General features: G+C 42.3%; 1 protein-coding gene across 5 annotated transcripts; it reads left to right on the top strand.

The window, feature by feature from the left end:
- The first annotated feature begins 43,423 nt into the window (after window positions 1–43,423).
- On the top strand, window positions 43,424–102,522 carry ZFYVE28 (zinc finger FYVE-type containing 28). 5 transcript variants are annotated; one of them, XM_026034147.1, is made up of 13 exons: window positions 43,424–43,558; window positions 56,301–56,438; window positions 57,545–57,747; window positions 58,706–58,795; window positions 60,548–60,637; window positions 63,531–63,632; window positions 67,022–68,389; window positions 78,438–78,542; window positions 90,369–90,520; window positions 91,014–91,130; window positions 91,511–91,615; window positions 100,706–100,809; window positions 101,562–102,522. In XM_026034147.1, the coding sequence occupies exons 2-13, from the start codon at window positions 56,331–56,333 to the stop codon at window positions 101,691–101,693; spliced, it is 2,676 nt and encodes an 891-aa protein (XP_025889932.1). In that variant the 5' UTR covers window positions 43,424–43,558; window positions 56,301–56,330; the 3' UTR covers window positions 101,694–102,522. The 5 variants fall into 5 exon arrangements, with proteins under 5 accessions (XP_025889932.1, XP_025889931.1, XP_025889930.1 ...); XM_026034146.1 differs by having other exon boundaries at window positions 90,366–90,520; XM_026034145.1 differs by lacking the exon at window positions 78,438–78,542 and having other exon boundaries at window positions 43,506–43,558; window positions 60,548–60,622; window positions 90,366–90,520.
- The last annotated feature ends 41,657 nt before the right edge of the window (window positions 102,523–144,179 follow it).

Raw genomic sequence — 144,179 nt, 5'->3', positions numbered from 1 at the left:
GTTACAGTACAATTATGTTTTTACATTCTGGTCCTCTGTTTCAGATGTATGTGCTTTGCTTTTCAGAGACTGGAGTGCAGCTTACTGTTGCCATATGTTGAGGTGCACTGTCCAGTGCTCGTTTCCTAATGAGAACATACGGGAGCTGCTTAGTGGTGACTTGCAACCATCAGTTAGTCGTGTTTCAACCAAAGCCCCACTTCCCCAGCCCTCAGCAAGCCCTGGGCGCTGCCTTTCCTGTGTCCCCCTTGTGTGACATTGCTGGGGGATGTTGGCAAACGAGTCTGCTGGGGAAAAATGTTCTCTTGAAACACATTTTGTGATTTGTGTGCATGGATCTTCCAATGCAATGGATGTCAGTGATCCTTCAATCATTGCGAAGCAGGTCATTTTATACAAAACAAAATTAATGTCCTTAAACAAAGCATCCTGTTCTGATAAAGTGAATTTTAAGTTGATGTGGTAAATGCCAAACAATAAAATAGGAATTTTGCATATAAGTATCTGTAGTGTATATAGGCTTTGCTGGGTAGTACTGGAAATATGAGGAATAACTAAACTTTTGAACTTGCTTACTACAAATCCTTCTGCTGGAATTTGTTGGTAGTGACTGCATATCAGAAGTCTGATTACCTAACTCTGCTCTTGTGTGCTGTTTATGACTCTCCTCTTGTCCTGATTATTAAGCAACTTGTCTGTTATAAGGAGTTAAATGTTTTTGTAAAACCAAAACTGTAAGATACGGTTAAACCTATTTGTGCAGTAACGATCCTTTTTGAGCAAAAGGAGTTCTCAGTTTTGGTGTTGGTAGTAGGTGAAGTGCTGAGAGTCGTTGTCCATTTCTCATGAATTTGAAATCAACCTCGGGCAATCCTGGATGTGCTGCAGGGGCGGGAATTCCGCTCGCCTCCTGGTCCTTCAGCCCTAGCCATGTGCTCCCACCTTCATACTGTTGATATCGCAAGTTGTGTGACTGAATTGCTTTAGGCCAGCCCGCTGGCACAGTTGGAAACTAACCTTGTTTTTACATTACTTAGCAGAGTTAGTTCTCAGCTTAATCAGGGAGAGGGACAGGATGATCTCTGTTGATGGCAATGTGGTCTCATTTGGCTATTTTATACCAGTTGTGGAATTGCATTTTCATTGTCTTTGGTGCTCATGTCTGATTTATTCGTAATGGAAACAAAGTCATAATCCCAGGATGTAAACAGGTAGCTGTAAGGTTAACATGCCTTTATTCTATTGCTCTTCGCTGATGCAGGGAGCTGTCTGAAAGCCAGGTGAAGTATAAGTGAGACTCGTGTCAGTGATGGAATTATTTACTGTGAAACACATGCCCAGGCACTATTACCGTTTTGGGTGACACTGAAGTACAGAGCATGTAGAAAATATTCGTGTAACTTATTTGTAAGCACAAATACCATTTGCTAGAAGCAAGGCTCAGTTAAGTTGTGAGGACAAGTGAGCTATGAGAGAGCAGGATTTTCACGCTGTTAAACTATTTAACTCTTGGGGCTGGTTGCTCTTTACAACAAGAGTTGTGCAAGTGCTGCAGCGCTCAGTCAAGGCTCTGTTGTCGGCTTGGTGTGTCTTTATTTTCTTTCAAGTTCATTTCAAGAATTGTCAAACCTAGAATTTGCTAATTTGAGTCCTGGAGCCAGTAAAGTGAAGGATCAGCTAATTATGCTAATTCAACATTTCACAATTAATTTCAATGACTTTAAAAGCCTTTCCTTTATTTAATTTTCATCAGCTGGCTGAGAATTGATATATTTAAATGGCATTATCATCAGACCAAGTTAGATTTTTCATTGTGTGCTTATGGGAATAAGATTTAAGAGGACTGCAGGAAGTGAGAGAAGAGCAAATTCTTGCCAATTTAATTTTCTTTGAAAGTGTAGTAGTCTTTTTATCTGTATTTTGCTCGCAAGCTAGCAAATAAACCTCTGCTATGTGTAAGGGAATGCAGTGCTAAAAATAAAGGCTGGGAATGCAGCAGAAGAGGTAATCTGGTTGTGGATTGCTTGTTTCCGAGAGGACAGCACTGTCTGTATAGGCCACTGAATTTGGGGTGAGCTTTTTAGCTTTTTTCAGCCACTCAAAATCACTAAGTTCTGCTGTTCTTGAGGAATCTGAGTGGCAGAAATTTCTTCTTCGCTTAAGCAGCAGTGGATGATCCTGTAGTTTGTGTTTGCAGATCATTTTGCCTGCTTTCCATGAATAGTTTGCCAGTGTGTTAGACCTATGAGGAGCACTAAGGTCTCCATAAGTTAAATGCAAGAAAAAGGCAGGATTAGGGAGAATCCTCATCTCCCTAAATGTTATTTCCATGCAGAATCCCTTCTGTTGGAAACAAGAGATTCTGGTTCATTTTCTTCACAGATAAAGGTAATAAATGTGTTGAGGAAAGTCCAATCTTAACCTGCCTTTAAAATAAATTTTATTTCCAGATTGTATATACCTCTGATCTATGCCATTCCACAGATTCACAGAGTATTTAAGGTTGGAAGGGACCTGTACAGATCATTTAGTCCAACCTTCCTGCTCAAGCAGGCACACCTAGAGCATGTGGCACAGGGTGGCATCCAGGCATGTTTGGAAGACCTCCAGAGTAGGAGACTCCACAACCTCCCTGGGCAGCCTGTTCCACTGCTCTGTCACCCTAACAGTAAAGAAGTTGCTCCTCACCTGGAGATGGAACTTCTTGTGCTCCAGCTTGTGGCCATTACCCCTCGTCCTATCGCTGGCCACCAGTGAGAACAGCTTGTCCCCTTCCTCCCTGCATTCTCCCTTCCTGAACTTATTAATCATATCCCCTCTGAGCCGTCTCTTCTCCAGAGAAAACAGGCCCAGCTCACTCAGCCTCTCTTCATACGAGAGATGTTCCATTCCCTTAATCATCCGGGTTGCCCTTCTCTGGACCCTCTCCAGAAGCTCCACGTCCCTCCTATACTGGGGTGCCCAGAACTGCACACAGTACTCCAGGTGCGGCCTCACCAGAGCTGAGTAGAGGGGCAGAATCACCTCCCTTGACCTGCTGGCAACACTCCTCCTGATGCAGAGAGATGCATACCTATGGAATAGGTATGAAACAGTCTCTAAGGCGCATTGGAGCATCCTCTGCAGCCCCATTTAAATGAGTTTTGCCCATTGCTGGTGATAACAGTAGAAATATCCAAAAAGGAAAATCCAGGTACCTCCTACTGTTCTACAGATCCATCAAAACACAATGGCCAGTCCTTAGGGAAAACTATTTATTTTTTATTTTAGACCTATTTTGTCTTTTCTACTGTATCTCTCTTGAAAAGAAAGCTCTCACCATTTTTATTTATTCTAAGCATGCTGAAGTTCAGGATTAAAAGTAAAGAATATCAGGTCCAGTGGAAATTCCACAAGGGTAGTTCTGTATCATGGACATAATGCTATTTAAAAAAGTGGGTAAAGAAGCTTAACAAGAACTCCCCTTTTGAAGTGTTGGTTTTCTCCCTTATGATCCTAAGATCTGGTAACCTGCTGCTGTGCTTCAGAGCTGCATGCTCAGCGATAGGGGAGTCGCTGGCATCGTGCTGGGACATTGCAAGTTAAATTGGAAATGTATGGTCAGGGATATTGCCAGTGCTGTGGACTTTTTTGTTTGCTTTGGGCTTGATGTTGTTGTAAGTTATATGTAGAATATTTAAATGCAGTGCAGATGGTGCTTTATTTTTGTCTGATAACCGGTGTATCCGAAATCCGTGGTAGGTGGTTGGTAAGCTGGAAACCAGAATGTTCCATCCTTGCAGCTGCCAAGGGCCTGCGACGCTGTTTTCCCGGGAATCACACAGGGTGACACCCCAACAGACAACTGCTGCGTGTGAGCCAGGCACTCCAGGACATGCGTTAGACAAATGTCTAATTGTTGCCCTTTATGTTTCAGTCTATCCTAAGTTAAAGCTTAACTGTGAAATCTTAAGGTCATCGCATCTGTAACTCTTAAGTCTGGTGGTTGTTGTTGTTCTAATTGTGAACTTGGAACCCCTGGAGGCTTTTGCTTTTTTCCTGTACAGGTGCAGCTTCCTGCTTTCCAGCTTTCACTAGAGGACATTTCTTCTGGTGTCTCCAATATTTACCTTCAAGTCAGGCCAAGTCTTTTGTTGAGGCACATTCTGTTGTACTGCTACAAACTTTGGTGTGTGGGGAGGCTGGGGGCTGCCCCTTCTAGTTTCTAGAAGGTAGCCTTCTAGTTTCAAGGGAGGCCCTGCCGTTGATTTGCAGAATGCCTGGGCTTACGCTGCCTTCCACTGCAGTGCACAGCAGTGCAGTGTCCTCACCAAGTCTGGAGACAGCTTTAAGGAAATGGTGGATCTCTGTCTGAAAATAGTGAAAAGAACAAGGCCATGACATATGTTGCTAAGATTGTTTTAAACTATTGTATCACATCCTAAGTTACCTTGAATTGTCTTGAAGTTGTCTTAATTCACTGTACGTGAATGTACGTATGTACACAATCTAAAATAATTAACTCAAGTGTAGATGTTCATAAAAGGTACATGAGTGAAAACAAGGAAGAGGAGTCATGTATTTAGACTACAAGATGTTAAACTCCATGGGACAGACCTTACAGTTTTATCTGCCTCATATATTCAGAGAGAAATTTCTATAGACTTTACAGGCTGTCTATGTCAGGAGGACCGTCAAGCTGGTGTATGTAGTTCTTTTTCTTGGAGCTGCTACACAGCTTTATTTGGTTTCGGTTTCTTTGAGTGAAAATATTTCTTATCGAGGAAGTTGTATCCATGAAATGAAGTGGCTTACTTTGATACAAATGTTGTTGAACTTTTCTCCTGCTGCCTGAATGTTCCTTGTGTGTTTGTGTGAGGTGTCTCTAAGTGAAGCTAAATCCCTTTTTATCAAATTCTTTTTTTTTTGAGAGCGACTTAGTTGTGGGGAGCTGTGCTTTAGCACAAGTTACCTTTTCCATTACTGCATCCCATTCTCAGTTTGTTGTACAGAGCTGCTGAATCATAGACTCGGCAAGCCTCTCGCCAGGTGGATTTGTAGCTGCACAGAAGTTACAGAACAGGTGAGGTGAGAGCGGCCCTGGGGACGTGAGACAGTCCAGTATTCCTGCTCAAAGCAGGGTGGCCTCATGCAGACTGCCCAGGATCCTGTTCAACTGGATTTTGGGTATTTCTAAGGATGGAGATTCCTTAGGCTCTCTGGGCAACCAGTTTGGTCACTCCCAAAAGAGTATTTTCTTATGTATAAAGGGAATTACCAGTCTCTCAAACCGTACCCAGTGCCTTGTGTACTTTCACTGGATCCCCACAGCAAGGTGGCTCCGTCTGGTGCCTCTGGCTCTGTTGTCCTGGCACTCCCCTCCCATCAGATATTTATGCACATTCCTTGCCAGTTCAGCACAGATGGACTCTGGCTTTCTTAATGCCATCCCTGCACACTTGGATAGTGTCCCTGTACTCCTCATGGGTCACCTGTCCCTGCTTCCACCTCTTGTGCCCTTCCTGCTCATCTGAGTTGTGTTGGGAGCTGCTTGTTCAGCCTTGCAGGTCTTCTGCTACCTGTGTTTGACCTGCTACTGCTCAGGATGGACCTTTCTGAGCTCTGTCCAGCCCTCCTAGACCCTTGTTGTCTCCGGGGCTGTATCCCACAGGATTCTTCGGGTCCCTGAACAGAAGATGAAGTCTGTTTTGACTCAAGCCTGGAGATGGAATTTTGCTTCTCCCTTCTGGAAGAGCTCGTAAGTTCATCAATAGATAAAATATTAATGTCATAAAAATCTGGCTCTGGGAGAGAAGGCTGGAACTAGCTCTGAGGCAGAACATATACTGCACGTGCCTAGTCCATTCCTGGCTTGTTTGCCTAACTAGTTCTTCAGGTCTTGCAATAAAAATAGCTTGCACCATCCTTTGGGTGATCCAGCGTTCCTCTACCTTGCAACTGCTTCCTGCAGAACAGTCAACCTCAGTCAGTTACCCTGCAAAATCATCTAGTTGCTTACTTTAATCCCTAAGAGTTGGGGGGAGGAGGGAAGATCTTTTATAGTTTCATTTGCGCTTAGGACAGTGCTACTTTTTTTTTCTATTTTTTTTTTAAATTTTTCTACTTTCACTAAGCAAGCATCTGTCTCCTTCCTCCCAACCCTTTTCCCGAAACAACTTCATAGGCAATGGTTTGGAAACCTCTTATTTCTGGTGTTCTTTTCTGCTCCATCTCTAGTTTGAGATGTAGATCTTGTAGAAAGGTTGGTCATCAGGGATTCCACTAAGGTATCAAAAGTGCTGTACACACAGAATGCATATTCTACAGTGACTTATATGATATTTTATGGTGTTAAGACATTGGCTTATACTGCATATGATGCTTTAAAATTAATTGAGCCTTTTTTCCTTCCTCACTGAGCCAGTCCGACCACTCGCAGAGGTCACTGCAGCCCGTGGCGCCGCTTGGGAGCCCTGCCGAGCCAGCTCAGCCAGCCCTGCAGGGAAACACGGAGGGGTTAGGAAGAACTAACCTCATCTTTCCACTCCCTTTGCTCTCCATGGGAAGCGTTATCCTTGCCAGGTTAGCTGACTGAATCAATTCAGCGATGAGCAGCCTGAGGAGCTGAACTCGGTGCAGGAAGGTTGCGGTGCCCAACTAGGGAGACGGCAGGAGTGCGGGAGGAGCAGTCAGGAATGGCCCTCACCTTTGGCATCAGCAGGTTGTAAAGGGCACCACTAGGATTAAGTCAATTTATTCTGACACAAATTCTATTCTAAAGTGTTTTTCATGCCCTGTTGACTGTATATAATCCCCATGGAATTACACTGTACACTTTTTGTTGTTGAATACAATCAAGCCTGTGACACCGTTGGAAACATACTGGGTTTTAACAGCAGGTAATATATAGTATAAGTTACACAATTAATTTCCACATAGCACCAAATTAGCACTAAAATGTGTATCTGTTCCTGGCCTTCTTGAGATTCTCATTTAGAAGCAACTTGTTGGTTCTCTTCTTGCTGTAATATAAAAGAAATGAAAATTTCATGCCCTTTGGGTTTATGAACTTACGAAGCACAATTAAAACCTGCACGTTCTTTCATACTGAATGAGATTGCCTCAGGCCAAAAGCAGAAGGGAAATAAAGATATGAAAGATGCCCTCAATACACATGGAGTAACCAAAGCCATTGAATGAGGCTGTAAATTAATATATTTTCTTTTTCCATGCAAAAATGTCAGAAAATAAAAGGCCAATATTTTTTTAGTTCAAATTATTTATTTATTATTCAGATCAATTTTTTTCAGATTCAATTTTTTTTTTCAGATTTTTTAATGAGAAAGGACATTTCTTAACAGCTGATTTTCATATATGTTCACTGAATGGAATTTGATGATGTGACCATATAACTTTCAAACTGTCGATTTTGTTGCAGAATTGATCAATTCTAACGGGTGTTTTTTGAGAAAAGGAGAGAGGGGAAAGTCTGAGGCATCAGCAGTGAAAGCGAGAGAGAGAGGAAGAGAGGAGGTAACTGGGAAGATTCTTCTGGGGAGAAGTACTGACTCTGTGATGCAGAATTTGGAGCTTTAGATAGATGGAATAAAACTGCATTTGTCAGATTAACTTTTGGATTTTTTTTGACTTCTCAAATGGATATTTTTGGTGTCCTGAAAGGTTCCCTTTTCATGAAAAGCTGGATAAGCTTTGGGGCTATTTTAAGTGAAATGTGAATGCTCTGTGAAGATAGTGTTATGACTTTTCCTTTTTTTAAATGAAAGTATCTGAAGGCCAGAGCATAGCTACCTATTCTTACATATTACTGCAGAATTGGCTAGGACATTTCCAGCAGGTATTCATAGAATTGCTTACGGAGGAATGCAGGACTTTGGTCTTTCCCTGGGTAGTTCTGGGAGGGATGTTTACATCTGTGGAGAGCTGGGGCAGGGCTGCTGCTTCCACCAGTCCTACCTTGAAAGTCTGCCTGCTGCTGCTTGGGAGCACACCTCAAACAGCATTATTTTCTGCAAGCTTTAGCAGCAAAATTATAGTGACTCCTTGCTTTTTTCCCTTTGCAAACAGAATATTTACAGTAACATAGAGCGTGGAGGATTGAAGAGAGGTGGAAATAGTGACCCCTTTTTCTAGGGAAGGGGAGAGTTCTGGGGAAGGCTTCAAAGGTAACCTGTGGTCTGGGGAAGCAGCTCTCCTTCCCAAACCAACTGCTTGAAAGAGTTTTCTGCTGAAGCCTGTTCAGAGCATCTGTAACTGAGTTTTTGGGCTGACTTGCTGCCTTGAAGAGCTTTTCTTTCTCATGTCCTCCAGTGACTGCTAAGCTGGGGAGTTATATTCCTGCGGATCTAGTCTCTGTGAGTCCCCCTTTAGAGTCCCTGAAGGGAATCTGAAGAAATTGTGAGGTATTGTCATTTTCTCCACAAGAGGCACTTTGAGTTCTTGCACCTGAAATAATTATTTACAACTTTAGAGGTTGGGGGGAATGGGAATGAATCATGGCAATCAGTTTGTGCTCTAAATGCTCTATTGGGTTCCTTCAGATTTTGACCTTCACTAATGTCGTCTTCTGCCAGAAAAATCCAAATGAGCTTTGAGAGACTTTTAGGTTGTTTGTCTCTTCTCACCAGGTCATGTTATCTCTTAAGAACAGCGTGAGTTATCCCGAACCTGTTTTAAAAACTACATGTTTTCAAAGAATAAAAAGGTGTGCTACAAAATCTTTTAAAACAGGATTTGCCCCAATTGATTTGTGTGCTTGTTATCATACAGCTTTTGTAAACGTGATTTTTGTTGGTTTTTGGAATGCTGCTAGTGGTAGCAATTGCCTGAAGATGAATCCAATTATTTCATCTTAGCAAAGATAAAATTGTTTTTATCAATTTTATGTAGCGAAGATAAATGTGATTAAAAATTGTGCTTGTTATAGAACTTTTGTTACCGAGTCCTGGGAAATATTTCATTCCTTTTAAATTAACCTAATAGTTTAGTTGGAGGACTAGAGAAAAATAAGTTGCCAGGAGTGGAAGATCAGAGTTTAAATACTGGTTGCAATGATAATGCCCTGCTACTTTTGTTGCTGCACAGATACCTTAGAACAATTAAAAGGTGTTTAGACCATTCTTAGTTCCTCACAGATATTTTTCTTTTAGCATTTTTCTCATTTGCAACGTACATATTGTACAGCCTGAATCATTTATCTACATATATAGCTGTGGTTCTTTGGTACTTTTGTATTCTAATTCCTCTATTCTAGTTTTAGTGACTGTCTTGGATGGAAGAATTAAAATAAGCCCGCAGAGGGTGACAAAATAGGCTCACTGTAATCTCCAGGCAACAAACTAGAGGTGAGGCTGTGCAAATACTTTGGCACCTAAAAAGTGTTGAGCTTTCCTCTTTCACTTTCTTTCTGACTTGCCTTTTGATTAGTAATCTAGGGAAGCACAAATCTATAGGAGAGAAAAATCAAAGAATCACAGAATGTAAAAGTAGCTATTTGAACTTGCATTTCTTTCTTTATACACCATATCTCCTTCAAAAGTGTCATTTTCTATATTTCTGAGGAGTCTGTGTCTTTTAAGAGTTCATGAGGGCATCTGATTCAAATTCCAACTTATTTTAAAATAAAATCAGAAATTTCGTATCTCAAGTGGAGTTTGCTCAAGGATTGAGAACTTCCCTCAAATCAGTAGTCTGATGGGCTCTCATACAACAGAGGAATAATCTTGCTCTGTGAGTTCCTGCTGTGTCCAGCAGATTCTAGAGTGGTGTTTCATGCTCATGAAAGGGGAGCAAAAGGAGAAAGTGGCCCTTGGGTTTCTTATGAATCAGGCTGGGAATTGAGTGCCTAGAACTTTGTTCTTCCAGCTTTGAGAACACCCTTTCTCTTTGTGCTTTTGGTTTATTTTTTTCAATATACAAAATGGTACAGGTATTAATTTGCAGGTTAGTAGAACTAGAACATGAATTAGAAGTTACTGGGGCCAGGAGAAGAGGATCTTTTTGTGGTTTTAAAAAACAAAAAGCAGCTTGTCCACCTGAAGCTACAGCGTTCAGTGGTGTTTTAGCCTCTTGTTTGAACTTGGGACTTCTATAACTTTAAAGCAAGGCCTACACCTAAAATGAAGCAATGTTTTGTTTGTTTATTTTTTCTTATTCTTCTTATTTTTCCTCACAGAGATGATGTGAGGAAAACTACATTTATCATCTGAGACACAGCCAGTATCCGCTAGCAGGCGCAGAGCTCAGATTTTGGAGCCAGTGGTGTAAGGTGGGCAGAGGTCAGAAAAGGCTCTTGGTGCTGTGCTGAGCTGTTAATGCAGGGTTTATTTGGTGTGATAGCCTGGTCCTACCAAAGCTGAAGGAGAATTTGTCACTTAAATCATGGGAGATAAGACTTCACACCCAGCCCTTGGAAGGCCTGACCTGGGCTAAGACTTTGTGACTTAAACCTTTTCTAACAAAACCCTCTGCAATATGACAAGGGAGAAAGCAATAAGAGACTGTAGACTGTGCAAACATAGTCATGAGGGTTATTTCCTGCATTTGGGTATAGAAATGCTGACTTCTTTTCCTTTTATAAGATGCTTATCACAGGTCACAGGAGACTTTCAGCAGCTGAGTACTCCATGACTGAGCAATTTCCAAGCATCAACTGGAGTCACTGTGTGTGCAGAAAGCGATTTTTCGGGACTGTGGCAGTGCAAATGAAAAGCTTCAGTCATTCTCTCCCCAAGGTGTGCTGCAGTAATTGGCTATGTAAATCTCCCCTGGTAATTAGCCTCCAATGTAGTAATTACTTTATAAAATCACTTAGCACACAAGCTGAATGCAGATCTTATTAAGTGGAGGTGACAGTGTGTGTGTGTGTGCGCTAGGACACAAAATACTTCTAAAATAGTTTGGCAAGTAGCTGTTTTTCTAATTAGTCCCTCACTAGTTGTGGTATATAGTCTATAGGTGAAAAACTGTTGCACATCAGCTGTCTAAGGACAATTTAATTTGCACGTTCTGTTTCTTAACGCATAAATTGCAGAAAGTCTTTCCGTTTGGAACAACTCAATTTTAATGTGGTTTTTTCACCGATTTTTTCACCTATAGTTAACGAAGGATGCACCCTGCATCCCAAACTAGGCAGTGTTTTGTTAAAGGGAACCAGGTAGCTTGTGGGAACATACACGTAAGTGTTGTCCTAAACTAATTTTTGCAATTTTATGATTTAGCTTTTAAAGATAGAATTTAATAGACTTAAGGAATGTGTTTTAATGAAAATATATTACAACCAGTTTGAAGTGGAATGTAGAATTCATATTTTAGCAACAGAAGTCTGTTATTGGAGACTCTAACTCATCATAGAGATTTAGAACTAATCTCGCTGAAAAATCATTAAAATGTTTGTGGGGGAGGTTTTTGTTTATTCTTGGTTTTACTTGAAGTGTTTCTAGTAGCTCCATATGTGGGTCTCTGTGTGAAACTGCTTTTGTGTGGAATTCATACAGGTGGCTCGCAGGAAGGCAGGTATCGGTATCTCATGTTGCCTTTGAGGCTTTACCAGCTTTGGCACATCGCTGGATATTGGTTTCAATAGTATTGATCCCTAGGTGTGCTGACGGCTGTAGGGAATAGCTGAATAAGCAGCATAGTCTGGTAAGTGATAGCCAGCATATTGCATTGCATAAACAGTTCATATTAGGTAAATTAAGATTCATAAATGTCCAAATTTAATGATGAAAATGATTTCTGCTAATCTGTCTTGGAACACTTCCTTCTCTCTGAAATGTGTTCATGAGCAGCAGATGGAGACAGAGAGTCCTCCCAAAGACAGATTGTGCCTTTTTCTCTTTTTCCCCCTTTCTTTTCATAAGAGCAATGTGTATCTTTATGTCTGGTTGGGAACAAAGAGCTGATATTGAATCAAGTGCAGCGTTAAAGACCAGTTGTTGACAAGGTCAGTCCATGTAGAATATGTTTTTGTGTGTTACTTTCTCATCCCACTTGAAATCCTTTTCCCTCCCTGCCTCCAGGCAAGCCCAAAGAAACAAAAATATCCATCTCCCAAATAGATCAGTTAATCTTTTTTTCTTCCCCTCAACTTTTCCCTTGGGGAAATGAGTTTGCAGTTTAATAGCTCTTAATTCTTAGCCTTGTTGCTTGGTGCTATTGAAGAGGTTGATGGAGTATGAAGTCTTCCACCACTGTGTTCAGACTAAACCTGGGTACATCTGGGGAGTGTACTTCGTAAAACTAGTACTTTGACTAATGTAGCTGTAGCTGGTCCCACTTTTTGGAATCTGGCCTGGAGTTGGGGACATTTTTGAGAACATGACTTCAGATTAATCATTTAATATATTTTTCTAGTAAGATAAGACTTATTTAGGTTTTAGAAGTAGCAGAGTATTTTAGCCTATTAACTATAAGAGCCAAGTTTATTGACTTAAAAAGTGTAAAGTTTCTTTCGGTTTGTTGCATAATGCTAAAGAGAATATGACAACAGGTGTCTATTTAAAAATAAGCCGAAAATTCCCCACCTTCATCCCCCTCCAAACTTCTGGCGTTGCAGATAGGCATGTGTGATCCTGCATATCTAAAATTGCAGCTTATTTTGTTATGTTTGAGAGCTATCGTGTGCCTGGCATTTTCAGGCGTGCAGCGGCTGCGTAACCTGCAGCACGAAGGGTGGTGGAGGCAGCCGCCCATCTGCACCACCCGGGCTCCTGTTGTAGTGGGATTGGGCTGTTCCTCCTCTGCTTTTGCCCAGTGAACACCAAAAAGTTCTTTATTGGATAGGAAAAAAAATGTTTTAGTAGGTTGGTGTCTAGTGTTGAAATGGGCAACATTTGTGGTAAATGGGTTTTTGTTTTTGTTTAAATCTAGAGATGGGCAAGCAGTTTGGAAATACTTTTTGAAAATATTTTGATTTGCCATGAGAGGAACTGGCAAATCAAAACATTTTTTTGGAAGTTAGTGATATAATTCTTCAGCATTGCCACAATTTGAAGTAAAGATTTTAGAAATTCAAAGCCCTTGTAGGTTCTGTCTGGCACGCACTCTTCAACACGAGTCATTTTTCTGCTACTTCATGTTCTTTTGCTTTCACTGCTTAACACTCTTGTTCTCCAGGAGCAATCTTGAAAGCAGGAGAACAGAAATCAAACTATTAAATGTGTGTTGGAAGGCAACGATTGACAGAATTTTGCAAGGCAGTGTAACAAGTGATTTCTGTATCGTGGAGGCGAGGAAAACTGAGATTGTCTTTACTTTGCAAATAGATTAGGTAACTGTTAACCTCTTTTACTATTTGATTTCTCTTCTTAGACTTCCTCAATGAATTGAAGTTGGCAAACACTTTTAGGGAAAGCAAGGAAAGAGGCAGATGGGAGACTAACTTTGGTGGGAGAGACCATGACCAACTTGAAACAGCTTAGTTAAGCAAGTATACAGACATTAATTCGAGTTGCAGATGATTCTTGAGGTTGAAGAATTACTTTTTAATTTTAATGTATACAGAATTTCATTTACTAAAGTAATATTGATTTGTTTTCAGTGGTTATTTTTGTTATAGTTTACTATAATTTCAGAAAAATTAATTTAGGCTGAGCATGCTAAAATTAGTGCTGATGCTACACTACTGTCTCTAGAAAGGAACCTGTCCAGAAGCTGATTTGTATGAGTTGAATCCATTCTTCTTCTGTTACATGGGAATAAAGTAGATCAACAGTGCAGTGTAGATCTGGAATAGTTTTCTGAGGTTGTTCTATTTACTTGTTTAAATTCTTCTAATGGCAAAATCTTTAATTTGAACCTTTCGATTCATGCTATACTCACTGTAGACCATTTAATTTGAAGTATTGCTTACTCAGAACTTGATACCTCAGATGGAAACCAACTGCTGAGGGATTGTGCAGTGAGGTCTGCAGCTTTTAGAGGTATTGGAGCACTGTGTCCTGTCTTTCTATAACTGGAATTAATGCAAATGAATGCAAATTCAATTTGCAGCCTCTCAGACTTCTTCTGGAGAAGCCTTGGCATCCATATGTCGATGAACTGGAGTTAAGTGCTTCGTTTAACACTGGTCATACTAGATGATGCATGACAGCAATTTTGCCAGGTTGCTGTATTGAAATAAATGCCCATTTCTCTCGGTGTGTTTTGGAGCTACATCCTCTCATCCCAGGCACTTCTCCGTTGGTTCAGCACTGTCCTACCGGGAGGAGGCTGAACACTTCTCTCTGCACGTGCAGGATCTTGCATGGGCTGAATTCCTTGTGGCTATTCAGGAAGGGGCTTGGGGTTGCACTTTCTGCTGCGTGGAAAAAGTGTCGGAGATGGACAGTTACTCTTGACCTGTGTTCTTCAAATATTATTGTGTTTTCAGACACATCCAGAGTTGTTCTTCCTAAGGTAACTACTGGGATTTCATCTTAATAAAGAGATTTAACCTTGTATTTTTTTTCTTATCCCATACCTCTTGTATCTCTAGTGAAGTTGTACTGGAGCTGAGCTGCAGTTAAAGTTGCAGAGGCAAAAAAGGGAACTGGGGAAGGAATAAAAAATTGTGAGGAAAAAGCAAGCCAGAAAATAGTGGGTGTTGCTTAACCTGTTACTTGGTTCAATTTATATATTTTCATACATCCTCTTTCTTGTGGGGCTGCTTCTGTGCAGGGATGGTGCCGGCTTTATTTACAGCATGCTAATGCCGTGGTCAGAGCCCTGTTCTGGCATAGGGCTGGGTCTGTGTTGTTGTTTTGACTTGATTTCAGTAAAGGCTTGGATATGAAAAATGATAATCTTTGGGGGAAAAATATTCCTCAACTTTATATCCTTCTTGTGACAAAAAAAAAGGCGTAAGTTATAAATATTTTACAACGCATGAATATTTACTTAAGTCTTTTTTCAGAGCAGTTTCACATGGCTTTTCTAGATGGGTTTACCAGTAAAACATGTGAACAAAGCTAGGAAATGTAATTGCTAAAGCTTCAAAATAGAGTAAATAGACTAGAATTATTACAATAGCATACAGCACAGCCTGTATTTATCAGAGGCAGTCTAATATATCTAGATAACACTTTTATACTTTCTCTTCAATGGAAGAAGAGATGATTTTTACCGATTGTGGCACTGGAACTCTAAAGAGAAATAGTGACCTCGCTCCAGTTGGAAGTGATCCTCTTGTAGAAGAGAAGGAAATGTCTTAGAAGTTCTTTTTGATTGAATATTTGTAATGTGCCTCTGTACCTTTTCTTCTAAAATGATCTCTGAAATAAATGTGGATACTTTTAAACCATCGTGAGCAGTTAGCTCTCATCTTACATGTGCTCTTCATGCACATCTGTGCTTCTCACGGTGAAAACTAGCAGTAGTAGAGTTGGCAAGGAAAGGAAATCCCCTTGTCTTCTCTTCACAAGAAGACTTGGTCCCTGCACCACGGCTCGCCTGTTCTGCACTGGCTCGCTCGGCTCTGCTGGTCTGGTTTGATCCTTCGCTCCTGCCTGCTCTGCAGTTTGCAGAACTGCTCCACTTCTTTCACAGAATCATGGAACAGTTGAGGTTGGAAGGGACCTCTAGAGATCATCTAGTCCAACTCCCCTGCTCCAGCAGGGACACCCAGAGCACGGGGCACAATGTTTCACTTTCTCGCTGTTTGGAAGTTTAAGCCAAAGTGCTGCCTTTGCCTTTCTCTTGAGCGTTTATACAAAAAGACATACACATACTAATCAATAATAAAATGAAGAAGTGATGCACACTTGAGGTGCACTTTCTAGTCAGCAACTTCTTGTTTTGAACCGTACTCGCTGCTAACCGATAAGCTCTATAATACATAGATACACAGGTATGGATTTGTCACGCTTCTGGATCTCTGCTGTGCTGGAGCAGCTGCAGCACCGTGCTGTGCTGTTGCACTCTTCACAGTATATCCTTTCAGAACTGTATTTGGGGGAAACAAAAGCAAATCAATTACTCAGAAGCTTTAAGCAGCTTTGGTGTGTTAACTGCTCGGCAGTCATCTCTATAAGATTGGCAGCATGGTTTCTAGGGAATATTTTTAAAGGAAGGAGCCCTGACCGCTATTAACAGCTTGGAGCACAGTGTGGATCCATGTGAGCAGCTCCCGAGCTTTGCTCGTCGTGTCCCGTGCTTGCCGCCCAGCCCGGCAGCCCTCGGCACCCGCGTGTGCGCAAAGCTCCTGCACGTGGGCTGCGTACGTGCCGCAAGCCCAGCAAAGCAGCAGCCCTCACCCATCAGGTTGGCAGCAGCTGGCGAGAGGGAACGTGCCCCGAGCAGGAGGAACTCTTGCTTGAAAGAGGGATAAAACAAGTTGGAAAGAGTTTCTCCTCTCCAGATTTTTCAGGGCCAAGTAATGCCAACAAGTTATTGCACATCATCAGATGTCTGGTAACTCTTAGCCTATGGCAACAGTGAAAATCTTTTGTTTAGCTTAGTCCTCTTTTATTGAGTAAAAATCTACCCCTAATTGCCTGGCACTTGCCGCTGGCAGAGCAGTTACCGTAGGCTGGGTGACAGGCAGCAGCTTGTTTGGGTGTTCGCATTTTGGGTGCTCTGATATTCTCATTTATTTATTCTTTTTCTTTTCTGTCATAGATCATGGAAAGGATTCAACAAAGTTACCGTGAAAATCTTGACAGGGAATTTAACAGTGAAGTATTAGCCTTTTCAGTAACCAGCCATTATTTCACTTCTAACTTGTTATTTTTCTAGGCTGTTTTTTGTGCCTCTTGATTTAAAGGAGTTCTATATGTTGTTTAGAAATTCTAATTTCTGCTCATAGAGCTTATTTTCCTCACACTCAAGCTGTAATTTGCTGTCGGGAGCTGAGGATGCTTCGTTAAAAGCAAGGCTCTAGAAATGGCTTGAAGGTTTGTTCATTGCTGAAAGGCTGCGGGGCGTGCGGTGTGTTCAGTGCTTTGAAGTGGTGACTCATGTTCTGCATCATCAGAATCAGGAACGAGGGCTTTATATAACGTTGATCTTACATCTCCGTTACAAATTTCAGACAAGGAGACTACTTTTAGAAACATGGTATGTGAAATTTGAGGAAATGCTAACTTGGAAGACTAAATGATGCACGTTACAAGTAGCTTTAATAAGCAGCTTTTCTGCAAGAACGATAGAGATTTCATATACTTAGTTCTGCCCATTATAAGCAATTTGTAGTTTCATGAATATAATTTTGGAGTGATTTAAGTACAAAATGATAGTCTGTGAGATTATCCATTATTGCAGATTCTGTACTTAAAAGGTATAGTGTTGGTGTTGGAATTGATCGTGACTATCACAGTGACCACTTTTGGCTTAGCTTTCTGTTTAGCAAAAACTGCATAAAGCTTCATCAGCTGGAGGCGTTTTGGAAAAATGTGCTCCGTAAGATTGAAATATAGACGACAAAATTGTTTTAATTCTGAAGCTGCCTCCACTGTCGCTCTGACATAGTGCCTAATACACTGCACATTGAAACCATCAGGAACAGAGATAGCTGAAGGCAGGGTTTGTGTCTTATCTATTGCATCATTAGAGATTTTTTTTCTATTCCTATATTTAGCTCTTCATGAACTTTGTGAGGTTTTTTTGGTCTATTTGTTTTAAGCAACAATAGATCTGGGATAAAAGAAAAACCCTGGAAAAAAATACAAAGCTAGTTGGTACTTTAATTCTGCAAAATACATATGAAACCATAATGAAAATCATGAGTTTTGGAATTCTTGCATTGTTGGATGTGGTCAGGAAGTCAGTCTTGTCTCGTCCTAAACAGGAATAAGGGCAGTGCAGGAGTCTTATGACATGGAAAGGAATCCACCCTCTGAAAACACTTTATAATCTGTACTTTTCTAGGCTTTGTTTCATTAGCGTGCAGTTAATGTAACTGCTAAGAATAGCTCCTTTTTTTTCCTTGTTGCAGTGGTTATACTGTGTGTGTGTGTGTGTGTGTGTGTGTGTGTACACATATATAGATCGGTCAAGTTAGATTCAAGGTGCTTTTTGGAGTTGCTGGCATTGCCATACCCTTACCAGAATTATGGTTTCATTACAGATATCTAATAAAACAGTTGTAGAATCCTTTTAAGTCAGTGTTCTCAGTGGCTCAGGTGACTGTTTTCTGGCTTGTCCTGGGCTTTCCAAAGACTGGCAGTTCTCATGTCTTTTATCAGGACATGAAAAGATTTCTGAATATGTGTTTTTGCCTAGAAATGATGGTGAGAGGGGGTGGGAGGGAAATGTTCCGTCCAGTGAACAAACGAGCGGGATTTACAAGTCTTGTAATACTAACAGACCTGAATTTTCCTTTTGGACTTTCTCTCAAAAAGATCCTATTCTCAAGGTACAAGTTTTCAGATAAGTTTGAAATAAGCCCCCCTTACAGATTTTAAAAGCTGCCATCCAAAAATAGTGTCCCCAGGTCACCTTTTCAGAAACTTTTTGAATATGTCGAGACCTCCACATTTCTTTGTTCCTTTGTCAATTAAAGATAGTTCTCTAAAGTACCAATGGGTTGATCTCATTTTGATATAAGCTGGAAATTTTCTCTTTTCTTGTACCAAAGTAATTTGTGCCCATTATTGTTAGAGACTTTGGATTTGCTTTAAAAACTGCTTAGGAAACTGGAAACTTTTAACATACCTTAAGCTGTGCATTTGACAGTTCACTTTTTTTTGGTCAAGTCCAGATACCGGGTAGGTATCCCCTTGCAGAGGCAAGGAATATAAATGTGGCAAAATACTGTAAATATTATTGTGAAGTTCAGCTTCATAGTTGTTTGTTCTCCATGCAGTTTAAAAGAATAAAGTTGAAGAAATGGATGTAAAATCAGAGATGTCTGTGGAGCGATTCACTTGTCTGCCTATTTCCCAGAATGGGGTATTCCAGACTTCCTCTCTTGTTCTTCAAGGCTATTAATGCTAAAACTGTTTGTCATTTTTGTACATGTCAAGAATTGTTTTTCTAGGACAAGGAGAGATTGTTCTATATTACTTGTTTCGAACAGAGAATTTTTGTTTATACCTTTTTTTGGGATGGGTACTGGGGGAAATGACTTGGAGATGCTGTCTGAAAAACACTGATTTGGAAGGCTGCTCTGGAGGGTTACGATAAACTGAGAATGTTAGTGTTACAACAGTTTTATAGCTCCTAACATTCCCTTAGTGTTAGCAGATAGTGTGGTAGGTGCCCTTTAGCATAAGGTAGCGTTAGTCCTTTGGAACAGCCCAATTTCTCTACCAATATCAAATAACTTTATCATTTCTGATTTTTCATTTGTGGATCCCGATACCATACAGCTGCTTCTATGAACTTTTAAAGGAACTAGTGGCATTCCCATTTGCAAAGCTTTGTTTTCTCAGTCTCTTTCTACTTAACCTCTCCATTATCTTGGCTTTCATCCTTTTCACCACCATGCTAATTCTTTCAGCTATGTCATTTTGCATCTAAGTTCTCGTTTTATCTGTATGTGGTTTTTGCAAATGCTATCAGGGTAATAAAGTCTCCTTATCTATCCATGTGTTTGTAAAGTGCTTTGTACAGCCTGTTGTCCTAGGTTCTCTGCCAAATAAGACTTTTTCCCCCCTCATTTAATGTGTTTAATTTCTTCTCTGAATTAGTCAAATTCTCTGCTATCCTGTATGGTCCTAGTAATGCAGGTGTTAAGACATTACTGTGAAGATAATTCCTAGAAATGACCCATATCGTCCACATCGTTTTCTTTAATACCATTTAAAAAGAAAATCTGTTTTGCAGTGTTTCCAGCATATTTTAATCTTTACCAAATTTTGGAGGCTAGGGAATGATCAAGATGCATGAAATGGATTATCAACAAGTACGACAGGAATTTAGAGCTTTTTAATGGACAAATACACTGATCAGAAATTCCTGTCAGCATTTAGCTCATCATGTCCAAACATGCAGAAAGATGGGAAAGACCAAATCTTAGGCCTTTATGTACCTTATAGAGTTTATTTTTATTTCTAATTTTTAAAGCATCTTCATGCCTAGTTTTTCTGTATAGTACATATTTTTGGTTTTCTGCTTGGGAAATTGATCTCCCAGGATGTTTCTGGGTGGGTAGGAATCCTCTTGTTTCCTCAGGTACTTGCGCTATCAGTCCCTGCAACCTCTTGTAGCATATCTAAAAGCAGCAGGACAGCAGCCTGTGGGAGCAAGTCCATGTTTTGGTTCCTTGAAACTTTGGCTGAATTAATGTTTGTTATAATTACTGTTCTTGTTGTGTTTTGTGTGTGTTTCAGTTGCTTCATGTTGCTGTGACTTGGTAAATTAGCTTTCATTCCCTAAAGCACCTACAATGCGTTTCATGTAATTTTAGCTACTAGATATTATAAAAACAAGCAAACAAATCGTCTAACTGCTAGGGAAACGTCCTTTTTAACCATGGTTTTACCAAAGCTCATGGCATGAGTTCTGGTTTCTCGTCATGGGGCCTTCAGGATGTTAGTGGCTGCTGATCCTCTCTGAGAAGGACTGGACCCTGCCTGCTATGACCCCGGTTAAATTTCTCAGTGTCACCATAGGCCTGGTCCTTATGCTGATAGAACAGGCTCGGTGCAAGCCTGTGAAGATCAATGGGAAAAATTAGCTTGTTAGCTTCTGCTGTATTATGGAGCAATGCATAAATGTTGCTTTTATTGCGAGTATGGCACTTTAAGCTGCGCTGTTTCCCATGACACCCAAGCTGAATTCATTTGCCTCGAAGCAGGATGACTTTCAAAAGAGCAGTGTTCAGTGGCTCATTGCATGGCAGCCACCAATTAAATTAGATGGTCCCTATTTTCAATGCCAAAGCACCATTTTGCTTCCCCCTGTGTCACCCACGAGTGTGTCTGCGATCAGCAAGGAGTTTCTCGCTCCTTCTAGCTATCAATCAGCTCGAATAAGCTTTTGCTTTTATATTTTAAATGAAAACTAGTTGCAGTTTATAACATCCATTTATTCATTATTTATGAAGAGGAGAGTATGAAGTTTGCAGCAAAATTTTTCACGGCCAAAATAAAAACAAGGGAGGATGTGCAGAATAACAGCATAGCAGCCTCCAAGATACCTCCTATATTAAAGAGAAGAAAACCACGATGAAAAAAGAACCACCAAGAGCTTGGTGGGTTTGCTCAGTTTACAGAAGATGACGCTTGACTTGCTTTAGACTGACAGGGCAAGTGAATTACTGAGCGCAGGTTCCTGCTGCGAGCGCCGCCTGTCACGAGGCGTTTGGCTTGGGGAGCTCGCAGGTTGAGCACCTCACTTGACCCCTTCACGCGGCGCCGGGCGGGAGGGGATGGAGATCCCAGAAGCTGCGTATTTCATGTGCTCTGCTAATGAACGTGCTCGACCCCTTCACAGGCGCTTGTCAGCGAGTGAACCTTGCTCGCTCGCTTGCTCGCGGGTGCCGTCTTTCCGCGACATCACTGGCTCTTCCCAGCTCTCGGAGCACTCGGGCCTATTTCAGTGTCAATATTTTACATTAGGCCAACTTCCCGCCCCGTGGCTATGGGGCTCGTGCCAAGGCGGACTCTGTGGGCTCCAGTTTGCCATTGCTGAGCTGGCTCTTCCTCTCCCAGACCCAGGGCTCGCAGGGTGCAGTGCAGACAAGAGCCTGGTGCAATTTGTATTTCTTTCATGTTAAAAGCAATTCTTCCTTTGCCGTTTACAGCTGCTCCAGATTTTGCCTGCTCTTGCTAGTCAGGAACCTAGAGTGTTTGGCTTGCTGCCTGCCTTTCAGCAGCTTGTCATGGACAGATGTGCTGTCTCCTTCTGAGTATTTTAAAGCTGCTCAAGTGAATTTTTCAGACAGCACTTATAAATCCACATGCAGGGTTTTGAAGGCTAATAATTTAAACTGTAAGGATAGAAATTTAAAATCTCAAATGGCATATTTGACACATCATTCGGGGAACATGCACAAAAATGATCAGTGTCAGCCTTTGCTTGTCTAAGAATATGCTTGGAAAAAAATAAATGCCCATTCTGATAGATTCCTGCAATTACGTAAGAGATTATAAAACTACTCCCCGAGATCAGCCTGCTGCTTTACTTTGCAGTGTGTGTGTGAGATGAACTTTGAATAGGCACAATTTGACTGGCAATGCTGGAGGCTAACTAGGCCATAGTGGCTAACATTTGACATAATTTTAGATCTATATATATCATTTATAAGCAAAATGATTTGTGTGGCCATGACTCTTAGGAGAGAACACTAAATACAAATCAAATCTGACTGCGTCAATCAGAAAAGCTGCAAGGGCTTGAGGTAATTATGACTTTGGGAATGCAAACAGAAGGCACAGTTGTTCCAAAATCCTGGATTCTACTGTTTTGTGGCATACTGGCATAAGGCCATTCTCAAAAGAAAGTAGTAGAAACCCCAGTTATTACTGGATTAATTCTAAATAGGACAAGATGCATTTTTTTTCTGTGTTAGAAACAAGACTTTTCCTCAAGAAGCTAAACAGAGGTTTTTGGTCTTAGGTTTTAAAAATCCCATATTTGGTTAACACAGAAAGCAATGCTTGCGAGAAGGATAAGATTGCATGAGGAGGGTTTCAGAACAGTCTGCCTTCTAAAGCCTGGAAAATGTTTATCACTTGGTGCTAAATCATTTAGAAATATTTTTCACTCTCACAAACCATTTGCTTTAATGGCATTTATGTTCTTCATATCTGTTTATTGTATTTAAGTGCGGGAGTCTCCATTAGAACAGAAAATACTTTTTAATGAGATTGTACCACATTCTTGTGTGGGTTTTCTTGTTTTGCTTTCCTCACTATGATATTTGACTGCATTATTTACTGTGTTTGTCTCTGTCTTGTGGTGTTCCCATTTCTGGATGTGTAGGTTTTTTTGTTGTGGTGTTATTTACTCTTTAGTGTCCCGCTGATGACCATGAGAGACATGATCCCAATTTGTGTAGGTTGTCACATACACATCCATGAAATATGATCTTAGTTGGAGGTAAACTTAAAAATATAGATTTGTATTGTGTTCGATCCACTGGCAGGATTTAAACATTTTTAAAGCTTTTATTCTCCTAGCAGAGAACCACAGAATAATTACTCTTTCTCCATACGATCAGGGTTATTTCACTTGTGTTGATTTCATTATATCTCAAACTTATGTCAGAAATCCCAAATATTATTTAGCCACTTGAAGTGCTTTCAGCCTGAATATGTATTATATTACAAAATCAATATAGCAAATATTTCCAAATGGTAATATGTGCGTTGGTTCAAGCAGTGCCTTTTAACAGGAGCATCCTTTGGAAAGGAAGGAAAACTGCGTCAGCAATTCTCTGCAGGCCTCAATTAAATATTGCAGGTCTGGTTTGCTCTTGCTAACCGTCCTCTCTTCCTATGTTCTGAAATCCTGGAGAGCTCCCGATTTTCTCGCCTACTCCAAGCTCATCCTAATGCAAGATATTTGTTGAATTCTAGACCTTGCATTTTGTTTAGTTTATACAAACGGGGCAAGTGCAGGGAGGCACCAGGCCTTGCAGCAGCTGCTGCTGCTTTGAGTCAGCCCCTCCAGATCCTGGCTCGATACACTCACTGTGGAGCCTGACAATTAAGCTGCTTTCCTCTACATTATTTATGCCACACTGTAGAGGTGACATAAATAATGTAATTACATAAATAATGTAAATATTTTTTATGATTTTTTGGAAGTACTAGTTTTAATGCGTAGCGTGGATACTTGGTACTTTAGAATGAGGTGCAGATACTTCAGGGTAAGTTAATGGTATCATAGAAAGAATAAACTTAGTAAATTAGCATGTTCCCTTGCAGATGTGGCAGTGGATGCATACGTGAAGGTGGGCAGGGGGTTGTATGTTGTTTAAATCCCCTTTTGCTGTCTTAAAAACATACGTGATGTGCTGCTGGGTCAGGCGAAGCAGAGGGGGAGTCTGGCCCCAGAGCTGAGCAGGATGGAGGAATTCTGCCTCCCAGTGGCACTGACATGAGGAATTGCTCAATAAATCCTCCTCCTTGTTCCCTTGCTTCCTGGCTTGCTTGCTTCTCTATGGAATGTGTTATGGAATATACAGAGCTTTTTTCCCTTTCTTTCTGTGTTACACAGATGCTCAGGTCTGGAGCTGCACTTAGTTGGATGAAGATTTATCTTTGGTACCTAACCTATAAGCTTCGTAGTATGATTGGAGTTTGCAAATAGGGTTTGGGCCTATTAATGATTCAAAAGTGTACCTCCATTGCTTCTAAACATATAAATTAAATATAGATTAAATATAAATTGCCTCTTTTATATAAAACATAAAAATGTTACAGATGTGAGTATACCCACTTGAGTTATCCCCTACTCCTTTTCTCTGATAGCCCAAGAAATTGCATTTTCTTTATGTACTTTTTTTCTGATTTTTACAATAACAAATGATGTTGACAAACAACAGGATGTTTTAGTACAACGGTACATTTTCCTTTCCAAATGTAATCAGTGTAAAATAATGAAAAGCACAGGCTGATCTCATTTGTGATATATGTGGTGTTAGGGAGATATCATTTCTTCTGCTGTCCTGGATAAAAATTAGCCTGTCAGAGAGACTAGCTATCCATGTGTTAGCAGATGGGTTTGCTTGACTCTAAATGTCACCAAATTTTATTATGGTAAAGGCTCAGAGAAGAGATTGTTGAGAATAGGCTCGAATTAGCTAAGTGGAACTTAAGAATGAAGAAGCAGCCTGACAGGGTTTGCTTAAAGGTCCCCATCGTTTGTCATTTTTAGAATTTCACAACTCTGTGGAAGGAAGGGAAAGGTGAGAAGATGCATTTTAAAATGAATCCCTTTAACTGTACCCCATCTTTAAAATACAGTATATTAAAAGGAAAATTTTAATATACTGGATTAAGTTGATCAGTTGCTGTGCAGAGCATATACTTAGGTCTGGCAGTTTTGGTCACAAAAGTCTTTTCTGAATCATCTGTAGCTGAAATTCTTGGGACTAACTATATCCCAACTGACTGCAGAGTAGCTGTTATGTTGTTGTCACAGTTTAAGTATTTGGCTATAAACTATGTGATTGATTTAAATTTAAAGTCAAATTTATCCCAGACTTTCATTAAAACATTAATTAATTCTCGTTTTAGATGGTGCATAAAGTCTTCCAGGAGATGCCTTTAAAACTGTTTATTAGCTTATGCACATGTGCACGATAAGGTCCATGAGCAGAACTCTGAATGTTGGGGGTGGGTGAGTGAGTGTCTCTGAATTCCTCCTGTAACAAAGAAGGGATGTAATCCTCAGCTTTAATAATTGAATACAAGCAAGTCTTGAAAAGCCTTTGCTGAAGAAGTCCTTCAATGAGCCAGTAACGACATGCAGAGGTAATTGAGTCTGAATAACAAGATGCTTTATGAGCAACCTGTGCTAAACAAGCAAGACCTGAATGCTAGAACGGGTTCAGTTAAAGGGTTTTCTGAAGGTAGTTGCGTGTCGTTACCTATTGATGCCCTTTTAAGCAGAGTCTGGTTTTGTTCAACATTAGGATGTAATTGTGGAGCACACATACGCCCTCCTCCCTGAGCTTACATCTAGAGTATTGGAAAGGCACTTGGCTGTGTTGGTACTATACTGGAAGGTACTTTATTTTTCTGTGCTATTGTATATACTTGACCTCTCGAGGGCAGCATCAGGACTTGGTCCTTAATGGTAGAAGAAATATAGTGCAGTCATTACAGTATTAGTTGTGGGCTTGAAAGGTATCAATTTTATTCCTTTCTTCGCCTGCTTTTCTCATGTGTTTTTAACTCTTCTGTGCTTCAGCTCTCCTTTCATAAAGTGAGCTCAAGAGTATTTCTCCTTGTGCACATGGAGATGTTTGTTTTTTTAAAAAAACCTCAAAGGCAGCTACCTCATTTTCCTACTGAGGAGAAGAACCAAAGAAAAACTAGAGATAAGCACTTTTGCCAGGAAAAATTGTTGGTACTTGACATTTATTATGAAGCCTCCCCCAAAAGTGCAAAATGTTTTACAAATAAAAAAAGTTAGTTTGATTTCTCCCTGCTTCAGGACCAACAGTCCCCCTGTCAATGTCCATTTGGGTGGCAGTGCAGCCCTTGGGTCTATCGAGCGCGGCTCACGGTGCTACAACCCACTTCCCATGCTGTGAAGCATGATATTCCCTTCGTAATCCATGCTGAATGCTTCTGATGGCTGCCTTGGCCTTTGTCTTTTTGGGAATGTATTTCAAGGAGGATCTGTCCTATCATCTTCCTAGGAATCAAAGTGTAGATGGTCTGTAATTCCTGAGATGCTTCTCCTTGAAGGTGGGAGTGACACTGTGTTTTTTGCAGTGCTCAGGACCCTTCCTCAGGCACCATTGACCTTTGAAAGATATCCAGGAGTGGCCTCTTTCCCCTTGTACCCTTCCTGTTTATTTCTCACTTGAGTGGGATGCTGCTCATCCATCCATCCATGTAAGTCTCCTGTCACCTTTGCTCGACTTCCTGCCTGTCAGGATGGGCCATTCCTGAGCATGGAGGAGATGACCCTTGAATATTAACTAGCCCTCCCGGACCCAGCTTCTCTCCAGGCCTGGGATTCCTCCAAGCAAGTCCTTGAGCAGAGGCCGAAGTCTCCCCTCCAGACATTCAGAGCTGCAGTCCTGCTTCTTGCCGCCTTTCCCAACGCTCAGGATCCCAAACTCCATCTCCTGCAGGCCACACAGGCCTTCCTTGTCATGGCTGTCGCATCCGTCTGCGCGTCGCCCTTCGCCAGCGCCTGTCGCTGTGTGGGAGCGTCTGGCCGGTGCTGGGGAGCAGTCACACCGAGCAGCTTCACGGGACTTTCACCGGCTTAGCTAATTAAGCTGTGTCCAATCCATTTTCAGAAAATGCCCCTATAAAGATGGAGAGACTATTGAAAGGTCATCCTTGATGATGCCGTCCTCGATGATGAAAGTCATTTTGCAGGCAAGGTTCTGGGACCAAAGAAAGAAATCTTACAGTCTTACTCCAGTGTATGTGACCTCGCAGCCATTTTGTAATAAGTTTTTTCACAGAGCTGTTGATGGTGAATAAAATTTTTGGGAGGGGAGGAAAAAAAGGAGGGGATGGAAAAAATATAGCAGACCTATTTTACAGAGCATTAGGACCTAATTGGCTGCTCAGAGTGCCGAGTCCTTGCCAAGGTAAAGTGTGCTCCATGTGTGGGCCTAAGTGGTTAGGATGCTGTGGGTGATGCCTTCCTTGCTGTGCAACCGGAGCGCCGGGCGGGCTGGCGGAGCTGGAGGCTGAAGAGGAGCTTCCCAGCCGAGCTGAGGACCATCCTGGAAAACCAAGACGTAATGGGTTTTAGAGCACTATTAAAAGCTGTGTTTGCTCTTTCCTCCTAGAATAAATTTGGGTAATGAGCTAATGGCAGCCTAGCTATGGAACTGTTCATGTGCTTGGCTGAATGGAGAAACTCTCAGAGATAATGTTCAAGAATATGGAAATTTGGTCTTTGCTGCCTTGGAACACTGTGACTGTGTAAACGGTGTTAGTCACAGAGTGAAAGAATTGTGTATTAATTTGGCAGTAGAGGATATTTTTAATTACTGAGTATTTCTGATAAGCAAATTAATATAATCGGGTGAGGAGCTGGTTTTGTGCCTGGATAAGCAAATGCATTAAACTATAAAATGAGATACATTAGGGCTTCTGTTTTAACTTTTAATTTTTCCTGTGTTGGAGTTGATGAACAAGTTCAACATTAAATAAAATTACCAGACTCTCAAATAAATTTTTAATGTGTAATGCAGATCATATTCATCATTCAGCTCCTGAGACCCAGCGAGATAAGTCAGATACCTGATACATTTTAGTGCTCTGTTCAAACTCCCTTTAAAATGAGTGTAATCTGGCTGCATCAGTTCTTACTTGAGAGAGTTATGGTGCCATATTGCTACATATCAGCAGAGTTAGAGATGTACTCAGCAAATATGAAATTTCATATTTACCTGCAGTTCTACTGTCATGAAACCCAAGAGCTGAAGAGCTGAGCTACTCTGGTAGGAGCAGAGTTAATAGAATTATTGAGAACCCCAAAAGGAAGCATGCAATAAGTTTCCTTTGCTTTAGCTTTATATCATTTGTTACTGATTAGCAAAAAAAGCCTGTGATTAGCAGTAGCCTTGGGGAGATCTGAGAATAGCAAGAAAAAATCTTGTCGCTAAATGAGTCCATAATAGCTGAAAAGGACTACAAACAGTTTTCTTGAATTTCTGCTCTTTACTGTGAATGTCTCTTCCACATTGATGACAAAAATCACTTTCCATTCGATAATCTCTCAGGCTAATTAATGCTATGATTTTTAAAAATTTAGTAATGAGAGCATCTTCTGAGCTTGGTAGAATGCTAATAGCAAGCACTGATGAAATATGTCCTGCAAAGCAAGGGTTCACAACAGTGGTGGTGATTTTTATGAACGTGAATGATGAACTAGAACTCATGAAGCCAAGGAAAAATGCTTATTAAACACAGCAATCACATGCTTCACAGTATACTCTCAAATTGAGAGCATCTCAAATCTCAAACGGGTCTCTTATTTAGACTTCAATTGTTTTGCCTGTCTTTATAGCATGTAAAATTTAATTGCATATTGTTAGCATAAGTAAACTTTAAGTGTTGGCATATATGGTTAGGATGCTGTCAATAGAAACCAGCTAATGTGACTAGCCTAAATTATGAAGATTGAATTGTTTTTGCTCCATTTAAACAAGAAATCAGCCTTAGAGTTACAACTGTCCAAGTTGCTCTTAGTTCAGTTTCAAAATGCCATTTATGCCTCTGTTCAGTATAGCCTTTCTGGAAAGGTTTCATTTGAGACCCATCTGAGAAACTGTTTAGTCTAGAAGGAAAGAAGGATGAGGGCAAGTCTCAGGTGGTGTTTCCTTTGCCATTATTAGCGACCAGGAGCTGCTTTCTGGGAAGGCTGCAGTGCATGAGTTTGGACTTAGTTCCCTTTAAGTTACGTGTCCTGGACCATGGAGCAAGGTGGTGCTTGCAGACATGAGAAGGCCTGTGGCAGAGAGAAGGTCCAACGTGTCAGCTGGAGTTTGGGAATAGGCATCTCTTCATTCAGAATCTCTTCTAGGTATTCTGTAATAGTCCTGCAGAGTTTGAGGGGGTTTATGACTTTTTTTTTCACTCTGTATATTTTCTTTTTAATAGTGTTTTGCCCAACTTATTCTGTTGGGTGGGAATTGCTTTATTTGCTTAGTGTTTCTTTTATGAGTCTTCAGAAAAAAACCTAAAAACTGCAGAATTGCAGCACAGTATTGTGAACTCCAGATACTTAAGTGTAGTATTCTGTATCCCAGAGACTCTGATATTTGTAGGTAAAATACTAAATGTCGTAGCCTGTCTGTGTGTCTTCTCCCTTTTTTTCTTCCCAAAAAGTTCCCATTTGGGTGCAGAAACAATCTTCTGATTGGAAGCTCAGTGATTAGTATTGTGTGTGTGCTTAAAAAGCAAAACCCAAATAGTTAGTCTTTAAGATGTGTTACAATTAGATTTGCTTTAGCAAATTCAGTGGTTTTCTGAAAAGTAAGAGACACAATATGATAATATTTTAGAACATCTCTGCCCCTTGAAGGGATAACATTTAGTAATGCAAGATCCAAATAGATGCCTTGCGGAGAAGTTAATAGTATAGCCAAGGAGAGGCAGGATGTGGTTATGTAATTAGATCACTGGTAGTTCTGTTTGTACCTGAGGGAACAGTATTATAAAATTAAGCTCCCCCCTCCAAATCTCCTTATTCTACTGTATTTAAACAGCTGCCTTCTCAAGCAGAGATTTTGAGGGGATAGCTGAGTAAGCTGGGACTGTATAATTTAGTGAGATGCAGTGAAATTGCTGCCTAAATGATGCAAAATAAGTAACGAAACAAAGAGGCCTTTAAATTTTTTATTGTGCCAAAGGATCTGAATCCTCCCGTGAGTGGAGACGGTAACGCCTGGAGCCCTGCGCAGCTTTCCCGGCTCCGCTCCTCCAACGGAGACCGGAGCTGCTGTCCGTGTGCCCTGTGTCGCCTGTGCGTCTGCAGAGCAGCGGCCTGGTTGTATGTACAGCTGCAATTGTGCAAATGGGCACTCAAATTTAACTTAAAAGTGTTTTTTTCTCTTTCTCAAAATTAAGCTGAACTTTGAGGTTATTGCTTATGAAAAATAATGCATCTCAAACATTGCAGATAATCTCTATTTTTGTTCCTTGCACTGCTAAAACCCTCTCTTTCTGTTATGCAGCCACTGATAGCAAAAAGCCTTGGAAAAGCATGAGCAGCCTAGCTGAGATCAGCACAGCAAGTAATACTTAAAGCAGAGGAATGTCGACTTGTTTGAGCTTTTACCTATTTTAAAGGCACTGCATTTTTGCTACTAGCATTTTTTATTTAGATAACAAAAGGAGGAAGATGTTATTTGTCAGATAATCTGCCTTTTTTAACCTTTTTTTCTGTCTCTTTTTGGCATTTTTCAAGTTTCTAATTTTAAAATTTTAAAGTTTTGAGCTTTCTTTAGGTCAGGACAATAAAGGCAGGCCTCTCTTGGTTTGGTTCACCAGAAAAGCAGGGAGGCTCAGTCTGCAGCCCAGGATTGTTCCACAGGTCTCAGATGTACAGTAGAAGGAGATGTGAAGTAGAAGTTAAAGGATCCAAATTCTTCTGTTTCCTTAGGGCCTCCTTGTTTCTCTTTCTTTTTTTCCCCCGTCTTATTTAATCTGTATAGTTTTCAGCCTGGTGCTTCTTTGTACCATGATTCTTTAATAAAATGTCACGAGCAATTGCACTAGCAAGGCTTCAGGTTACAATCTATATCACATCAGTTGCATAAAAATAAAACTGGCATTACTTGCTTTTGCCATCACCCTAATTTAACAAATTTTATATAAAGAAACTGAGGACTTGATACAGATCCCCTTTTTTTAATTGGACAAACTTTGGGGAAAAATACTTTCTTGGAGATTGAGTTTTCAGCAAAGGGGAGGTCATCTACAGTAAAGCTGAAAACGGATACGGAAAATGATTACGAAGTGATTTTAAATTGTATAAAGAAAAGAACCCTTCTCATAGAATATTCTTGATTCAAAGGTTGTGATTTTCCTGAGATACATTTTCTTATACAGGTGGAGAAAGACAGCAAAGATCGGAAGTGTTCTTGTTTGGAAACCATATCCATTCTGCAGCTGTTTGTTTCTCCAGCTTTTCTGCATCAACAGTTGTCTATCTGTGAAGCTCAATAAAGGTGATACTGGAAGAGGAAGAGAACCTCTTTGGGTAACATGTTCCAGCGGTCTGTAACCCTCCTCAAAGATGATTTTTCTTGAATTTAGGTAAAACTTCCTGGGTTTCAATTTATGGCTGCTGCCTCTTGCCTTATTGCTGACCATCCTTGGAAACAGTCTGGCTCCCTCCTCTTGATGACCTCTCAAGATATTTGTACTCACTGATAAAATGCCCTCTTGGTCTTATCTCCAGGCTAAACTGGTCCACACAGGACCAGTTGTCCCCACAGGAGAGAGATTCCAGCCCCCTGATCACTTTTGTACCTCTATGCTGGACTCCCTCCAGTAGTTCCCTGTCCATCTTGTCCTGGGAGCCCAGGACCAGACACAGTATTCCAAATGTGGCCTCTACGGGGCTGAATAGAGAGCCCACCTTCCTTGACCTGCAGGCAATAATCTTCCCAATGCACTCAGGAGACCCTTGGCTGCCTTGGTCATAAAGGCACATTGCTAGCACTCTGTCTATAGTCCACCAGGATGCCCAGGTTCTCCACAGAGCTGCTCTCCAGCAGGTCACCCCCTCAGCCTGTACCTATGCATGGGATGATTCCTCCCCAGCTGTAGGACCCTGTGCCCCCCTCTGGTGAACTTCACGAGGGGAGCCCCTCAGCCCTTCCCTGCAGGCTGCCGAGGTGTCCCTGCCTGTGCCTCCCAGCTCTGTGCAGGAGCAACCTCAGCGACCTTGCTGAAGGTGCCCTCTGGCTGGCCATGGTGGGCTTGTTCCTCGGTGTGATTCAGGACCATGGCATGACCAGATCGTGGTGTAGGCTCCTTAGCTTCCTCTACAGGTTTATTAAATATAGGAAATGACACTGCAGTTTTCCAAACACTTGGATTATTTCTAAACTAGAATAGCAAATACCCTGAAGTCAGGGGATAGGGAATATGAGGGGTAGCGATACCCTTGAATACTCATTTTTGGCTATTAAGAGTTGACTGTCATGTCTGATTTTAATAAATACAGGTTGAGGTTTTTTGTTTGTTTTGTAGTTGCCAGTGACTTTTTGTTACTTTCTCCAAATGCTGTAAAAAAAAGTGAATGTTGCAAAGCAGTTGTTTTGTGTGCGTGGGATTGATGGGATAAGTAAAGAGTTATGAAAAAGTTATCTCAACTTCATAGCAGGCTGCATTCTATTTTATCCATTCAGCAGCAGCAGCCAGTTCAGTCTGTCAGTTTGGTGCTTTATTTGAGCTTTTCCAATGACAAGCTGCAAAGATATTTTTTTTCCCCTCCCCATGTCTATAAATCTCAAAGTCTGTCCAAGTCTGCCTTCAGTCTGGCTGCTCATCCGTATACTGTAGGATGCTGTAAAAACAGGAACAAGAGAGTTTCTTATAGACAGAAGTCTTTTACTGTGTTCTGGGTAAGGAAGTAGATTGGCATTTTTCCTGAAACGTTTTTACATTTGTTATGGCTCTCTGCAAAGTTTACCTGGGTACATGCAAGCAGGTTCATATTTATTTTAGGAGGGCAATATGACATCTTAGGTACCTGAAAGTATAAAAATGGATGCTGTTCACTTCTTAGCATCTTACAAAATAGCATCTTAACTGGTTTAACCTTTCCTGGGTGAAGCAAACAGGTCCTGGGGAGCCCTTGGTGTAATTCTGCATTTTCACACACTGCAATATAATACTTGCAGATAAACCAACTTTAAAAAAATCTTTTCAATGTGCTGCAGGGGGGTCTGCATTTTATTTTAAGCCGATTCAAAATATCCATAACAAACAGCTGTATGTGGATATGAAAATTGCATGCTAACATTTCTTAAAATGTACAGATACCCTAGGGCTGGTATTCGAACTTCTGCTGCCTAAGACGTGAACAGTGTTAGAATTGGTGGGTCATAGAATTCTCTAAAATGGTTTTGCCATTAGCACAGTGGAAACTTTTATGAAACTTTTTATTTTTCTGCTTTTTATCGCCATGAGCGTTCTGATGAGAATGCAGTAAGATCCCTGGGTTAAGGAGAAAGCAGCCCTCCTTCCTTTCAGCATTCCTCGTTCTGAATAGTGCGTAGTGCCAAAGAGGCATAGTGCCTCTCGCCAGCTTTTCCAGGGTCTTGGTGTTTCCAGGGCATTAGGAAAGGCAGAAAGATGGGAGTTGCTTCAGGAACGCGTGCGGTCGAGCGGAGTGTGTGCGCTGCAGTCAGCAGTAGGTCACTGCTGCAGTTACTTGCCATTAGTGCTGGCAACTTAACTGCACTGCAGGAGTATGGCCCTGCGCTTTTCCCTCCTGGATGCGGAGCGGAGCAAAGTTTGCATTTGTTGCTGCTTGGGCTTGGAACTAGGAGGTTTCTCTGTAGAGCACCCAAGCTGTGTCTTTCCCGGCTTAGGGCAGAGCTGTATTCCCTGTTCTTTAACACACGTTAACGTGCCCCACACGGTGCTGTGCCTGCTGCCCGTGGGATGTGTCTCTCCCAACCACCCCCTTGTTTCCCAGGGCCTGCACAAGCCACATCCACCGCCCTTCTGGGTGTGTGACTTTCTGGGCTATCCTGCTGTATTTTATGGGATTGTGTGGACAGCTGGCTCCGCTTAGCATAGCCGTTCCTAGGGAATCCATACAGACCCTTTCTTTGGCTGGCTGGCTTGTTTTAAGCCTTTCTAGTGATTTGGAGATAACTGGGGAAAAAATAACACAAAGCTTGATAAAAATGTATTTGGGACAAGTGTAGGAAGATGAAGAGAGAACAATACTTTATAACGGTATTTATTTTCACAGCAGATTACAGTCTTTATTTCACCCAGCTAAAATGCTGCCTTAGACAACCTCTTGTAGCTGGGACCTAATCCCGATGCCGGGTTTCACATGTGCTTTTTGAATAGGGCTTATTCTTTATTGAGCAGGATCCTGGTGCGCTGAGAGATTGAGCACGAAGGTACGTTTGCTCTGGGATTTCCAGCTCTGAGCTGACAAGGAGGGGGATGTTCATCGCCACTGCTCGGCCTGACTTCTTATGATAACTTTTTTCTGGCTTTCACATTTTTCTCGGATGCCAATACGATTGAGTTGGTGCAACGGGGCTATCATCAGGAGAGTCCTGTGCCTTTCTGCCACACTTGCTTGTGAAGTTAGTGCCCCACGGTGCCCTGCTGGCAGCTTTCCCATGGGTGCAGAGCCATGGGGAGCAGCGCTGAGGCAAAACTGGCCGGGGCAGCGTGGAGAAAAATGGAACAAATGGCTTTTCTGTTTAAATTCTGATTTGGGGCTTGCATGGGGGTTGCACTAAGTGCCATCAGATTGCCGTGTGCTAACATGTCCAGAGAGAATCTGGTGCTGGCAGAAGAGGTTCCTTCTGGGAAGCAGGAGAGACCCTGGCAGTGGTCGGGCTGGGGGTGCCCCGTCCCTGCACCCGCTGCTTAAATCAGAGGGGTTAAGTCGGGCTCTTTTCTTTACGTAGACCTTTCCCCCTCACAAGGGTGCCAGCACCTTCACACTGAGAAACCTGTATGGTCCCAAGGAGCCCTTGCAGCCTCCTGCGGTTGCCGCTATTGTTTTTAAAAAAGAAATTGTTTCTTGGGAAATTAAATTGCTTCTGATGACTCTGCTGGTAATTTGGCAACTTTCAGTTTATAGATACTATAGTTTGTCATTTTATAGAATGAAGTAATTTGAATAATTTTTCTGAAATTGCTTTTCACAAAAATTTGGTTTATTTTTAATGATATAATTAGTGGCAATGAACAGCAAATTGAGGCAGGAGCAGTTTCATGCTTTGCAGCAGGAAGTTTTTATTTATGCACACATGCACACATGTGTGCATTTCTAGTGTACCCATTGATATGTGTATATATCAATATATAAGTTGTTGATGCAGTGTTTATAACTTGGTATCTCATAATGTGATATAATGCTAATGAAGTACTCTAGGATTCATCTTGTTAGAAGGCTGCATTCATCATGGCTTTAGAAGTTAGCTTTGATATTTGATTGCTCTGTAATGAATTGGATTTGGTCCTCAGAAGTTCCTAATGAGCAGGAGGGCTGGTTTGCTGTGAAATTCAAATGTGGTTTTCAGAGAGGAGGTGAAGTTTGCACAGGACTTACAAATCCGTCTTTTAAATTAGATTAATTAGATTTTTTTCCCCCTATTTTCCTATTTTTGCCTGATCTCATCATTGTTAATGGTGTGAGCAGTGTCAGTTGGGGTGGTTTTGCTTGTGCTTTTTGGAGCTTACACGTGGGCACTCGTCCTGCCGTTTCCCTCTCAGTGCCCAAGAACCTCAAGCCGGTCTGTCAGAAACAGAAACATCTGCATCATCATGTACCTCCCGGAGATGAATTTTGCTGTAACACTTGCAGATAGGTTCAATTATTACCATCTATTTTCAGAGTAACCTTGCAATCACTGGGGTTAATTAAGGATTTTGTTTCAGAAATGGCAAAAAATGACACTTTCACTGATTTTATGCTTTTTTTATTCAGAGAAAAACACTCTTAATTGAAAAGTAGTAAGTAACTGATCCTGGATGACCTACATGGTGAGTGTCACATGCTGTATTTGTAATAAAAACAATTGAACGTGTGTTGAAGCCCTGTGGAGCTGCAGAGGTGCAGAAGGAAGTTGGGCTTTGGTGGGTGATGAACGTTGCACCCATCTGCTGGTCAAGACCTGCAGTTGGCATCTATATAGAAATGAATTGCATGTGAAGAAATATTTTTGTCTGAACTAAACAGGCTTCACTGCTCCAAACTCTTGAGTTTGCTTCTTTTCTGGTGTCCTCCATGTAGCTTTTTGCTACATTGAATGGCTTTTTGCTTTCATCAAATACAGCAGAGGAAAACTAGTCCAAATCCTATTCTTGCCAAAATATTTTAAATACTACAATAAGCCCTATTAGCGATGCACTCCATTTTAACTGGGAATTAATCGCCTGCTTCTGCAGGTTAGGCTTTTGGTATTTCACATATTAAAGGAAATGTCAGACAGAATTTTGCCATATATAGTTGAGAAACAGCCTCTGTGCATATGATTATGATGTGACCTCTCTATTCAGCACTGATTTGCAAACGATGTTGCTGGTCAATAGAGAATCAAAGGCAATAGGCTACATGCATTACAGCAGTGATGAAAGCTCTTCTCCAATAAAAAAGAAACATCTTTTGGGTAAATAGGTAGTGCTGTACTTGTGTTTGATTTTTAGATTTAACTAAACAGGCAACACACAGGTCTCAGAACCTGTTGGAACAGAAAATATATGATTTTGAAATCCTTGGGGTTTTTATTGCATATATTTTTCACTCTCGATAAAAAGAACATAAAACTGTCCAGCTCAGGAAAATATATGCCTGAAAAGCATCCATTTTTGTGCCTAATTTTTGCTTAGTTTTTATACCTTGTGCATCTTGACTTCTAAAGGGACCTGTTTAAAGAGGGGAAAAAAATCCATAGCTGCAGACTGATAGAGCTTATCTACCGTGCCTGCTGACGAGGAGAAATGGTCGCACTCCAACTGTATGCTGAGCTGGCACAGAAATCAGGAGTAGCTGCACAAACCCATGTGTTTCCCCAGGGAGATTTCCTGCATGACCCGGAGCCCAAGGACAGACCGTGTGGATGGTCTGAAAGCCCCAGGAATACATAAGTGAGCAAAGGGATGCGGAGCCGCCGGGGCTGTAGGCAGGGCCAGGTGAGCACTGCCGTGCACAGCCCTCTGCTTGATGCTCTTGCAGCAAATCCAGGCTTTCTGTGTGTGCCTATAGTGTTTTTTTTAGAGATGAGATGTTTTTAATTCTTAATTTTGTTAGTAGGGGTTGCAAAGCCCTGTGCAACCACACTTAGGCTTGTCTGCCATCTTCCCATTTCCAAAGCTGCTGTTCGTGTTTCGGCAAGCTGGACAGAAGGCTCCTCAGTTCAGAGTAAGTCCTCAGAAGCAAGAGCATTCCCCAAGGTGACACAGAGGTAGGACCCAGTGTCTGCCCAGTGCAGGAGAGACACGGCGTTAGTGTTCTCGGCCTGGAAGCTGCTGTGTAGGGAGCGTGCTCCCGGAGGAGCAGCCACAAGGAGCAGGAAGCCGCTGGACTGACACTTGGGAAGGCCTCATTGCTGGGCTTGAGCCCAGCTTTGATGAGTTGTGTTCTGCTGAAATGATCGATAGTGCTCGGCAATACATTGCCGAGGCGGCTCTTGTTTTGAGCAGCTTTGCACAGATGATTGTGTTTTTATTAAATGTCATAAACATTTAATAAAATTCATCCTCAACAAGTTTGCTGACAAAAATAAGTGGTTTCAGTACAGGGAAAGCAAAGCAATGTGCTGTGGCTGTTAACACCTGACTGGCACTGTGGAATGACTCATGTCTAATCAGAAGGCTTCAACTCATTGCTGGACCGATTTATTTATGTATTTCCCCTCCTCCTTTTTCTTTTCTTGTTGGACAATATATGACATTTCTTTCTTTATCAAGAAGTGAAGTATTGTGCCCACAGATCACCTAAAATCGGTTGGCACTGAACAACAAGTCAGGATGGGCATTCGACCACAGCTGCTGAACGTGACCAAAATACTGAAACTACAGAGTTACTAGAGCAAGACAGAGCTTTCCAAAAAGGCTGCAAAACAAACCTTAAACTAGACTGAATGTGTTTTTAGAACAGAAGTTTGATTCTAAGAGGAAAAAAAAATATATAGCAAATTGCTTGTTAGAAAACTGTAATCATTGAGGACGTGTCCCAGAAGAGGTCATTATTTGTCTCAAATATCAGTGTTTGGGGTTTTTAATGAATCTTCATAAACATTCATAAACATTTTATAACATTATTGCAGTGTTTAAAATGTCTAGTAATACAGAAAGTTAGGAAAATGTGTGACTTGGCAAGACTAAGGATTTTGCATTTCCAAGTAGTTGGATGCTGCTTGGATGCAATAGGGACCCACTAGTTAACCAGAGACCTGTAGACCTGACATTGAACTCACTCCACCCACCAACCCAGGGGACTAAATAATCTGGTTTCCTCTTGGTGGGTAACACATCACTAAAACATCTCTGCATCTGCCTTGTTTGCAAAAGGTGCTCATTGTAGAGTTAAGCTTTAAATACAAAAATGTAGAGGAAAAAAATGCATACAAGCACTTAAGGAATGATTTGTCTGTTTTGGTATATATCCCAACAAGCTGTGTGTGATGTTTCTAAATAAATATTTGTCCCCTAGGTTTGATGTTTTTGCAGCAAATGAGAATGAAGCATTATTCAAAGCTCAAGGCAGGGAAACCAGCTGCAGAACTAGCCTTTTAGTAAGTGTGTTGCAGCCTCACATGTCTCCAGATGTAAGAATTAAGATTCATTATGGCTGCAGGTGGGTTCAGCAGGAGGCAGTCAAGGTGTCTGGCTGGCCAGAAGACCTCAACAGGTCTGTGGCAGCCTGGGAAGCAGGGACGTTGCAGGTCATCCGTCCTCACGTGGAGAAAGGGCCAGCACCATCCTCCCTACACATGGTACGTGCCTGGCGTGTTCATGGGCCTGCCCCAGAGCTGGGTCCTGCTCTTGAAGCCCCTCTCGTTTGTCCTAGAGCCCAGAGTTCAGCGGCAGCCCCCTCCTTCCCAGCAGCCTCAGGCTTCAGTGATATGTGAAGCATGTACTTGTGCTCTTCCCTCAGAAACTGTGGATTGCAGTACAGGCCTTTCTGGCTTGGTGTTGTGAGCATTCAGAAATAGAAACTCCAGAATGACTTAATTTACCGTGAGTGAAAAATTGACTGTGTTGACATATTCCCAAACATTTGCTTTTCCAGTTAAGTGTGACTAGTGTCAAGGTTTCCTTTTTTGCTTTGTTTTGTTGTTTTTTATTACTCTTACAGCATGCTTTAGGGTAAACAAAATATGCAAGTGTGCTTAAGTAGTGCTCATACTAGAAGGATTCATGCACTTGGTTTCTCCAATCTGCTAATGAATCATTCTCTCTCTTTTTTTTTTTTTTTTTTTTTTTTTTTTTTTTTTTTTTTTTTTTTTTTTTTTTTTTTTTTTTTTTTTTTTTTTCTTAAGCTGCTGCTGACATATTTTCCTTTGAGGTAACCTGCTCACCTGCCTTTCTAGCTTGTGTAATGACACCCTACTGATAAACACTGAGCAGTTGGTAGAGCTTTAACCAGCCTGTAGCTTTTCCACAGTGTTTATATTATTTACAAATATTCCTGTCCTGTTACCAGCACTCCTGCTCATTTTGGAGGCCTTTCTTATTTTCGACAGAAGCATCACCGGGAAAAGAACAGCAAAATTAATTCAAGACAGCATTTTCAGTATTTTTGAAAGCTTCATTGCATTCTGCAAAGTGGAAGTTGAAATTATGGAACAGCTTGGGGTTCATCTCTTAGCATCCTGAGTGTAGCATCAGTTTTCTTTCTAGCTGTTTGCTATTGTACATCTGAGCTGGAATTCCTTCCCTTTAAGTGCATCTCTTTACACTTCCAGCTACAGCTTCAGTTATTGATGAAAACCAATTTGCTTACAAGGTGTGAGGATGGTGGCTTTTCATCTAGTAACATATAAGTAGGTTTGTTGCTGGTCTAAGAAATTTTAACAATCTAACATAAAAATTAGTGAATCTGTAGTGAAACTCTCAAGTTGTCTTCAAGTCTCTCTTCCGTATAATACTGATTAAAAGTCAAGTCAGAATTTACTATGCAACATGGAACTCATCTAATCCTAGCGAGCAGTCACTGGTAGGACTTCACAAGCAATAGCTGAGTGCTCGATAGCTCTATAGTACTTTCTCTTGCCGACTGGGGATGCTAAGCTTCATATATGTCAATGGTATACAAAGCTTTAATCTCTGACCTAGTGAGAGCATAAAATGAAGAGTGATACTTAATAAAAAGTAATAAATAAATAATCCAAGGGGTGATTTGTCATAAAAACGGGTGCAGTATTGCCCAATGATGTAATCCTGGCCAGATGGTGCCATGTAATTGGCTTGCTATATGAAATTAAATAAACATGATGTGGCAAAATGTTAAAAAAAAAAAAAATGTTACTCCCATCTTTGTACTGGTTGGAGTCATAGTCAGTGTGTATCATACAGATCAGTCTAATAAATAATGACCAACCTGCAAGAGGTCATTTAAAATCTGTGGTGGATGTGGCCCGCGCGCAGCAACGGTGACGTGGGGTGGAAAGAGAAACGGGAGAAGAGAGAGAGCAGAGAAACGGGCTGGTTTCATGGGACCGGAATTCAAAGGGATGGGAGTTTGATGGGGAATGTGGTTGTTTCCTGAAAAAAAACATATTACCAGGTTAAGTGGTAGGCCGTCTGTCAGGGACTTTCAAATGAGGCCTTCTGTGTTATTAATTTAAGCAGAGGAACGTTAGAATAACCAATTTATGCAGTACCAAGAAGAATAATAAGTAATTCACAAGGAATCATTTGAACTTTATTTTACCTCATCTGCAAGTGAAAGTTAGCATGGATAATGGTGCCAGCTTATGGTTTTTGATACTAATCAGAACAAATTGAATTTACAAAGTTGTGGGTATTTATTTAAATGGTGCTGTGCTACGGGACTTGCACCCAGCTTCATTTTGCCACAGACCCCCTGGGACTGACACGAAGTTGGTGTTGCCAATCCGTGTGAATGTAACATGGGGGAGAGAACTAAGCTAAGCTTTGGACCTCCCCACTGAAAGATCAGACATCTGAATGCTGCAAATCTCATCCTTATGGTTTTGGTCTCAGCCGGTCTTAATTAAGATGCCCTATTTCACTTCTGCACTGCAGTTTAGCTACTTATAAATAAAAGTTGTGTTGTCAAAATTTAGCACTTGAGTTCCTGCATCTTTGATTAATGACTTTGGTCTAGGAAGTTTTAATAGGTGTAGATAAATGTAAAAGCAATATCTTATAAAAAAAAAAAAAAAAAAAAATCCCATAAACTAAAAACCAGAAATAATCATTTAGGTGGAGGAAATGCTGATAAAAAAGCTGTATTAATGAGTGTTATCAGATGGGCTCCCTCTAATTATCATTCTTTCTGAATTTAGTGTCATTGGTTTTGTTGCCTATATTGCCTTAGCTTCATGTTAAAGGGTAACATTAAAGGGAGTAAAAAGAAGACTCCTAAGTTTGGAAAGCTGTATTTTGTTGTGTGCAACTTCCCTTTGGAGGGGAGGAAAAAACACCACTTTAATTACTGTATGCTTCAGGTCCTTAAAAGATGTTTCATTGATGACTTACCTCAGAAATCTAATCATTTGACCTAGAAATGCATGAAGCTTTGCAACAGTATTAGAGCTACATAATAAAATTGAAGATAGCCTTAAACTCCTTAGGTTTGCGCACAAACAAGGCAGGTAGGAGCAGGAGTTGCTGTGTCTGCTCTCAGGGAAGCTCTTTTCTGGGTTCATTAAATTGCTGACCGAGGAGCAATGCAGTGAATAGCAGAGAGGCAGTATTTAGCAGGAACTCCAGGACTGAATCTTTTTCTCTGCTGTCCTAGTCCAGTAAAACATTAGCTGTAGTTGGGTTTTTGCCCCTGCCCTGAGCAGGGAGCGAGCACTGGTTTCTGTGACAGGTACCGGTACAATGTTGTGCTGTGCGTGTTGCCATGCTGCAGTACTGCATCGAAATCCTAAGTGGCTTCAAAAGTGTCCTGCACAAACAATATCTGCTTTGCAGGGAGAAAATGCTACTTTTGGCAAACGTATTTCATTATTGTACCTGTAGAATTTTTGTCATTTTCTCCAATTTCGTCTTTCAAAGTCATGCTTATTTCTTCCTCCCCCCCTCTTTTTTTTCCCCTCTTCTTCCCTATTCATTATTTTCTTTATTATTTCACACTTGTGCTTTGCATGTTTTGCTCTGGTAGATGTATCTGGTAGCTATTTCTCCGTTTTTAAAAGTGCTTCTTTTACCCAATGACTTTTTTTTTTTCTTTCCTCTTATCTTGTCTCCAGTGTTTGTCTTTAAATTGCTTCCGTAACTACTTGGGCTTTACTGATCCTGGTAAAGGAATTTCTTGCTATTTGATTTCTCCAAGTTTTAAGAATCTTTTTCATTTTCAGCTACTTTTTTGCTTCGCTTGGTATTTGTCTCATTTGGCAACGACCAGTTCTGTGCAATTTCCAGTCTGCAGTTACAATAGTTCTAATATTTCATACACTGTGGCCAATTTGCTGAAATTCTATTAAAAGGGAAAAATATATATTTTATACATACTTTCTGAAGATCCTACATATGTTTTATTATCCTCTTGTACAGAAAAAAGGGTTGTGTTTATCTAAAACCTGTGAATCTTCTACTAGGTTCATGGCACCTGCAAAATGATCCTTATGCCTTTCTTCCGTCTTTCTCTCCAAACTCAAAATTTTTCAAATTCACAATTTTATCTTTCTTTTCCCAACCACTGATTTCGATTATTTTTTCTCAGTATTTCATGGAAGCTTCTGTAGACATCGACGTCTCCAGGCCCTAATAAATGTTTAAATTATCCCTCTTAGGGCATGGGCTTTTGTTACCATTGTCAGTATGTTTTGGTAACGCATTCCCTTGCTCTTCCCTTCTATCTGTTAGAAATGTAGTTAGGCTTTAATGTGAGTGAAAATCCACCATGATAATTCTGCTTTTTGCCCCTCAGGAGATCTATGGCATAGAAATATCACAGTCCAACTACTTGTTTGTCAAGTCTTTACATCCATTCAGGCCTGGTAGCGTATTTGGTAGATTCAGAACGTTTACTGTCGTTTACTCTCTGTGACTTGTCTTGAGATCATCAAAATGAGGATTTCTGTAGCAAATCTGAGCAGCTCATGCACCAGCTTCTGCTCAAGACCCATCACAGTGCTTGACAGATCATGTTTTTTTTGGATTTTAGCTTGGAAAGCAACTTTGGCTTATTTTGCCTGGAGCCGAAATGCATTATTTTGTTTTCAATAAACAGAAATTGTGATTCAGCTGTTTGTTCCACTGTATAATTATGCCAGAATTAGTGGGAAAGCCAGCATGGCTTTGGAGATAGTGATGGTTTAATAATGCTCCAGGTTTGTTGTATGAGAGAGTTTTCTTCAAAGCAGAAGAGTTATAAGTATGTATAAATGTCTTAAAATTATTTGTTTCCTTGCTGACAGCCTGCTGATCTGCCCTACATGTAAGAAAACAAATATATATAATTAACTAAAGTGCTACTTTCTATGTTTCCATTTCAGAGAACAGACCCACAGCTCCTTGCTCAGTTCTACTACGCTGATGAGGAACTCAATCAAGTAGCAGCTGAACTGGACAGTTTGGATGGAAGAAAAGACCCGCAGAGATGTACACTTCTGGTCAACCAGTTTCGCTCCTGTCAGGTAATCAGAATGGCATCTTGCTGGTTATAGTGTGGTGGGGTTATTTATTATTATTATTATTATTATTACTATTACTATTATTATTATTATTTTATATATTTAGATGTATTGCTTTATTGTATTGTGTATTATATAAAATGGCTCTTTTGTAAGTGTATGCCTTTTATTGGGCTAAATAAAGGGTATATTTCCTAAAAATACTATTCATATAACTACTCATCTCATTTAAAAGTGCTTTCCCTCAAATGAGATTGCACATGAGAGGCTGCTTCACTTGTATGAAGTGTGTGTGCTCAGCTTACTAGATCCTGAGCAATGTTCTGAAATTTCAGGCAATACGTTAAGGCAGCTGGTAGCTTTGCAGTGAGTTTTTTGAAGTGCTATCATCTGCTTTGTGCAAAACCCATTCAAGGTAGAGAATTAGTGAAAAACCGTGCAAGAGAGGTGTTTATCAGTAGATTATTTCAGAAGTCTGAATCTTTTTGCCTAATACTGGTTCACCTAAAAACAGTTTCTTCATATTTGCTGAACTGGTCTGAAGGGAAGAGAATGGAAGACTGCAAAGACTAGACCAGTTAAATCTGGCTTTCTAATTTGGATTAGTTTGTGATTCCATATATTAATTGAAAAGTAATTAAGCAGTCAATAAAGATGGACAATCAATATCCAGGTGCAAATTAGGTCTCCTTGGGTGTTGTCTTATCCCTAGAGATGACAGTCAGAGGACCGGCTGTTCTTTTGCAGGTGTATGTGGTTTTCTAAGAGCTTCTGGAAATAGCAACAAAACGTAGGATCTCTTCATGGGCAAAAAACAGCTTTTCTGAATGTTTTATTAGCAAGAATGCAAGAAATGCAGACTGGGGCAGTTTCTTGGTTAGTTCAGTTGGCTTGTACCTAGCTCGCCACCTTATGACTCTTAATACCTCTGAGGCTGCTAATTCCTTTTTTCCTAACAGCTTACTGTTACTAAAGCAATCTTAGGGCTGAAAGAACAGATTGAGATAGTTGCATTTTTCATAATTAGGATTTTTAAATTACTTTGTAGTATTTTGTGTAAAAATGAAGGTTTTGTTTTTGTGATGCTTGAGGAAGATGTCAACTTGGGAGTCTAAGCTGTCCTAAGGGAAGGACAAGGGAAAGAGAGCAGGGAAGTTCTCACCTGCGTGTTACCAGCAGTAACCACCCCACACTGTTAAGAACTACCCCCTACACACCTGGCTTTAAGCAAAGCGACGTTGGAAAAGCAACTTGTGACCCCAGGATAGAGTCCAGCCCACTCCCAATCCTCGCTCCCATCTTCTTTTTTTCCTCTCCCATAAATGATTAGGGTTTCCAAGTTATGCTGTTTATTTCCTTAAAAGTGTATCGAGCCATAGTCTGTCCATCAGACTTTGGTGTTTTCTAGGAACAGGGTTTTTTAAAATCCCTGTGATCGTCTGTCTTTTCATCTGGACTCAAAATTAATTTACGAGGTCGATCTCCTGTTTGTTCCCAGCTTGCTGATTTTCAGATGAATTTCTGGTGGTGTCTGATTAATCACCAAGTGATATTTTGATTTTTTTTCCATGACTCATTATCTAGGGGACAAAAGCACCTTTTTAAATCAGTACAGTTTTCTGAAGGACCAACAAGCCTTAGAAATTGTGATTACTTCTAAGTAAAGTCCATGTTCTCTTGGTTCTTTATCATCTTAGAAAAGCTGTGGTTTCTATCTTGGTGTGCGCTTCAAATTTGGGGAATTCAATGGAGTTCCAAGTTTCTGACAGTGTGTAATTCAGACAAAACAAAATATTCTGCCTAAAGAACGTGATGTTTTATAGTGAACGTTCTTAATTTTTGCTTTCTTAACAAAAAGGACATTTCAAGGATTAGCATCGGCCAAGTCAAGTGGAAGGCACAGTGCTTTGAGAAGTCTCATAGTGGTACTTGCCTATGGATATGCAAAAAAACTTAAGTTTTCAAATCTGTTGACGCTACCCTATTAAAGGATTGCAACGCTCAATGTTGTCCTATATTGTTTGGGCCTACTACTGTTTGAGTGATGGTAAAATTACAGTATTTACACTATTATTTTTTTAAAAATGTCCAAAGGTGTTGCAACTTGGATTTGAGATACTGTGAGTTGACTGTAGAGCATGATGATGATTATCACAGTGATGAGTAAGAATTAAGATCACTTTTCCTTTACACATTAATGCCTCAAAGCAGCTTGTTTCAGTTGTGGTGCCTTACTGTAAAAATGACATTCTGTGTTTTGCTTAGTGTAAAAATGACGTTATGCATTTACTTGTCAATAGCAGAATATTCTGAGGACATAGCACATGTACTAATATAGTATCCTGTGTTTATAGTATTTATAATACTTATTTATCAAAATAAAAGGCATCTGGTTATTGTAGAAAGCAAGTATATTTTGTTAATGAAAAAAACTCACTATCTGGGATGTCGTACTTCAATTTATTGAACTTGATTGATGGTAAGAGAGAGAACACAACTTATTCTGTAGGGAAATAAAAGTATTTGCAACTGTGGATTTTGAGGAATATGTAATGTGAGTTCATTTGCAACACAGATGATTCCTTGAACTATTTCTGTATGAGCACTAAGATAAGGTATTCTTTCTTACATTACCCCTACCCCTCAATTTCAGAAAATTCCTGACAGCACAGGCTTATTTTGGAGCTGAATCTCATAAGTAATGGTACTTAGTGTACATTTTAAATTAATCAATCAGACATTTTTCATAATTCCTTGATCATTTCTGTCTTCATAGTGATTGCTCTCTTGTTAGTTGAGAGTTAGTAAGTTGAGTTGATAAGCCGATTTAAAACAATTTCTCAGACGTTTAAATTGAATTAGGATTAATTTTACATATTACAGACCTTAATGAATTAAGCTTGATGACAGTAAAGAGTAAAAGCACCTTTGTTTCTACCCCAGATACTTTATTAGAGCTTGATAGATGGACACTGACCCTTTCTAAGTGCTTTACTTGATAGTGTTTCCAGGCTGGTAGGACTTGCTGTTTCAATATGCAGAAAATTGTTTGTCTGGATCTCAGAATAGCACATGAGTCAGTTCCCAGCATGGTTGTATCACAATTATTCCTTGAACTGCAGCGAGTGTCTTGCCAATGTGCAGTCTGATACTGGGGAGGAATTTGTCCCTGACAGGGCACTGGCCTGGAGCGAACCACGTCCTGGCTGGGACGTGTCACCCTCGCGCCCAGCCCCGTGTGCTGAGGTGGGAACTGGGGAGGAGCTGGGAACCCCTGTGTCTCCTGGCTTGCTTGTAGGGCCGGTGCCGGGGCGGCTGCCAATGTGCCACACAGGCCCTTGTGTTGCTGCTGCTGCTTGGGAGCCTCTCGAGTTCCTGCAGGAGATGAGACGTCGTTTGCGAGTCACCTGGCACAGGGTCCACGTTAGCACAGAGCCTGTAGCACTCACAGATTCACAGAATATTTAAGGTTGGAAGGGACCTCTAGAGATCATCTAGTCCAACCTTCCTGCTCAAGCAGGCACACCTACAGCATGTGGCACAGGGTGGCATCCAGGCAGGTTTTGAAGACCTCCAGAGTAGGAGACTCCACAATCTCCCTGGGCAGCCTGTTCCACTGCTCTGTCACCACTCAGTCCATCACGCATGAAACGGCAGGGAGGAGGACAAGCTTCAGCTCTCTCTGTGTAGCTTTTTATACCATCTCTCTCAAGCATTTCTGTAGCACTCTGAAGAACAAGGCAAGGATGCATCAGAAGTGCTTCCTTCCAACCAGGGCTACCTGTCTTCACATACCCTCCCGCTCACTTTACGAGCTGGGAAGGTGATCAAGATGAGCAGGGATTCAAGTGTCTGTCAGTGACAGCCAAGCTTTGCTCCTGTTGTAAAGGAGGAGCCCGTGTGTGGGAGGAGGGGCTCTGCTTGCAGCCTGGCAGAGGCTGAAGGGCTGTTGGAGGCACCGAGCACTAAGGCACAGACCAAGTCCTGCCGCGAGCCTGTGGTCTCCATGGTCATCACAAAGGAACTCACAGGGAAAAGGTACCTGCCCTCGGAGCGGGAGGTAGATACCTGCTTGAAACAGGAGGAGGTAGCATGAGAATAATGTTAAGACTTGATATGTACTACAATAAAAAGTCAGATAAAAGTAGTTTGTGTGATCAAGGTATCTTAAGTTTTGCTCAAATTCAGAGCACAACATTTTCTTCTTGCAGAAGAGAACCTGGCATTAACAGATCAAGCCAAAAATGTAGAGAATATTCTGAGTTTTTGAGGCACTTTACATTTTATTTAAAAAAGATAAGATCACGTTTCATTTCCCAGTGTATGATTATCCACCTTAGAGATCCTACCTTTTTATATTATGAAAAATGAACAAGTTGGTATCTTCACTGAGCGTTGGCATGATACACCTGAGATATACACGGGCAATTACCAGGGTATTTAAAGGCTAAATCAGGACAGTGGAGCAAGATCATTTTAGAACTGACTTTTCTCAGCATTTATGAAGCACCGTATTATAGCAGATCCACTTCTCTAGGAATTAATGTAATGTGACATGTCTTACTGTCAGGGGCTTTATAGCTCTTCTCCATTCCTTGATGTCATCAGAGAATCGCTGTCAGCTCTGATGTATTATTTTATATTCATTTTAGTCTTGCAAAGGAGGGAAAATTGTGATATCAGCCTCTGAATTGTTTATAACATCTTGTGACTTGTGTGTTGCACCTTGCCTTCGTTTCTGCATACATATATGTAAATACCATACTAACAAGATTAACAATATATGCTAAGTATTTGGTACACCCTTGGTATTTCCTTTCTTGGACATTAAACTGCTTTTCTTAGCTTTTCCACTTAATTAAAAACAATGTTAGTTGTTTTATTGTTTAATTGTATTTTTTTTATTGTTTAATTGTATTATTATAACAATGTTAATTTTTTTCTTCATAGTGGGGAGGTAAGTGAAGGAAGACAAGAGGGCAAATGAATTCTTTAAAGACCGTCTTGGCAGTGGAATTTGTTTTTCATTATGATCTTAACATATTTAAAAGTTAAAGGCTGGATTTTTTTTAATATGAAAGAATTTAGGAAACATTAAGTCCTTTATTTTCACCCATACTGTAACACTGTAATAGTATTTCAAATAGCATGAATAATATTTTTGGGAAGATTATTTTCTCTTGTGTGCTGGCTTGTAGTGAGTATGTTTGGTTAACCAAAAGGAAGTCTTTTGTGGAGATATATTAATACTTTGTGCTCAACAAGGACTTCTGCATATGAGGAGGAATACCGAGGGCTTGGGGAGTTTGCAGCCAGGAGGGGTCAGTTATGGGCTGCTGCTATCAGTGCCGTGGTCAAAGTAGCGTGATACCATTTATAAACTACTAGTTTAACCACTTGAAATCAAAATTAAGGGGAAAGCCAAGAGCAAATGAAATTAAGAAGCTGTTGCACACTAGCTCCCTGATCCATCATGGTGACTTTATTATTAGATTCAGAGGGAAAGAACATTGGATAGTTGAGTAATACCTCTAAATTACTTTTACTATAAATAAACGCAGCCAGTGTGTTTTCTACCTCAAAGTTACTCTTTGGAAGGATTCATATTAGCTCATTCCGCACTATATCCTGAAAAGATTGACAGAAGAATCTGGAATATAGGGTAGTCACTTGTATTTTTAGCCTTTGAAGGAGGGGCATTTGTTAGTGCTAGGGTCGCTCCGGGAGCTGAGGGCAGCCGGTGGTGCCTGAGGGCCGCAGGCCCAGGGCGGGAGCAGGAGGAGGCCCTGAGAGGGCCCAGTCCGCCTGGCCTTGCAGCCCCTGCTGCCGTGTGGCCCGTGTGGCTGCAGCCCCTTGCTCCATTGCCTTCCAGGTGACCGGGGAGCTGACTCCATTGGCTGTAGGTGCCACCAAAAGCCCCACAGGAGGTGGGCAGCAGTGGTGGCTTCGCACCATCTGTTGGGAAAACGCCTTAGACAGTTTAATGCCTTAATAGAAAGCGACTTTTTGTCTCAGGTGTGAAAGAAACTTATCTGAAAGCATCTTCTATGATTAGCTATGTGAGCAATGTGAGAATAAGGAATCTTTAGGAAAAAGAATATACCCTTTTACTCTCTGCTTCATCTACACTGTATCAGCGGTGAACAGAAAGCAATATTGAAAAAAGTTGGCATTAATGAGCAGCATCCCTTGTTGAAGGAGATGCATGTGAAGAGCTGTGGAATAACTCATAGCACAATGATGTTGTCGCTGAGGATTGGCAGTGGGTTATTTAGGAAGTGCTAATTGCATTCATTAAGGTTTGACAAGGGCCAGCTGGGAGCAGGCACCATCATCTCAGGGAGCAGTTCAGAGGTGCAGTGCTTTTGGGCTGGGGTGCATCTGTCCAGCCAAGAACGTTTTCAGGTAGAATTAAACTGAAATGGATCTCGTTAAAGACGACGGGTTAGACTAACGCTGTGTGAAATTCCCAACTGGCTTCTGGAAGCTAATTGGTTAAAAGTTGGCAAGAATGTGTTCCTTATTATTTTGTAAAATGTTGCAGAAGTTAAACAGTGTGGAGCCTGAGCCAGGAGTATTTTTTGAACCTAAGTAATGGTCAAGTCTTTCTAGTCCGCTTAATTTGCGATCCTTGAGGTATTGTAACAGGTATGTTAGGGAGGTCAGTGATGGAGGCAAGAGGGTGGTAATTATTGAGAAATGAAGGAAAAATGGACTTGAAGAAAGCAAAATTCTTTGCCGTAGTTTTCCCAGAGGTTAGCAGACAAAGGCTTTTGCTAGGAGAGGGGAGAAATAAGAATCAAAAGCAGAATCCTTCCAGGCCATTGAGTACTATTGGAGAGCTTAGACATGATTTATGGATCTGTGATCACAAGGCAATCATTCTGGTATACTAAATAGCATGTATTTGTGAGGCTTAAAAATGCAGAACTGATATTTCTTTCTTTTTCCCCTTGTAATTGATTACAATATTTATCATTTCATCATTCTAGTAATAATTGCTAATGAGTTGCAATGGATCCACAGATGTCTTAACCAAGCCTTGTGACATCCATGGAGAGCTGCTGTGAAGGCAGATACTTGCTGTATAGATGCAGGACTGAGCAAAAGCATGTAGCATTCACAAATTTAGGAATTAAGACTAAGAATTTTTAAACTTAACCATTTTTTCCCTTTTCTTCCCCCTACTTCATCCCCAAAATTAAGTCATCCATGGAATGAAATGGGTAGGAATGGAATAGGTAGGATGTTTATTTTCATTAGTAAAGAAAACGTGTCCCATTTTGATCTTGTCTCCTTTTTTGCTTTGCTGTGAATGTTTCTTTTTGGATTTTTGCTGTGAAACCTTTTTTTTTTTTTTTTTTTATTTGCAGTATTTTTCACTGCCAAGTGATTGGCATGAAGGTTATATCAGAACTCTTGGCTATAAGTAGAGCCATCGGTAGAACTCAATGAACCAAGAATGGTCTTTCCTTGCTTCCCTTGTTTGATCTTAAATAGGGAATAATTAATATTTTTAAGATTTTTTTTCTTTGAAAAAAGAACCATAGTAGGTTCTATTGAAGTTTTCAAAATTAAAGTTTTCCATGTTAACAAGGTTTATCATTTATGCCCACTTGCTCATTTGGATAAAATAGATCATTCAGCTTGATATCTAAGTCTGTGGGCAGGGTGGATTGAAAATGCTGTGCACTGCAGGTCAGGGAATTAATTTGTAGCAGAGAATAACTCTGCTGTGTAGAGTAGGAGGAGAATAGGGAGGAAATCTGGTTGAATTCCAGCTCAGTGCTGAATATGTTGAGGGTGCAGGATGCTTTCACCCCATGCATTAGGAGAAGGGGAAGTAAAGGTGGTTGTAAAACACGATGACGTTGCCTCTGCTCTGAGGGAGGCCTCAGCAGCACGGGAGAACAGTAGCAGTGTGGAGATTCATACTGGAATATCTAGCCTGGGATTTTGTTCTTGAAAAGTCTTCCAGTGTGTTTCAGGACAGTTTAAGATCATTTTATTGTAGTAGGATGGTGACTGTCCGATGCTGGGAGAAGACAAAACCCATTTGATGTTTGTTGTAGGAGATATCCATGTTCAAAATGACTGTCTGCTGGTCATCTATTGTGAGCATCTCCACGAAACTATATAGAAAGTGGCATTAAGGTACCAGATTGCTTCTAGAAATGTTTTTAGATGTCTTTTCGTACTTTTAAGAGTATTTATAGAAAAGGTTAAAGTTGGCATAAACTGCTGTAAGAACGTATCTGTATCCAGTAATAACAAAATTATTGTGGACTGAGTTTTTAAATTATCTGTCAGCGATAAAAAAAAAAAAGACACAACCAAAAAGCTCTGTACTGTGAACCCAGTGTTTCAGTGAAGTCCTAACATATCTCATTTCAATAAATTCAGCCCTGTCTAATAATAGCTGATGCCTTTTTTGATTAGTAAGACAGAATTTCATCTTACGAAGAGCATCAGGAACACCAGGGGGTTGAAATCCAGAAATGCTCTTTACTGCAGAGAGAGACTGCTCCCCTGCAGCACGACAGTACTTAATGCAGTCTCTCAAGTTGGTGTTATAAACAGCCCTTCTGCAAATGGTGTTTCCTTTTTTAATTCACTGAGAGCTATATTTGGGTCAATAGTAAGGAAAGAGCAAAATGAACTCCTTGATTAGGTCGTCATGCTCAAAAAGAGTCTTTGATGGTGCAGTTCAACATGAACTGCAGCTCTCAGTGTTCCTGGGGTCCTGAGCTGCCTTTCATTCCTGAGAAATGTTAGCTGCACTTTCCAGTGAGCTGGGCTAACCTGTGAGCTGCTGCCCAAAAGCTGTCAGACTGCATGAAAATCTGAGTTACTGACTCAGAAAGCAGAACATCTAGAAGGCAGCAGTGAGAAACGGGCAAGAAGCTGGTCAGGCAAGAGGAGGAGCCAAGAGTACGGCCCTTGAGGAGCACTGCTGCTGTGACCAGAATGGGAGCTTTGCCACATGGTCCCTGGTCAGTTTGTGTTCAGGGAGCTGCTGACGGGCATTTGCACCTTAGCATCAAGCCAGGCAGAGAAACAGAGGCACAAATCTGAGAGATGCTTCAGCAAAAAGACTAAAATACCTTCTGTGAATCCATGGTAATAGAGACTAGATTGCTTAGATGTTACTTAGATGTTACTTATAATTCAGAATAATTTATATTCCCTGCTTAACAGAAGAAATAATCTTGCAAAGGATTTAATACACCTCTATAAGGTTATTAAAGAAGGGCATTTAAAGGTAACATGGGCAGAGATTCTGCGAAGTATATATGTGGAAAGGCAACTAAGCCTCCCTTTTGTTGATGTTGATTTGAGTATAAATAGGAGGGAGTTATTGACTTTTACTTTTGTAACTATTTAAAAGGCAAATGTAGCAGTTGCTGTTAGCTTTATGCTTCGGTTATTGAGTACATGGCCAAATCCACTTCGTCAACTCTACTGCGGTTCATGCTGTTCACTGTCTCGTTATCACTCATTTTATCTTCTGCCAAAATATAACGAAAACGAATGTTCTCCACTATGCAAAACCCTGAGTTCTGTTTTCCTGGAAATGAGCAACTTGGAGCGTATCCCAAACCAGAACCTGTGCAACGAGAAAGCTCCTGGTTCCGCTGAAACAGAACTGGTCTTTTCCTGGGACAGGAACGAAGCGAAAGATAACAGATAAAACCACCAAAGGATGCACTAAGATCTGGAGGCTTTTATGTGGGAAAATGGATCAAGTGAAAGAATTACTACTACACTTCCAACTAATTGATTTCTGTTGCTTAAATTAGAGGAAAATCTCAATGCTACCATGTATCTGAACCCATTCATTCTTAGCTTACAAAGCAGAATGCAGTAATTAACCAAATTGAACATTGCTTGAAATTTCTTGAAAGAAAAGACTAATTTGCTTACAGTGCATTGGATAGACTGTCTCAACTGGTTGGCTCTCTTCCAGTTTCAGAGTAGCTGAGATTTGAAATCACGGGAGCAAGGATTCTGAATTTCCTATTTAGGTTCTTCAGCTTTGAATGACAAAAGAACTTGGAAGAAGGTAGGAATATGATGGAGAACTTTTTTTAACCTACTAAAGGTTTAAAATATACCATGTACAGAATCAGATTTTGTAATCCCAAATTACAAAACTTAAAATAGCAAAAATGATCCCCCGCATAAAATTCTTTCCGCTTGTGGGATAGATGGAGATGTGTCTGTACATCTTTGTTTTTTCAGAGCAGAAACATATGGAGGTTTTTGGAATACTCAGAGAAAATGGGAGAAAAATTGAATACCATCTATATAATGAATAATGTACTTTAAAATATACACTATTTGACAGATTTGAAAATTGGACCAGAAAACATATTTTATGAAGTTATAATATTTTGTTTGAGATATATTCATTAAGGTACAAAATTTTCCTTGGCTTAATTAGCTCCTGAAATTATTTAGATAGAGTATGAGCTGTTTTTGTTATGGGTATAATGATAAAAACAGAGCCTAAGTACAGAGCGACTGCTTAGGTCCTATTGCTTCACTCTAAGTCTGCATGAAACTTGCACGGACATAGCACAGATTTTGAGAAAGTGGATGATTATAAATTACATTTAAGACACCATTTATCTTTAAAAAAAAAAAAAGGAAAAAAGATATTGCATTTTCCTATACTCTGTTTTGCAAGCGAGTAACTACGCAAGTAGTTGCTACAAACTTGACTTCCAGTTCCAACCAGAAAGGAAGGGGATTATTTAAACTCTGATATAATCAAAGTCAAATTGCTGTAATTCTTTTCCAAGTTCCTTACTTTTATACCTTGCTGCATTGCCTGCAGGTTTTGTAAAAATTGACTGGTAGAATTACTTTTACCACTGCATCTTTCCAGCGATAAACTCTTTGCAAGCTCATATTCATTCCTTAATACCAAGAATCTGGCCCCTTCAGCGTAATGTGCCAATCCATATTGCTCTGGTGATATGTGGGAGCTCCAGGCAAAGCATCTGCTCTCAAAATAAATCAGTAGCGAGCACATTTTAAATCTATCTTGCTTGATTTATGGCTTAATACAATCCAAATGATACAGCCCTCAGTTTCAATCTTTGCTCTGTAACTTTGGATGAGGTCTAAGTGGCTAAGGTCTTGATTTCCTTATGGGACCTCCTTTCAAGCTATTTTGGTTCTCCAGCTAGACCTAGATGAAATAGTGATTGAGAAGCATACTGAAGACTAGCAATTAGAAACTAGGAGTTTTTTGTTATTTTATAAATATTCTGTGCCATATAAAACTGGACACAAGGAAAAGAGAGGAGGAAGCAGAATAAGATTACGTGTTTTCTGTCTCCGTAAAGCGGTGTATGATTTTGCACCAAATCCACTGCTTAATGTTGGCAGAGGTAAGTGCTGTCAGTCTTGCTGTTCTTCAGGCAGTAGTTCAAGATGAACCTGCTAAAGAGGGTTGGGTGTCTCTTCGAGTTGTTAAAAATGAAGGAAAAAAAGAAAGCTAAGTTTCTGTAAAAATGTTTTAATAATTATAACAATAGAGGAAATTCCTTATACCAATGTGTAATAGATACTGCCAGTCCTTCCTGTGGAGAGAGGGAGCATCAGGGGCTGGAGAGGGAGACCACTGTGGCTGCTGGATTCATGTTAAGGTTGTTTTGTGGCAATTACAATTACAAATGTCAAAAAAACATGAAGCTGGTTTTTCAACCTAGACTATATTTTGTCTTTCCCAGTGGAGGATAGGCAAAAGAGACATAAATTTCCTTTCTTTGTTAATTTTTAAGTACAAATAAAAATACAATAGGAAATTGTGGATTTCAAGCCATTCTGTTTTCGAAACAATTACATAAGTGACAGATTTGTTTCTGTTTGAAAAATATTCTAAATGAAACCTGAGCTCTGTAAATAGGGTAAAAAGAATGAGATGGGAACAAAACATCTTTAGTGGAAGCACCCAGCCTTTTTCATGCTCCGAACCTACCTTTATTATGTTAATCAAATGCCATGCAATTACCCAGCAGGGGTGCTTGAAAATTATCTTTTCAAATAAACGAATGGAGATTATTACTGCACTCTGAGAAGCTGACTGCAGGTCTTTCATCTTTGACCTAGTCCAAGCCTAGATTAGAGCAGTCATTAAGAGCCCTCTAATTTGCCCCTTACCCTCTCGGCCGGCCACGGCCAGCACGTGTGCCAGCTCAGGAGTCAACCCCTTGGCTTTGGCTTTCCAGAATCAATTGCAGTCTATTCAGCCCTGGCAGTCCCCATGTAACTTAATTTCTGATGCTTGCAGAGCTCTCTGTAGGGCATCCTTTTTAGGAAGAATGAATTTCATTGTGGCTGGTGAGAAGGAATAGAAATCTAATTTACTTGTAGTTCTAGATTTCTTTAATGGTATCTTATGGATAGATAATGGGCACAATAACCTCTTTAAACTACGTGTCCTCATCTATCAATGGCCTTACTTAAGTCTTCAAAGTTAGGTGGAGTGAATCTGAAAAGGGAATCTGAGTTCAGGAAAATGAGAAAAACTGAAGTTTGTTACCCTTTCCTCCACCTAATAGTCTTTTCACCACTGTGTTTTGTATCTATATAATGATCTTAAAGAGATAAATACTGTGTTTTCTAAGTAATTTCTACTTAATTGTTGAAATTGTTGAAAAGAAGTTTTGATTTGGGAACAGTCGCCTTGGTCTGTAGCATATTTATACGTATGATGTCCTCCTTTTTGCTTCAGGATAATGTTTTGAACATCATAAATCAAATCATGGATGAATGCATTCCACACGAGCGGGCCAACCGGGACTTCTGCGTGAAGTTTCCGGAGGAAATTCGGCACGACAACCTGGCGGGGCAGCTGTGGTTCGGAGCGGAGGTGAGGCCCGAAGGCTCCTTCCTGGGCCCTTGGCTTGTGGCGGAAGGGTAACTGTTGGAGCAAGAGCAGATCATAAGCTTTTTCTGGAAAGAATGCGTATAATAATGGAAATGGAAACACAGCTTTGAGAATTAACTTGCTGTTGATGTGCAGTAAAAATTTATTGCTTCACTTGCTTCATGTATATCCTGAAAATAAAATAGATTCTGGGCAAAACGCTGAAATCCACTTGCTTTCCACCTCTTACTAACTCCTCTCAGTTAGTCTTCCACAGCAGCTTGCGGAAGCAGGGAATTTGATAGTGAGGTTTAATTATTTTAACAAAAGAAGACTAACCAGAAACGGGTGTGACAGATAAGGTACATGTCCATTAGCGTTGATGCCTATAACTTAAAAAACATAATAATAATTGTGTCATCCTTAGTTATTCCAATGTTATTCAGATCTGTTGGCCTGAAGATGCCTTTCAGCACTGCACACTTCTCCCATGCAACAGCACTTTGTGCTGTTTGGTTTCTGCTTTACATCGTTTGTGTTTTTATGTTTGAAGCAGTCCCTCAGCTCTGGTTATCCCGCAGTCTTCTCGGCACCCATTTCCACTCCCTTTTTAAAGCACATCCTGTCAGTCATGCCTGTCTTGTGCATGTTCTGTTATGTATGTTCTGTTTTGGAAGATTTCTCTAGGATTTGTTAACTGTAAGCTCCCGAGATTCAGGGAAGTCTTGAGTACAATTTACAAAATGAATTTGATATTATCAATCCTCTCTTCAGCAGAAACAGCACATTTTCTCTCATTACCACCTGACCTATAGCTGCCTTCATCCGGGTGATACCATTGCTCTGTATGAAAAGGTAGAGGGGAGAGTCTGATGCGTTGACTTCATAGACTGTGCTTGGTCTGACAGGATGGGACTGTTGTTTTGGCAACCACTTGTAATGACTCCATGTGAGTGCAGTTATTCTTTCCTGCTTGAAGGAACTTACAAACCAGGACTGCAGTGCCAAAAAAAGACAGAGAAAGAGAAATTGCTGCTTGTTATATGAATTAATGCTCTCAATCTTGAAAAAATAAAAACTAAATTTTTCTCTTTATTTTTCTTTCGTAGTGTTTGGCTGCAGGTTCAATTATTATGAATCGTGAAATTGAGAGCATGGCTATGAGACCATTGGCCAAGGATCTGACCCGGAGTCTAGAGGAAGTCAGAAACATCATTCGTGACCAAGCCTTAAGGGATTTGAACCTTTATACTGAAAAAATGAAAGAATCACTTAAACATTTTGATGTCCTTTTTGCTGAGTTTGAATTAAGGTAACAGATTCTAAAAATCTGAGTATAGACATGGCTAATACAGCTGTTGCTGGGCTTTTTTTTTTTTTTTGGAGGTTGGGTGTTTTGTACTTTTTTGGTGTTTTTAGGAAGAGTATGTAATTTTTTTATCATGCTGTTTTAATTCTTCAGTATTTTGTTTTATTGCTACATTTTTTTTCCTTCCGGTGTAGCAATAACGAAAAGAAAATGAAATAGCTTTTTGGCAATCAGCATTTGCTCTCTTCAAGTAAACTGTGATCTTCTGTTTGCATACTGGCACCTGGCAATAGAGGCAGCTTTTCCTAGATACATCAGGATGCCATAAACCTCTTCCCCTAACTTTTACCTCTTACTCCTCTCACCCTCCTGAGGAAAGGCAACAAATAAGAGATGTAAAAAGAACAAAACATGCATGATGATTCTGCTCTCCAGTAGAAGAGTTCTTCTGAGAGCAGTGTTTCAATTTTTTTCTTGGAAATAAACCTTAGATCATCTGGTCTCCAATTAGTGTTTTTCTTTCTACCAATAATTCTTTCCTTGTGCATTAGTACTTTTGCATTTAATTATGCATAGAAATGAGACCAACTTCTAAGTCTTTTCGGCTTGTCAGTAGAGACAGAATTTAACTTTGCTAATACACTTTGTGTGTATATTTTAGATGATCTTCCTGTCCAGGATATGCAGACCTTTCATTATATATCAGAACCTACCAGCATGTGCCGTAAATGTGATAGCTAAACATGTGTAATCCTATTCATAAAATCACTACCAAGTTCCATTGTGCCAATCTGCAGTTCTTACAGATTTTTTTACACTGTTCAATTCTCCTAATCAGTGCTGTCAAAACCAGTTTAAAATGGTTCAGGAGATGTTAGGTTAGTATAATTTGACCTTGCTTTGCTGTTTGGCAGATTGTCAAAGGAGGTAAAAGATGTTAATTACTTTGTAATCTTTGTAGTTATGTGTCGGCCATGGTACCAGTGAAGTCTCCAAAAGAGTATTATGTGCAGCAAGAGGTAATCGTGCTATTTTGTGAAACTGTGGAGAGGTAAGCATTTTAGCAAAGTAATAAATAAATCTCGTTTCTGTTTTTATTTTCAGTACCCTATTGTAGAAATACCTTATCTTTAGTCTTTAAAAAGCGTCATAAAAGATAGGTGTTTTGCTTTTCTAGTAAGCAGCCAAGTACAAAGTTAAAAAACATTAAGTGATATTGCCAGGCTTAAGCCTTTCTTAAAAAAAAAAAAAAAAGTACTAATTCTGTAATATTATTGAAATGTGTAATTATAGCTGTGTATTTAAATGAACTAAATCAGTTTAAGTCAGCAGGACTTAAAGATATTTCATTCAAGAATACCTGTGGAGATGGTTTAAGTAATTTATGAACCTCTAGAGATTATCATAAAGAACTTCGAGGCTTGTTAAAATCTTAGAGGATTAAAGCCCAACCTTTATGCATATGAAGAGATAATATTTTTTGAAATATAACAATTTAGAAGCACTTTAAAGAGTGCAGTTGATGAGAAAAAATGTGAATTTGCTTGGAAATAGCTTCTTGAGCCACTCTTATTCTCTGCTCTAATAGAGTAACTAACCCAGCAGATGGGCAGGAGAGAGGAAGAGCTTGTGAAATTCATCACAGCTTCAGTGGGCTTGGAGCAGTGCAACCATATTCCCAAGATGGAACTAGTGAAGTGTAGTCTGGATGAAATTATTAGAGACCAATTGACTGTAAAACACACTTGAAATAAGTGTTGTTTTTTCTGTCACGTTAGGAAAACTTGTTAAATGGGACCGTGATGTTGCTGAGACTCTTGTTAAAGAAGGAAGCAGTGCAGAACATTTACACAATTTGTAGATGACACCAAGATCAGGAGTGTTTCAGGCATTTTAAAAGACAGCATTAAAATTCAAAATGATCCCAACAGGTAGGAGGAATTGCCTTCAATCAATAAGATAGCTAATAAAAATACATGCCACATACTCGGCCATTGAGGTGAAAATCATGATTTTGCATTTGAACCTTTGCATAACCTGATAGGCAGCAAACTATAGAAAATCTTGTGGGGCTTGTAGTGGGCCACATATTGACTGAATCAATTTACTGCTAGCATGAAGGAAGTAGCAATTGTTTTGCTCTCTGTTGGCAGCAATATTGACAAGAAAAGCAGTGACAAGAAACCGAAATTACTTGGGCTGCAGTGGAATGGACTTCAAATATTTCTGTATTCATATAGATTTTCTAGGACTTTGATAAAATCATTCTCTATTACCATTTGTAGTTTATTTTATTTACTTTGGGTTCTTTGACCAAGAAGACCTAAGCAAGTTCAGATTAAAAATGAAACTAAATACATTCCCCGCTCTTGTCAAAAAGATTTCTTTGGCTTTTAGCTGCAAACCTTTTAGCATCGGTGATTTTCAGTAACAAGCTGAAATTTCTCATGAAATAGTCAATGAGGTGAGAAAGTGGCATGAGAATCATTTTGATTTTGGATGGCTATAAAAATTTTGAAGTGTTTAAAGATTTTTCTTTCTTTGCTGAAGATTAATGTGGAGACTACAACAGCCTATGTGTTTGTATATGTGTGTATATATATAGATACATATATATACTTTCTTGAGTGTGTGTGTATACACACACACATATATGAAAAAAGTATTTTGGACTATACAGAAAGATTTCATGAATGAAATACTATCAATTTGGTTTCCTTCTATCACAAACCCTTTTTCATATTTTCCTGTTGAATTATATTATTGGAGCCAGATTATTTCCAAGTCATTTTATTCTTCCTAGAGCTTTAAGGCTTGGATACCTCACTCAAGACATGATTGATGACTATGAACCAGCTTTAATGTTCACCATTCCAAGGTTAGCCATTGTGTGGTAAGTGTTTTTTTTTCCCCTAACTAATCTCCACTCCCTATGCACTCAGAATTTTATTGAAGATTTAGAAAACTTTGTTCAGAATTTTTGCATATTTTCTTTCATTTGAGATTGTTACTGTCTTAGAAAAATTAATCCTTTTTTTAAAAAAACATCAGAGACATCAAGAGCAAAAAAGAAAGGAAGAGAAAGTAGAATTCTAAATATACAAGAGAGAAAACTGGAGTTATCCTTAAGAAATAAATTTTAAAATGAATTTATAACATCAGTATATAGAATGTCATGTAATAAAAAAAACAAATTGAATACAGGTATCTTATCTCTCTCAAAAATAATATATCCTAAGGATGCAAGTCCTGAAAAACATTTTTTTCAATAATAATTGTTCAATTTTCTTAATGTCTGTAGGTCAAAAAGAGTTGTCATAATAAACTACACTGACCAGTGAGTTAGGTTTAAAACTTCTTTTGAGGCAAGTATTAATGCATTCAAGCTATGCACAGGTTTGTGTCACTGTTTTGCCCAGTACCAACCACTCAGAGAACTAAGTGTCAAGCTGGCTTTTTTTGCTTCATGCAGTTTGATGCAGTATTCCATATTGAACAGATGAGGAACGTCTTTTTCTAATGAGTCATGATTTCAGAAGGCAAGAGTATCTCTGGAGTAAAGCCAGCATACTCCAATATTTTATCATGGGCAATGTTTTTAGGGTTGGCAAATATAACTATAATTGAGGGAAGCAAGAAACCTCAAATCCTGAGTGTTACATGCTTCTCCTCAAGAAATCCCTCTAGCCCCTTGTGCCTGTAGAGTAGTATAGTGTGTGCAGCTGTCATGGGACACATAATAATCTGGTTATTAAACGACAACGGGAATGTAAGAACTAAATTTGAAGCTTCTGGTAGACATAATCAAGGAAAATATGTCATGATTAACTAGAAAGACAAAGGCTCTCTGAGAAACATTCTGTGTCAATTCAAAAATACAAAGGAGAAAAGAGAAATCAGTTTAGCTGCCTCCAAGTGATTTGAAAATAAAACACTGTAAATTTTCACGGAAAAAGAGCATCCTCCCTATGTGGTGTTTTCTTGAAGAAATGCAAGCCTTTTATTTGGACTGCAAGAAGAGATGCCTTTACATGCAAGGCAGATGCAACTAGAAGTTGTCATGTTGTTGCTGTGCTGTGTTTTACCTGCAACAAGCACAAATGCTGGTTGTCCCTCAGCCCTTTCGTCACAAAAGCTTTAGTTTAAGTCACTTTGCTGACCTCATTTTACTCCCATTTACGGTCAGTTTTGCATAATATAGTGACAGATGTTAGTGTCTTTTTAAGCCAGTAAGAAATATCAGGTCATATCTTTTTGCAGTTTTCGAGTCCCTCCAAGTTGCAACTCTATTAATGCTCTGATTCAGGACAAGATCATACACAGAGATCATTTCCAAGTCAGTTTTTTTTTGTAGTGCTTTTGTAGCCCTCTTCTGTTGTTGGATTTCTGCAGAGAGCTAAGCTTTAGAGAAAGCAAACTCTGCTTGAAAATTGCCAAAAGAATATTGGGTTTTGCACCAATTAAAATTTCGGTGAAAGTAGCTTCTAACTTCCACCAAGTGAAGAAATAACATTTGTTTAGGCTGGACATTAATACATGAGTCAGCAGTAGCTACTTTGCTTCATGGCAACCTGCTTGTTGAAGCTCATAAAATTCAATATATATTGTGTGTGTGTGTGTGTGTGTCAGTGTGTGTGTGTCTGTGTGTGTGTGTATCTTTAGTAACAGGATAATTTGTCTTAATCTACAGAAGAACAAAAGTGACTTGCAAAAGAAGCAACTTCTCTCTTCCTGTTTCTCCGCCTTCCCATGTGCTCATCCCCAAATCCCAATCCCAAAGCCAATGCTGATCACATTTAGTAGTCAAATTTTTAGGCCCTCTCTTTTCTTGCCAATTGAGCTTTTTGATGGGCATCTTCCAGCCTCATGGGGGACTGCAGGACTATCCTGGTCCCAGGGCATGAGCCAGACAAAAGGAAAAGAGCAGTATTGCCCAGATGGTAAACACGGTGTAAGTGGTTATTGTTATAATACTTCAGTGGGTTTCATATTATTTGTGAGCAGCAGCAGCATTGCTGTGTGCCCGAGAGCTTCAGGTGATTATGCAGGGTGCTTCCTAGCCAACAAAACTATTTGCAGGATATACATCAACGCAGTATTTACATTAACACTCTTGTTAGTGAGCTGAGTGTGCTCCTTATTCTGGCTGATTCAAATACAAACCACCTAGCAAGCTTTCTGAGGCAAAATGTGATTGAGTGCAGTAAAAGTAACCTGCATCGGAAATACAGTCAGCAATCAGTGACCCAAAGTAAAGGCAGGAAGGGGAAAATGCCCAAGGTAAAACCACGTGTGCATAAGTTGGGGTGTGAAAACACACAGGATCCCTGTGCCCTTTGCGAAATTTAGATTGTTTTTGCAATAGGCAGAGATCTAAGTAGTTTTAAGCTAAAACTGATTTTGACTGGAAAGAATAAGCCCTTTGCAATCTCTGTCAAGTCAGTGAGCCTTCCCCAAATGCCCTCACTTACTGGACAATCAGTTTCTTGTTTTATTTTTTTCTCCTGCAACAGTGAAATAAATGCACGTCCTTCCTTTGATGCTTCCATTGCTCCTTCTCTCATGCTTTGGGAAGGAAGAGGGATGAAAAAGGGACCTTTTCCTTTTTGATTTAAATAACATTATGTTCAAGCAGGTAGATAAAATAAGACAGCAATACAAAAATGATGTAAACTGCAAGTTGAGTGCAGTATTAATGTTTATATACAGCCACCTTTCTCACTGCTCGTTCAGTAGTTGCTCTGTCTAATGAAATTCTGATTCTTATGCATGTTTCTGAACTCCAGTGGCCTGGTCGTCTACTCTGAGGGACCATTAAACTTGGACCACAAGCCAGAAGATATGTCTGAGCTCTTCAGGCCTTTCCACACCCTGTTAAGAAAAATAAGGCAAGTAACAAAAGATGGTTGTAATTGCATTTTTTCTATAGCAAAAATTAGAGACCTAAATAAGATACACAAACATCTAAGAAGTAATTTTTAGGTTACTATGTGAACCAGGAGTTAGGTATTTCCTTTCATGTACCTGATGCATCTAGTTGTTTTTCCTTTCACTGGAGTTTACTGAACATCTTGTCTCCTTATGATGTTTCCCTGTCTCTGAATATCATTTTATTACATATCAGTTTTATGGGTGAATGATGCCTGAAATATTAAGTTGCAGTTTATTTTTGGGAGACTCTGTTTCTAATTAGCATGAATGTTTTGGTTTAACTCGGCTTATTATGTTTTCCCAGTATGTCATGATGCAATATTCATATAATTCTTAATCTAATAGAAATTACTGTAAGTTTTTCATATTAGGGTTCTATTTTTGAAGACTGAATCGTTGTATGCATACCTGCTTTTGTTGTCTAAATAAACATTAAAGATAAGATTTTTGGCTTAAATCAAGAACAGTAAGATAAGTCTTTTTTGGTTGAGATCTTTAAAACATCAATTTATTTTTTTAGAGAAATCAAACTATATCTTTAAAGCATCTTTATATTCAGTGCACTTGTATTTTGTTCTGAGTGTTTAAATTCATTGTCTCTAACATTTTATTAGAATTTAAACTTCTTATACAACATGTAAATCTCCAGTGATAATTTGGCAAAGGGTGTTTTTCTTTTGACTTATTTCCAATTTTCACCTGGTTATTTCAGTTCCTGTCTGCCATTATGATGGTTTGATGTTAGAATTTTTACATAGATCAGCTTTGTTTGGAAGACAGTATTCGGTGGAGTAATCTGGATTACTCCATAAATTACTCCCCCTTAACCAGATTATTGAGGTGAAGCATTTCCTGTGGCAGAAACCAGGCTGCAGCAGAGAGTGGTTAAGAGAGGAGCCATCTCTAAAGTTAAGTTTAAGATAGTTAATCCTGAAAAAAAAAAACACTTGCAAGGAAAAGAATTGAAGCTTAAAAAGTCTTTGTATGGAGTTTACATTACAAATATCTATTTCATTTCCGATATGTGGCCATTGCAGAAATTGTCGCCATTGTATTCTACTGGATTAATAAAGCCAAAAAGATATTTAAAACCTAATATAGTTCTCATAATCTTTACTTTCTGCTTACTCCTTGCATTTTATAATATGGAAAATCAATGAAGTCAGTTTACTGCTTAGTCCATTTAATTTTCAGCTCCTCAGAATTTAATGGTTGAATTGAAAACACGTTAGTAAAATGTTTGTTCAATAACAACATCTTCCAGTACAGCCTGTAAAATGAAAAGAATCTTTTAGACTCATTTTCAAAAAATAGCAGTTCTCATTTTCTCTAAGATTTATCTCATATTTATTCTTTTCTAAGAAGCATTAAGAAATGTGATTTTAAAAAAAACTGCAGTAATAATCTTGAACAAAAAGAAGATGAAATGAGAATACAAAAGAATGAAATACAAAATGAAACCGGAGAAAATGTCTGCAGCACAATATTATGCACAACAGATCCTAAGTGTACAATATAATGTATCTTTGTAACACAATGGAAATTAATTTTTAAAATACCTAAGCTATCTAGGTTTTCTTTCTTTTTTCTTTTTTTTTCTTTTTTTTTTTAAGTAGCAGCTGCTTGGTTTGATTGCTTTAACTGGTCAGATTGCAATTCTTGCTCAGAGTGAATGTTTACAGACACCTATGAGGGAAGATGGAGTTCGATATTTGCACTCCTCTCTAGCAAAAAGGGAGCATTTTTTTTCCAGAAATATTTTTCTAGTCTCCATCACCAGTAGCTAGAGCATGAAAACAGACTCAAGGAGTCATCTGTTACAATATTTATGTACTGTATTTTAGTCGTGCGCCTGTTGTAAGGAAAAATAACAGCATCACATCCTGGGAAGTTTTTCCGCAGAGTTTAGCGCATTGCAACTTTTTAGCCAACAAAATATTTTCACTCATGGAATAACCCCAAATATGCAGCGCTCCGGCTGTGGCTTGCTGGGGAAAGGCAGCTTCCCATGAGGAAGGCAGCTCCGGTACCGTCGTTGTTCTTGTAAGTGCACAGTCCTTCCGCTGCAGAATAGGAGATACCTGCACTCCTCAACTGGGGCATTAGTTCACTTACAAGCATGAGTTAAATGCTGCCTTTTGAGCAGTCAGTAAAAGAGGAGATTTTCACCAATCGATGTTTGCAGCAACAGAAATCCTAGTCGTGGTGATGGGGAAAAAATGACTGCAATATTAACTAGTCCTTGAGACAAGCCACAGACCTTCTTCAGAAGGCACACTAGGTTGATTTTGCTGCAATTCACTCTGCGCTTTCATAAGTTTTGTTTTGTTTACACAAGTAATGTCATTTGAATGGATGCTGAAGCAACTCTGATGTTAATATTAATTTTGCAGTTGCTCTTTTTAAAAACAGATTAGTACCGTATCCAAGATTAGTTAGTATTATTTGCAGCAGAATAAGGTGTGCTTCCTGTATTTTTTTTCCAAACCAAACAGAAAAAAAAGGAATGAAGTACCTTCAAGGTATTAAATATACTATTTAATGTTTTAGCTGCTATATTTATTTGTGGATATCATTTTTAAAGGACCAAAGTACAGAGAGTTACTGAGAGGAAAAATGCAAAACTGTCCACTTATTTTTCCTTTATTTGCTTTTCATCCCTTCAATACCTAAGTAAAAATACCAAAATGTAGAAGAAATACAGTTTAAATTATGGTAATGATCAAGATCTACAGTAGTTTGTACAAAGACACTCAACAGATTAGGATGTCTCCAAAATGTTAAAATTTCTAATCTATTGCAGTCAGAGACTTTTAAGACATCAGCACTGCAAAAGTGATATTGATTGTTTTTAATAAATGCATTTTATCTCATAATGTAATGCTGGGAAATTTCTACTGCAGTCCTTTGTGCAATAATTTTCAGGGTCCAGTGCCAAAGATGGTAAATTTGTATGCAAATCAAAGTTAAATTTGTGGAATAAAAAATTACCCCCAAAAATTATTTAATAGCAATAGTAGTGCCTCACTGTCTAAGAAAAAGGAGTGGGGGGAATCTATTTTATTTTTGGAATGTATTTTGAGTTATTGTTTGGCTTGATTGCAAGGATATAGAAAATGTGATAGCCTGCATTTTTTGAAAGTAATTTGTGATTGAGACATGAGCAATCACACGTGTTGTGAATTTGAATGCAAAATACACCTTGAGTTATGCAGCTGCAAGTGCTCTGCTCCCAAGTTCAATTTCTGGATTGCTTTGCGAACTGTAAAGGCTTCTGGAAAGCTGGTAGCATCTGCATCTTCTGTGGCTGTAAATGGAACTTCACGTGTGTATGTCTGTCTTTTAGGGATCTGCTTCAGACGTTAACTGAGGATGAACTGCACACACTGGAACGTAATCTTTGTATCTCTCAAGATGTGGATTTTCCGGTCAGAGCAGATCCTGAGGTGCCCTCTGTCATTGCACCCGGCATAGCTGCAACGTTGCCTGCAAAGGAGCTCTCAGCAAAAGCTGAGAACACAGAGGCTGAGCTCGCTTGTTCCATGCAGTACGATGAACAGGAGCTGGAACAGCTCAATCGGATGGTGCACCGGGTAGGGGATGAAATGTCTTCTCTGCTTTCCCCTCCAAGCATCTGTCAGTCTCCAGCTCACAGGCCTGGTCTAAGGAACAGTTCTAGCACAGAGGCCTCACCAACAAGACACCATCTTGACAATTTAACTGATGAAGAGGACAGAGTGTTTTTTATGGATGACCTCGATGGAGCAGGGGAAGCTCTTGCTGGGTTGGATTCAGTAAGTGACACTTTTGCTTGGGTGAATAACCCTTGCCACAGTTCAAACCAGAACCTGCAATATAGAGACGCTCTACTGTACGAGAACGGCCATCAGGCAGAGGAAACTTTGCTTCTGAAAGATGTGGGAAGTGACTTAAGCAATAATAACAATATCGAAGACAGCAAACAGAGGTCTGGCACCTCGGTTCAGAATTCGTGCAGCTGTTTAGAAGGTCCTGACTCACAGTTATACCTCAATGGCTGGGATGCTTACGCTGACGATGCAGAAATGGCAGAAGTGATAGCTCACAGGACAGGAGGAATGAAAATATCTGCTACTGTAATATTTAATCCCAAATCTCCCTCTAGCTCAGAATCCCCAGTAACAACTCCAGAAGCAGCTATCGGTTGTGTTGCTGCATCTGCTAATCCACTAGCAATCGAGGAGGAGAATGAATCCCATAAGCTCAGTATAGCTGCCACAAACTGTCTAATTAATTCCTGTGTATGTTGTGGCAGCTGTGAAGACAGCAGGGAGGAGAGTGTTAGAGGTTTGAAGTCTAAGCATTCTGCAGGAAACGTTGTAAATGCTTCGTATACCTTAGTAAAGTCTAAAGAAACGGACCACGTAGATAACTTGGACAATTCAGTCCCTGCACAGGAAACTTTAAAACCTGAAACTTCTTCTGCTTTGCTAGCAGAGAGAGACTTGGGCAGGGAAGAGCAGAAACTGCCCCTCTCCTCTAAGTGCCTGGCACATTCCTCAGGTTCACAGGTAGGAGCAGAAAACGAATCGCAAGGAGAAGCAGAAATCATCTCAAATCAGCAAAAGAAGTGGGAAAAGAGGAAGCAACCATGTGAGAAAAAAGCAGAGAACAACGAAGACAGTAGTAGTGAAAGGACAGCAAAGGATGACATCAAGTCAAGATCTAGTTCAAGGTAAGAGCGACTTGAGGTTTTAGAGTAAGATTGACATAGCAAACAAATTTCTATATCCTTGTGCTTTAATCATCACTGTATATTAATTTTAAATAAATAAACCCAATTTTAAAGGGTATGGTATATTTCAGACATAAGGAATTTTTGAATATACAGATAGTAAAAGTGTTGGACTGTGTGTGTTTTCTTGGAAACATTTGGAGAACATTTGAATTTTGGACGTGTTATGTCTCCATATCATTGAAATAAAGCACACTAGTCTTAGGAGTGTAATGTCACAAGGGGCATGTTGCAGCTACGCATTACCTGAATGATGACATGGTGATTCTGCAGAAAAAAAATGGAGAAAAAGAAAAAAAAGGCAAGTACAGAGGTACTAAAAGTTGGCTTCTCTTTAAAGAGTGATATTGTGATTTAATCAGTGCCCACCGTTGTGGTTTCCTTAGCTCAGTTGAGGCTCAGTTACCTGGTGGTGTTTTCTGTGAGTATATGTGCGTGTGCCTGCCTGCCTGCACACACGTCCACCAGAGGAGGAGCATAAAGAGGGCAGAGCAGCTTTTAAATCCTTTTGGCAAATTCAGCTGCATTTGACAGAAGAGCTGAGGTCATGGGTTAAGATTTTCTGTGTTCTGTGGAAATAAGCAACCAGATAGCAGAGAGAGACCATAATAATATCTGTATTAAAGCAAATGCTTCACTTCAGCTTCAATTAGACATCAGGAACACCTTATGACACGGTGATTCAAGATACGTTTTGTAAAGGCAAATCTCTAAGAATTGTGTAACACACCTTACTGTTTGTAAAATTATTTTTGAGAAGGTAACTATTCATCTTAATGCTCCCAGTAATTGTGATTTTTATGCTTGCAAGTGTGATCATATTCAGGGATTTACAGCAGAAATGTCAAAATAACTTCATTTTAAGAAGTAATTCACAAATCTCTTTCATATTTCATGCATTAAGCGGGATTTTGTTTAAAAATTACTGAACAATTAATTATAATGTCTTGATAAATTCTAAATGTATTACAAAACCTCGGACAGAACTTTTGTCTCCTTTTTGTACTTGAGCAAGATATTAAGTAATATTTAGAAGAGCAATTCTACAAAACATATTAAAGTTATTTGTAAGCTTATTTTATAGGTTTGTGTGTATAGTAACCTCTTGTTCAAGAGCTTGTCCAGCCTCCCGCTTACATTGTGTAAAACATGAAAAAACGCCTTTTTCCAAGGCATTCTGTAGATCCATGTTTGTTTTTGTCATACGTGTACAAAGCTCTGGTCCTTTTGTTTGGAGCTGGCTCGTAACAGCTTCATATAAGGGCTCCTAGTTCCTGTTTGGAAGAGATGTCAGTTCCTGTCTCATCTGTCCATGTCATTTGTGGTCTGTAGAACCAGTCCCACCTTTCCTACATGGTCTAGATTAGAAAAGTCCGTATCCTACTTAATCCTTCCTTGTGTAGTTGTCCCATGACTTGAATCATTTCTGTTGTCTTCCTCCAAACTGCTTTTCATCTCTACTGTTTCTTTTTAGAGATAGGGAAAGGCAAGCTGTGGATATATCCAGTGGGATAATTATTTTCTTTTATTTTTCTAATGATTCCTAATATTTGACTTTTGTGGGTCTTTTTGTGGTGTCAGTGTTGTTGTTTTCACTGTTACTAAGCAGGGAACTGGTGTCTGTGTGTGTGTGTATCCGTATGTGTTTGGTGTATTTGCTTGCTCCTTTTTTTTTTTTTTTTTTTTTTTTTTTTTTTTTTTTTTTGACCCCTAGCTGCCTAGCGAAGTCAGTCGTGTCCTAGGCAGTTTTTCATATGTAAAGATAAAACTATTTCTCCCTAAGTTTATCGCATGGGCTTTCTGTAATTATACTGACTCTTTTAGATTGTGGACTCTTCTTCAGTCTGCCCTTTTTATTACTTGCCTGGATAACATTGTATAACTACTAAACTTTCTCACCTCTTTTCTCTCTCCCGTCAGATCATATATCAATATTAAAATCCACAAGGCTGCAGGTATCTTCTCTGGTTACCCTCTTGACAATTTAAGAGCAAGAAATGCTTGTTGATGTTGAACCTTTCTCTCTTATTATAAGTTATTACAAGTTAGCTATCTAAAAACTATTACCGAAGTACTCTGATATTTTGGGGGAAATGTATAGCTGGCATGGATTTACAAAGGGGAAATCATGCTTAAGCAACCTGATAGCCTTTTATGATGACACGACTGGCAGGGTGGATATGGAGACGTGCAGTGGATGACTTGATTATCTTGACTTCAGCGAGATTTTTGACACTGTCTCCCATGAAATTCTCATGAACCTGCTGATAAGGGGTGAGCTAGGTAAGTAATCAGAGAAGTGGATTGAAAACTGCCTGAATTGCCTCGGGGTTGTGGTTGGTGGCACAAAGTCCAGCTGGAGGCTACTCACTGATGGTGTTGTTCAAGGGTTGATTCTGGAGCCAATATTGTTTAACATTTTCATTAATGACCTGGATGATGGGCCCTAATACTCCCTCGGAAAGTTTACAACCAACTCAAAATTGGGAAGAATGGTTGATAAACCATTATTATCAACCATAATATGATGGTTGATAATGATAAACCAACCAGATGGTGGTTCTGCTGTTCAGGGGGACCCCAACAGGTTGGAGAAATGGGCGGAGAGGAACCTCATGGAGTTGAACAAAGGGAAATGCCAAGTCCTTGGAGCACCTGCGGAAGGGTGACTCCATATAAGGGTACAAGTCACAGGCCAACCAGGTGGAGACTTGTTTTGTAGAGAAGGATCTGGGGTCATCGTGATGGACGAGGTGACCATGAGCAACCAATGCATCCTTGTAGCAATGACAGCCAGTTTAGTATTGGTATTTAGGCTGCGTGAACTAGGTTGTTGCCAGCAGTTTTCTGAACATTTTATGTACATACATACGTGTGTGTGTGTATGTATATATGTATATATACTATACATACATATGTATCTATGTGTGTATATATATACAGTAATGTATATATATTGTCCATTTTTACTGTCTCTTAATGGTTTATTTATTATCATGACTTGTCTCTATTCACTGTCTACAGTTTGTCTGGTAGTAGGCCTATACTATCATATATGTGTGTAATATGTATGTGTGTACAGAGATGCAGTTTTTGTGTGTGAATCGGTAGTCATGTTATTGGGGAGAGGGAGATCAGTTGCAGAACAGACCATGAACCGTTTCTTGCTCATGCTGCCTGTGTGGTGACTAATCACTGCTTTTCAATGACATTTTAAAATAGGAAGATTGCATTAGGCTTCCGTGACTGTTCCCTATTACATGCTTGTGCAAGCCAACCATAGGGGAAATGTTGGAAACAGTAGATTATTTTCAGGATGATGGACCCATTAGCTTGAACAATAAGCAATCTAATATACATGGAATAGCTGCAGGATATGCTCATTCATCAAACTGATAAATGTATTTACTTTCTAGTTATGGTTATTCTGCAACCAAGAGAAGAAAATTTTCTTTCCCTTGTCTGAATCGAGGAGCTACCAAATGTGCACATTAGGATGTAAACTTATTTTTTCAGTCAGTAAGGCTTCTTTGCTTGTTTTCTTGTTGTTGTTTGTTTGCTTTTCCTATGCAGTGTGACATTATTTGAAGGCATATTTTCAATGGACTAGTCAGGTTTACTGTAATTATTCCAGACCTTTGCAACAGTGCGTAGTTGCTCAAAATGCCCTGTGAAGATGGATACTTAGAATCTAGCTGCAGATACTCAGCTGGTAAGATAATGTTCAGTGAAGTTGAAAGTACACATGGGGAGGACTAAGCCCAGGCACCAGGACAGATTAGGGGTTGACCTGCTGGAAAGCAGCTCCACAGAGAGGGACCTGGGAGTCCTGGTTGACACCAAGTTAACCATGAGGCAGCAGTGTCCTCATGGCCAAGAAGGTCAGTGGGCTCCTGGCTACATCAGGAGGATGTTGCCAGCAGATGAAGGGAGGGGATCCTGCCCCTCTGCTCAGCTCTGATGAGGCCAAACCTGGAGCACTGGGGGCAGTTCTGGGCTCCCCAGGACAAGTGGGGGACGTGGAGCTGCTCGAGAGGGTCCAGCGGAGAGCAGCTATGATGATGATGAGCCTGGAGCATCAGTCATATGAGGAGAGACTGCACGAGTCGGGCCTGTTTAGCTTGGAGAAGAGAAGACTGAGAGGAGATCTAATCAATATATATGTGAGGGAAGAAATGTAGGGAGGAAGGGGCAAATTCTTCTTGGCAGTGGCCAGTGACAGGACAAGGGGCAATGGGTATGAATTGAAGCACAGGAAGTTCCATCTCCACGTGAGGAAAAATGTCTTCGCTGTGAGGGTGACAGAGCCCTGGCACAGGCTGCCCAGGGAGGCTGTGAAGTCGTCTTCTCTGGAGATCTTCCAAACCCACCTGGATGCCGCCCTGTGCCCCGTGCTCTGGGTGTCCCTGCTGGAGCAGGAACCTCATGGAGTTGCACTAGATGGTCTCTAGAGGTCCCTTCCAACCTCAACCATTCTGTGATTACATATTCTTCTGTTTAAGATTTGTGTGTTGACATGTTTTTCTGACTTTGCTTCTTAGGTTGGAACTGCTAAGTGTTAATTTTTTATCCCTTTCTCTGTTATTTGCTTACAAGTGTCTTGAAGTTAAACCTAAAGGGCACGTTGAGTCTTGGGCAGCAGAATTAATGTCACACATATGAGAAAAGTGCTAGCAAAAATTAAGTCAGTATCTGACTGATGCAAGAAACAGTGCTACAAAATAAAGGTCATCATGTAGCAAAAAAAAAAATGGTAAATGGGGTAAATAATATAAGAACAACACATAAGAACACCAAATTGTGTAACAAAGCAAAATTTGGTATTTGGGGTAAGAGGAAGGTAAATTAACACCAGTAAATATTTTAGGGCTGCATCTGCCATTGCTTCTTTATAGATTGGAAGTGAGCTGTATGGATTTCTAGAATGCTCATTCTGTCACAGTGTGCTCGTGCTTTCCAAGAAAAGATACGTAGATTGAAAATTACACTAACGTTGGTGCTTTGGAAATACCTGGCTTTCTGCTCCTTCCAAGGCTATTTATTCTTCCCCGTATTTTATGAAGTTTGGCAGTATTTTTTCGTGTTGTCATGCAGTGCTAGTGTTCTCATGTTTTATATGCCTCTTTCTGATGTGTGATCATTTATCTATGTACTGACCTTGTAACAGTTCTAAGTGTAGTTTTCTAAGTGTAGTTTCTCTCCTTTCCCCTGCAGGTCTGTTTAGTCTACCTTAAAATATAGATATTTTTGCCATTTTCCTTCATTTGTTATTTGGTGAGCGTACTCTTAATGAAGCCTTTTACAGCACACAAGAGACTTGGCAAAAGGAGCTGAAACTGGTAGTGAGAATTTAATTTGTTCCCACTTTGTGCAGGCTGTAACACTGTCCTTCATCAGCTGTTAGGTGCTGGTGCTGTTCACATTTGCTTGCAGAGGCTTAAACTGAGTGTATTGCCATATGCTTTTGCAAAGCAAGGAGAAGGAAGGGTACATGTCCTTGAAAGAGCATATTATACTATTTGCTGTTCTGTATTGCAGCCCTACAGTAAGATGATTAAAATAATCTTCTCCAGCTTGTCATTCAAGTTATCCAGTTTCTTAGTGTTGCAATTTCTTAGTCTAAAAATGTAAAATTATATTTAAAAAATTTTAGGTCCTCCTCAGATTTTTTTTTAAAGAATAGCTGTTTTATACACTGTCAGAATCTAAATTTGGTTTTTATGTCTACATTTAGTTTTTCTCATTTGTTAATAGTATGTAAGCTGTGAAGTGTGTGCATGTTCCACCTTTATGCTGCAAGAAAAACAAGCGTCCTGATTTTGGGTGGCTGACATTTGATGAAAAATGACCTTTGCAGATTTATTTTGTCTCTGTAAGTGTTCCTTAATCAAAACTAGATTAACAGATTTGTAAAAACAAATAAAGTTAAGTAGATCTTAAAATCATACTTTTCTTTTAACAGTTCTGTCATAGTTAGACTTAAGAAAGCTGTGCCTTGCTTCAACTTACAAAGTTGCCTTTTTCATAAGAATTAATGGCCAGTTGTACATGTTCACTTAACTGAAAACATGTTTGCCTAGCCACCTTGTATTGATTAGTCCTTTAACAGTTATTGAAGAATAGGAAAAATTCTCATCCACATAGCTAACAGCAAGGAGAAAACAGGAGCTGACTGGAAAAAATATCAGCCCTTCAATTGCCAAACCCCCCGTAAGCAAACCTCTCTTTTGTTATTGAACGGTTGATTACATTTCCTCTGTTCCCCTTTTGACTTTTTTTTTCTTTTAATATTGCAAGTTTAAGACTTAAAGTGATGGGGTTCGACCTTGTCTGTTGAACATCTATGTAGAATCTGATAAGAGCTGATAACAGCAATTGTATTGTGATTCAAATAAAAGATGTCAGTTTTTTATAAGCCATGAGTGGATTTGGTAAAGCTGACACGTGAGTTTTGTGAGCTCCTGTGTGACTTAAGATGGAAGGATCTGTGCTGAGTGGTTATTGAAACTCAGAATGCAGGGCTACCTTAGGCAGGTTAAGCAGAGTCCTATGAATGGCACTGCAGGGAAAGCCCAGGGTATCGTGGCGTTAATCCCAGATGAGCAGGAGGTGCAGTGAAGTTCAGGCCACGCGTGGGCAGGTGTACAAAGAACTAGCTGCTCTGCCTGTGCTGCTGCCCGCTATAAAATGTGTCTGTGCATGTGCAAGTTCTCTTGTTGCAGCAGTGCTAGTGACGACGTGCCCAGCGAGCAGCAGCAGAGGAACCATGAGCTGGGAAAGCAGGCTGGATCCCCTCGGGAGCGACCGGCGTCCTGGAGCTGTGAGTGAATCTCCAGGCACTGATGAAAAGAGTATTATATGAAAAGGTATCCTGGATTGTATGAATACTAAGAGTGTGGAGAGTAGGTCAAGAGTCTTCAAAAGTTTTTTGGTTTTTTTTTTTAAGCTAAGTAGTTTAGTACTGAAAAGATGTAAAACAGAATTCTCATCTCATTACTGGATTCTCATTCCTTGACGCCAAACATACACAGAATTTCTTACCCTGGAGAGTTTGCAGTCTGAATATTAACCAAAAAGAAATTTCTGGTAGAAAGATTCAAAAGTGCATATGTGAGAAAATATTTGCAGTTGCCTAAACTACATATTCTTTGGTGTAATACCCCGCGCACTGTATGTCAGGTCTGTGGACAGCATGTCCAAAGAGTTTGCATTACCAGATAATGACCGATGAGATTAATTTCTCATGCTGGAAGATGTGGATGGCTCGTGGCCTGTTGTCCAGTTTGTGCAGCAAGAGATGAAGTATTTTTAAAAAAAAGACATTTATGAAGATGTTATGAATGGCAAATGCTTTTAAGAAAAAAATTAAAGAGAAATGAAAAGTTATGCAAATAGTAACTGTTTACAGGTGGGCAACTGCTCAGATGATAGATCTTAGCTGGTTAACATCTGAGAGTGTTAAAAGAAAAGGGATTGAGATCTTTAGGTGAGGTGATTAGGTTTTATACCATTACTCTCAAGGAATAATAGCAACTCATGGCAGCTGAGTCTCAAGATCTCAAAATTGCCCATTCAATTGAGCAAGATAGGTGGGAATTATGTGTTGTTTCTGGATGAGTATGAGAAGATGATCAAGATTTTCCCCAGTCAGCAATCAAAGATATTCTCTTGTGCGGCCCCTTGTAGTCGAGGTGGACAGAATAGGTTACTTCAGGTACAATATTACAAGTAATCCCTTTCTTTTCATTTCTACTGCTCATAAAATAAAGGACATGTCCATCCCTTTTGATGCATTATTTTTTATAGGCTTCAGCTATTGGAACTGGTTAAGGGACTTTGCTCTGAAACCAGTTCCCTCTTTCACAAACTCCAGCCTTTTCGTGGAGTCATTAACTTCTTCGTCCTAAGGAAATGTTTCAGACCTTTTACTTGTTAGAAAGAGCTGGGAAGCTCAAATTCTCAAAACGCAACCCACGAAAATGAATTGGTTCTGTGTTCTTAAATAGTCTCATCATTCTGTTCTCTGTACTACTGATAACAGATATTTTATCTAGATCTCAAGTATACCAGGGAGAGCTTGACTGAAGGACAGCAAACCTGAGACTAAACCTCAGACCAGGTGTTGCTACCCAGGTCATTTTGTAGGTTTGATAGGAAGAAAACCAGAAACTACAGGGGGAAGATTAAAGGTTGGTGGCAATAAAAGATAATATGGAGCTTGCTTAGCTGCTCTCATTTTCTAGTTCTGTTGTTGAAAGATCATTTCAATTTTGAACAATACCTTTCATCTTTGTGCAACAGTTACTTCTGCTCAATCGTGCTGTGAAATCACATGCTAAAGTTTTTTATGCGTCATTTAATTATAAGACATAATAAAAATACATTTTAGTAGCATGACCAAATTGCAGAGTTGAATAGGTAAAGGTGATGAGCTATAAAAGAACGAGCCATGGTTTAAATGTACATTTCTCTTGCTAATGAGCAGAATTATCAAGGGAAATTATAATAAAATGAATTAAAGTTAAATAGATTTTTGTTCAAGTCTGATAAATTATTTTCCAGTAGCAACTGCTGTTCTTTCCCTAAAACATAACACTTGGGATTTGTTTTCGAACTAAATACATGGGATGTATTTTCAAATTGGAAATCAAAAAATGAGGATTATGAAGTGATATATTTTAAAAGTGATGAATAGGAGATATGCAAACAAATCCTATTATTTCTTAAAGGGATTAGAAGACATACCTTCCCCACACGCTTTGAAACATTCCCCACAAGCTTTCTTCCACACTTCTATCCAAAAATTAGCTACAATAGTCAATTTGGTAGAGGAAGAGAATTTGAAACATAGTTTGCCCAATGCACTCCCACAAATCAGAATAGTGTAAGAAATCTGCTAGGAGTCAAAAAGAAGTATGAGAAAGTTTCCTAGTCTAAATAATTGGATTTCTTTTAACTAAAACTATTTTTTAGGTTTCTATCTGCGTTATCCAGAGATTTCCACTCCAGTTCAGCAGGCTCCAATGATTTTTCTGTAGTACCCAGAATCAACACAATTTTCATATATTTGCTCAAGATTACAATTTTTTTTCAATCTACTATAATTAGATTTTCTTCAGCCTGTGGAATTTCCAGTAGCTGAGCAGCAAATTGTTACTGAAATATTAAAAAGAGGTCTCTCCAGGACAGGTCTGTAATGCTTACGAGACTAATTTTTATCTTCTTGTCCTACCTTACGTTGATAATATGATGGGCGATCTAACCTGATGTGATACTCAAAGGCTTTTTATTAACCCAGGGATGATGGGGAGAAGCTGATAACCATTCACTTAAATTATTCATGTTATTTTATTTAGCAGCTAGTAGATCTGCTTTAACCAAGGGTTGGTGGTTTGTCATGGGGTTGCTACAACGTTGGTCTCAAGGTACTCACCAGGGGACCACACGTGGCATCGGGGGGACTTGTCGGATCGGGGTGGCTGTGTTATCCCCCTCCTTTTACTGAACAGGCAGTAATCACTGGACTTTATCATCCCTATTCTGTGGAAAGTTGGCTGAAAATTGCCAGGATGTTTGAGAAGTTCTTGAAGTTTTCTTGTTAGGCTGCCTTGGCCTGAAGCCCATAGTAATTTTATGAATTTCCAGTGATGCTTTGTCTTTGTTATAAGATCAGGCTGCACTTACCTGCTGGTCCACACTGTTCATCTGTACCCTGTGCGACCCCGAGATCTTTTGGTCCTTTCCTGAACGTTTTACCTGTATGTTGAAAATGAACTCAAAGAGTTTTGCAAGGTGTGTGCCCATGGATTTTGCCAATTTGTCTGTCCTTTTGGTAAGATAAACTGGGTATCTATGATTTCCTAAAGAACAAAAATGTGACTGTCAATTTACTTCTACTGTGTGCGATGGTGCGGGATCTGTGAGTTATCATGGAGCTTTTACCTCTGTTGGCTCCAGCAGTTCATTTTGTTTCCATATGTTTTTTCAGTTCTCAGGATGGCTTACGTGATTCCCCCCTCAGCTCCATCTCCAGCAGTGACTATGAGAGTGTTTCTGTCACTACATGTAGTCTCTCCAGCATATACGCTCTGAGGTAATCGCATCCCTTCCCAGTCAGATTTGACTACTTGTCTTGGGTTATGGTTGGTACAAGTTTTCATGCAAGTTGTAACAAGCAAGTGACAGCAACACTTCTGACTGTGCTTCCTGGTGAACAGCAGACACGCTTTTCCTCCTCGCAGTTTGCATCAGTGCTGTTGCATTTGGTTGAACTATTTTCAGGAAAAGTTTTAATGTATATAGCAATGAATTATATGCTCTTAGTGACCTCACTTTTGCTTGTCCATTTAGTGTTTTTTCAAGAGACACCTTAGCTTGAAATGTGCTGAATGTGCGTATAGGTAGGTCTGGACCTTCTAGATATCATGTTTCCTTTTCATTTCAGCTTAATAAATTAAGGGAAGCATCCCAAAATTAACCGTAATGTAATTTTCCACAGTATTTTAGGCCAAAGCTGTTAAGAATACTTGTTTATATTCTCACCCTCTAAGCCTGCATGACAGTTTCAACTTCACAATTAATTTTACTCTGAGTATGCAACAGAGAAATAAGTTCTAGGTCAGAAAAAATGTTACTAAAATCATTCTTTTGGGTTTTTTTCAGTATTTGCACAGAAGCATTATTACCCTGGTATGAACAGACACAATTTCAGTCAGAGTAGGTTTAGATGTTCTTCTGCTCCTTCTTGTCCTCCGTCTTACATCTCTGTATCCAAACCTTAAGCTCAGTAATTCAGAAGTTTAGGTTTGGGAGTTGAAAAGAGGAGTCAAACGGTCTTTTCTAATAATGGCAGAAGTAGTAGTTCATGTAATACATTAATTATATTTCTTTAGGATACAGTTCTCTTTTTTTTTTTTTTTTTTTTTAGGATAGTTTTCTAGTATGTGCCCATTTTTAGGGTCAGTCTTTCTAATGATTTTTAAACAGCAAATAAGGGCATTTTTAACAGCCTACATCTTTCCTCTGGAAGATGCAATTAAAACTATTTTTCCTGGCCTTCATTTTGAAATGCATTCACTTTTGAGTATTCTTTGAGCAAGAAATAATGTAGCCGTATGCCACAGTTTGCCCTCTGCTAAATACTCAGACTTCAAAGGAACCCTGATCCCCCAGGGCGGCGGGAATGGACGTTGGAGGCAACCGCAGCTCCTCAGCAGGCATCACGGGAGCAGTGCAGATAAATAAGTATTTATGAGGGGCAGAACCTTTTCTCCAGGCCCTCCTTTAATCCCTTCCTGCGTTAGTGCTGTACAAGCTACTGCATTAACATATCTTGGTGCTTTAGCAAATTAGATCTCTTTTTTCTTCCCTTTTTCAGTTGCTGTTTCTTGAGTGTTTGATTCGTACGGCTGTATTTGCATGTGTGGTTTGTGCTTTTGCCAACTAAACTATTTCACTCTATCACTGCTGAGTGCTGCTTTTGAAGAAATCTAAGGTGCCTATTATTCTGAATCAGGTTGACGTTGCTAGAGAGCTAGCTCAGGTAGTTTATGCTGCAATAAAACATACAAGAGCTTGCTTAGCCCTACTGACATGAGCACCCCTGCCTCTTTGTAATATCTATACTCTGTGGTTAAATTAAAGAAAGCTCAAAAATCTGCTTCAGAGAAGCAGCCTTCTAGAGCTGTGTGCATATGCATAAAATATTTGGCTCTGTGTCATCTCAGTACATTTCTTTGTATTACAGTTTACAATATGTTTATTTTTTAAGGTCTTCCTCTACTCTTTTAATATCTAAAGAATTTTCTTTTAGCTTTTACTCAGCTTCTCTAGAGCTTTATCATTTGTCTCCAGGCTCGAAGTTCTTTGGGTAGCAGCTTGACTTTCCTTAGAAAATACTTACAATCTCTTGGAATAACTAAATTCTCCAAGATGTTGTGTGTATTTGCAAAATAATACCTAGTTTGTTTTCTTTTTACTGTTTCTTCTCTGAAATATGCCATTGTAGTATTTTTCTCTCTTAACTTCTTACTGCTTTCACTTGTAATCTTAATAACAGAAATTAGAAATTTAAATGTAACATTTGCAATTTTATCTGAAGAATAATTAACATAGAATTCTTAAAATACTTTTTTGTGGCCTTTTGACACCCATGAGTAAAGAATAATTGCTTTGTACTGTTATAATATTGCAAATTAAAGTAGATAACCAGTATTGCAGCTGAATCTAGAATAGATTTAATGGTTTGGAAACAATGGATTATGGTAGATGTGGAGTTCTGGATGCGCATACACATTTCTTGTTTGGAGAAGTGGGAGATTTCCCCCTCTTTGCACCTTAGAGAACACTTCATGCCACGTGCCATCATTTGTCATTTTGATTTTACTGTAAGAGAAGAGCAGTTGGGACTGCAGGCTCTTGGTAAAGAAAATTCTTTCAAATCAGCACAGGATTTATTGCCTTAGACTCATTCCATCACTGTGTAATTCTCTGAGCTGGGTTCATCCATCCTAACTATGGGCACCTAACTGAGGTATCTAAATGAGGGCTCTTTTTGCTCTAGGATCCCCGTCTACTCAATGGAGAAAAGGAGAGACCTCAGCTAAATATCTAGTTTGTTGAAACTTAATAGGCCAGAGATTTTCGGTCTTAGAATTATAGAATCATAGAATCATAGAATGCCGAAGGTTGGAAGGGACCTCAGAGGTCATTGAGTCCAACCCCCCTGCTCACGCAGGGTCACCTAGAGCACGTGGCACAGGGCTGCATCCAAGCGGGTTTTAAAGATCTCCAAAGAAGGAGACTCCACAACCTCTCTTAAATTTTAAATATAAGTTTATATTCTTTGAGCACTGATTTTGCTCACATAGTAATTTGAAAAACATTTTACAATTTTCCTGTAAGTTTCTAGAACACCACCTCTTTGAAAAGGAGACTCAAGAGTTGATTTGCTAAGGAAAGTTTAGTTGTTTCATTGGAATGTGGTCTGTATAGAAGGTGCTTCCCTCTAATCTTAGAAGTCTGATCATTGAGAAGTAATCACTTCTTTTTTGGTCATTGTTTATCTGCACTTTACAGTACTTTTCCTACAATTTTAGGCATTTATAAAAATCAATGATGAAATGTTAGCCAATATTAGCTGCAGTCTGCAAAAGGAAGTATCTAAAGTGTGCCAAAGCAGCGAGGTGCTGCCAGCCCTCCGAGTGGGTTATTTATGGTGTTATTTCTGCTAGGGTATCTGCAGCCGCCTGCGTGTGAGCTGCTCGCTGCAGCAATCACTTGCTGTGTAACATATTTTGAGTAGATCTCTGTTAGTTTAAACACACACATGGGAAGCAAGGAGGAAAAAGCTGTCTCAGGATATGAATTAGAAAGAGGTGAAATGCTGATTATCTGCTTAAAAAATAGAGAGTGTTTTGAAAGAGACTCTTTGAAGCTACCTTGGCAGGTAGCTCTTGTGTTGAGCAGTTTCATACAGAAACAGGCTCTGTACTCTGCTTGTCGTCTCTAATACTCCCTGCTTCACAGAAAATGCAAGAAGGAAAAATTACTTGGTTGCCCATAGGACTTCTGACTGTACAAGGAAGAGATCAATTCTTCCATGCCATAGATGCATCAATCAGTGCTCTCAGTTCCCTCGCAGGTCATACACCTACCAACTTTGCAAGGGGAGCACGTCTGCTCCTGGGAATCCACAGTGGTGAGGACACCAAGGGATCAGGGATGGTTTTGCTGGTAGCCCCTATCAGGTCAGATGTGTCCTGAATCTTCTCTCCTACCATTTGCCATTGTTATCTTGGTCAGATTAGATTTAAGTTATACAAAACAACAGTTCAATTCTTAATTAATGTTTGGTGCTATCATTTTTCATTTCGTCAATGCATCACTGTTCCCAGCTTTCTTTCCCCTTTCTCTGTAGAGCTGCCCTTTGGGGAAAGAAGGCTGAGAACTGAAAATGACTTTGCATGAGCTACACTGGAATCATGAAAACACCTCAGGGAGAAGAGCTGTAGACAGAGAAAAGGGTATTATACCTTGAGAAAAGCAGAATAAAATAGATTTTTTTTTCTGCTTAATGTTTTGGAACTGCAGACTGCCTCTTGTGCGTTTTAGGCAGGGTGAGTCTATGCTGTTTCCTATAGCTCTGACACCCAAGTGGTGTGAGAACAATTAATACACATACTGAGAGAGACCATCGTGAACAGACTGCAACGTAGGATCTGTTGCTTTGTGGCTACATCTTTGTCCCAACAACCACATGAGCAATATTAGCAAAGAGAAAAAAAAACAATGTTTATAAGGTCTGTCAGCTTTTGATTAGGGTTTTAGTCAACTATATGTATGTGACTAAATCAGCTGCCTCTCGTTCTTCAGCCTGGTTGTTCTTGATGTGTTCCTGCCCATCTTGTTCTTCAATAGTAATTTTCACAAGCCTGAAGTTGAGCCTGCTTAATAAAAATATATCTCAAGTGCAATATTCATAAACTATCACAGTCCCCTTTGCAAAATGTCCCAAGGTATTTTTTTAGACTGTATGGATATAATCTCATTCTGTAGCATATATGTGATATGCGTGTCTGTGTTCAGGAACAAGTGACCGATTTTTTTATTTTTTTTATCAAAGACCCAAGTGTTCTGTGTGAACTGCTTGTTAATAAGGGCGTATTACAGTGGGAAGGTGAAACTTTGGTCTTTCCCAGTTTAAACTGCAAGCTTCTTATTTAGAATGTTTAAATACCTAATCTGTTTGAAGTAAATGAAATATAAAGTGTGTTCTTCTTTATGCCAATTAAGTGAAATAGGGCGTTACAGTTAGCTGGCTCGAATGAGTGGCAGAGGCAGTAGATCTGTTGCAGTACAGGTGCTCAGCACCCTGCAGGGTACCGTTTTGGGACAGTGTCCTTGGTGGCAGTTCATCTGGCATGAGCCTGACGCACAGAACTAGCGATCAGTTAGTGTTATGGTGTCTGTGATCACTTCTGATCTTCATTTCTAGTAACTTGGTCATATTTATAATTTTGCTCATTTAAGAATGTGTACAATCTTGAATTGTTGAATGTCGCTTGGCATTCCCTGTGCTATTAGTAGCACAGAATCAGCAACTTCCAGAAATTTGATTTTATTTTCCTTTTTTTTCATACAAAAATTTATACTAGCATGTTCAGGGATTTTGAGATTATGTGGAATAATTCAAATCCCAGTTTTGCAGAGTTCTTGCAATGCCTAATGCCAAGATACGTTGCAAGAGCACAATTACATTTAAGAGGATTTCCTCATATTTGCAACAGACTAGTTGAAAACTGAAGAGAAGCTTCCTTTGCTAGTTCAAACTTTAAGGTTCCACTCAGTCATCTAATCAGTGCTTCCCAGCTTTGACTCCCATGGCTGCATACAGAATTCCTCCGTGATGTTTTAACACCTCAACTGGTTGTTTTGTATTTCCTTTTGAAGGAACTCATGGAGGCAACATGAGAACGTCCCAGTGAGCTTCCCTGGCTTTCAGTGTTGCTTCTCTCTCTCTCTCTCTCTGCCTGCACACACAGGAGCTGCAATTCGAGAGAGATTTTAATGGAGCTGGATGACAAATTAATTTACTTTTTAATCATACCATACAGCATAGCTTCACAAAGGACATTGAGGAGCATTGTCTGAAAGGCCTCTTGTCCTTTGGAAGGGTTTGTATCCTGCAGCAGGTACCCAGGTTCTATGCATCCTGGTACCATGTTTAAGGATGAGATGTTGCTCTCTCCTTGCTAGATGCTAGAGCTGCTGTTATATACCATTCCTTCCTAACTTCTGTCCTATTTCTGGTTTTCACTTCCATTTTTTTCTCCAGTTCAAGATTTTCAACGGTTCCTGTGCTCTAATTTCATATTATTCACTTTGCAGCATGACTGAGTCTTTCTGAGAACTTTAAATGTATGTTTGCTTACAAGAAAGTGTTAGAAGATAACAATATCATGACAGAATTTGGAAAATCTTAATAGATTCTAACTTGTTATATTTTCACTTATATTTTTTCTCGACTTTTCTGATATCCCTTCTTCTGAAAAGACCAGAGTGGCAATGAGTTTGAACAAGCCAGCAGGGCAATGCAAGAGGACAGTTGCCTAAGAAGAGCTTCTTACAGTAATTTAGCAACACGCTGCTTCAACACCTGTGTTTTTGGAAGTCCAGGATGACACAGAAAGGGAGAGCTCAGCAGTCAGAGGTGGGAAGGGCTGGGCAAGGAGGCACGAAGCCGCTCTGCCAACAGAGCGGGCAGCTGCCAGGGTCTGGAGCAGACATCCCTGCTGACTTCAAACTCAGTAGCCTTCGATGCTAAAGACGTTTTCCTCACTGAAAATATCACATAGGACATATGGCTAATACCATGAGCCAAATTGTTGGTTGTAACCTCTTGCCCACGTCAGTTGGGGCAAAAAAGCTACAAGGGGGATTGCGCAAACCTTGTTGTTTATGAAAAATGCTTCTGTTCTTGTGGGATTCAAAAGGTTGGCAGCAGATGGGGCATCTCATGTGTGTCTTAACGTGCCTGGAGCTGGACATTGGTAATGCCAATGGTGACAGTGTAGTACAGTAGAGCTTCCATCATCTTCTGGTGGTGCTCGTTGAGGGTGCTAGAGGGATTTGCATCCGCAAGTTTTAAAGCCCAGGGAACTGGAAACATTAAGATTTGTTTCTTTATTCTCTTAGAATGAAGAGAAAACACCTAGGAGATTGTATACAAAAAAAAAAATAAATAAATAAAATATTGTGATTAAAAAGGTTTTAAGTTTTTCTCTTTTTTTTTTCCCCCAAATCTGAATTAAAGCTTTTCTTAATCCAAACAAAAATAGCTTTTGGGGTCTTCCTTAAGATATAGTCCTTAATTAACTATGTGCTACTGATGAAATAGAAAGCATATCCTGAATTTGGTTTGAAGGATTCTATAATGGAGTGTGTACACCTCCTTAAAATATTTATAAGAAAGTATTAAGGCACCAGACATTAGTTTCAGAAGCAGTAAGAGTGTGACGTTGAGAGCGAGATTTGGGCTGACTGCTGGGCAAAAGGAATTTGGAGCTGCAAGCAGAGAAGCTGTGCTCCATGCTGGGATTTTTCTTGTGGTGGGGAAATTAAGTGATTGTGAAAAGAGCAAATGAAACTACCTGAATGATTGCTGTATAGTATGGGAAACATGAAGCAAAGGGAACTTCTGCTGATAGACATATGTTCATAGAGGTATGCTGGAATAATGCACACCTTGCCTACCTCCTTGCCTTGGTAGTTGCAGTAACTATGCAGTTCACATCGCAAGCTACTTCTCGTTATGCTTGTGCAGTTTGCTGGAGATTCCCAGAACAAGCAAACGGAAACCACTGATATCCCAGTGGATAAATGGAGTAAGGAGAGTCCCCGAATTCCGTATGGACATTTTTCTAGTAATCGTGTGGCTTTGCTTGTAGAATTTACAAGTTTTGCTCTTAGACACTTAGTTGCAATGAATTTGTTTTCGTGGAACTTGATCTGTCTTGATTTAAAAGACAGAAGGGTCACCAGTGATCTTCTGAGATCTGTATGCCCCAAGTCAGAAGTGTCGAGGGTGGTCATTCCTTTTGAAATTGGTGACTTCATTGCCTCATACAGAGTAGAGTAGATCTCTGGGGTGGCTTTCTTCTCTGCTGGGCATGGTCATGAGTGGCTTTTAGTCTAAAACCATTTTAGATGTTTTTATGACTTTTGAAATTATGGTAATTCAGTTGATTTCTTTATATACCCAAACAATCAGCTTTAAAATTAATTTTACTTGTTATTGTTCTGTATTTAACACAATTGAGGGTTTTTTGTGACTAATGGGGATTTCTGAGAGAATCTTTATATTCTGCATTCAATTCAGATTAAATTTGAGGTTTAAAGAAAAATGCTTCTAGACAAGTTCAGAAGAAAACATCTGTGAGTAGTTAGTTTTCTAATGTCACTGTCATCTGAGCACAAACGTAGCACATTTAAATATGGACTAATTTTGAATCCACTGATTTTGGTTGCTCAGTTTGAGACTTAGTCTTCTTGGATGAGTGTCAACGCTCAGCAGCATTCAGCACAAGGGCTAAGGTATCACAGATGGTTATGGAAAACGCCTGGCGACTTCTGCAAATGTCAGTCATAACCTTTTTGTTGCACAGTCTTGTTTTCCATTATGTATAGATACTACCACTTAACCCGGCTATAAACATCCTTGGGAACATAAAAACTGTAAAGCAAGCTGGTTCCTCAAGTGACAGGTAATGCTGTATGCAGTGACAGTACTGGGTTTTGTTTGCTCAGAGCCAATTAAATTTTGTAGACAAGTTTTAAGAGAAAGAGCCCCTTCTAGAGATACATATTTAAAATGCTGAAAAAGGCCTCCTAGTCTTATAACATGATAAATGAAGAGTCGTTTAAAAATATTAAATAAATGCTAGCCAAGTCAGGTAAAAAGCTGATTTATTCCATCTGCCAGAGGATATTTGTTCCTTTATAATGTGTAAGCAGTTTTACTTTTGGAATCAACCTTTGACATAAAGTCTTCTTCTTGAATCTCACCTTCAGGCATAGGAACTTTGCAGAGTTTTCACAGTATGAAAAATAAATACAGGATAAGTATTGCTAATATGATAAACATTTAGCAAGGGAAATTCCGTGAGTACTTTGGTCTTATCTTTGCATTTATTATTTTCTTTTCAACCAAATTCCTTGGGTAATGCAGATTCCCTTCCAAGAAGCTGAAAAAGATGAGGAAATCTCTCCAACTACTTCAGACTGAAGCATGACTGTGCTTATTCTGCGTTGATAGTCAGTTCTGCAGATATTGGCACTGAAACCTTCCAAGCTGGAGTATTATCTCTCTGTGCTAGTGAAATGCTTCCCACACATCTGGGATCTGCAGAGAATTTTCATGCCAATTACGTGAGTTAGATAATCAAGCAGAAGTGGTATTCCTTACAAAAACAGCTTGATTGTGAGAGTAATTTGGACATGAGATGAATTGAGCTCAACAAGTCAAGATTCAGATTTGTTTTCTGTAATATGTACCATTTGCCTAGATGCACTCGCTGCCGTTTGGGATACCCTGCTGTAAGAAAAGATGTCTCTTCTGACTATTTATCTGAAACAGTTAATTGCTGTCTTGCTGTCCTTACTGTATTTCTGACCGCCTCTATGCTATTTATTTTCTAGTTACTTTCTTGTAAAGTACATATTAAAGTAAAGCACAGATGGTCATTAGTCATTCTTTAGCAGTCATTTCTCCCTAAATCTGACTTGGGGTCCAGTTGATAAAGGTGACAGAGCAATTGGTTCTTTCTAACTATGAAGCACTTTTCAAGTCCAGGTTTAAATTATTCTGAAATGTTCATTTTTCTCTTTGCAGTGGCACCAACAGGCCTGAATACAAAATATCCTCTTGTCTGGATGTGTTTTATATAGATATTGTACTTAGCATGCAGCATGCTCTGCATTGAAGTGCGAGTTATAAATGTGCCTTTATAAATCCTGCCCTTCCATCCCACAGTGCCCAACCGACACATATGTGCCCTGTCCGAGGGGTTGGGTGTGTGTGATAAAAGCAGTGGAATTTGTGGTGTGACACTACTGGTCCTAAGGACCTGCAACAAAATCCAAACAAAATCCAGCGTAGAGCAAGTTGGAACTTGCAAGTAGGTAAAAGCCTTCCCTGGGACCCAGCAGGAGACTTACCAGGGTGGACATTATTCCCAGAGCTAGAACTTGTGCAGAAGAGCGGAATAAGGCAGCCTTCCTCCAGAATTTTAAGGGACTAAATATTTTATGTCCTTGAAAGACAGTTTTCACAGCACTCTGCCCACTTACCACCCCGCGCCAAAGCTTGTCTTTGGCTGCGTCTTGCAGGGAGGGGAGTTATTCTTGAATCTCCAGCTCGTCTTTCCTCTGCACCTGGGGGTTGGTTCATTTGGGAGTGCCAAGGAGACCACTGTAATGAGACTAAAGACAGTAACTGGCTTCGTTCAGTCATTAGGTCCATATGTATCTTGAAGAGCAGTTTGTGCTGCAAATATACATATCACTGTAGGAAAATTCTTTGGAAAAGGGGAGCTGCAGTTGAGGAGCTGGGATCGTGCCTGGATCTTAATGACTTTATCAGTTTATTCCTTCATATGTCACCTTCACATGTGACCTTTCATTGTCTTGAACACAGACTTTTCCACACTATGGTGAAAAGTGTATGTATATCTGCTATGGAAGAAGGGAAAAAAGGAGGGAGAGAGAATTCGCGTTCACTTCCCAGTATAACTAATAAATTTAGCTAGCAGTGTCACTGAGGGAACTGTAAGCATAAAATTAACTTCTGTTTTACATGAATTTGCTTTCGATAGCAGCAGCAGATAAAAACAGAAATGAAATTCTGTTAGGCCAAGCTTTTGCTCTTTGTAGTGGAAAGCTAGATAAGGAATCCAAACAACCCATTTCCTGTTCTTATTTCTCTCAGTACCTGATCTCTAGTATACATTTATTTTTGGTTCTGTTTTCTTAGAGATTTTTAAACTATGTGGCCTAATAAACTTATTTTTACAGTTTAAAAATTACTTGTGTGTTGAAATTGGAATTTCAAAATATCATCCCACAAATCTTTTTTTTATAATTATTTTCATATTTCTTCCCTAAATGTTGTCAGTTAGAGAAATATCTTACCTGCAGTACCTGTTGATTCATACTGTCATAGGGACTGAGTAGGGACCGAGCTAATGAAAACAGGCTGAATCCAATAGTAACAGAAATGATTTCCATCATTTTGCTCTGTACCAATAATATACTTTGTAGCTTAGTGGTTGTCTGTGTAGTAAAGAATGCTGGAGTTTTCTCCAGACAAAATACAGTTAGAAGCAAAACATTGTTTTTTTCCGTAGTTATTGGTAAGATTAATTTTTTTTCTCTCAGGAATAAACTATTTCGTGTTCCTTTGCCTCTGAATACAGTAAGGTAAGAAGGCAGGTCTCCTTCCAGTTGTCACAATGAATCCTTAAAACTTCAGTGTAATTTCATCCTAAATTACTCTGTTATTACTCCGGCTACTCTCAAATCATGATTATTCTGTTGTTTTTTTCTTTTTCTTTTTTTTTTTTTTTTTGTGGGAGAAGTGCTATATTTTCCCTCTGTATTTGTTTTGTGACTGCACCTTGATTTAGAAATAGTTTAGATAACTCCAGATATTTGAAGAAACTCGATTCCCGCTGAAACTTGCCTGCTGAAAGTTTTCCTTCTCTTTCCAAGAGGTGTAAATGGCAGGCAAGCTGCTGATTGGTGTTTTAAATGAAGATTAAAATCTCCAGTAGACATTTGGCAGCAAATCTCGATCTCTTTGGTGTGATGAGCTGTTCTCTTTGACATTTTCTCTATCAGGTTACATAAGGGAGTAATTTAGCTCTCCTATGCAAATTTCATTTTATCACTTTTCTTTCAATTTTTTCTTTCTACAGTATCTATATTCTAGTGACTCTATTCTAGTTCAGAATTTCTTTTTTTTTTCTTTTTTTCAAATTAACTTAGAAATTAATGTATAAGTTAACTGACCTACTCCATTGCAGACTGATATTCTCCTCACGGACTTCTGTTGCACTTAACAGTCTCGGCACAAAGCTTTAACAGAAGCTAATGTCCAAAAATTGTAACAGGAAAGAGGAATACAATAAAATAGCCACAAATGATTTTCTGCTCAGAAGTTCTTCTGTAACTATAGCACAAAGTGAAAATCAAACATGAAGGTGATTGATTGCATGTTAACTTCAACAAGAATTTACAGCAATTAGCTCTCTTTTGCTCTAGAGTAATGTTTGAGTAATAAATTCTTTACAATTTACTGAACAACCTGACTAACCAAATAAAGATTTACATTGCTTTTTGTATTTCTTTTCTCCACTAGCAGTTTAATGACAAGTTCTTGTTCGTCTGACGACATTGATCAGGAAGAAATCCAGCTTGCTTTACAGGCTGCTAAAATTGCCACCCGAGAAAAGATCAGATCCAGATTTCATGGCAGCAATGATCTTATTCACCGGCTTTTTGTCTGTATCTCAGGTAGGGGGATGTCTTATGGTTCCAAAAGTAAGCCTTATTCACCATTTTCTCTAAGATGCGTGAAAATATAGGATAGTAGAATAGACTGCAGATGACATAGCCAAAAGACTGTGGTTTGGGGCTGAAGCTGCAGCCTGGTCTGGCAAGGTCTGTTGAGCGAGAGCAGCTTCCAGAATCAAACAACACAGACGTCTTAGAGCTGCAGTAATGAAGAGCTGGCCGTGCAACAGGCTCAGTTTTGTAGCAATTCCTTTTTCTTGGTGATCCTCTGTGCTTTAAAGGGATGACATTTGCTCCAGCAGTTACATATTGTTATGAAATGTTATTTGGTATTATGGTAATTAATTTAATGTGAAATTTTTATCACGAACATGTACAAGTAATGCCCTCAAGAAGAAACAGGAGACAATTACCAGGAGCAGTACATAAATCTAAATGATTGTAGGATGGTAGTAATCTAGTAATAGTTCCATCCTTTTTTTTCAACGTCTAGGTGTTGCTGACCAACTGCAGACAAACTATGCTAGTGATCTGAGAAGTATCTTAAAGACCTTATTTGAAGTTATGGCAACCAAACCTGAAACAGAAGACAAGGAGAAGCAAAAGAAAGGTAAAGAGCTTTAAGTATATTTTTTCTATCATTTTTGCTAGCAGCTGTATTTAATTCCACAAACCATTTAGCAAGAATTTCTTTAACACTTTGTTAAATTTCCTCTCTGCACAGTCATTTGACTTAAGCTTAAATCATAAAATTAGAATGTAAACAAGATGAAGTTAGTGGAAATATATGTGCAGAGGAATATGTTGTAAAGCAAATTTTGAAAAAGCTACGTTTTTCAGAGTGCTTCTGCTCGCTTCCATATCTGTATGGATGGCAGACTAGTGTTTTTAGCCCCTATGGTTATAACATAATGTCCACAGAGTTTGGGCTTCAGATGGTCCATTAGGGCTCATGTTGAAACTTCCCCAACCTTTTTGTTTGTTTTACAGTTAATCAGGGTTTAAGGAATGCAGCATTGGAAGATTGTGCTTTGTGTCAAGAAAGTATATCATCCTCAGAACTTGCAGCAAAAGCCAGAGATGGCGACTTTGAAGGTACTTTCTTATTTTTGATAATTAAAATAAGACAAAAATAGTCATTAAAAGAAAACTCATTTAACGTTTGGCTCTTGAAAGTGATTGTAAAATGTTTTTGTAGTATGATATGTAATATTATAATTCAGATGATAAATCAAACATTTTTTTCTAGAACTCGTTCTAACAGCATCTTGAAAGTTTGGGATATAGAAATTACCAGTTCCAGTACGTGACACTACATGTCAGAAGTCTCAGATAGCTGTCTAAAAGGCAAAGCTGGAAGGTTTTCTCAGGCAAATCTAAAGAGATCTTTTGTGTCATTAGGTTTGCATGGAAATGCTTTTTTGTTTTTTCCCCCACAGAAAATGTACTTTTCATATTTTCTGCACTTCTGTTTGAAAAAAATAGTCAAAATATTACTGCTGTCATATTCTTGGCCATCACTCAAGCCCGTATTACCTGAAACTAAATTAGGAAAAGTTAGTTATAAGAGATCGTTCTAAGGGTGTGCCCCAAATGCTTGTATTACTTGAATGTAAGCACTATATAATATAGACTTGAATATAAGCTCACTGATATACACTAACAGTGTTCAAAAAAAAACCTACACCTATATTTAAGGCATTACTGAAACACTGAGGACTCAATTGAGTTTTATGTTTGGAGTTTCATTGTTTGCTCTTTTAACAGAGATGCAATAGTGCTTGGTTTATATATATATATATATTTATATATATATATATAGAGAGAGAGAGTGCTATAGGTGTAGTGTGGTAACTATTGTATAGGCAGTGAATAAAAAGGCCTCAGAGACCTTATAGTGAAAGAATAAGAAAAGAGATATATGGCAGATATATGGGCACCAGCAGACAAGAAAGCAGCCAGCTTTGGTCTTCAAGACAAGGTAGTGGTTTGAGCACATGAGGAACCCAGCTGTTGGGCAGATAGCAGCTCTGTAGTGAGGTGAGAACTACAAACCAACTGTAATCTGTGAAACTATCCTAAACTTCCCTGAAATTCAGCTGTGTGGTAATTTCACTGTGCTTTAAAACCTTGTTCCGCTGTTGCCTGTCCTTGTTGGGATGTGAGCAGTGTCTGTCCACGTGCACCACTAATCCAGAGTCACTGAGAACTGAGTGGTAAGCAACTTAAATCTCAACTCACATGCAGAAGGGAGGCCAACAGACGAGATTTTCGTTTTTCATTTGTAGGAAGATCAGAAATCACAGTTAAAAGAAAACTCTTGAAGATTAGATTTTAGAATAATGCCACATAATTATAATATACACTTGCATAAAATCTACAGCTTGTTGCTAACCCTTCATTTGAAGGTAAAACAGGCTAAAGAATTTCCAATGTAATCTATTTTAGAACAGGAGGGCTAATTTATGTATAGTGCACTGTAGAAATAACATCTTCTGGAAGAAGATGATTTTGAAGCAGATAAAGGATTGCTCAATAATAATTTTAATTGATTTTTCCATTGTGCCATGATTCAGAATGTGACAGAAGGTTTAGTGAAGAACTTTTTCACATAAAACAATTATTTTAGTAAAATATGTACCATATAAAGGGCTGCAGTTTAAAAGAATGAAAGAGATTATTCACTCCCTGCTATTTAAATTTATATTCCTTTGTTTTGAATCGATGCTGATGCTGTGGCTGAATTTGACTTTCTGAGCTCAAAAGCAAGTTATTCTCAATTGCAGGATGCTGAATAACCCTCACACAGCAGATCTGCATTTGGTGATGGCAAAGCTGCTTCACTTCCATGAAATGTTGTTTGGCTTTTATAGTTCCTCAGCCTTTTGCTTTTTTCACAGCTCTTCTACAGGCACAAGGAAGTTTTGTGTTTGGGCAAGTGCAGCTTCTGGGCTGGGATGTTATTTACTGAAATTGCAGATGTCTGGGTGCTGGGGTGATGTTGGGGCTGGGTGCAGGACCAGCAGGACTGCCACGGTGCCACGTTTCCTAATGCACCCTCTGAGCAGGGTGCTGGGCCTGCAGCTCCTGAGCTGGACCTCCCCAACCACCTCGTTTTTGGAGCTCCCTCCACTTGGCTTTGGTCTCTGTCCTTGTGTCGTGCAGAGGGTGTTGAAGCCACTCTTGGTGCTGGGTGCTGTTTGGGTGCAGGTGAAAGGGTTGGGTGGTTGGGGCAACCTGTGCTGCTCCAACGTTTCTTCCCTGCCTCTTGCAGCAAGGCTGCTGGATTTGTCCTGCAGGCTACAGGCAGGAATGAGCTCCAGTTGTCACTGTAAATGTTCAAAACAGATCTGGTGACAGCTCCACATCAAGATGAAGTATATCTTTTCTTGTACATCATTTCAGTGTTTCAGGTCAATCTAATGATTTAAACAGAAAATGAAAAGATTTTAAGGCAAATGAGCCCGTGGGTAGGTCCTTCCTCCTGCCATCGTGGCAGGACCCAGGCACCTATCAGACTGAAAAAGCCCAGTAAGTTACCTGCTGGGAAAGCTATTTCCAATTATCAAATCCTTCTTGCCAAAAGTACAAATATTTAAGATTGCTTCCAAGCAATGCTAATAAAAAACTAAGCCCAGCAGCCCAAACAAAAAAATAATTGAATAGTTTTAAGATTCAACTGAAGATTCCAGCCTCTCCACAGATTATGAAGATGAATCACTTGTTTTTGCAGATTTCTCATTCTTGCCCTGTATAAAACCCACCAGCTGGTCTGGGTCATAAAACAAATATGAATGTTTATTATGAGCCGGCTGACATTGCCAAAGGTATAAGAGTTAAAACCTGTGACCTTCTGAAGGTTGAAATACAATAAACTACAGATTAAGTGCAATTCCAAAGCAAAAAGCATTTTTCAAAGGTACAGATGAGCCCATGGCATGTGTCATTGGCTGTGAATTTCTCATGCTCTTAAGATTTTTTTTCCTAGGAAACAAGTGTGTTTTTACCTCTGAGAATATACAGAGCAGCGCACATGTATATGGAGATGATATGTAAAGTAAATACATTTCTGCTTTCCTAGCATATAAGGTGAATTTATTCAACGTTCCCTAAAGTGAGGCTTAAATATAGTGGATGTTCTGTATACAAACAGAAAGCAAAGGGTAGGGGCAAGAACTCAGGTAAGTGGTGGCAATGGCTGGGACACTGCTCTGTCTTTGCTAGAGACCGCAGGATGTGTCACAGCTTTCCACACAATATACTGGGGACAAAGAAGCTTGGCTTAAGCCATTTATGTGCCTGGGATATTGTTTCCAATCCCAGCATACATCTTTGTATATGGCTGTGGCTTCCCATGCATACACAATAACTTTGAAATTTTTCTTTCTACCAAGATTTTTATGTATTAATTTCTTTAATAACATGTAATTCTGACCAAGCCTAAGTCCCTGGTTGCTACATTTGGAAGCCTTAGGATTGTCCTTATGCACCTGGTGATTTTAATAGTTATCTTTGCGTGGCTGATCTGAGTTTGACCATGCTTTGGTTTGGGGGAGATTAGATTTTTTCTGCCACAGGGAGTCATAAGGTCAAGAAAACGCTCCCATGTTCCTGTATATGCAGAATCTAATCACTGTGAGCGTAGAATTAGCTGTCAAACCTATCTGAATGTTTCAGTTTTTCTTTTGGTGCTGACGTGCCTGTTGCTCTCTATTATTTATAATAATGACCTGCTACGCTTCCAAAGTGAAAGGAATTAAAGCGTTGCATAGCTCACTGGCTGAATATACTCTGTCCGTATCGCTTTTCCATTTGTCCTTATTCAGCAGCACTTCATGCATCGGGTAAGAGGAGAATTTAGTACTAAGTTTTCCAAAATGAGAGGTTTTATAATCAGCTGAGCATATTTAATCACGCATACAAAACTACTGTTTTTCCAAATGTGCAGGTTTTTATGTTTTGGGTTTTTTTTTTTTTTTAACTTAAGTATACACATATCAAGTGTTTCTAGGTTTTAAAACCTCTGCCAGAAATGTGTCAGGAGAAAAATATTTGAAATCCAAGTGTGCATTATTAGAGCAAATACTTTATAAATCTCAAATTTAGGGCCTTCTGAATGTACTTTCAAAGTCTACAAAGCTTGGGTGAGAACATTCTAGATTTGACAGAAATTCTGTCCTAAAGAAAGCTGTTGGACTGAGCTGTCCTTGAAGTTAACAAGTCTCTGCCTCTGCTTTCTCCATTGCCCCCAATTTTCATGAAATAAGATTGTCAAAACAATCAAACAAAAAAACTTTCTCAATAAATTCCCAGCCCGCTGCCCCAGCCGCACGTCCTCGCTGCGGCTGCGTTAGTGCAATCCTCTCCAAGGCATCTTGGTAAAAATCGGAGATTGCCCGGAATGACGTGCAGAAAATTGTATGTCAGAAGGGACAAAAAGGTTCATTTTACAGTGGCAGCTGAAGCGAAGGGTGAAGTCATGTCATCTTGCTTCTCTACTTTCTGTACTTCAAACTGTAAGAATTTAGCGTGCCTCCCGGTTCGTGCTGCCATCAGAGGAGCAGGCCGATGTGACCTCTCTTGCAGCCGTGAGGATAATGCGCTTGGACGGCTGCAGCGGCGTAAGTTCAACCCGCTGCTCTAGGAACAGCCCTCTCAAGGTTAGTTTGTAACAGTATAATCAGCGTTGTGCTTGAAGTGCTCTAAAATCTAATAGACATTGATCCAGGAAGAGCTTACAGTTTGAGTTCTGCATTAAGAGTATCTGATAAAAATGGCAGATTCAGAAAGGTTTTTCTGTGAATTTGGCCATCACGCAGACGCTGTCACAAGTTCAGCATTTAGCAGGTGGTGGTCTGCAGGCTGTCGTGCTGTGCAGGCTTTCCAGGTTGTGTTCCTCCAGCCTATACATTTGCTAAATTAAAAGGTGTCCAAGAGTTTGGATTTGTATGGGCTGCTCTCCTCTGAAGCTGGATTCCATTCTGAATTTCAGGGTTTCTGCCCTCAGAGGTGCTCTTGCCAAATGTCCAGCCCTTCACATCACCAAGCAGGAGCTGCTCTAATTGAAGAAGATGCTGCATTGCCTTCTATGTTGTCTTGTAATGTCGTTTGAATCGGCGCTAGTGGATCTAGGTCCAGGCTCAGCATCTCGGGCTCCCTTCTCCTTGTGCTCAGTGACACAGAGATGTTGCCTTTGTGTGTGTCAGATTAGGTGGGAGTGCAGCTGCTCTATTGTGCCTCTTTAAGCAAAATGAATTTCACATGTGCTTTTGGGCAGTGTTTCCAACTCGTATGAGTTTTATTGTGATTTTTTTTTCATAAATCTCCAGCTTCTTGGAGTTCGGTGGCAATTTAAAATTTTCATAGACCAAAATGAATTACTTGAAAGAGATTGCAGAGACAGAAAGATGAACTCTAAAAGCTACAGCACAACTCAAAGGCAATAGGATTTCATGATTTAAGAGCAAGATTACAATGCAAGATTTCTGAATAGTTAAAATCTGGCAATACTTTTATCCTGAGCCTTAAAAAAATATTCCTTTCTTTAAACTTATGCTTCTTTATTCATATAAATACTTGTTTTTCTTCTTTTTCCTGCCCCTTTCCTGTAGATGCTTTTAATGTTTTCCCCTTCTCAAATTTATCTCCGTAGTCTTTCTGTCTCGTTAATTCCTTCCTCCTCCCCTTTGATGTTTCTGGTTTGGTCTTCATCTGCTTCCCAGCAGATTTCTCTTAGCCCTCCTTGCATGATAAAGCAACGGGCCAATTAGCCCACGAACAGGGTTTTCTCTTTGCTCCGCGTGCAGATCCCTGAAGCACAGAGAGACTTTAGGATATTTTAATTTGCTGTTGCACACAGAGCAAACAGAGCAGTGTAGCCAGCAGAAGGACCGTAACGTCAGAAGCTACTGCCCTGCTTGCAGCACGGCTTCAGGATAGTGCTAGGGGTTTAATTTATGTAACTCACTGTACTCGTCGTCATCACAGCGAGGCTTTGGGTCCCCATGAGACTGCTCTTCAGAGAACACTTCCAAAACCTGTTCTATAAAAAGCCCAACTCAATCATTAATATATGTGAGTTGGGAAGGCTGCTCCCGTGGTTGGTGAGACGGGGCTTGGGGAGGAACCCAGGAGCTGGGATGGAAGGTGTTGAGTCCACTTGGTGCTCGCGTGGCACAAGAGGGGCTGGAGTCACGCCAGCTTCACCCTACGTGCAGGGTGCTGAGCACTTGAGCTCTAGCCCAGGGCTGCATTTAAACCTTCCTTGCTAAGCGAGCGCGTCATCTGAAGCAGGAGCTTCTGTATTTGCAGTCAGCATAAAGAGCATTGGCAGTCACAGCCCGACTCAGAAGCCTGGGGCTCCCGGCCCCCGAGGTTCGTGTTCCACAGGAACCTACTTTGGAGCAGGGCCTTTCTGCACCGACATCTCACCCCGCACCCAGGCAGGCCGGCGGCGCCGCCGCCGCGCGGTGGGGATTAAGCGCTTAGCGCGGGCGCTGCGGTTACGTAACCAAGTGTCTCTGTCTGCGGGCGCTGCCGCAGCACGGCGGCGCCGGGACCACAGCGAGGGCTCGTCAGGGCACCCAGGGACCCCCTCGAGGCTCCCCACGATCTGGGAGCAGTCTGCACCGAGGCAGAGACCCTTTGTGCACGTCTGTGCCAGTGACACAGAGGGGCTCTGCATTGTGCGATCACTAAAATGAGGGCTGCAAATGAATTCCTCTGAGAATCATTTAATTCTGTAATGGTGGACTGTGGGCTACATGATTCTCATAGGTATAAGATCACTATTTATCAAAATAAATTTTGCTGTCTCTTGACAAACACATTTTTACCTTTTTTTTTTGTTTTTAATCTAGCATTAGGGATAAGTCTGTGCCTTATCCCCCCTTCTTCCCCCCCTACACACAGTTTTTCAACATTTTACATCAAGGGCAGCAACAGGAAAACAAACAAAGCAGACCCCAAACAGCAAAGGCCTGCTGCTAAGAGCCTCTTTCTGCTGAGGAGCTCCATAGTCTCATGGTTAGGGGTACATTAGTTTATAATGTGTCTGCCCTAATGAATCTCAGGAAAGGAGCAGTTATGGTACTTGCTGCTCCTGAAGATTCAGTCAGTTCATAATGGAGTTCACAGAAACGCTCTGTGGCTTTTTTCTCTTTTCATTAACATTCACACTAAAATGAATGTTCAACCCACCGGCAAACTGTGGGTAGCAAAGTAGGCAACTTAGCAAACTGTCCCCACCAGCTCTGAGGTTGTGTGATAGGGAGACTCGGTGGCACGGAGCTTGCACAACTTCCCAAGCATTTCTGTCTTTAAAATTAGTGAGAATCGAGGGGAAGATCGAATCCCTGAAAACAAAATCAAAGCTGCGTGGCTGCTTTTAAAGAGAAGCATCAGTGTTGGTTTGGTGGTTTTCCATGGAATACATGTGACATCCCAAAGGATCTCCTGCATAGAGAATGTGGAGGTGCTCCAAGGTCGGCAGTCTTGTCATGATTTCACGTCAGAGATCCTTGCAAAAGTGATATTAAACATTCAAAATCTGTATCACAGTCTGGTGCTAGGAGCAAGTCACACCAGGCAAATTACATGTGGTACCTAGGCAGGTTGCAGAGGGAAGAAAGAGAAAAGAACAAAAAGATTTTTTGGCTTCACTTCTATTAATGTGTATACTTAAGCTGGTAGCTGCATCATCCTGCTGTGGTAGGAAACAAAGTCTTTTAAAGATTTTTGCAGCAGATCAGTCCTGTCTGCCGAAGTCTCCTGCCCCTGGGGTGGAGGGGAAGGGCCGCCATGTGCAGCCCCCTTTTTTCCTCCACCACCTGGGTCCCTTCTCTGCACACACACAACTTTGCTTGGTCTCCCTCTTGCTGGGACTTTATTAGAAAGCAGCTCATCGCTAAACAAAAGGCTCCTTTCTTTCCTAGTTTAATTCCCAAAATAGTTTGGAGGAGCTCAAAAGAGGTGCATCAAGATTTGAAATTCTTGTCTTTTTTTTTTTTTTTTTTTTTACTTACCTGCTTTTTGAACATTTTCTGCATTGAAAACTTACATTAATAAATGCTGCAATATGACAAACATGAAAGCGGGTCATAGTTACACTTAATATAAGAACACAATGGAAATTACGTGGATTTTTCATGTCATTATCTTCAACAATTGTTCATTCTTTTTGCCCGTGGCTGCTGTGCACACGCTCTCTGCATTAAGTGCATCATATATTTTCCTGCTGGAGAGGGTGCTTCTTGAGGCAGGGTTTTGCTTCTCAGGTTTATGAGTCACCAGTCACATGTTGCACACTGTAAAAAACACTGAGAGAGAAGCTGCACTTGGGAACTTGGGTAAATATATCCCTTCGTGTTCCTTCTGGATAGAAGCTGTCTTGCCCCTGATTAGATATTTATTAACTTAGTTAAGCAATCAACTGCATCATTTCTGCCCTCCTAATTTTGGACTCACTGAGATCATGTGGGCCCATCACTAGCAGAGGCAGGGAGAGAAGCAGGGAGCCTAATGCATTGATTTATAGAAGAGAAATCATTTCCCTGCTTTGCTTCCTGGAGAGGTAGAGCTCACGGATAAAGTACCTACTGCATCATGCTGTTAAGGATGAAGGTAGAATTATTTCTCTGCTCATTCTTGTATGCTGTGCAAAAATGCAAAATCATTTTGCATCTCTGCTTTAGTTGCTGCTAAGGCAGACTTCCAGTAAGAGTAGTTTAGCAAAGGGAAATCAGGTGCTGAGTTTATCATCAATGGGGTTGCTTTTCCAACTGCAGGAAAAACGGCCTTTCTGTGGCAAGGGCTGAGCCCGTTAGAAATGGCCTCAGCACAAAGTTTGCTTGGTGGGTGATCAGTTTGTCGAAACCACCCGTGTGCCAGCCCCGCTCAGTTGTCTCTCACGTTCGTACTTCATTTTGCCTCTCCCCTTTTCTTGCCGCTTTTGGACATTTTCGAGCCGGGCGCTGTTTGAGGCGAAGCGGCTGCCTGGTGAAACGGGCAGCGGTGCCACTGGCTCCTCCTCACACTTGTCCAGCTTGTTCCTAAGCAGCTTGAGGCACTTCCATGACAGCTGCACTCTTAGCTTTTATTCCGCCGGCTCCCTTGAGGATCTTGTAATCGCGTGCTTGTGTTTATTCCCTTTTGAAGAGTGTCCCCGCTTGTTGCCGTCTCTCGCAGATCCTCCCGACTGGGTCCCCGACGAGGTGTGCAGCTACTGCACGGCGTGCAAGGCGCCCTTCACCGTCATCCGCAGGAAGCACCACTGCCGGAGCTGCGGCAAGGTAGGGGCTCTGCGGGATCGCGCCCTCGGCACCGCCGCCTCCCACAGCAACCAGTGCTCTTGTGTCTGCACGGGCAGCTCTTCGGCTTACCTCTGGGAAAGAGGGGCAAAGTCTGGGGTTTTATACAATATCAGTCATTTGCCCTGTAAAAAAATAAGCAGAGGTTCCCTGTTGAGGACTGGGAATGAGCAGCCTGCGCCGGGCGTCCCTCTGGGCTGTAATGAGCTTGCCTGGTAGTGCTGCGGGGGCAGATCCACCCTTCAAACAGCGTGTCCCTTTGCTTGCCTTCTGCCTTTGCAGCATGGCTTTGGAGGGCTGCTGCTTTGACGTTCATGGGGAAGGAGGGGACGAGGCAGAATGAAGCAGCTGGGTGCCTTGGAGAGGCAGCAACCTGCAGCCCCGTGTCACTTGCTGCTCCCCTGCTGAGCGAAACTCAGGAGGGCAGAGAAGTTGCTGCGCTGACCTCAGCAGCAGCCTGGCTCGAGTGGGAGCTTTGGGGATGTTCACAGCTGCTGCCCAGGCTTTCCCTGAGGTCTGCAGGGCTCATCCCCTGCGGAGGAGCCTCCCTCTCCCTGGCCTCTGCGCAGGGGCTGCTCTGTCCTGGCTCACGTTAGTTGAGCTGAGCTGGGCTGATCTGCTCATTGCCAACACACAAGAGCATGGGGCGAAGCATCCCTGCCTTCTCTCAAAACCAGTCTAGTCCCATCAAGTTCTTCAAGGAACTCAAGTGAAATCTCCCTCTTGTTTTTCAGATCTTCTGCTCCCGCTGTTCCTCTCACTCCGCTCCATTACCTCGTTATGGTCAGATGAAGCCTGTCCGTGTTTGCACTCACTGTTACATGTTCCACGTCACTCCTTTCTATAGTGACAAGGCTGGTATCTGATATGTTAAACTAGTGATGTGTCTAATGGAGTCCTAAGCGGGCTAATACATTTGACCTCAGCCAAGAATTCACTTGAAAGAGGGATCCTGTGAGGGCATATAGGCTTTGACATCCATTAATATCTATTTTGTACAGACAGTTTTTACTGCATTTTATTACGCTGCTAAAGGGAAGTACGAAGCGTCTGTAGCTCTAAAGCTACAGCACAGTCTTCCATAAATTTATAACATTAATGTTACGATGCCATATGCCAAACAAATGCACTGCGTGGAGAGAAATAGGGCTTAGAGAACTGAGCAAACATTGCTGCTTATCCTACATGCTAAGAACAGAGTAGCTGGTTAACTAGTTCATCCCAGCAAATCAATTCCAAAGCTGGGACACTTGTGTGCTCCCTGAACTCTGGCATGGCCGTGGGTGTCAGCTCTCCCTCCGGTTGCGGCTTAGCTTTTCCCTTACTGGGTTTGTGCTGCCTATGCTAGGCTTAATTAAAGTGAAAATATTTCAAACCCGTATTCAGTATTTCTGAGGGCAAATTTGGTTGGAATCGCATAGGAAGAACGGAAGGTCCTGAAGCGTTATGTTTCTGTTGCCTTTCATTTTCTGAGCTGAGCAATAACTCTTGTCTTCTAAAAATTAAACCTTATAACTTCCAATTCCATATTTGGGGATTTTGAAATTATTTAGAGCCTGCATCATTTATGCCAAATCCTATTAATAAAAATATAACACAGAGCTTTGATTTCTGTGTCAACTACTGAAACTTAACAAACTGCAGCAGAAATGATTACCACATGAATGATACACTGTTTAAATAGATATTTCTGAAAGGTTAGCAGCAAAATTGAGTAGATATGACAAAGGATTTATCTCACACTGAGGTGGTTTTAATGATTTTTAAGAAAGCAAATCTGTCATGATATAACATATTCAAAGGTCCTACAGAATGGTCAACTAGGGAAGGGTTCTTGTTGTCCTTTGGCAGAGTAACTGTAAAATATTGCATACTGTTACTTCACTCATGCTAGCTCCTCAGAAAACATTTGTATTTATTTGAAACACCAGGGATTCATTTTTTATTTCTGCTTGGAGAGGAAAGAAATAAGATTCACGTGGCTTCATGCTATGATCTTGCACAACCTGTTTGCAGCGAGAGCTCCCCGCGCGCTGAGCTTTCAAAGACATTTGGACACGCTTTGAGTTAGCCGCATTAAAGGCAAGACACTGTGTGCTGTGGTTGCAGAGGAAATGAGATCAAGAGCCCTTTGCTCTGTCCCCTTTCCCGACTTGCAGTGTAGCACAGCGGGTTTCAAACCGATGCGTGTGAAAAAAGGAGGAGGAAGCTGGTTTGCAGTATCAAGCTCAAGAGCGGGTGTCTTTCAAAACTAAAGCAAAACTGGCCAGTGTTGGTGTTTTCCTGTGGACATTCCCTCCACTACGTGGTTTTATATTCCGTGTTAATGAGCCATAGAAGGGTATAACAGTTCGTCGGCACTACTGTCATTTTGAATCAGACGAAACAGCTTCACTCTAGTTTATGTGTACTGCACAAGCCTTATGATGCTGTTTGTAGATGACTTCAGCTATAAAATGTTATCCTCACCTTATTTATATTTTTATTATAATTTTCCTGATTTTTTTTTTCTCATGGAGTCCTCGAGCTGGACTGTTGGATTCACCAGAACTTGAAAAGAGATAGGGTGGGTGTGTGGTGGGAGGTGGGTGACGTGGTGCAAGCAGTGATACTTATTCAGGCTTAAATCTCAGGCTTCACATTGCAATGATTATTGCAGTTTTATTTTTAGAAAAAAAAAGAATGACAAATATAATGCTTCTTTTATAGGATAAAAAAAATACAACAAACTTCAATTGTGAAATAAATATGCACAAAAAAGTTGCTTCTGTGAAAAAAGAATCTTATTTAATGGACTGAATATTTATTCAAGCTTGTTTTTATTTTGTAAATGCTGTAATTCAGAATCATTTCCATAAATATGATATTTAAAGATCTCAGACACTATAGTTTCTTATGTAAATACAGACTCCTATTTCTCTTACTGAAAAGCACAATGACTATATCAATACTAATATACATTTGCCTCAAGGAAGACTTTCATCTTGTAATCTCTTCAGATAATTAAAATGTCAGGACTTTCTACTTCCATGTGCTGGGTTGCTCTTTCATTTCTGCTCTGTTTACACACAGTGACAGCTGACATCCTGTCAAAGAAACCGGCCTTAATTCTGCCTCGCTTTGCCCACTTTGCAAATAAATTTAAACTCTAAATGTTTCACGTTGAAAATGGAAGTCACCCTTACGCAGAGGCTGGCAAATGGAGCCTGAGCACGGAGCTGTCACTGAAGGTTTCACATTCTTTGTGCTGTCCTAAGCCCTGGCTTAACCTCTCCCTTGCCCGAAGATGTTGTGTCAATGGCCACCTCGCACCCAGGGCCTATTTGCTCCACGTGCATCAAAGCAGAATCATTTCTTCTGTGATGCAAAGCTGCTGTGAGAATAAATATCCTTGGCTCTACCTGAACAGTTACTCTTGCAGAGTATTCCTGTATCCTGGAGTGGCTTGAGGTGCTCCTGGCCGGAGAGGGAACTGATGCAGTGCTTGTAGGCTCTGAGACCTGTTTAGTCCACAGCCATTAATGTACATCGTTCCTTCCACCAAAGGGATGTTCTAGCCCTGCAACTTGAGGGTTTCAGCCTCCCAGCGGCGCAGCAGGTATGAAGCAGCCTGGGAATTCTGTGCACAAGCTTGAGATTGCTTTTGAGTTTAGCATACAGAATATTTATGGGCCAATATTGCTCCCTTAAGGTGTTTACGTGTAAATGAACAGCAGAGGTTTGTCCTAAAGGGATTCTTTAAATGAAATTCACAGTGCTTGAAGGTTTGTCTGAAGTAGCGTCAAAAGGACCCTCTAGTTTTCTGCAACGTCCCCGCTGGTTTCATACATTGGATGACATAGGAAGGCAGGAGCGTTGCCAGGGGTGGCTGTGACTGTCCCGGTGCTGGACCTGCCTGCACCAGAGGGTCCCCCTGCATCACAGAAGCATCACGGCTGCTTTCAGCAGCTTTCAGCCGTTCATAAAGCCATCCTGTTGGGAGCCATGCAGGTGTAGAGCGCTCCCTCCTCCTCGGGCTGTGCCGAGGCAGCCTGGGCTGCCTCTGCAGCAAAAGGAGCTTTGCTCAAAGAGCCAACCAGTCCGAACCGTTCTGTGATGCTGTGCCCTCCCTGCCTGCAGAGACTCCTCCTCTGCGAGAAGGCTCAGAAATACTCAAAATAGGTCATCCCGCGGGTGGCTCCGTGGGGAGGGAGGGGATGAAGTGACGGGCAAGGGACACGACCCGGGCGGCAGCTCTGCCCGGGGCGCGAGGGAGCGGAGCGGAGCCGAGGGGCGGCCTGGCTGCGGCGGCGCCGTGTCCCCGCCTGACCCCGCTGCGCCCGCCGAGCCGAGCCGGCCGCTGCTCCGCGTCCCCGGCCACGCGACGTGCGGCCACCCCGCGCCACAGGGCCGCCCCACACCATAGGGGCTCGGCTGCCCCACAGGGCCTCAGCCGCCCCCTGCCTCTCCCAGTGAGGGAGCCCCTCTGGGGCTGGTGGTGACTCCAGTAGCTTTCCAGTAGCGCCTCTGGCTGAGTTGGGCGCTGTTTGTGGTGCTTGTGCTGGCAGGGCTCTCCTCCCCGGGCACCCCTTGGAGCGCTCCACAGGCTCCTCTGGCCCTTTTCCCCTCTCCCACCCTCCTCGAGTGCCCTGCGCTGCTGAAGCGTTTGGGTCAATATCACACAGTGCAGGGAGCTTCATCCCTGCTGTTCCCTCATCTCTCCCTTCAAGTTCCCTGGCACGGGATCCTTCCGTCCCTTCATTCCCTGTCCTCACAGTGTTAAGAGGAGCCGCTGCCGAAGCCCTATTCCCGAAGGGAGCTGCCTCGGGCCCTTGCTCAGGAGCACCAGGCCCTGCCGGGGGGGAAGCCCCATGGGTCGTGTTTGAGTAGTGAGATCATGGGGACTTCACCTGCAGAAGGCTTCTGCTACCAGCCCCTCGTTTGCCTTTGTGGAACAGCTCTGATTGAGTTTTGAGAGACTCATTTATTTATTAATTGGTTTTTCTCTCCAGGCCATTAGTGATTGTTGCTTCATTTGCAGGTTTCCTGGTCATTATGCAGCAGGAAAGTGCTCTGGTCTTGTTTTTGTTTTTAATTCAGCTCTCTGTCCTTGGCTTATCTGTGAAGAGTTGGAATTTAGGAGATGAAGCTGTGAAAGGGGAAAAAATCGCACCACTTCATAAATATATTTTTAAAGGAACTGCCACGTGATTCCCTGGCTGTCAGTTGTGGAGAAGAAAAAAAGTGGAAAGCAGCAGTTCAAAAGTGCAGAGCGCCGCTTTCGGAGCTGCCTGCTCTCGTCTGGGGCTCCTCTGCCTTGTAGCTGCTGGAACGGCTAATCCGAACAGGTGATCTCCAGGTGAAATGTCCTCTAGCAGGGAAGAAAAATACAACGTTTTAGCCACTGACTGTACATCATGTCTCTAGAAATAACTCTTCCATAATTTGAAATAATAGCGGGGGAAGTCACCTATAGTTCCCACATGAAGCAGCTCCATTCAAATAAGAAAAATCAGCTATTTTGGTCCAAGTGTGTTGAAACAGAATATGAAGCTCCCACGCCTTCACCTCTCCAACTGACTGCATAGCCCGTGCCTCTTGTGCCTGGGGGATTCTGCTCTCCAAACACGGCTGATGTCCTTTCCTGGAATAAAGCAGGAAAATGCCAGTGCAGCTATACTCCTGAGCGGGTCATGTTTGCTCATCACGCTCTCATCTTTTCTATTTTTAATTCCAGTTCTTTTCTCTTTTTTTCCTGCTTGATAAAATCAAAGCCCGGGAGGAATGCAAGGTGTTGTCCTAGCTAAGGCACAGAGTGTATTTCTGAGCAGGTTGGAGGAACATTGACTTAAGCAGAGCCCAGTGTATGTTATATGTTACTTGCATGTCTCCACCCAACACAAGCAGCAATATAAGTCCTTGGTAGATGGAGGAGGATAGAGAGAGACTTCTGTCTTTTTGCTTGTGGATTTTTTTTTTTTCCTGCTTTCTTTCCTCAGGAAGAAAGGCAGAAAGAAAGCACTTGCCTTCTTAAAATCTTGCTCATGCAACAAATAGCTCTTATAATGCGATGTAATTGCACAGAGCACATAACTACTGATCATCAAATAACATTAGTTTGGTTTTAAACTAAAGAGAAAAATCATTAACCCCAAATCAAGGAACTAGGAAAGCACTTGCTCCGAGTGTAAACAGCTCAGAAAGGCATCTGAGAATACCAGTGCAGTGTGATAAAATGCTATCTGCCTGGCACGCTGCTTCTGGAGGCTTTCCAGTGCCCTCCAAAGGTTCAGCTGTCGTCACGTCGCTATTTGCCAGAGGAAATTGGTCCTTGCCAAATCATATCTTCATTGCTGCTCTTTGTGCTGCTGGGATTTGGTGGCTCATGGCTTTGTACATTGGAAACCCGTTTGTGATCGTTTTAAATTGTGGTATTTATAAAAGGGCTTATGCATCTGGCAAAGCAGAAGATGTAACTGAACGAGGAAAGGTTTTGAGCAGGCATACTGCTAAAGACAGCATTTCTGGCATGTCTGATACTGCCGTACAGGGAAAAGCTGTGGAAAAGAGGAAGGGATTGGAAAGTGTGGAAATCTTCCAGGGGAGCATCTATTGGATAAGAGAGAATCGATCTGTTGTATCAAAGAGAAGGTTAATTGAAAATGCAATTGGCTGCACTGTAAATATCTGCACTGGGTACACGGATCTGATAACAAGGGCTCTTCCATCTGCCTGACAGGACTAACAGTCACCAGTGGCCAAAGGTTGACCTGACGTAGCACATTCATGTGAGCTAAAAGAGGCTAATTCTTGTGGGGGTAATTAGCTGTTAAAGCAGTGAGCTAACAGCCTGGGGAGCCCCCCATTCCTCTCATTCCTTAGACTGCTTTAACTCAGCTTTGAGGGGCGTCGTAAATGCACAACGGTGCAGCCACACGTATCGGCACTAAAACTGAGGTGGACACTTGCTGGCCTGAGTTGCACTGCTGCTCTGTGGAAGTGTTTGTGAGGGACTCAGAAATGCATAAATCAATTCAGGAACCAAAGCCAGTATTTGCCCCATGCCCTGGCTGTCATTCCCTAGGGATACCTGCGGCACAAGCAAAGCCGTTCGCCCCTTGCCATTTCACCTGGAGTTACTCCTATGCAGGGGAATTGCACCAAAGAGAGAAGCAGAGGGAAAATACGCTGCCATTTTGGTAAAGGAAGGGAGTCCGCGGCCACAGAAATCTCCCTCTGGAAGTGATCTGCCAAAGGAAGCACCTCCCAGTTTGCCGAACAGGCTTGGGCTTCTTCACAAGCTGGACGGGCTTGGGCTTCCTCACAGGCCGGCTGCTGTTGCTTAAACCTGCTGAGTTTAGCAGGTCAGTGTCAGCGTAAAACCAGGTGACTCCTGCAATGCCTGAGTGGGCCCGCTGCGCCGGGTACCTTCTGTAGGCCATGTGGCAAGCACGGGAAACTGAGTAGCACCTGAAAATACAGAAGTCATTCATTTCGCATGTTCAGTCTTTAACTAAAGTAGGAACAGTCCTGCAGCTTTATTTTCCCTTCTAATTCCTGGCCGTGGCTCTGCTGCTCAGCTGAGCGGATTCTCGCACCTGTGGGACATGCAGTAGCTTGATGGACCAGTGGGCTGGAAACCAGCAAGTTGGACTTCTGTTCCTGCTCCTCTTGGAAATTTAGGTGAGTCATTTGGGGTTAAGGCAAAGCCCTTGCAGTGACTTCCAAGGACATAGCATCTCATCCCAAATCATTCTTGTGCCTCAGTTTGCCAGCCATAAAACATGGAGGATAATTCTGTTTGACTAAGGAACTGGGCATGGATAATAGCGGCTGGCTCTGCACAGATGTTGCCGTGATGTACAACACAAGATGTAATTAAACATCACACACAAGAGAGACTCATATTTGCACACAAGAGCGTGTCCGCCCTCAAGACCTGCACTCGAGCTCCCGACAATGCACAGGGGCTCCTGCTGAACCTGTTCCGAGCCCCGACTGCCAGCACCGCTCTGCACATTTCCCTGGGCTTTGCAGCAGAGATACTGCAATAATGCTCTGCAGCCGAGTCCATAGGATATTGTAGAGTAATTCCTTCCTCTAGCTGCAAATTGCAGTGTCTTATCCTACCATGGTAACCATGGCACCAGCGTGCTAAAACACCAATACACAGGTCCTAATTATTCACTGCTGTAGGTACCTTATCTTCATCCTACAGAAGAGGCATTGGAGAGAGAGTTTATTAAAAGACTTGGGAACATGAGACTGGATCATCCTGTCCTGCTATCTCAAACAACCTTGAATAATTCTGCTCATAAATCAGCTGTGCCTCATCCTAGAAGTAAGTACAGTTTTTTTGATTGCACTGAGACCTTTATCTTTTCTGTAGATTGAAAGTCTTGGAGATGCCCAAGTCTCCAGACTACGATATTTTAACTGCACTTGGAAGCTTCACCTTGAATTTGTCAGTCACTTCATATTTCTCCTGCATGTCAGACCTTTTGCTCTGTGCCTGGTACCTGCACCCTTGTCTAGAGACATGTCTAGTGGGAAGAGGAGAGCTTGTATGAAATGGCTAAGTTGCTCTGAAAGCAACGTGTTCACCCAGGTAAGCTGAGGCCTGCAGTGGCTTTGGGCTCAAGCTCCAGAGTTACAGCTTCTCTCCAGTGTCCCTGAATGTGATCAATATGTTAAAGACCACCCACCTAATTGCAGCTCTATCCTGATCGAAGAGCAGACTCCAGCCTCGTTTGGTTTGTTAAACCTTCCTGGTCCTGGTGCATTCTTTGAGCACAGGCACCCAGGTTGAGCTTCAAGATTAAATCCTTCCCCATCTCCCACACTTCTGCCTGCGTCTCTAAGAGCAGCTCTGTCTGACTTCATATGGGCTGCTCAGCACGCTGAGCGTTGGCTCTCCAGTGGGATATATGTAAGATATATATGTATATATATGTGCTTAGAACAGCGGGGAAATGCAGAATTGGTTCCTGGTGCAGGAGCAGCGGCCAGGGCTGCAGCGTGTGTGTGGCTGTGCCGCAGCTGCAGTCTAGCGGGCGATATTTGTGTCTCCGCATCGAGCTGAGGAGGAACCTGCCGGAGCTTTCATCTCCTCCAGCGCAGCACCGCGGAGGCGGCTGGGCTTGTTTCGCTTAGATGGTAACGAAGCAGTTAATTGTGTTTGGTAATGGCTGCTTCTGCCTGTCTGCGCAGAGTCGTCTTGGCTGTTTGTCCCACAGAGCCGCTGTTGTGTAAGCACGTTTGAGAGATGCTGCCCGTCTCCCAGCCCCCTCTGCTTTCCCAGCTCCCAGCCTGGCGTGTTTCGCGTTTTTTCCCCCAAACATTTATCCAATCCGCGGGTCTCGCCGGCGCTCCATGCCGAGGCGCTGGGGGTGTCGGCAGTGACGTGCAGCGCAGGAGGCACCGGTGCCAGCGCAGATCCGTCCCAGGACACCCAGGGCCGGAGCGGCGCTGCTGGGGGCTCCGTCCCGTCTGGATGGAGGGTTGGGTGCCAGTGCCGCGGCTCCCGCCGCGGCTCCTCGCTGCGTGCGGCTCTGCAGGTGCACACGGGTCCTGCACTGCTTTCGAGTGGACCCGTTGGGTGGTTTTGTTGTTTCTTTTTTTGACAGCCTCATTACTGAGGCCTTTGAGTGTTTTCAGGGCCCGGGACAGCTCCCAAAGCAACATTTCCCAGAGCACATCCCGCTGGCCAGGCCTGTCTGTGCTCTGCGTCCGCAGGGGTCACAAGAGCCCCTGAGGCCTCCGACCAGCCCTCACCCCGTGTGGCTGTCGGCGTCTGGCCACCGTGGAGCGCTCGCCACGCTGCAGCCAGGCCCCGGCCGCCCGCAGGGCTCCGGCGGGTCCTGCAGTGCTTCCCTGAGGAGCTCAGGGTGGTGGTGGTGCCGCCAGAAACCCAGCTGGGATGCGGGGCTGCGAGGGGCCCGGGGCTGCGGAGGCTATGAGCCACCAGGCCGGGCCAGGGCGGCCACCTCCATGTCCTGTCCCAGCCGCTCCCGGCCTGGCCTTGCTGCCCCATCTGGGGTCCCGAGGGCTGGGGCCCCGAGGCCCGAAATGGCCGGCTGGTCCCTATAAATAGCAGCTGCGGGCTGGAAAGGCCTCCGAACCGACCCACAGCGGGGTTTGTGCCGCGTGCGAGGCAGCCGCAGGTTCGTTGTGACACCGTGTGGCAGCGCGGCGCAGTGCCGACCGCCACGGCCGGCTCCCTGTTTATTTTTCATGTAAATTCATCTGCCAGGGCTGAGCTGACCTCCCGTATACGCTAACTCACGCTTCGTAACTCACTTTGGCCAAGGCGGTGGTGGCTGTGCCGGTGGGGTCTCCAGTGGCCGCTGCTGAAGGCTTCAGACTGGAAACCAGCCTGGGCTGGTGTCTCCTGCTGAGCTGGGAGGTTCAGAAAAGAACCAAACTCCAGACTTGTTCTGGTCCCTTCCTTTAGCCATTAGTATCCAGCCTGGATGGGCACACAGCAAGGGTGAGCGTTTCCTATGCTCTCCTTGCTCTGGCTGCCACCTAAAAACACTGCTTGGGGCGAATGGGAAGAGAAAGCCCTGACATAACGTGGTTGCCCTGCCATGAGCAATTGGTCTAGTCCTTTTTCCCTCTTGGTTACTTGCTTATTTCTCCAAGGTCAGCCAATGGTCTGCGAAATGTCTTTTGGTTAATAGGCAGAGGGAGCAACAGGGAAATTCATTTCTCTTGGGGGAAGTGGAGAGCTTCCATAGCCCCAGTGTGATGCAGGTGACCACATCGATGTACCCTGGCTGCAGGACCTCCTGTCCCAGAGCGTCTCTGTGTGTGATGTTCATGATGGTCTTTGTGTTGCTTTTGGAGCAAAAACATGTGAGGAAGTTCTGGTGAAGCTTCTCAGTGCGAAATTTTACACCCACACAAAGATCACCACATATCAGTGATACTGATAGACCAGAAGGATGAGCCTTCTCAGAAGAATGACATTTTGAGGACTCCTATGCAGTTGTCTGCTAATTTTCACTGATAAATATTAATATATTTCCATGCACCTAGCCCAGAACTTCCCACCGTCTCCAAATCTGCCATTCAGAGCATTGCTCAGCATCTGCTCCAGAAGCATCTCTGCCACAAGACACAACATGTGGGACCGAGACATGTACCATGAAAACCTGGCGAGCAGCTGAAATGGGAGATAGAGCCAGAGTGCTCTGCAGGGCTCCTGCTCCCATAAACCAGTGGTTAAATACCTCAGCCCTTCCTTCCCCTCCACTTGGAAATCTCACCGTTAACTTGACTTAAGACCTCCTGTTGGGTTTGCAAGCTTGGAGAAAATCTTTTCTTTTAGAGATGAGTTTTCCTTGCCAAGAAGGTTTTAATAACTCACCATGAAATTTATAGCGTTTAAATTTAAACCACACGTGGGAAAGTGGAGCTGTAACAGTCTAATCCAATTTGACCTTGAGCGATCTGTTCCACTGCATTCAGACAGGCAGTTCACACTGCAAGTGAAATTCCTCTGTGGGGTGGCAGGCTGCAGCTCCCTCATCAGGTTTGTGTCCTCTCCTGGGCACAGAGGTTGGGGTGCCCATCTACAGACCCCTGACTGGACCTTCTTCTTCCATCTGGGCTCTGCTAGTGAAAGAGCAGGAATGTGACTGTAGCTTGGAAGAAGCTGAGGTAAGTCTCAATGGGTCCATTATATGTTCCTATCCTATTAAAACCATATTAAATGCCACATTAAAACATATACATCCTTTTTATGACCCAAGTAACATCTTCCCTGCCATCCCATCCCTAGAACAAGGAAGATACCACAGGTGAGCATACCATAAATTCCTATCTTCTAGCAGGCAGTCTGCTGGGGATCGCCCTGATTTTCTCCAAGGAGGTGGGAAAGTCTTATAGCTAAGTAAATGCTGTGGATGATAAAAAATATTGAGCTGCTTTATGACAGGAAGGAGAGAGCTGGGCTGCTCCTGGGGACTGCTAAAGGCTTGATGATGTTTAAGAGTTGGCTGCCCTTTGTAGCCAGCACAGCAGACAAGCCTTTATCTTGTATATACATATATATACATATAAAAAGGAATATATGCTAAGCTCTGGCCAACACATCAGCATCACATCCGCTGAGCAATGATTTCCTGTCTCTGTGGGCTCTTGTTTGGATGGTAGGGGCTGAGATAGGACCACAGAGCTTGCTGTAGCCAGAGGGGTGGAAACTGTGTCATGGCATAAAATTCAAGTGCTGCCTTATTCTGCCTAAGCTATGGTAGCAGTTGTACGTTCTCAGATGTGGTGCCCAGGAGATCACCACCTCTGGTGTTAGTATCTATGGAAAAATCTAGCTTTAAAATAATAAAATATTATTTGGCTTCTCAGGTATCCAAGATCAGGGGGAGTCAGCTGCATGATGGTTCCCAGCCAGTTCTGTCACTGGGTTGTTTAATGTGCTGATCCTACGCCAAGCTGGGTGAGACCAGATATATGGTTATAATGGTTCTAACACCAAATTAGTGTGAATTTCACAGCTGAGTGTTTAAATTTTTGTTTCCATTGGCCTGCTTTGTCTTTTCTATCAAAGTGATTGTTATATCGACACTGCCAGGGTGAAGACTTAGAGGCTGCGTGTACATTTGTAGCACACTTGAGACACAGAAGTGGCAGAGCACATTGAGCAGAGCTGTAAGAAGTTGCTGATGGGTGGATTCTGCAGCCCCATGGAGCATCCATTTACTGCACAGAGGTGAGTTAGAAGCTCAAGCCTGGCACGACGGACTTCCTTGCATGGTGTCCCACTAGGGCAAGCCAAGTCAACGACACGACACATGACACAGGGCTAAAACACTTTAACAGGGCTGCACAAACCCACAGCAGCCTTGGTCGTTCTGCTCATGAGACCTATGATGTTTAGGTTTCCATAACAAGCCCTGCCTGGTGGAAACGGGCAGATCTGATGATTTATTGGGATGGCCAGGTGGAGAATATAAATCCAGGCTACATCTGTCACGGCTGACTTAAAGCTGGGAGAACTGTGTGAATGGCAATGCTATAGAAATACTAGTGTTTAGCTGAACTACCAGTGCCTGTATTTGCTGTGTTTGTGTTCAATTGTCATTTGTGCTGCCTTTCTTGGAGATAAGCAGGAGAAAAGCGGGCAGATGGCAAATTCTGTTTTCCAGGTGGCTTATTTTTTCCCTTTCCACTTGTGCATTTGATAGAAGATCATCAAATACCTTGCTCCAAATACCAAGATCTGCCTCCTTTTCTTTTTTGCTATTTTTATGGAGAGAGGTAGCCTGTAGGCCAAATATTCTCTAGACACATTGAATGCGATGCAGTGAGACCAGAAATTGATTTCATGTCATGTTCCCTGCCAGAACATTTCCCAAGCAGGTTGATTGCTGCCTTGCGCAGATGAAGTTTTAAACTTTGGGGTGGTGGAAAAGAAAACAAATCCAGATTCCCTTCCAGCTTGCCAAGTATGCCAGGCTCCTAGGTTGACTCAACAAGGTGGAGGTTTCCAGAATGACTAATGACTGCGCAGGCATTGATTTCTGCTTGTCTGGTGGAGACGTCTTCTTACCAAGTCTCCAGGTTCCAGACTGGGTGGGGTGCCTGCTTTTTGAAAAGCAGATCCATATATTGTGCACTGGGTTGGCTGTCCCAAAAAAGAAATGGTAACCTTGAGATCTGGTGAGTATGTCAGCAGGAGGCTCCAGGCTGCCCTCAGTCATGCAAAGTGTGGAAACAAGTCTAGAGCTACACTCGTGCACTCCCGTCCTTCACCACTTGCATGAGCAGGGTCTGAATTGCAAACTAGGCTGTTTAGAGGCCTGTATCTCATGTAGGTTAAATAATACTCCATAAAATGGAGTTTCCTTTGATATTTTTCTTTAAGGGAAATGTTTGCTCTCCTGTTCCCCCCTTTCTGCTCTTGACAAAAATGCAAAATTTCAGCTAGAACTGGCCATTCAGTGAAGCATTAAGTTGTTCTTGATCAATAGGTAGATGTTAGTTCCACAGTAGACCCAGGCAGACCAGACCAAGGCATGAACCCGAGGGCTTTTGTAGAAAACAACACAGCAACATTATAGGCTATTTCTCATCATGGCCACGACTGAGTCAGGGTCAGGAAAAAATATAGAAATTAATTAGACTTTTTTATTTTGGACACAGAATTAAGTACTCAGCTCCTAAATGAAGAGAGTTCCCCACCCGATGCAGGCTGAAATGCTGCAGAGCTTGGGAAAGCTGAGGTTTGCATTTTAAAATGCCACATGTAAGCCCACTACTGCACACAAAATAAATCACCTTCCCTGAAGAACGCCCTTCTTCAGGAGAAAGAATTTGGCCTAGTTTTGCCTTTCCTTGTATCCTGTTGCATTCACGTCTGAAATAAACCTTCTGAGTGAGCAGCAGGGGGGACATCGTTTCCCTGCTCCTCGGTGACACTCGTCACTGCACACGAGTCACATCTTGTCCCAGCTGGACATTTGGATCCATCCAAGTGCTCGGCTGCTTTGTGCTTCATATCTGGTGAGTGCTCCTGCGGGCAGGCGTTGGGCTTCCCTGTCCCCGAGGGGACAGCGTCCTGCTCCCTGCTTCAAAGGGACGTCGGTGGGATGGGGACTGCTCCTTGTTTAACTCTGTGCTGGAGGCTCCAGGACGTCCTCAGAGCACCTACAATGTCTCAATCCCTAAGCAGAGAACTATATCCCTATGGAAAGGAAATGACAGCCATATCAAAAGAAAGGTAATTTCCACTTCTTGCAACCTGCTCTCGTTTGGACTTCTGTGTCAGGACATCTAAGGTTGTTTTACCAAGAATTCTGCCTCAGTAGGGACAGCAGGGAGAGTTGGACACAGTCTTTGTGGACTGCTGATGTAAAAGGCATCCAAGCAGCCCTGATCTGAACACACTTGCCTGACAAACCAAGTAGTATTTTGTGCTCTGTGTGTGCTGCACTGGCTACATATATAACTCTCATCAAGATTGCTTTTTGTTAGCAATCAAATATGAGTCTCAGGCAATGGAGAAGGGAGAGAGCATTAAGTTTTTAAGCAGCAGACTTCAGAGACTGCATCCTCAAATCTTCTGCTATTTAGAATGTTTCCCTGAGGTTTTACCACACATAAATGAAATGATAATTACAATATTTTAACCCAATTAGCTCCCTTCATGATCTGGCAGGTGCAAATTGGAGATGGATCAAACTTATTCTTACTGTGAATTATGCCTGGAGCCTCCTTAAAGTCACTGTCTAGCCTTGTGTGTACACGCTGTACAACTTGTGTTATGGGGGGAGTGCAGGGAGTTCCTAAATTATGCATGGGATATGAATTATTGCTGAAATGCATCACTAAGGCCTCACTCATCAAACATATCCAGCTCCTTGAGAGCAGCATGGGAAAAGCAAAGAATTTGCCTGTGGCATGGGCAAGGTTTTCATTTGCATGGATTTAAATCATGTGTGTCACTGACAAAGTCACAGGTCACCCAGAGTTAACTTGGTACATGTCCCTAGATCTTGAAGGAAATGTGATTTGCAAGCTTTCATCTGATTAGCATGGAAATTGCACTGGGACTTTGCTAGAAAATGGGGACCAAGTTGAAAAAAAAAAAAAAGATCTTGATTTGTTATTTTTTTTTTAAAGAAAAGTCTTTGAAGGCCAGTGCAGCTGCCCTTCCTCAGGCAAAACTCCTATTTACTTATGGGAGAGTGTTCCCTACACTTCACTCCTGTAAAAATTTGGAGCAGTGAACTCATACAGTACAAGCAAAATTCAAGAGGACATTTCTACAGCTAGATTAACAAAATTGGTGTGAGTGGTAGCACCCCCGAGAGGACAGTTTCCCATATCCTGGGCTTGTTTTTCTATCATCTCAGCTCTTTCACTGGTCTAAATATTCTGGAAAGTTTTTGAGTAAAATCCTAGAGCCACCACTGTCCTCGTCCAGAAAAGCCTTTTCAGCTAAACCGCCCACGTGGGTGGATGGGGCTGAAATGCAGAGGCTGTAGGAGAGGTCCAAGCTGCTGGGCCTTGGCAGGATAGGCACTTCTGGATTCAAGGATTTCACTTCTGGAAGGGCTGTGGAGAGATGGTGGAGAGCAGGAGAAGGGCTTGCTGGTGCTAGGTGTGCCTGGAAAGGAACAGGAAAGGGCACCTGGAGACTTTGTAGGGGTGTATGCAATGGCTATGGAAGAAACACCGTGGTGATTTCTGTGCTCATGGATCACCACCAGTGAGCTGTGCTCTGTGAAACCTCGCTGCAAGCAGAGCAGCAGGAGGAGGTGGACGTCCCCCCAGGACAAGGACAGCGATGCCCGCGGGCGCCGGGTGAGCCTGGCGCGGCAGCACAGCTGGATCAGGCCGGGAAGACCCTGCTCCTCAGCCCCACATGTAGAGCGGGATTGCAGCAAGGGCTGAAGTGGAAGCTTCTCTCTGGGCATCCCAGCGCTGCCCTTCCCCATCTCTGGGTGAGCTGTTTTTAACACATCTCCCTCTGCACTGGGAGAATTTACGTTGGTGCAGCAGTCCTAACATAGCACCTTGCTTCCCAAGGCTATCTCAGGACACCAATTCGTTACTATTCTTCTAAGTCTATCTGGACAGTGAGTTTACACAGCAGCAGAGGTCCCACCCTAGGGATCTCAGCACGGCCGGATGGCTGTAGGAACTCCCCATGTGCGCGGAAAGGATGAAGAAATTATCTCAACGCAAAACCAGGCTGAAGCTGAAACGAGCTGCAAACAGAGCCATTTTCACCACTCGTCTTGCCAAGTCACATTTTCCATGCCTCAGACTGAGGCAGGAACAAGATGCCCCCTTTCCTTTTCTCTTTTCTTTTTCTCCTCATTTCTTCTATTTAATTTTTGGAAGTGACTGTATTTTCTGAGAAATGATTAAAATTCTACACTGGGCAAGTTACCTAACACAAATGTCACCCAAAGTGTGGGTCAGTACAGGATGGACACCTGTTCTTACAGGCTGTAGGTGAAGATGGATAACTTTGCTATCTTTGGGATGGAGAGGCACTCAGTAAATGTGTTTCAGAAGAGGGTTTCTCTCAAATACTTGCCTTTGAAATCAGTGTGTGCCAACTGTATCGTGTTCCTTTTATGTTTCTGTACCTCAAACTCTGTGACAAATTTTACTAACAGGTGTCCAAGGAAGAATCATAATCTCCAGTCTTCAGGACAGATGCAGAATTGGTTGTGCTTTAGCATCAAAACCCTCGTGCAAAGGCGGCAGTCTCCAACGAGGGCCAAGGACCTGGCCACAAAGAGGGTCACAGCTGAGTTGTGAGGAGGGAGCCACAGACCACAAGGGATTAAATAAATAAACAGGTCACTGAACGTTTTCAAACAAACTGTAAAAAATTGTTTTCTGCACATTAATGGTCTGTGAACAGAAGGTCAGCCCAGCACAGATTGACTCTTCCGTAGCCTGTAGCCTGCAGCTGCTTCTGCAAAGGACTGAGTGGCTCTGCTATGTCTGTGGAGTAAGTAGGAAAGGCTAAAATGAATGTGAGCGAGAACTAGCAGAAATTCTCCTAAAACAAGGGGCAGAAGGGCTATTTTGTAAAGGATGTATTTAAGAGGACTTCACAGCCAAACTGTGCATGTATGGATGTACATGAACAGGGAGGCACAATAAAGCTGGGAAAGGCATTTTGGAGAGCCAAGCTCGCTGTTTAATGTTCTGTGCTTTAATACTGCTCTATCTTTCATTTCCAGGGGATGGAGAAATGCTGTCACCTGCATCCGAGCTTGAGATCAGGTTAATTTAATATCCAGTTTGACCTTGTGATTTAACAGCCTCAGCTAAAGGTCACTGGCTTAATGTAGGAGCCTGGCTGGACCGCTGGTAGGACCCTCCTCAGACAGGCTGCTAAATGGGTGCACTGAGAAGCAATTTGGGCTTACGAGGTCTTTATTTCTGAGAGAAGAGGTGCTGCTGGAAATTTAAATGGAGCTTCAGCTCTGAATTCCCCCAGATTACCCCAGGAGCTTAGTTAGCTCCATTTCTCCACATGAATTTTTTAGTTGCAGATAAATCCAAAAGCACAAACCTTGGCAAATTGAAACAAAAAACAACAACAACAAAAAAACCCTTTTAGAGATTGAGTATTGTAAATGAGTCGTTACACTCACTAGGAGACTTGGGTGACACCTTTCGTACTCGCAGTTACTTCCAGGAGGAAAAATAGCTGTTCTTTGGGTAGAGGAGAAGGCATCCAATCATTCATTCACCCAGGGACAGAGTCCAACACCTTTGCTTCTTCAGAGCATCTCCTTAAATTAGTCCCAGAGGTGTCAAGGAAGGGACGAGATGGATATACGAGATGGGAGGTTTGTTCAATTATTTGGGAAAGGAAAACAAAGCCTCAGAGCCACATTTCCATGGGCACAGTCCTGTTCTTGAGATGGCTACAATCTCCTCGCAAACGCCTCCAGATTGCAGACGGGGGACAACCTGCCATGAGGTAAGAACCTTTAAAGACCAATTCTTCATTCCTGTCAAAGTTTTCCTGTGTGACCCCCTGAGACTCAGTCTTTTCTTTCCCCCTCTCCTTGCTGACAGACTGTCCTTGGTTGGAGGCTTTGGGAAAGGGCCTGCCAGATTGAGCAGGACCCAATTGTGGCCACAGCATCACAGAGCTGAAGAAAACACTGCAGCCACCTCGCTAGGTAACTCAGCAGGACCAGCAACAACCCCCAGACTCACGTCCACCTCCTGGCTCTGGTGCTTTGCTGCCAGGACACTATACAAGCTGGTTTATGAGCAGCAAAGCTCATGACCCCAGAGATGGGCAGGAGGGGGCTGCCTGAGCTTGGAGGGGCTGCCATCATATCTAGGACTTCATATCTAGCAGCTCAGCCACCCAGACCTGGTTTTCTGGTTTTATCTCTCATTTCTATCTAGCCACTGACTTCTCATGAAATGAGTAGGAAGGCAGTTCTTCTGAGGGCTCTTCCTCTCTGCCAGGTTTGTATGATACTGGCCGGCACAGACCGCTTGTGAGGCTGCGAGCCGTGTGGCACTGCAGGGCTGTTGTGTTCGTCACCAGTCCCCTGGGCATGTGGCTCTGCTGGGTAATGTAGGCGCTTCTGCAAGACTTGTTTTTTTGCCAGGCACTGAGAAAGAAAGCAGAAGCTGGTACTGGCCAAAGAGAAGCTGGTTTGAGACTTGCTCTTAAGAAAGTCTGTGAGTTGCCCATGTGCTTTGCGTAGGTCCTTGTTTGTTCTAGAGTATCAAAACAATGGGAAGATAGGAGCGAGGGTCCTGCCTGAACCTGGGCTATGGAGAGAAAGTGTTTGGCCTGGCTCTGAGCAAGTATCTCAAACACACGCTGCTGCCTAATGAAATTCTTAACCCCAGAGACTAGGCCTCTCAACAGACTAGGTTGAGCCCAGTCTGCTCAATTTATGTGCCAAAATTGCCATCTCCAACCTCAGCAGAGGGTGATGATCAGCAGTATCTAACATGGCTGCATTAATTCCCTACGTGACCACTAAGATGTGCAGCCTGTCTAGTTTAGACTAGTCCAGGGACTATGCAGGAAAACAGGGGTGCCTCCAGAGGGCAGTCCCGTCCACCTAACACAGGGGTTGGTTTTCTCTATGGAGAGAGTGAGGAGGTCATTTTAGCAGTGTGATGAGGCTGGGATTCAGCCCGCCAGAGCAGCGTGCTCCTAGGGCCCTGTGGTCCATGTTGGTGGTGGTGCTGCCCTATCTTGTAGGGCGGTGTGGTACAGGTTGTTGGTGGTGCTACCCTGCCTTGTAGGGCGGTGTTGTCCATGTAGGTGGTGATGCTGCCCTACCTTGTAGCACTGTGTGGTACATGTTGGTGGCGGTGCTACCCTACCTTGTAGGGCGGTGTGGCACACGGTGGTGGTGAAGCCATCTGCCTTTCATACAACGTACTGCAGGACTGGCCCTAGACCAGGAGAACAGGGTTCAGGGCTCTACTGGTTTGAGGATGGGATCAGGGGATCGTAGGGTTGACCCCTCTGTTCCTGTTACATGCCAGGCCTAGGACGTCTGAGCTGTCCTGCCTTTGAGGCCAAGTTGCTGGCAAGAGTCACAGGGCAGAGGCCTGGGAATGAAACGACATGTGGGGCTAACGACTGCAGTGCTCGTGTTACAGTGTGCGGCAGAGAGGCGTCCAGGGGGTTACATCAGCTGTAGTTAGATAAAACCACTGTCAAGGAGCAGGGACTAGGGCCCTGCACAGGAGTGTTCCCTATAGGACTACCCAGCAGTTACCCTCCAGTTCCCAGGAGTACCCTATAGGAATACCTATAGGAGTACCCAGCATGTTCCTCCCCCTGCACCCAGGGAGCAGCAGCCCTGGGGAAGAGGAGGGTTAACCTGAGGCGCCAGACAGCTCAGCCCTGCCAGGATTCAGGCAGCCGGCACCTGAAAGCGCCGTCCTGGTGAGAAATCAGGGATCTGTGGGTAGCAGCTGGGAGACTCTTTGAAAAACCTGAGCTTGATCCCTTTGTGGATCCAACTAATAACACCTTGAAGGACTTTTTAAATGAGCTTGAAGTAGTAGTAAGCGATTCACACATTGGGAGTGCTAAGCGAAAGCTGGGTGTTGCCGAAATTTGCAGCTCATTTTCCATTCCCAAAAGGAGGATCAAAATCTAAATGTTTCAGGGACCCAGCTAGCTCACTGTTCACAGGCCCTTTATGGCGTTCTGGAAGCTGTCTCATTTTCTACCAGAAGTGAGACTCGGTGGGTTGGTTATTCAGAATTTGAAATTTTGTTTTAACACAGTGAAAAAGCAACACAAAGAGCAGATGTCTGAACACTGGTTGGTCTTACTTTAGAAATTGTTTTTGCTTACAGTTTTAATTAATGATGGGGTTTTGTTTCTGTTACAATACACAGAATTATTGCTAAAGCACATTTGAGACCTCTAGGAGAAGAAGTTAACTAATACAGTGAACTCACCCACCCAAGGGAGCTCTGAATTAATGTGGTATTTAGCTGGGGAGTTCGGAACGATGATAACCAAACAAAATATTATTAACAGGCTCTAACAAGCAAAAACCTTCTTCAAGAAGTGGAAGTAGCTTCTTCAAGTAGCTGTGGATGTGTTTGCCACGGTTAAGGATGCAGCAGATGCAGCATAGCTGAGAAATTAAAGGCCAGAAGCGCAGCTAAAATGCCTCTTTCTGTGAAGCTGGTGAGAAGGCAACGCGGGCAGGCAGGTAGGTGCAGAGCTGTTTCACTAGCCGGGTTGTTTCAGCTTCCCAGCTTGCAGTATAAGCTCTCTGCTCCCTTTTCCACTGAGTAGTCTGGGAAGCTCCTGTACCCACTGGCTTTTTCTTTTTCATTTTTAATAAGAAAGCACAATTCCAAGTGTTCCTGTCTTGACTGCAGCTCCAACACAGGTAGTAAAAGGTTTGCCCTTAGTGAAATTCTTTGAATAAACCAGAATTTGGTAACCATCCTTTTGTCCCTGGTCGCTTTGCTCAGCCCCTTCTCCATGATGTATTTCCAGAGAGACTCTGCATTTTTCCAGTTCTTGAGTGACTGTCTGAATATCTATTTTACAGCAACATTTTAATAATGCCATGATAGTATTAAGTCAACAAATTATAATCGTTCAGCACCAATTAGACAAGAACTGAAGGAAACATTTAAGTAGGTGAATCTATTAGGCTGACCTGTCCATCCTCAACTATCAGGTTTATATATTGACCATGCTCTTCACATGGATCAAGAGAGCTTAGCTGTGGGTAGCTAACAAACTTCTGTGAATTAATATTTCATCAAATGTACATCATTGGGCTGATTATTAAAGCTGATCTGTGATTTTGACTCCTATGATATTCTTGGGTTTCTGAGTCACTCTGAAAATAGTCCAGTGTTAAAGAAGGGATTGACCTGTACAATGTATTTCTTAGCTTTGATTAAAGCTAGTGAAAAGGTTATATAATACAATGAAAAATCTAAGTGTGATTTTATTAGCCTAAATTATGCAGGAGATAAATTTGGTTACATACCTATTGGTACCGACAAATCAAATTGTTCCTCCTTTTAAATCATTAATGTATCTAAGTTTTACAACGCAGCTCATAAGGCACATGATAAATTATTTCACTTTGTGTATATATCCAGCTGACTGCCTTCAAATTGGGTTAATTACCGCTTCCAAATTATTCCAGTGCCGTTCAGTTAAGCCATCCTAGTTCCCTTAATACCTGGATAGAAAATTTTCTTTAATCTCTGCTCCCGGGTTACCTGTATTAAACACTCAACATTTATAGCCCGGCGGCTAATTGCTTAGCAACACTTTTTGGAGAAGAGGCTCTCCTGGAGCTTTATCGGACATTCCTGCGTTGCAGAGGAAGGAAAGCTCGTGAAATGAGGTCAGGCAGTGTAAGTCTAGCCCCTAACGGGTGGCATTTTCTCCTATCTGTAATGAAATTAATCGAGGTCATTAATTCAAAGCTGGTTTATTGTTGTAATTTGAAGCTGTAATTCGAGCTGGCTCAAAGAGGCACGGTCTTATCTGTAATTATCCTTATATAATTACATTTCTATTTTAAAGTAAATATTTTCTTCTATTACTGTAAATATACTACACGGTATATAGAATAGCGCTGTCTCATACTGCTTTTCAGCCAGAATTGCACTGTTCAAAACAGGGTCTGTAGGTGGCTTGGGGGAGCTATTGCAGTTGCTTACTTGGGTGCTATTTCATTTGTTTTTAAGGCACAGATATAGTCCCCATTTTGCTGAGCTCTCAGGGGCCATAGGGACTGAAAAGCCATGTGCCAGCAACACCTAGAAACTAGTATTTGTGTCAACACCCCACAACCAGCATGGGGACCAGCACTGCCCATCGTGCAGATTAACAGAGGAGCAAAGATTGCACCGCTCCTTCCCTTTTAGCATCTTATTTGGTGAGACCAAGGTTGGGATGGGAAAGCACCTTTTGTCTGCAGAGCCAATTTGGCTCCCTTGGTTTCCCTGCAGGGCTCTGCCCAACTGGCTGTCTACTCGGCATGCATATGAGCTCGTTGCTGTCTCCAGTCTGGAGCAATCCAGCCGGTTTCTTCTGAGGAGAAACTTCCACACTCGTGGCAGGTCCTTTTTCCTGGGTTGCCTAGTTGGCTTGTCATGAGTTAGACCTACCCTGGAAGGTCCTCTTACCATGGAGGGCCTCCTCCTGTGCCTCCCCTGGCCTTCCTGCCATGCCTCTGAACACAAACACGCTTGTGTCTTGCTATAAAGCCTAAATTCTCGTAGGCTGCAACCCCCTCTTTTCATTATTGGGAGGGTGATGCAGCAGGGGATGATGTTGTGGGGACCAGACTTCACTCTGGCAGAGTGAAAACACCAAGCACAGAGAGCCCTGAAAAAGGGTGAAATTGGGACCACGCAGGGACAAGAAAAACTTAAGTTATGCTGTTGGAAGAAAACAGCTTGGAAGGGAATCCCATCCCTACTGCATGTGAGAGGGAATCTTCTAGTGCACTTGAGAAATAGGACAATTTACTGAGATAGATAGTTGAAAAGCCAAAGCCCAGATGTTTTTTTACAGTAAAAAGGGAATTCACAAATTGAGTGAGAAAGGGGGAATGAATCAATGCCTTTACTTATCAATAACCTATTTCGAGCTACTAGCAATATTTTGAATTTAGGCCCCACACAGTGAGATCAGGACTGAAATCCACAAAACCAAAGCGTTTAATAAGCAATAGTACCACTCTCAAATTCCTTTGAAGCCAGGCAGGGGCAGCAATGATTGTGACTAGGCAGAGACCAGGCCTCTACCTGAGCTTTGCTGCGGCGTTGTGCCCTGTCACCGGTGCTAGAGACAGTCACGTCCTGCACGCATGAGCCCAGGGCTTGAGCTGTGCTCACCTTTGTGCCCTGTCTATTGGCCTATGTCAGCTGAGAGCAGGATTTCACTCATTTGCTTCCACTTTCATTTCAAATTGCCACAGAACATCTTGTGCCAAGTGAAAACTTTGCGTCCCGTGCAGCTGAGGCTCAGGCTCTGTAAAACGCAGGTGTAGAGATTTGGCAAACAGCTGCTGGGTAGCAAGGGAGTTATGACTTCTTGGCAAACTTGTGTAATAATTTGGACTTGAGCCTCTAAGGGGCACAGCCTACACTGCTCTGAGGTCCTGGGCTTGGCTCTTAGCAAATGGGCATTTTCCATTTCTCATCTATCTTTATCTCACAGTGTGCATGACATATTTTTAACCAAGTGTCTGTCTACACTTGACTTATTTCATTCTCTGTTTAAACATACACCTGAAAAGAGTCATATGCAATGTGCAGTGAAGCCCATCTCCCATCACCATCAATAAAAGCATTTATAGACTATGTTCCACGTCTCTGCAAAATGAATACATTATCATAGATTTGTAAAAGATGAACTAGAATAGGAAGAAAAAGGACCTGGAAGACACTTCATGAATAAACTGTGCAAGAAGCTCAAGGCAAAGCCATTGAGTTAGCATGCCTTATTTTAATTTGCCACAGTATTTAAAAGTGATGTGTTATTTTTGCAACCTAATTTTTGAGTATCTGATTTAACACAGCTTTATATGAGATCACTGCTCTGAAAATGCTTGCTCACCGCCTGATGAAAGATGAATCAGCCTTCAAGAAGTTTCCAAGTAAGCACCCAGAATCAATAGTCATTCTTGAACATTTTGGCTGTGGAAACTTATCAAGGCTGGAGAGAGAGGCAACAGAAGCACCCTGTTCTTCATGCAAGTGCTTATTCCAAGAGGAGTCCAATCAAGGACCGTTATGGGCTCATTTCTCAAACAGGGATGATTTTTTCTTAGTAATCCATGACCGTTGTGTTAAATTGAGCAAGTGTGATTGAAATGGGCACAAGTTTCACGCATGGGCTGCTCGAACACTTTGGTCTCCTTTCAATGCTGGGTTGTCTTGTGGTGTTTCAAGCAAAGCCTGGGCTGCCTGGGGTTGTAGTGATGGATTCACTAGCAGCATCTCCCAGCTTGACACACCACCTTGTCCTGGCTTTTCTCACCCTTCTTCAGCATCCCCAGTAACAAACATCAGCAGCTTTTTTGGCTGTTTGAGCAGAAATCTTCCTGTATAGTCTGGGATTAAACTCTCTTACATCTCTGTTAGATACCAGGTGTGACAAAAGCAGGAGACTTCTCCAGGGATGCCCTAGATGTGATAGTAATGTACTTGGCAAGACAGAAATCCTAGAATTGTAATTCTCTCTATAGCCAGTTTCTAAAATTTGCCATATTTTTTTTTGCTAGGTTTCTTCTTCTCTCCCAATAGGAAAAGGTAGTAAGAAGTGCATAGAAAAGGCTCTTCTCTCTTTGGAATAGTTTTGGGTTCTTTGTTTTTAACTATTTTACCATTCTGGGATCACCATCTCTTGGTACAACTGATGAGTTCTACTTTCCCAGTGACAGTTTCATTTCAAAGAAAAATGGCAAAATCAGAGCACAGTCAACATTTTTAAAAAATGTTGATTAAAACTGTTGGGTATGTTCTTCTCCATTTTGCTGATATAAAGCCAGAACAATTAAAGGGAAAGAAAGATAGATGTAAACTACAGGAATAAAACCCGAAGACCTTCATTTTGTATTTTTAAATTTGCCAAGATGATAGGAAGGGCAATAGTGGGGAATTTCTGTCAAGAGGTCATCAGCTTGGATTGAGCTCAGATGGCATCAATATCATCCCTTGCAAAAAGAGGAATTTATTGTGCTTATTTTTGCCAACCGCCTTAAACCTCTAGGAAAATGTTCTTGCATGTCCCATTCCCATGTGATACAGATGAGACCACTGCAGACATCAGAAGCATCACCTTTTTTCAGGTGGCTGCTGCAGTCATAGGACAAGATGTGGCCAACCAAAGCCAGAGCCAGCCTGACCTCATGTTGGTGATAGCCTGGCTTGGAGTTGGACTAGAGTCACAGAGCGACTGAGATTGGAAGGAACCTCTGGAGAGGCAGGGTGCCCTTAAGCACATTGTGCAGGACCTTGTCCAGATGGTTTTTGAGTATCTCCAAGGATGGAGACTCCACAACCTCGCTGGGCAACCTGTTCCAATGCTCAGTCACCCTCAAAGTAAAGAAGATTTTCCTTTTGTCCAGAAGGTCTCTGATTCATTGGACCTGGTTGCTGGGAACACACAAGAAACCCAAGAGACGTGTATGAGAGCCAGCAGACGTGTGTGACGTGTGTGACGTGTTTCTTCCTCTTGTACAATCGAAATCGGCCTCCTCGTGTTCAGCAAGTGAACCCAGTCACCCAGGAAGCAGTCAGAGAGCTGCAGGGTATGGTTTTCTGCAAGTCTGCACTGCAGATTTCAGCTGGTAACGTGACTTCTAAGGCTCGATGGGCTGTTGCTTAAAACAGTCCTCAGCCACACGTTGTTGCCCCCCCAAAAAAAAAAAAAAAAAAAGGGAACAGTTTGTGAATGACTAATACATGAAAATACTTTGTCTTCTTTAGCTGGACTGCTCTGGAGGAAGCAGAGGGAAACTGGGAGACGAAAAGTGCTTGGTTTGTTCATCTTTGCTTCAGTAAGCTTTGCTTTTGGTGGGGGAGAAAGCCCTTCGGCCGGGCTTTGTGACAGATCAGATACTGGAAAGGAGAAAAATTGAATATTGCACTGTATCACATTTATCTTCTTGGATTTACAAATACATTAAAATAGCAGCCGGGTGGAAAAAAATGTGATTTTAATTATTTAAATTTAATTATTTAAAGGGCGCTTGGAAACTTAGATAGTGCAGGGCTCAGATAAGCACAGTCATGCAAGAGTATTTGCTATTTTTTGTGTAATTTGGGGTAGATGCAAGTTTCTATTGCACAAGTGTCCTGGCCCTGCTGTGAAATCCTGCAAAATGAAGAGGGTGTCTTTTAAGTTTTTGAGTCTCGTCAGGATAAACAAGTAGAGTTTTAAAGGGCAGACCAAGCCACGTTCCCAGTAGTGGTTTGTCACATTTTGTCACCTGTCTTGAAAGAGGCATTTCCAGTTTGAAAGGACATTAGGCAAAAGAAACAGCATTGCCTTCATTCCCAAGAGCCTGGGACGTACGGGAGAATTAAAGTGAGTTAAAACGACTCTGAAGCTTCAGCTGTGGGGTTTTATTTTATTAAATTTCCGAGAGACCAAATAAGACCCAAACTAGACGTTTAAAGATCTCTTTAAATTCTTGTTCTGAGCTGCAAACTAATTGGGAATTTATGGCTACCGCTCCTTGGGAATGGGTTCTGCACTGCCAGTGCTCCAGGTGGGACAGGAGCCGCATCCCGCACGGGTGGCGACTCGTGGAGCCCGGCGCTCCGGGGGCTCCTCATTGACCGCCTGGGAAGAGGCGGCCCCGTGACGAGGAAGGTGTGTTGGAGTTGGACGGCTCGGCTGTGTTTCTTGGACTGCCTGGGCAACACTCGGCTGTTTTAATAGCGCGGGTTGGCTGCCGAGCTCGGCCTAATTGCTGCGTAACTCCAGATCTATCTCAGTGCATGCAGCGGTCGTAATGACAAGGAAAACACTCTACTAGAATTTAAATGTTATTATTTTCTTTGAATTTGAAGCCTTCGTCTCTCCGTAGCAGGATTTGAACCCAGGCAGAGCTTCTCTGGTGCTTGGTTTAAAACGTGTAATCCCAGGAACAATAAAACTGACCGTGAGGCCACGAGCCCTGCTGTTCTGCCACCAGATGCACACAGCGCTTCCAAATGCATTCCTTAAAGTACTGAAGGATCTAATGCTCCCTGGTTAAAACTAAGCTGGCTTAAGTCTTGTTTTTTTACCACTTACTCCCATGACAATCAGGAACTGATGTAGGCCGGCTGGGAACGGGCAAAGTGCTACTGAAAACCATAGTATTTTCTCTTGGTTTTGCCACAGGCCAGGGTGAGAGTGCGGATGGCAGAGCTGGAATCAGGGCCCGGGTTTGGTCTTGCAAGTCCCACACAAAGCCAGGAGGGGCAGTAGGGCCAGCGGGAGCCTCTCGCAGCCCTTCGCTCCCCACCGGTGTCCACAAGGAAGGGTCCAACACCCTCCTCTGCTGATTGTCACCAGCCTTTCCCCAACACCTTGTGGTATCACACGGAGCCACATTAATGCTATCGGGTGGCGGGATGGCTTTTTCCTCCAAGTATTTCTGAGCAAAAGCAGCCTTGGAGAGCACGGCTGACCCCTCGATCGGCTGCCGCTCGGTCCTAGCCATGAGCTAGGGATTTTTCCAATGCCTTTTGCCTGCAGCTCAGCTGCAAGCTGGAAGGAGCCATCGCAGGCAGTTTACACCTTGCTTTACTTTGCAGAAAGACAGGATTTGTGAGTGTGATCTTGCACCTGAGGCTCTCAGGTGCCCCCAGTGCCCACCTGCCCTTTGCTCTCCAGCTTTTCCTGCATTCCACGATTTGATGTGACCAGGGACCAAGTGGAGGTGTGTGAAACGTGGACTGCACAGCCCAACGCGAGCATTTGCAAGCAAAGGTCTGCAGTAGATAGTGACATTTATCTCAGCTTCTCAGTTCCCTTGTGTTTTGACTGGCTTTTTAACATCTTGAGATCTGTATCGCCATTTGCACGTTGTTTTCACTGTGAAATGACTGAGGGCCTCTGGGTGCAGCTGCTCTCTAAAATGAGCAACACTTAGGAGCCATCGCCACCTCCATCCCAACTGTAACTCAGCTGTGCTGCAGTGGTTAAATACAACCAGGAATTAAAACATTACAGAAAAGAGAAAGATTTTCTCAGAAAAACTGAGGTTTTTTAAGGCTTTCTCTCTCAGAGTTCAAATTAATGCTGAGAAAACTGGAAAGCGAATGCTGTTAAGCACTGGTTTAGGATGGGGAGGCCCGGCACTGCCTCGGCTGCAAGGCTGCCTTCTGTGCAGGCCTTGCTGGTGCAGCTTTCCTCTCGGCAAAGGCCACCGCTCCGATGAGCCTGGAAGGGTTCGGGCCCTGGCGCCGTGGGGAGCCTGCTGCAGAGATGCTCTGTTTACCAGGCACCTCTGCTCAGAGCCTGCTGCTCCCTGCTCCTGAGCAGAGGCTGAGCAGAGCAGCATTCCCATGTAAAGGGGTTTGGATGTAGCACAAGGAAGGAGCCACTCCGGAGCACCCAGCACCACTGCTCTGCTCACGTGTCCCGTGTCTTTAAACAGCAGCACCTCGTTAGCTCCTGAAGGATTAATTACTTAGGCTGGGCGGGGGAGAGGTAAGACACGCTTTCCTTGGGAGCCCTAGGAAAGGGCTGTGCGAGCTGGGAGCTATGTAAACAGCACAGATAAATTATCCCCCTGGTTGTGAACACGCTTGCAAGCAGAGCTGCGGCCAACCTTTGCATTAGATGCGAACAGCTGCATACACCGTGGCCTCCAGATTTCCATAGAAACTTGGATCTGCCATAGATTATCTTCATTTTGCAAATGTTTTAATTATTATGCTATAATGTGGCTCTATAGGGATCGCAGTGCCCAGCCAAGGCTCCGTGGAAGCCACATTTTAAAAGCATTTTCTCCAGACCGTATTTCAAGGCAAGCGAAGCTGGTTTAGGATTAAGACTTACGGTTTCTGATAGATTTGATTTTTTTCCATGCTACTGCATGGGCTGCTTTAAATAAACAAACTCCCACTGAGCTCGCTCCTCCAGTGGGACTGGATTGAACTTCCCAGGCATGCATGAATTATAAAGTGAGATCCGTGTTCCTGCGGAGAGCAGAACTGCGCTTGGGAACCGGCCCCTGGTGCACGGAGCCCGCTTGGTCACTTGGAAGAGCAGGGAAGGGGCAGGCATGGAGCACGTCCCGCTGGTGGCAGGGGAGTGGCCTCTAATTCCTTCTTCTTATTATCCTATTCATCGATTTTGAGGGATTTTTCAGACAGAAGCTGCTTCCTCATGCCATGCACCTGCACGGTGGCTCCCACCTGCTCCTGGCAGACGAGCCGGGTCTGGCAACGCAAAGCAGCAGCGTTCGGGGCAGCTGGGTGCGACGAGCAGACGTCACCTGCCCCCTGGGAGCCTCTGGCATGACTCTTTTCCACTGGGAAATGCCAACGTGTCAAAAGCAGGGGCTGTCCAGCGGCAATATCTGATTTGGGCAGCATTCCGTCTAAATAGGAAAATTGATGATAATGGAGGGCAATTTTAGTTTCCATTTGGAATGGCTCCTTTGATGCAATTTCCTGCAGCCTCATGCAAAAATCTAATATGCACAAGGTGTAATGTGAAATGCCTGCATCAACTTTGGGAGAAACCACACGTTTTGATCCACCTGTAGTTAAACAATTTTGAAACTGCAACGCGTGGCGAATTTTTTACTTGTTTTGGCGTGGAAAACAAATTCCCAAATTACATTTTTTTTTTCCCATAAAACGGAGCAAAACAGCTCCCCTCTGGCTCTCGATTTTGAACGTGGTCTGGCTGGGAGCCCTGCGGATGCAGAAGGTCGTGATCGTGGCCAGGACGGGCCCTGTCCGCTCGCGTGGGGCCCACGCGGGACCTACCCCCACGGCGCAGGGACCCGTCACGGTGGCAAATGCAGGGGAGGTCCTGGAAATGTCATCCTTAAACAGTTAAAAATTTGAGGCTGATGCTAATTACAGCTTTTGGGTTTTTTTTCTTTGCTGTAAAATTTCACAGGGCTTCGAAGTGCAACTTTTGGGAGTCGCTTGGGAAACCACTGTCCCTGTGACTCTCAATGAGATGTGATTTCCCAAATCCTGATACTTTATAAATTCTTTATTCTTTCAAAAACAACACATTTTTCTTCTTCATTTCAAGACGTGCACAGGGGGAGGAGAATGAGGGAGCTGTGATTTTGGATTTTTTGAAGAACCTTTTTCTAAAACTATTCATTTATTTGGCACTCCATGAACTTACTCCCTGTTTCAACACCTCTCCCATTTCTGATACGATTATTTTGGCTGAAGGGATTGATGCTTCCTGGTTATGAATCTTGCCTAGACACCCAGTTTGACAGACACCGCTCTTTTCACCCAAAGCTCTTTGGGTTCAGCCCGGTTGGGAGGCACCTCAGCCCAGAGCCGGCTCTTCCATAGAGCAAACCTTCCAGGGGGAGCCCAGGCAACCACGTATGTGGAGCCTGTGGCTTCCTAATTTGATTTTGGCTAGTGCAGTTTGGGCAGCGGAGGCCCTGGGGACACCAAGTCTCATTGCAGGGACGCGGTTCTGACGCTCAGTCCTGGTCCCACTTCTAGTCCTGGTCCCGGTAGCTGAGCGGCTCTGGGAAACCAGCTCCCAAGGCTTCGCCTTCATGCACAGGAGCTGTCAGCAGCTTATTGATGCCTCCGCACAGCCTAGCGGAAAGGAAAAAGAAAAGGAGAAAATCTGTGCAAAAATCCCAGGAGACTTTTGCGTTGTTTTCAAGCAGCACAAAGCTCATGGTTTCGGCCAACAGAGCCACTTGCTCCCTATGGAGCATCCCGGCCCTTCCCCGGCCGAGGGCTTCATGGTGCCCGTGTGGGCAGCAGCTCTCTGAGCACATGGGTGCTTTTCCGTGCCGCCCTATGGGACTGGGCTATGGCCTGATTCCTATGGGAACACGGGAGCGCTTCGCCTGGAGAGCCTGGAAATGGCAGACGTCCCCAAGGGCCGGGAGTAGCGGGAACGCAGCAGCAGGTCGTGGTTGTCCCTGTGCTCGGAGTCAAACTCCGGCCGTGACCGGAATATCCTCCGTCATTCACCAGAACTGGCCGTGGTGGCGGGAGGATTGATTCCTCGGAGGAGCTGCCGCCGCATTCCCATGAGGAATGCCCGGCCCCGGGGCCTGTGTGGCGCTAACATGGCACCGCCTGCGGGGAGGCAGCCAAGGCCCCTGCGTTCCTGAGTGTGAGGCGCTCAAATCTGCATGAAAATATTAATTATCCACATGTTATCCTCCTGCAAGCGGGCCTGGACACCCCTGCTACTGCTGGAGCAGAAGAAACCCGCCAAAATCATCCTTTGTCCAGATCTCAGAGCCATCTTTGATGTCGCTCCCCTCTGCTGACCGCTTGGTGCTGTTTTTCCGAGGGGGTCTTGCCAAGCTCTTTAGCCGGAGCTCGGCAGCGCTCCCGGGGAGCACGGGGAGAGCCGTGCATGGCGGCTCCACGTGTGGCTCCGTCTCCGGACGCCGCTCCGGCCGGCCCGGCCTGCGCCACGTGTCCCACCTGCAGGCCGCGCTGCCTCCTTGAGGCCTCCCTGCGTGAGTCCTACCTGGAAAACACTCCGGTTTTCCCAGGACCACGGTGTGCAGAGGGGCCACGGGGGCAGCACTGGGCAAAATGGTTATTGCTCCTGTCCCCTTTACAAAGGGGCTGCCCCGGCACTCCCGAGGAATGGAGACATCCCGGCAGGACAGACACACGTTTACGTGATGTCTCCATTCCAGCTCAGCTGAAAAAGTAATTATCGCATTTGGGGCTTAAGCCAAGAAGCACCTTTGTCCCTGAGTGCTCACCGATTAAAACATCTTGTGCCTTCAGCTGCGTTGTAATAAAGATGCCACGTTACCCTTCACACAGAGTACTGACATAATTATTTAGGAGGAGAGAGGAATTTGGAGAGCGAGCTTAATGTTTCTTGAGATTTGAAGAATTTTACTGACTCCTGAGAAAGTGCTAGCTGGAAAATCAGGGATTTCTGCTGGAGCAGGAAGCGTCTCTCACATTGTTATCCAGCAAACGCGCTCTGGATTATATTTAGTTCCCTTCACTCAGCACAATGAGCAGCAGGGCTGCAGCCAAGTTCCTCAGGCACGTTTGTGAGCAGCCTGGTCGCTGGTAGGTGCAGCCTAAAGCAGCTTCCAGCCCTGTCCCCATCGCTGCGCTCCTGCTGTGCTGCCAGCCAGCACTGCCATCAACCCAGGGCGTTTAGCAGCTTCCCAGCTGCAGCAAAATAAACTGCCCGGGTTCCCCGCTGCGGGCTCAGGGCAGCGCTGCACAAAACCACCAGCTGGAGCCTCCCTGCCCGCAGCGGCTGCAGCGGCAGCAGCGGCTCCTGATGTCCATGAGCGTTGGCCGGAGCCGCGCGCGCGCCAGGCGCCGGGGTCGGCGAGTACACACGGAGCCCGGCTGCGTTTCCTGCTCCGTCCATCATTTCCTGTGTGACTAAAAACAAGTGGCCGGGGCCGCGCCGGGGCCGGGCGCTGCGGAGCAACTTTAAGGTGGCCGTGAGCGTGGCAAACGGCATCACCCAAACACGTTCTCTGGGCCTCAAAGGTCTCTAGGATGTGCTGAGCTCAGCATATCTCCCAGTGGATGGATTCCTGCCTGTAATCAATTAATTTAGACTACATTAGACCACTAGTTGGGCTCGTCCTAAAGGACAGAGCTCCCTACTCCCACCTCTCTTCCTCCAGATCTAGGGCAAGGCCACGTTTATGGTCTGCACTAGAGACTCAGGATTCCCTACAGGTCACAGCTCATCCATCACCAACACTGTTGGGAACCTCCCATCAAAAGCAGATATGGAATATGGTCTGTTTGGAGATATCTTGGGGAGATATGTGGTGCTTTCCAGTAATTTCAGCAGTGGAACGTACTTTTTTTGAGGCCCAGAGCAAAATCTAAAAAGCACGGTGTTGCTTGGGCAGGAAAACCAGTTGCCTTCCTCTCACTTGGGACGATGGAGGGGAGGGCAGTGGAGATGATCTCCCCTCAGCTCCCACAAAATCCAAGTATGGCGACACGTGGCTGCCTTCCCTCCCCATCCCAGAGCCAGGTGATGATGTCCTCTGGCACTAAGGGCAGAGAGGACCCGGGAAGCAAAACGTGGCACCAAATGGCCGTGCTGGAATCACTGCAGCCGGGGCTCCGTGGGGACGGCGTCCCAGCTCAGGCGCCATGGTGAGTCCTGGTCACGCAGAGCTGCAGGGACTGGCTGGGGGGATGCAAACACACCTGCGTGTTGGTGAGGACACTGAGGCTGTGTCACCAGCACAGGGTGCAAAGCAAGCGGCTAACACCACCTAAGCCAAGCCTAGTGACTGTAAAATGAATTCCTAAAAGTAGTAACGTGGCCAGCCACAGAAGCTCCTCAACTTTCAGTGATTTTAATGAATGTTTGGTTGGCACGGCTCTCTTACTCCTGCCAAGCCCTCATTTAGCAATTGAGTTAATAAGATGTTTTAATGGCTGTTAAATTAATCACTAAATCTGACACTGCTTTCCAGTGTTCTTGCACGGTGAGCTCCTTTCAGCCTATGTTTTTGGTGTCTCCAATTACGTGTGTTTAGTCTCCTTACTACACTTACTTTCCAAGTATTTTCCTTACTACCCGTACTTGAATTCATTTGAAATTGCGTGCAGTGATAGAGACATAACTTGGTGTTTTTCTGTAACGTGCTGAGGAGGATTAGAGCTCTGCAGCCAGGAGCAGATGGGAACTCCCAAGCTTTTGCTCAAACAGGTTTTACCCAACCCTGCTGACAACCGTCACAATCCCTTGATTTGTCCTTTGCCAGTGTTTTGGTGAGTTTGTTCACAAGGTTTATTAAAAGGAAGGTGCTGCTAATACAGGTGACAGCAGGTATCAGCCCAGGAATACTCATGGAAATGTTGGACCGACTGGTGCCACAGCTATTTTATCTGCTGGTTTGAAAGGGATCCAGCCAGGAAACAAACAATAGTTTGGGATTTAGCTCATTAGTCACTCCAAGCAGCTAGTGGACTATAAATAGCAGGGAAAACATCAAGTAAAAGTAATTTTTAAGTGACTGAAATATGTCTCTAAAAACAGGGGTTTAAAATAGTTTCATTTTGAAAAAAAAAATCGAGGAACAAAAGGAAACACATGATCCGTGGGAAGCTCAGAGCTCCACACGGGACCACGGTCGCCCTGCCGGAGCGGGAGCTGCTGAGGAATCTCCTGGGATCTGATCAAGCCAGGGCTTCTGCCGAGAGCGGAGCGGCCTTGGGCTGCACGGGGAGCAGGGAAGAGCTTGCACAAAATTATGTCATGAGCTGAACGTGCCAGCCTGGCCTGTAAGAATAGCGAAAACTTTCTGTAATTAAAACAAGTAGCTAGTTATGGTGTCTGAGTAGGATCAAAGCCCTTTTGTCTGCTCTGACAGTTGGCACATGCGAAAGATTTTGGTTTACATGGAAAATACTGTTGTGGTTTTTCTCTCGGTTTGCAATGGCAAGAAACATGCATCTCGGGTTAGCCCTAAACTGAAAGAAAACAGTAACGGGAAACTGAGAAGCAGAATGTGCATGACGTAAAATGTCTACGATTTCTGGCAGGAGAAGTTTCCTTACCCAGAGATGATGCCTTCGGAGCAGATGACCCGCGGCTGCCGTGCACATGGTTGGACAGGGTCACTTCAGTTTTCGGCAGCGATGGGAGGACAGCTCCTCAGAGCTTTCCCACAAGTAATCTGCTGCTTTCTTAAAATCAGAATTGCTTTTTGCATAACAAATATTTGTCTGAACTGTGACAAACCAATTTTCTCTCAGGTTCTTTTTTTTTTATTATTTGGATTGTAGGTGGTTTGGGATGGTTTATGGAGGAAAGTTACCTTTCTATGTGTAAAAAAGGACCTACATATTTTTTCTCCATTCACATCTCTGTCTTTGTAATAAAATAAAGGGTTTGGAGAGCAGATATAATCCATTTCCCCCCACAAGTTCCTCTTTATCTGCAGAATCCCCCAAACTACCCCGATCTCCTTCAACATTTCTGCAAACAAAAGGGGTGAATTTTTCCACCCCTCATTCTGAATTTCTGGGGTATGCTGTGTTAGGATGGGCTTCTTCCACATCTTGCATGCGCTTGTGTCTTTTTTGCATTTCCTGGAATTTTTAAATTACATCCTGTGAACTCAGTGGGCACAGGCTGAATTTTCCACAAAATTCAGCTGTGTTTGATGTGGGCCTTCGTACCCTGATCCTGGCCAGCAGAATGAATTGTGAAGTCTCCGCTCTACCTTCAGGTGACAGCCTGCACAGAGGGGTGCCTATACCTTGTCACTTCTGCCCACAGCTGTTTCCACCTTTGCAGCTTATCAGAGATGACAAGAAGTCCCTTTCTTCTCCTTATTGGGAGAACAGACTAATGTTATTCATTGTATATTATATAATGAATATGTAATGCAATAGATGTATAAATATTCTGTTATCTTGGGCCAGGCTTGCCCGTGAATGCCCAGGTGTCCGCCCCTTTGGTCCATGCAGCCCTCGCAGCCACCCCAGAGCCGAGGGTAGGTGCAGTCAGGAGCAGACTGCAGGGCGTGCAGCACCTGCTCTTCCATGGAGGGAACAAATCCCGCCAAGTCCTGCCTGCCTTTGAGCGGATTCCCAGCGATCCGTATCTCGGCAAGGCCCCATGCCAGGCTACGCCTTCTCCAGCTTAATTCTTGGCTCCATATAATATGTCTGCAGACAGACCCGTGCTCAAAGTGGGTGTGTGACAGTGACTCTCTGGAGCAGGGGCAGGAGATGCTTCCCGGGCACAGGAATGGGCCATCCGGACGCCTGTACCACGTGCCGGTGTGGACAGTTCAGCAGCGCAGGTCTCTGGTCCTTACAACATCAACTCTTCACATCAGACCTCACGAAACCCCGAGCCAAGCAGGCTGCCTGCAAGGGTGTCACTGACGTATCCGGGGACGTTGCCTCCAGGTGACAACAGACAGCGTTGCCATCAGGTGCTACATCAGTCAGCAATGGGCTGTGACATGCCCTCATCTCTGGCAGGAAACCGTTGACCTATGGAGCTTTCCCATTAGATTAATTTATCCACTGTTCACCTGCAGTGAACACTTTTAATTGACAGTCTGAGTGATGTACCTCTTACAGAGGATGAGCACTGACATCTTGTAGTCTGGTTTCTTGGGCTGGAGGCACTGGGAGAGAAACATATTTACTGCAGATGTCAATACAGACAAACTGAACCCTCTGTCCTCCAAAAGGAAGTTTAGGAAAAGGAAGCCTGCAGCGGGAGCTGTTTGTGCTCCTGCCTCAACGCTGCCAGTTTGCTCCCCGTGTTGGCATTCCCACTTCAACAAGCTCTGCAGGAAGCTGCTGTCCCCCTACAGAGCTTGCTGCCCTTGCTCCTCACGGCATTCCCGCTAGGCAGCTCGCACCGTTAGGACACACTTGCTCCTCTCTGAGAAGCAGCTGTTTGCCAGGACCGGAAAGGGCCAAAAAACATTTACTTGGTGTAATAATCTTGGCTTCCAGTTGGCTATGTTACATGCTAAAAAGGAAAGATTTCCATCTCTTCCTCACTTTGAAGTCCATTACGCAGCCTTAAGTGGATGCAGCACTGATCGTCTCTGTCCTGAAATCTCATAAATGACTATGGACATTATTCCTTTGTCTTTGGGGGTGGACAAGAGGGAAGGATCCCCCCTGAAATCCCAACCATGCTGCGTGTGTGTTTGTACCCTCAGTGTGTTGGCTACGTATCTCTAAGAGCTTTGCTTTCTGTAAGCGAGTAACCTCTCCTCTGCATATATAGGACCCTTGAGTCCCCAGGGACTAGTTCTACTTGATGGTAAAACAAAAGAATTGTTAAAAATAGATGTTTTGAAGTGTTCACAATATTATATTGTCTCACAGCAGTACATAATTAACTAGGAGCAAGATGAGACAGGCATGGGAAATGATATAGGACTCCACTGTGCACAGTTTAGCATTTTCTGGAGCAGTGACACTCCAGAGCAGAATGGTTCCCTGAAGCAGCTTAAAAATGTTGCCGCTTTACACTATTCAAATCCTTAGTTTATGCATTAATGCTACGCACCCAGCTAGGATGACACAGTTCTAGTGGGCAGGGCTAAAGAACCATGACACAGAAACTGGAATTCTTCTGTGATGATACTACCCTCTATCTTGTTTCTTAAATTTTAGTGCCGGAATGTGGCATGCATAGTGTGTGTGCACGCGTGTGTAAATGAATGCTTATATATAGAAACATATTCTCATGGCTTGGCAGACCTGCCTATGTGTCTATGAATTCCATTTGAGTTCTCTTAACTCTATGAACCATGAGAGGAGAATGTAGGGAGGAAGGGGCCAAACTCTTCTCAGCAATGGCCAGTGATAGGACAAGGGGTAATGGCTACAAGTTGAAACACAGGCAGTTCCATCTGCATGTGAGGAGCAACTTCTTTACTGTGAGGGTGACAGAGCCCTGGAACAGGCTGCCCAGGGGGGTTGTGGAGTCTCCTTCTCTGGAGACCTTCCCAACCCGCCTGGATGCTGCCCTGTGCCCCGTGCTCCGAGTGTCCCTGCCGGAGCAGGGGGTTGGACTAGATGATCTCTAGAGGTCCCTTCCAACCTCAACCATTCTGTGTGAACTTTAACTTTCAGTTCAGATAAAAATACTCATTTTACAACAAGAGTATGACTTTAGCTCCAAAACAAGATACCAAGGCCTAGTGTTTTAGTGTTTAGTGTTTTGACTTTTCATGGGCCTCTTCCATCACTGCTACTTGAAGAAAGAGAGAAAGAATTTAGAACTGAGAGCTACAGAGAGTGTCAGATCCCACTTTAGAAGGGAAAGGCTGCCTAGAAAGAGAGGAAGGACTTCAGCTAGAACCAGAAGACTTAGCAGAAAAAACATGTTGGGTGAATGTGAGCCACACAGCATTTCTGTAAAGATATTTAAAAAAACCTCAAAGGACCTCAAGAAGCAGTAAGTACTCCCAGAAAGGGAAACACATTCAGGTGTTAATTATTTTTCAGAAGTGCTTTTGTTATGTGCTGGACTTTGTAAATGTAAAGTATAAAGTAAATGAACTTTGAATTCCTCTTTTGTATGCCTTTGTACACATTGCGTTGTCATGCACATGAGTTTCCATGAGAGGGAAACTGGAAAAATGGAAATTTAGGGTGGAGTTGTGGAAGAAACACTGATCTCAAGGCAGCTGAGTAATAGATTCTTTGCCCTGCAAGAGACACATCAATCAGGGACCTACAGCACTGGATCTAGATGGCTGCTTAAATGCAGGTGTTTGAAAGCACATCATTGAGTCAGGTGCATCTGCTGGTGACATCCACGGCTTGAGTCTGATGGAGCTGCAGTAATGGCCCAAGTAAAGAAAATATTTTTAGTATGAGTAACTTGTTTTTATAGAAAAGCAGATGCATAACAGTAGGAGAATATATATTTAGATAAAAGCTTAATCTTTAAATCTCAAGAGCACTACAATGACTGCAAGATAAACCCCTCGTATTATACTAAAAATGAGGAACTGCTGCAGGGAGAGGTCTTGAGCTGCTTTGCAATTGTAAAACGATGCAGAACAGATTGATAGCTAAAAGTTTGCTGTGAACTGGGGTCTTGTCTTCTAGAAACCCCTGTAGAGAAGAACGGGATCAGTTCACCAGGTGAATATAAAATACTCCTGGCTTGATACACCATCCCTCCTGGGCACAAATAATTTGAGAATCTTCCACTGGCTTTTCAGTAAATCCTGTCTCAACTACACATGCAGCTTAGTTGCTCCTGATGCCTAGGCAGGCAGGGTCCTACTTGCTTGTACCCCATAAAATCACTAAGTCCTGAAGATAGCTCAAAGGACATTAGCTTATACTGTATTTTTTTTTCTTTTGGATCAAAATACCTGTAGCCTTCCCAGATAAAATGACAGACAACAGCATAAACAATTGTAATGAACGTGGTAGCAAATGCTGGTCATCCAGCACTTCCAGAAAGGCAGAGTAAACAATAAGCCTGGTCTTGTCCTTCCACCTCTGCCTCCCCAGCCAGCTGGGCTGGGGCATCTCTCCAGCTTTGGGCAAAACAATCTCCCACCCAGACAATTGCCCATATGTTTCATGTGGCCGGCGAGTGCTGGAGAGACCGGCCAGAAATTCAGCCTGTTACATGAAATCCAACAAATAGGAAATTATCTGCATATAAATATAGTTTATGCTTTTCCACTTGAAAGGAAATCCCCTTATCAGCGTGGTCTCAGATGAAAACAGCCAGGGACACTGTGAGCTGAGCCAAGTGTCCTTGCTGAGAGGAATCAGTGGCCTTCTCTGGCAACTGAGTCCACATGTTTATGGCCCTTTGGGGAAGGAGTTTTACCATATTGTATTAGGGTAAGTTGCCAGACAGGTTTGTGGAGGAGGAACGTGGAGCGCAGAGATAGCACGTGGCTGGTTTGCTGAGCTAGATCCTGGGAATTGATGCAAAACCAGGCAAGATGTGAGGCTGGTTGTTGGCTGGGACAGACTTCTCTGGTCAAATACCATTTTTTTTGTGCTTTTAGATAGTTTGCAGCCCTTCCACCAATGAAATCAATGCAAAATTTGCTATTAATTCAAAGAAAGCAATGCTAGGCCTCAGAATCAGTAAAAAAAAATTCTCATTGCCTAAATATTCAAATCATGGTTCTTCCTCCATTTGCCTTTTCTGTATATTTTTTCTCAAAACATACCAGGTTGAATTCATGAAGTCCTATACAACTGAAGACCATGCAGGTGCAGGTGGGATAAAGTATTTGATTTAAAAAATCTTAAGTTTGATACTGCATAGTATCAAACTTAAAATCTGCTACACAGATTTTTTTTAAATGAAAGAAAAAATTCAACAAATAAACAAACAAAATCCACTACCACCAACAAAAACACACAGTTACAAAGCCCTGGTGAAATACTGTGCTCGGAAATCCAGCACACCCACATATAAAACTACACAGTTGTCCACATGTTTGTCCAAAAGTGCAGCCAACCCTTTAGGCTTTTCTAAAGGACCTCCTGAATGGCCATGAGATGATTTTATCCCAGAGGAACAGTGATTTAGCAGATATAAACATAATTTAGCAGCATCCACAAGTGGGCTCTATATGCCTTTCATACAGCATTGAAATGTACATTTTCTCTATGGCCAGCATAGCGTGATGGATGTGGGATAAGGACAGAAAGTAGGAGCTTGTTCTCCCATCACTGCTCTGCATCACTGAGCCACATCTCCCACCAAAGCCAAACTCTCCGAGGGCTGCAAAAGCCAGATGAAGAGCAAGAACTGCTACCCGGGTGGACTCCCAGCCACCTCATCAGGATGGTTATTATGAGCAGCCTTGGTGGGTCCTTCATCCCTCACCTGCTTCATGGAGTTCCCAAGACCCTGCGCTGAGTGGAGTGGCCTCCCACCAGCAGCTGCTTGGGTAAGATGGAGTGCAGATTACAAGGAAAGGAAGGGAAAAGGCCATGATTTTGAAGAAAGAAACAGCCTGCACTGTGTTAAAGCTTCCCTAGAGTGGGTTTATGAAGAGCTCCTCTGGAGCAGGGATGCTATCCTTCCCAAGCTGGGAGAGAGGGTCACCGTCCCACCAAGGGGTCCTGGTGAGCGCTCTTGCCCCAGCTGCACTGCCCGGCACCCACCCATGCTCCAGGTAAGAACGGGACACAAATGGTGGTTTCAGCATCCCCGTCCCTGCCAAACCCTCGTTGTCCCTCTCCCGCAGCTCTCCTGCGCCCACGGATGCAATTTCCCAGCTGGAAGAGGCGGGGAGCAATCCTACTCCATGAGTCAAGAGAAACATTCTTTTAAATTCTTGGTTTTCATTGAAATGTGGCGTTGTTTCCTGATCGCTTGTGGCCAGTCACGGTTCCCACGTCGTGTTGGGCTGCATTGTGGCTTCTGCTCTAGAAAAGCAGGAGCGTCAACCAAGCTGGGCCGGCCCCGCTCGCAGCGCCGGCCTCTCCATCCCCTCGCGGTGTCCTCGGCCGACAGGGCAGAGCGCCGGGCTCTGTTTAAACAGCTGCCTTGTTTCATCTCAGAGGTGGCTGCGTTTCAGTCCTGGGAGAGGAGATACTCTTCAAAACAGTTGCATTACAATTAACATTTGTCAGCGGAGATCTGTCCGGTGAGAGATCACTATTTACAAGTAGGCTGCAAGTCTTTTTAGGCTGAAATACTTCTAGTACCATGTAAACTAAATGCAGAAGAGGAGCAAACCTGGAGGTAGGCTGGTTTCACACAAGAGGTCTGGGGAAGAAGATCTTTTGCATTCAGCTCAGAGGTAGAAAAGTGGAGCTGTGAGTATCCATGAAAGGGGGGATTCTTTAGCTCTTACAGATTTCATTCAGTTGTTCCAATGAAATAAATACATCCGCCTTAAACAATTGAAAGAGGTATTTACTGCCTGTGGTTTAACAACTGTACTAAGTCAAAGGGACCAGTCAACTAGAGCCTTATAATTCTTTTCTAAAGAGAGGATGAGAGAAAAGAATGAGACGACAATGCAGTATTTATAATAAAGATGAAATGAGTGGAACTCAATGGCGCCAGCAGCCCCCGAGCTCCTGCTGCTTGGGCTAATGCATTTTGCATTAGCACGTCTGGATATCTGGCACTGTGCGGCCCTGGAAATGCTTTCACAAATAGTGGCATTCTTCTAGCAGCAGCCTTCCCTGCAAGCCCCACCAGCACTTGGTGCAGCCCCTACAGCTGGGTGAATCCCAGAAACACCAAGCGCCACCAAGACCTTCTCACACCCTGGATGCTCTTGGCCCTGGCAGCTCTGTCAACTTCCACAAGCAGAGGCATCGAGAGGGCCAAAGATCTCATGGGGGACACTGACATGTCACTCTATATATAGTGATTCAGATATTGGATGGATATATCTATATATTGATATAGACATATCTATATATAGATACAGACATATCTATATATAGATATATCCATCCAATATCCATCCATGGAATAAATGAATCGCAAAATAGCTGGGCTTGGAAGGGAGATTATTTTGACCCTGCTCAAGCAGGATCAGCTAAAGCACCCAGTTACCCAGGACTGTGTGTAGTTGTGCCTCCAAGGATGGAGACTCCACAAACTCTCTGAGCAACCTGGTCCAGTGTTCAACCATCCTTCTGGTGAAGAAGCTTTCTTACGTTCAAGTAGATTTTTGTGTGTTTCAGTCTGTATCCGTTGCCTCTCATCCTGTCCCTAGATAGCACTGAGAAGAGTCTATCTCTGTCCTCTTTACACCCTCATGTCAGATACTAATCCACATTGATAAGATCCTGTCAAGCCTTCTCTTGTCCAGGGCGAACAGTCCCTGTGTACCTTTTATAGGCTTCTTTTTTATGCTTGTGTTTAGTCAGGAGCTGTATATTCATCCACATAGGCTCCTGCCACCTTTGCTTAACTTCCTGCCTGTCGGGATGCACCATTCCGGAGCATGCAGGAGATGATCCTTCAATACTAACCAGTCTTCCTGGACCCTTCTTCTCTCCATGGCTGAGATTCTTTCATGCTGGACTCTGAACAGGCCGAGTTCTGCTCTCCTGAAATTCAGGGTTGTGATCCTGCTTCTTGCCTTATTTTTCCCCTCTCAGGATCCTCAACTTCTCCTGGTCACTGCAGCCAAGGCTGCCTTCACCTATCTGACCAGTTCTTCTTGTAGAAGGACAGTTTGTAGCTATCAGCT

This window comes from Nothoprocta perdicaria, unplaced genomic scaffold (genome assembly GCF_003342845.1).
Source record: "Nothoprocta perdicaria isolate Ctin4 unplaced genomic scaffold, notPer1 scaffold_14, whole genome shotgun sequence".
NCBI classification, from domain to species: Eukaryota; Metazoa; Chordata; class Aves; order Tinamiformes; family Tinamidae; genus Nothoprocta; species Nothoprocta perdicaria.
This window is presented reverse-complemented; position numbering and strand designations above follow the sequence as displayed.

What these genes read in the sequence shown, in the direction of transcription:
- ZFYVE28 (XM_026034146.1), top strand. Translation starts at nt 56,331, where the DNA reads ATGGATGAATGCATTCCACACGAGCGGGCCAACCGGGACTTCTGCGTG. An exon ending in ACCCTGTTAAGAAAAATAAG is followed by an intron (nt 63,633 to 67,021) that starts GCAAGTAACAAA and finishes TCTGTCTTTTAG; the next exon opens with GGATCTGCTTCAGACGTTAA. An exon ending in GCTTTTTGTCTGTATCTCAG is followed by an intron (nt 90,521 to 91,013) that starts GTAGGGGGATGT and finishes TTCAACGTCTAG; the next exon opens with GTGTTGCTGACCAACTGCAG.